The following is a 143,587-nucleotide window of genomic DNA, read 5'->3' as shown; positions in this document are numbered from 1 at the left end:
GAACTAGGCTACATTAATCATAGCTACGTCGTCATGACATTTCTTCTTTTAAAAAATAAGATATATTAATTTAACAGCTGCTAAAAGTATTCAATTACCTAAATAATAATAATATTTTACTGGGTTGTATTTTCTTTTTATGTTTTTGCATGCAAGTTTAATATTGTAATATTGCTTGGGATGAGTTTTAAAAACAGAGAAATATTTTGCATCTTATTATGGACCATATCTCCCAGTTGAGCCACATACTTAATTGAATCTGTTCTCTTACAGTGTGCAGGTAGTTGGTGGTATGCAGTTACATAATAGTTAATCTATGTATACAACAGTGCAGTAATATCAGACTCAGCGCTTTGCACAGAAAAAAAGGGCTTCCAGCTTATTAACCTGTAATTATGCAACAACAACGAGTCATTTCTTTCCTGCCTTCATGCTGCTGTTTTCTGTTGATGGGCTCGCTTTTCTTTCTTTTTTTCCCATTTTTACCCATCCCCCTCACTTTCTCTTCTATCCTCATCTCTATTTCACTCCCTCTCTTTCTTGCTGTCTCAGTGTAATGTGATCCAGGACCGATGCTGGCAGCCCCAACTGTGGCACTGCAATCTCTGCTCTGCTCTGGTTGCTAGGCAGCCTGTCTGAGACAGAGCTCAGTGATGCACCTCTCTCTCCAGTCTGCCTCCAAAACATAAATAAATATATATATATATAAATGAGAAAGGGGATAGTGGCAGGGTTGGCAATCGGGCCACCAGCCAAAATTCTGAAGGACCCACCAAATGTTTCCATTTTTCAGATCGGCCGCTTCACATCTGCAGTGCAGCACGGTAGTACACTGTGAGCCTTCGAGGCTTCAGGAGCAGCGTACAGATATGCAGAAACCGCGAGCTCTAACCCGCAGGACGAGCAGATATCCACTGTGATGCTGCCCACGTTCTCGTGTGCTTGTGATGGAAAATTGCTGCGTGCAGATTTTGTGTCATCACGCCTAAAATGAAACCTACCATGTGTGGCTAAAACAGTGGGCTGCTGGCAGGCTGCCCAGGTGTGGGATATCGGTAGGGGAGTGAGGTTACTAGGAAGAAGCCGCATGATCGGCTACTTCAGAGCCGCTATGAGTCACGGCTCCAGTTGCTCCATGTGGCTGTGGAGGACGTTAGCTTTGCTCAACGCACAATGGAAACATTTTGAGGCCTCCGTTTGTCCAATTTGCGCTTGTGGGCGTCACACATGTTATGTGATAAACTAGATTTGCATATAGATTGTCCGCTTTTAGCTAAAAATCCCTCTTTAGTAGAAATACTGTGCTCTGCTCTTTGTACAGGTAGACTGTCTTTTACATAATAATGTGTAAGAAGATCAGAAACCAGCGAAAGGTGGCAGTAAATTCTGTTTGTGATTTACCTGTTATCGAGCTCCTTTTACATAAGACCTGGCGAGACTAATACCCTCGCCTGTATCTGTGTGTGTCTGCAGAAGTACAGGTACCAGGATGAGGAGACGCCCCCCTTGGAGCACAGTCCAGCACATCTGGCTCAAGGGAAAAGTGCAGAGATGCTTCATATGAGTGACAAAAACCTCGCCGCCATGGAGGCGATCCATGGCTACACACCACACACGCATATCTCACCTGTCAAGGTAGGATACGCACGTTCCAAAACACACTCGCTTATGTGCATTGGTAATCAATACACAACACTATTACAACAGCACAAAGCACTCAGCTGTCAACACTTAGGAACGACGCCGTTAGCCCACGGTGCCAAAATAAGCACACCCTTGCTCGAGAGCATATTGCAGAGAGCTTCACACATCATCGTTCCACAGCCAATTATATATGTACTGCAGTGCTGAATATTCAATGCAACATCAGTGAGATAACTCTGACTTCACATTTACATGACTTCATGTGAGCCACTTTGCGATCTGAGTGCATCAGAGATTTATTTTTTTCCTGCAGTGCAGCTCAAAAACCCTAATTACACACGTGCTAATTATGCTAAATGTATGTTCTGTGGAAGCGGATAATTGTATTTATAATTCATAATATTTGATGAAGACGCTTGAAAATTGCTGTTATTATTAAAGAAGATTGTTTAACACCCCCCTAAGAAAAAAACAGTATATATCACTGATTATTAGATTTCTAATTCAAACACACACAAACACGCACACTATCTATCTATTATAGGTTTTCTTAAGATGTCGTGTTGTCTTTTTTGGAATCATGGTCAACTTAAGTATGGTAATGGGAATGTAATACATTTATGGGGAATAGATACGGCCCCTGGCACCTTAAATGGTCAGATCAATTTTGCACTTACATGAATTTGCACAGCTTCAAAATCAATGTGCAGGATGCATTTAAGAGTTTTAAGGTAGTAATGCGAACACTTGAGACATTAAAGAATGCATTCAGATATAGGTTTGGTTTAATAAATGATACCGTGTGACAGCAGCAAAAAAAAAATCCAACAAATTGAAATAAAATCTCTCATTCTGAGTTTGGTGGCAGCAGATAGCTTGACTGGCGGATGGAGTTGCAGGTACAGAATCAAATGTATAGAATAAGGAAATGCTTACGATTCTTTTTTGCAATACAGTATTTAATGTCTTTGAGAGCTTCATGACAAAGAAGGGGGCAATGACACCAACAGCACAGGAGATGCCGGTCACACAGTCAAACGATACAGCTGACATCAGTAGGAATATGAGCGCTTTGCTAGGAGTGCATTAGCAAATACCTAGTGTAGCTACAAATGTAAAGGTGTAGGCTATAATGGCCACTTAATAATGATCTGTCTCCTATGCCCACATGCGTTATTTAACAGCATCCCTTGCTATTAAAACTTAAGAGTGCCTGCATTTATTTAGTTTGATGGGGGTTCTTTGAGGAGGGAGGGGTTATCAGTTTCTCACCAGGGAATACAATGGAGAGGCTGAGTTATTGTTGTCTGCTGCTGTTTAAAATATAGCTGTATGTTCAGCATGAGCTCTGGTGGCCATGGAGATTTCTCCTTGAGGATGCTGTGAGGAGGGTGCTCTGTATGGGAACACTGCCAAATTAAAAACCACCGCAGTAGCTTTGGAGAGTTAGGTCAAGTCGTACAAGACACTAGAAAAAGTTCCTTACTCGGTACAATGCACAAAAACTTGTCCAGATAGAGATTTTAAATGGGTATAAGACTGTATACTGCAGGAATAACACAGGGTAATAACATCTAGGAGTAGTGAAGAAGGTGTGAAAACCCATGTTTGTTATTTTAGCTCTCATCATCTTGGTATTGTTCTTTTAACCGGACATGAACATATTTAGACTAGAGGGAAGAGCAGGGGAGTTAAGAGCTAAGCTTGGGTAGATATTTGCTTCCATAATTTGTTACAATAGGAAACTTGTGACTTTGGTACAGGCTTAACAACAACATATCAAAGCAGCACTACCTTAATTATGCCTAAATTTAAGCCTTTGTGTGATTTTAAGGAGTAAATTATATAAAAATCAATTGCCTGTACAACTATAATGAGGTAGAAAATAATGAGAGCAAACCGTTTTATGCCAAGATGTAATCATGTATATGTCGGCCTAAATTTGGGTATTTTAACATGAGAGTCTATTAGGGATCGGCTCTCTTTTGAAGCCAACCTCAAGTGGCCACAAGAGGAACTACAGTTCTAGATTTCATTTTGGCTTTTGAGGTTGCTCGTTGATGGGCACAAACAAGAAAGTGGTTGTAATATATAATATACATATATTTTGGTTGTGGTAACTTTGTCTATAAGTCTGTGACTCTTACTCTAAAGTTCGGGTGTCACAATGCGCAGCTTTGGAAAACCTAAAGAACTTAACTTTTAATTACATTTTACAGCTTTCAACACCATTACCATTTATACTAGACCGATTATTCTGATTATCATTATTATTATTATTATGATTATTATTATTATTGAATATATTAAATTCAGTCTGGACAATGAACTACCATAGCTTTTGTAATTTTAGACATTTATCACGTAGTTTCATTGGTCCGGACAGCTGAAGATCACAGTGGGCTGTATGTGTCCGACGATGTAACATGACTTTGACGTCCCTGCTTTTGAGGCTTTACCCGTGAGGTTGTTCAAGACTGACAACAAAAAGATGACATGTTTTTCTCTGTTAAACCATTTTTTGTAGATGTTTAAGGGGGTGATGTGTTGTGACAGTTAAAATATATATTTAAAAACAAGATGACGTGTAAACGTGTCGCATTATTAGCTTTTACAAAGGACAGACAAGCTCTCTTTTTTTTTGTTACTTTGAATCCCTGTGCTCCCAGTTGAGTTTGCTATCCAGCACATGCCAAGGGATCAGTAATTATTCATAGTTGATGGGTGCACCATTTATTATGGTAATGTGGCAGGAGAGTTACTCCATTCTCTAAAAACCCACCAGTATGAGGTTTATTAAGTCAAATAAAAAATGTAATGCGTGCCCTCCAGTGGTTCAGGTCCATTACATGACTCATTCAGTCAGTCCTTTGAGGCTTGTGGTATTTTTTTTCAGTATATATGAGTTATCATACAGGAAATATTATTTATGATCTAATAATGATAACGTCTGTGAGGTTTTTTTTAATATATGTTTCAAACTGGCAAATTGCCCGATTTACTTATTGTATCCCATTACACTGAAGAGTATTTTATATGAATATCAGTAGGTCCCTCTTTTATCGTGAGCATGGAGACTGGCCACTGTATTAGGTACACCATGCATGACTCCTTCTGCTTTCAGAACTGCCTTAATTCTTCACGTCATAGATTCAATATGGAAACATTCATCAGAGATTTTCGACCCATATTGACATCATACTGGCATCATGACATTGCAGCATATTTGTCAGCTGCGCATCCACAATGCAGTTTCCTGTTCCAACGCATCCTAAAGGTGCTTTACAGGATTGTGATCTGATGAAGGTGGAGGCCATTTGAGTAAAGTCACTTTCATGTCCCCCCACCCAGCAGTGTGAACCATTATTCAAGGCAGGATGGATCCCTGCTTTTCATTGCAATTCTCGATCCTGTCAAAGTGTCCACATGTACAGAGTTGCTGCCACATCATTGGCTAATATTTGCATATAAGCTATTAGGTATTAGATACTGGCATTAATGAGCAGCTGAAGAGGTCTCCACTAATAAAATGGCACTTAGTATATAACTTTTTCTGTGAACTGTTTCATTAGATGTGCACTTTCATTAGAAAACTAATTGTGTTGAGGCTGGCATGCAGAAACAGTGTGGAGAATCAGGAAATTGGCATCAGAAATATGAAATAATTTCTGCTTTTCTTCTGTTATTTGTATTTCTCCTCAAACAGTGACTGACTCTGCTACACTGTATCATCCTTACGAGTCTTGACTCTTTATTATTTTGACTGCTAAAGCATTTTATTGGTGGACTTCAGTTTGTGCAGCATACCATGACTTTGTACTCTTAATTGGCTTCATAAAATTTATAAAGCATGCTTCTAATGCACATGTAAGCCCTTATCTAATTATTTTCCAGAAATGTAAATGTATTAATTTTCAAGGGGAAATTTATAAAATTGCATAGAATTACATATTAATTCAAATTAATAACACTGAATTTTTAATTTACTTTGGTGTGTAGATAGGTGTTATAATTGTTTAAATAAAATTCCTGCTTGGTTTTTGTGTTTTGTCTGACACCATTAGACCACATGTATCTTAAATTAATAGTAGTTTGACATTATAGTACAAATGTAATCAGTTTTTAATTGCCTTTAATTGCCTATAACTTAATTTGTTAGCTAGCATAAGTTTAAAATATACTTACTTATTTAACATTATCTACCTTTTTGCCTGTAATGTGAGGAGAGTAGTTGTACATAATACTTCTAAACTGCCAAGCACAGAGACCTACAGGGCTGCTGAAGCTTTAATTTAGAGTGCTGTGATATTTTTTCTGTTACGTGTTTAGATTTTGATTCTTGTTGAAATGTAATGTCGTTTCCAGTGTGTGTGGGCAAGAGAAGTGTAAAGTCAACAGGCCACCACTATTGCAACTCCTGTAGTGATTAATGGCCAGTCACTGGTCCTCTTTAAGGTTGTTTTTCAAATGTTAATAAAAGCAGTATTGCTGTTTAAGTGCAGTGTGTAGTCTATGGCACACGGAGATGCAGGAAAAAGTGAAATCTGTCTTCAACATGTAATGTAACCACTGTTAAATTTCATTCGTTTTCTGTCTTTCTAAATAAAATATTTTCTTCTATAACATTTTTTAAATTAATTTTCAGAATTTATTGAATTGAATTTATTGAATTTATTCATAAAATCCTATTATAATACAAGAAATTGTTTGCCCATCCTACACAATCAGGAGTTGAGCAAAAAAAAAAACAAAAAAACATGGCACACGGGTATATTTTAAAGGCCCTGAAGATTCTTATCTATATCAGATATGTCATCACGTTACCTAGCAACTACCTAGCAACAAGCTAAAATGACCCATTTTTAGTATTTATGCACAAATGTATTTAATTTATGAAATCATTACAGCATCAATACATTTTCAATTCATAACAGCAACAGCAACATCTGCTTTAGTTCCTCAAAACTTAAATTCTCGGTACATTATTTTGTTGTCACGCTGCCTAGTAACCACCTAACAACAGACTAAAATCACAAACAATACTTGGGTTTGGGCATGGCCTCCTTTAATTTTTAAGATTTCTACAACATCAGTGTGTGTTTTTATCTCCCCAAAGAACCTAAATAATTTTTTTAAACCTAAATAAATATGTTGCAAAATATGATGCACTTTAAATGTTATATATGCAAAATAATATATAATTATATATATAAAAAAGAATATGTCAGAACGTTCAATAAACTTTTTTTTTTCATTCAATTCTCTGTCAATTATGTCATGGTTTAGGCTTTAAAAAGTATGACACAGTCACTATAACCAAGCTGGAACTGTACTGCTCACCACTTTTAAGTGAAAGTTGCATCATTTTTGAGGCAATGAGTTTTTAGAATTCTAAAACCAATTTAGCAAATATTAAAGTGGAGGCTGTGAAAGCATTTCCTTGATATCATCCCTCAATGTGATATTAAGTACAGTGGGTAATACTTGGTGTAAAATACAAGGGTTTTGCAATATAAACTAAAACCATAATGAGGTTTTGCATTGTGAGTGTCCCATGTCTCTAAAAGTCTCCTAAAATAGATTTTCTACAGTCTCCCCATTTTGCCCAAAGACATTTCTGGTGCTCAGTATGTTCACTGCATCAAAACTTGTGTGACACAGAGAGCAGTTTATAAACCACTAAATTGCATTAGCAGCAATAACACTGTTATTAAGACACCTACACTGCAGTGAAATTCTGTCTTGAGGATATTTTTCCTAACATTTGAAAGAGAGCATGTTGATGTTGTTTGCAGTGGTGCTTTTTTGAATCAGGATTGGCCCTATTTCTATTTTTGGAATACCGCTATTATTTATGAAGTTTTGTGTTTCTCTTCAGGGAGAGCTGAATGCATGATGAAGTACAAAGGTCTGCCTTAACTTAGTTCAAAGTGAATTGTTCACATCACGCTCTGGGAGCTTTGCGTGTGCATCCTTGAATAGCTATAAAAACAAATACAAGAACGTAACTCCGTCCTAGGCTGGCTGGATGCATGAACATGTGGCGATCCTTATGTTTGTCCCACTCAGAGTTAGACGAGTAAAAATCATATTGTGATCAGATTTCTGCGATATTATGAGTCACATGCAAATATTAATACAGGCCTGATAAAGATATTTAATAATTATTACATATGGCTTACAGGTAATTGATTTTTTGTTGTTAATTGTGATTTTGATGAAGATTTAAAGACAATAATGGTCAATTTCAGGATAACTATGATGATGATGATGCATGATGTTTATCTGCACTGTGTTGCTCCATTTGCTTGTACTGTGTCCTCACACAGTACCCCCGAGGGCTCTTGTGAACTGGTTTGTTACTTTTTGAACAACACTGGAAACCCTGGCCTTCATCAATTGGAGATAAAGTATCTGAATTTCAGGAGCGGGACTACGCCTCCAAACACGCTCCTCCCGGTTCTCATCTATATATGTTCCCCCAGTTATACAAGCTGTTCATTCTCGTTTACAGAGAGGATGTGGGTCCAGCGAGTGAATAACATTGCCCAAGTTTTACTTTCCCATCTTTAAAAACCTTCTCCACACTACCTAACCCCTCCTGCAGCCATCTCACATGCTTGAGACTGCGTGGCAGCAGAAACATTGACTCATTGCATTTTTTCATACTCTTCAGCTTTGATATGACTCCTGATTTGCCATTTAGCAAGCCAAAATATTTCCAGTGAAGCACTGAATAGAAAGCAGTGTCTATATTAAGAAAGACAGGTAGTGTCTGTTAATAACAGGAGGAATCGGCATGAATCAACTGAATGAAGTGCTGTGCTGGATCAGCAAATGCAGCTGTCCTAACATTCATACTTTAATTACATGCTTTGTTGTAATATAAAACTTTTCCAGTGGGAGGAAACGGGTCTCCTGACATGTGAAAATGCTGCAGTGTTGCTGTTTGTAAAATTCATGGGCACATGGTGGATTGTTTAAAACTTCAGCTGTGCAGAGTAATCAATTCTGCTTTAACAAGCACTGACAATCCCACTGTTTCTTAATGGTTGTATGTACCTGAGTGTTTTTTACTCTCTCATATATAAGCTATCAGTGAGTAGTAGAGACAGTCCGTCTGTGTCACTGTGTATTCTGCTTAGTTTGATTGTTTGATCGCTGTTCTGCATTAATCCATCTTCAGGGCTGGTGCTTGTATAAATGATCAGTATACAATTTTTAATCAATGTTTCTCGATGTGCTGTCTGTGTGGTACACTGTTTTTAAGATTTTGCATATAACAAGTATTTTACTTTCAACACTGTAGTACAGTATGTTACAGTGTGGGCCCTTTAACTGTCGCATTCAAGGCCTGCTTTCAGGATTTCTTAGAAATATGCAAAATCAATCGCCACAAGAGAAAAGACTGAGCGGTACCCGCTGTTCTTCCCTGTGCCGATGTACAAGGCCTGCACAATTACCCTCTCCTTCTGTTGTTTTGCAGCCTGTGTTGATGTCTACGGGACACACTCCAATGTACACCTCCGCTGTTTCCACACTGGTAAGAGCACAGCAATCCGTGCTGGTCCATCAACGTGAAAGTTACCAGTATCATCATCAGTCATCATAATCAGTGTGATTTTTATCTTTGTTCCATGTCTTTGGCTGGCTGTCTGATTGCAGAGAGACAGCTGCCCATTCATCGCCATTTTATCTGTACTGCCAGAGTATGAGGTCATCTGTTTCTGATCATATCAGCGGCTTCATGCTCACTGTCATTCAAATCTCCTTTGTCTAACAGATTTGTTCTGCTCGTACTCAGTGGCTATTTTTGGGACTAAAATCACAGAAATCACTAAAATAGTTTTTCAAATGTTGAAAATTCAATCACACCACAAGACTCAGATCTGTCGTTACGTGCATGTTTCAGTTCCTATGTTCTAATTAAACAACACATAATCTACCATAGCATTTTTGTGCATGTAGAAGTTCATATTTCCCAACAATCCTAAAACATGTAACACAATGAGAAAACTATCTTTGTGGTCAAGACACATATGTAAAGTCCTGATGTATGTCGCTGCTAAACCTTTAGTGCTACATTGCTAAACCTTTGTGGCATGGATATGGACAGACAGAGACAAGCAGAGATTTGCAAGGGGAGACTGAAACCTGTAGGTGTCAGTGTTAGACCGTGCACACTCAACTTTCATAACCTTGAAAAGCTGGCTGTCCTGCTTCCTCTATAAAGCATTTTTGTGAGGTTTGAGAGAGGTTGCATTTGCATCTTGCTCAATGTGTTGCTCGCAGTTGCAAGGCGAAACGTGCTTATAGTGGTCCAGAAATGTATCTATCACCACTGAGAAGTTTGTTCCTTCCTAACCTTTTATTAGGATACTCAATTTAATTACATTTTATTTATGTAGCACAAAAATCATAACAGCAGTCGCCTCGTGGTGCTTTAGACTGTAAGGTAACCAAGAGAAAAGCCCAACAATCGAAGAGCCCCTTTGACCCCTTTTAAGTAAGTGGTTTGGGAAAGGTGGGAAGGAAAAACTTCCTTCTAACAGGAAGAAACATATGGCCGAAACAGGGTCAGAGGCTGCCATCTGGCCAATTTGGGGTGAGGGGAGGAAGACAGAACAAAAGACACACAATATTATATTGTGTTTTTATTAGTCGAAAATCTGAACATTAGAAATGAGCTGCTACATAATTACTTTAAAAGCAAAAAGACAGGATCATTGAAATAAGTGGAGTTTGGCTTTCAGTCTCTCCGTGTCTCTCGAACAAGTAGTTACTCTTGTAAACTATACGTCATTCTTTGTCTTTGTGGGCCTGCCCTGACTTTGAACACAACGCAATTAATAACACATGCTTAGAATTAAACTGTTTAACATATGGGAGACCACGCAGCCTCCAGCATGAAGTCATCAGTAAGAAAAATGTGTTTGTATGCGTTCCTTCAAACATGCACAGAACGACTGCATTCTGTTGATGCATGCACTCAATTTTCCCCACCGGTCGGGTTAAGTGTGTCCTGTCTTCAAGATGCATTGCGGCAATGCCTTTGTGTGTGGACGTGTTTGCAGCCGATGTAATGCCCGTGTGGTTGTCATTGATGTGTAGGTGGTATCGTCAGTCTGTGTCTTTATTGCTCTAATGGTGTGGGGTTTGCCAGTACCACTCCAGGGCCCATTGATTTATGGGTAGGATTGTCTCTGGAAGCACTGCAATGGTTTGGCAAGTAATAGAAGGTCTTTGGGTTATGTACATGATTTAGCAAAGAGGTGCTTTAGCTTCAAATGACATCCATTTTTTTTAAACTTATCTGGTAATGTAATTAGAAATCTTTTTTTTCTTCACACTGCGCAGAACTTTTGATATCGATCTGAGCTCATGCTGATGAATCTTCCCGCCTTTTACTCGATGTGACTCTTCGAGCCTGCATAAACATAGAAACTGATGTGTTGACTGCTCTGCTTTTATTTATCTGCTGTTGGTTTACTTAAAGTTCACGGTCTAACAGCAAATGAAAGCTTTTTTGTGTCACATTGTATCCAGTCTGTAACACGTGGAGATTTCTTTAGAAAGTGAATTCACTCTTTGTTTTCTTATTACAAGTTTATATGAAAATAATGCTTTAAAGGGTTAGGGTCATCTGATTCGATATATTCTGAATGTACTGCCCTGAAAGCACTGTTTTTGTTCTCTTTCTCTTTATATAATTCTCCTTAAAGACAGAGATCTGTCTAAAAATGAAAAAACAAAACAAAAAAGGCTTTTTTAATAATGTATGAGGTACTTTTATTGTGACAGTTTTGAATTGTTGAGATAAAAACTCTACACAGTGCTTATCTTTGCCATTAATCCTTCACCTGACAAGCTGAAAGTGAGAAGCAGAAGGCTGTAAGTGCTTACTGAAGACTCCCACCAACCCATTTGTTATACTCCTTCAGTTCTAATGAAAAAGGATGCATATCACTTTTCTTGTCTCCAACCACAGACGCAGTACGCAGCCCAAATCAGACAAATCCTTCTTCAGACAAAGCAGTTAAACCCTCTGACACGTGTCTGACACTTTGCACAAAAAAAAGACAGTTTGTTTTTAACGCAAGGATCAGTTACACGTTTCTGTAGAGATTCCCCAAGAGCTCTCCATTATACCTTCCCCCTTTCTCTTCTCCATTCTTGTCTGGTCAGTATCTGGTTTCCATCTTCATTTTCCCATCCTCCCTATTTTTCTTTAATAAATGTTTAAATACGTCCCTGCAGCTTCAGTGTAATTACTGAGCAGCCGCAGCTCAGGTCCTTTGGGAAGCAGAGGGGAGAGAGAAAGAGGGGGAGAAAAAATGCTGAAAGAGGATGAGAGAGCTGTTCGTGCTGAATGGCGGAGTAAAGGATAGAGAGGGCCTTGCAGAAGGGCGAAAATATTAGATAGGTAAATGGAGGGATTTTATTTCACAGAATGAGAACGTTTGCTGACAGCTTGTCCTTCAGCATGTCCTTGCTTAAGTCTGTTCAGTGTGCGTGCATGCATTTGTGCATATATATTCCACGCCTGCCAATCCATCTGTCTTTCTGAAAGAGAGAGCTTGCACAAGCTTGGAAAAAGGATCATTTAAGCCTTTTTTTCTGTACATGGTGGTGTGCTTTCATAGTAACCTCACGTCCTGTTTAATTATTCAAGGTAAAAATGGCAAACAAACCCCTCCTCTTTTCTTCAACTCCATATTCGGTCAAGAGTATTGCTGTCAATAGTGATGACAGGTCCTTCAATAAGGTTCTTAGAGATGTCTTGAGAGAATATTATTATATTCAATGTTATTTTCAACACAATTATATTCATCATAACAAAACAAAAATGCATTTGCAGGCAGCTACGTTGTTGATAAGTTTATGTAAAATGATGTTTTATACTGATCGCCCAACTTGAAAATAATTTGTGTTTGCAGTAAAGCTGCAAAAAACAATATTCACAGTGAGCGGACGTCACACGAGGGCATCGGCATCTTAAACCAAGATAAACAAATGTTAAACCAGCCACTCTCTGTTGCTGTTTTTGCTGTTTTTGAATGAAGCAGCGCTAACATGGTGAAGCAGAAAGCCGAAGAGAGCAGAAGAGACACAAATATTGAGCTGAAATTAAATAAATTTAATGAAATTAAAAGGAGGATTTGTTCATTATGTGCAAACGCTGCCCTGCAATTACTCCAGCTTCTCCTCACGTCGCAAATAAAAATCTCCTTTGAAGGGCCCTAATTTACGGACATATACAGACTTTCAAAAACAGCTCAGGTCTGGCAAAAACGTCACATGGCAAGCTTCATTTTTTTCCAACCAAGCTGTCACTACTGTGTTCAGGCTTCATTCTTTTTACTAGAACTGGTACAGTACTCACAAACCTTTCAGTGTCGAGTGTTCCCTAAGAAAAAAGGGAGGCCAGTTTGCGCCACTTGTCCTTCTTAAGTTCAGTCAAAGTATAATTCCTCAGCCTTTCACATCACCAGCGTAGACATTATACAGTGAGACAGCTAAGTAATTGCCATCAAACTTTCCTGCCTGCTCCTCTTTCTCTCAGCAGCAGGGATGGGAGGGGTACAGTACAGTAGCAGCAGAAAATGTGAACTGCGTTCTCTCTGAGCACAGACCAGTAGCAGGGAGGCACGGCTATCGTAGTCCACTACCAGAGAGGATGGAGAATGAAGGGATCTATTTCTTTTTATTCTGGATAGATGGCTTCCCGAAGAGTGGATGATCGGGTATCAGATAACAACAAGACTTACTGGCAACAAGTGATCAGCCTCAGCCTTGGTGGATGAAATCTTCAGCACCGACTCAACAGGAGGAAAACATTACTGAGCTGTGCTCTTTCTGTGATTCTGGACATGAAATCGTTGCATGTCTTGAGCATGCCAGCAGGGTTCGATTAGATTTGAGTTAAATGTAAAGCTCAAGTGTAATATCTTAAGTTGAAACAGGTATCTTTTAATTGATCCACTGTGGAAGCTTACTGTTATGGCAGGGCCTAGACCTAATGGCTCGCTTGGCAACAATACCTTGGTGGTACTTTGTGGTGAATTTGAATGAAGATGCTTGCAGAGGGTACTCTAAAAAAACACCTTGACACTTTCAGTGTGTCTGTATATCGTTGTAAGACTTGAACAGGGTGTAATATTGAATATCAGTGACTGACATCTAAGGACAGAAGCACAATGTTTATGTCTGTGTGGTACGCCAAAAAGATGGGCTGCCGATTCCTCAACAATGTGCGGAAGGGCAAGAAACGTCGGCATCATAAAATGGTAGGCATGTTTTAAACATGTTTACTTCATGTTTGTTTGTTTGTATGACTTCACCTCAGCATAGTTGCACAGATTTTAATGAAAATGTCACCGGCACAGAATATTACATTAGTGTGTTTTGTTATTTAAATATTTTAAAGTATGTGCATTGTGTTATTGTGTGATTTAAAAGGCACCGGGATTTTTTTTTACTTTTCAAATTGCTGCCATTAAAGCTCATAACAGACATTTTAATCACAGTGAGCTCGAGTAATCAGATCTGCTAATACTAATCAAGTCCTGCTCAGGCCGTGTGTGAGTAGTGATGCAAATTTGCAAAGTCCTGCTTGAATTGTAAATGCATTAGTGTCCGTTTGCTGATGGATGGCGGTGCTGCCTATAGAGCCATGCCAGGGATGGCTGAATAGGTGGTGTTAAAATATAGGTGGGCAAGAGCAGCCAAACACTGTAAATCCTAACCGCCCTGATGTCGAAAGACTTGACAGAGCGGAGAGACAGAAAGAGAGCTCTGTCAAAATCCCTGCAGGGAAATTGCCTGCACTAGGCTTAGATTTCTGCTAGCTATACTCATTATTTCTCTCTCCAGATAAGGATGAATTTGACGTAATGTTCAGTAGCACCGCTGGATGCGGCTACCGTGCGTGATGAAGCCGTGCACAGGCGATGCTGCAATCAGACAGTGAGCAGTTGAAACACGTCAGAAGAGAGATTTGTGTCTTTTCTTTAGGAGGACTGACGTTTTGTGAAATTGCCCGAGTCGTCGGGCAATTCCACACATCCAGCATGTTTAAAAGGAGCAGGCTTCACTGAACTTTTTGGCTCCTCAGATATAAATAATGTTGTTAATGAAATAATTTGCTGTGCCAGGATTTTGTTATAGTGCGTGGTAGCTCTGGGACACAGAGTGAAACAAAGGCTTCATTAATGTCATTAGTTACCCCTGCACTTCTCCTGCTGCGCCATGGAACGCCTAATGAAACTGAACCATTACAAACAAAATGTAAATTATCTGCATTTCCTGCTGTGATCAGTCAAAATGCATGTTGTTAAAAGTCTGCTGAAAAGCTGCTGCACTGCTATAATGTATTTCTACAGTGAATCACATCCAGATGTTGTTTTCAGAGAAAATATGAATAAACGGATAACACTTCTTCCTCTGGCTCAGCTTGAACGTCTTAGAGAGTGTAAACAAATAACTTCCCTTTGCATCCCATAAAGATCACTGGCTAGGATTATGAAGCCATTTTATTGAAAGCGCATGTGTTTGGATTGGCCGCGTAGCTGTTTGTGTGTGTCAGAGCTGTCAGGTCTGTGAAGGTCAGCAGGCTGATTTTGTGCTGCTGTTTGCTTTTCTGTAAGCACTTTTGGATGCACAGTGTCTTCCCCATGCTAATCAGCGTGTGCTAAAGAACAGTAACAAAAAAAAATGAACAATGGCGTTTGCACAGGGAGTCGGTCAACAGTGTATTCGCATTTTAGAGTGACAGACTGAAGATGTGAGTGAATCCCAGAAAGAATGATGAAAGAACGAGAGTACAGTGTTGATGTCTGCTGTGGCGAGCTGGTGCTGTATGAATGAAACTGAAGTGAAATAAAAGAGCGTGGATAAACTGTGACACTTCAGGTGAGCTGGAAGAAAATTCTTGGCAGGTAAATCCAACCCACGTCCACGCCACAAATCGTGTCCACCCACTGATTTGCTGCTTTTTGTGCTATTTTCTACATCACTTTGATCCTGATGGATAACTTGTTGAAATGCTGTGGTTTAATCTGGCTCTGTGAGCTTTGCTGCTGTATGGTTTAGGACAGAATCGCCGACCATTAAGCGAGCCGGCATTATACTAAATGGGCTAATCATGCTGTGTGTCATTGTCATTACACCAGTTTACCGTGTCTTCATCATCCTCTGACTCTCCACAGAAATTGCCATATGTACGAAATACTGAGATGTTTGTTTTGAAACGATGGGCAGGAGGCATATCCGCAATATCTATGAGATGACCACTTAGTGCATCAGCTCTGTAATTCAACTAGCAGCTAGAGCAAAAATAAAACCATGGCCATGAGTATAAGGGCCTGCATGAATTATTTCTGTGTCCATCATGGACGGATGATAACAAATGGTTTAGGAGCAGTGCTCTCCATCCTTTAGCAGAGTGATAACCAAAGCATAGTGAGAGCAGTGTCATCACAGCTTACAGCTAAAATGGTCATCAGTCTTGGCTGCGACTGCAGGTTTCAAGGGTACACTGAGAGCTCAGCCGAGACTTGCCTCACATTTGAATTTCTGCCATTATTTCTTAATAATGTTTCCTTTCTCTCTGCCTCCAGGGAAACACTCCTCCAGTGGTCGTGAACACTGACACACTCGATGGCTCCCCATATGTAAGGATTATGTTTAATCTTCCCTTTATTGTATTATTACGTTAGGCTTAACCACATGGCTAACTTAACTGCCTTCATATTCATTGTACATTATCAGTTCAATTCCACTCCTTTCCCACCCTGCAGGTAGGGCTTTGCACACTGTTTTAATCTGCACGGTAACAGTTATGAATTTTTCCTCCATTTTAATTAAATTAGCTTTCTTTGTTTGATATACATTTGGGAGAATAGAAATATTCCTTAATTTGCTTCAGAGTTCTGAAATGGTGTCATATCTGTAAGGAAAAGCAGTGACCGTATCATCACGAGTTGTGTAGAGAATGAGGAAATGCCTGCAATCACAGAGCAGCAGCAGCATTTTTGCACCACTACCGCATGAAGAGAAGTTGTTTTCTAGGTCAGACACCAAAACACTGAAGACTGAAGTTACTTAAATCTCCTCGTCCTCTTGAACTGTAATTGCAAAGGTAAAGCTGACGTGGAGCCAAGTTGTTCATCCAGAAGGAAGAATGGTACTGAAAGAACAGTGCAGCAGTCAATAGTGCACATATGATGATCCGGTCCACGGGACTAATGCTAGAGATAAAATTTAGCTGACTGGTTGTGACAAAAATGGTCTACAGGGACACCACCCTTAAACTGATGTCTTCTTGACAGGTGAATGGGACAGAAGGCGAAATCGAGTATGAGGAAATCACACTGGAGAGAGTGAGTGTCATGATGTGATCTTTTAAACCTCATTACACATTTACAGTCCAGTTGCGCTGTGATTCTTATCGTATGGACAGCATCGGGATTAAAAGTTAGAGCGAGTCAAAGTCAAGCTTTTTATGGATGCATGAATGTAAAAGTGCTGTGAGTGATATATCTATAAATGCCACTCCCGTCATTCAAAGACATGGAAACACGAAACCTTCAGATGACAAAGAGAATTAAGTAGCAGCAAGGCGCTGCTAATCAAATGCACGTGATTAAGTGATTTTCAACAAGTAAAAGCACAGGTTTTGGCAGTTTGCTGGTCTGTTGATAACAGAGTGCGGTAATTTTCCCAAAGTCAGACTGTGCAAGGCTCAGAGAAATTCCCAAAAATCCAAGAGTTAAATGTTAGGTTGATGACGGTACAGTTATAAAAAGACTTAACAAGTATGGCATATTTGGAAAAGTTGCCAGGAGAAATCCTCTTCTCTGTAAAAAGAACATGGCAACACAGCTTTGTAAAGGTTTGCAAAGTTTTATGTAAACAAACCAAAGTGGAAAGTTTTGGCCCAAACCAAACACAGCATATCAGCGCCCAACACCTCATGCCAACTGTCAAGCACTGGCTTGTTTTAGAGCCATGAGACCCAGGCACCTTAATGGCATTGAGTCAAACATAAACTCCACTGTTTACTAAAGTAATCTAGAGTCAAACGTGAGCAAAAGCCCAAACGGATCAGGAAACAGAACAGTGACCCCAAGCACAGCAGCAAATCTACAACAGAATGGCTTGAAAAGAGAAAAAGAGGGTATTTTAATGTCCCAGTCAAAGTACAGACATCAGCCTTATTAAAATGCTGTTGCAAGAGCTCAATAGAGCTGTGTTTTTTGTTTTTTCACAGGACTGCATGCAGTCACAGGAAAACTTTCTCTTGCACATGAATAACTGTGTGCTTTGTTTGCATTGAATTGCAGGGTAACTCAGGCCTGGGCTTTAGCATAGCAGGGGGAACAGACAACCCTCACGTGGGCGATGACCCCAGCATCTTCATCACCAAAATCATACCTGGAGGAGCTGCTGCTCAGGATGGACGGCTGAGGTAAAAGCGCACACAGCGAGCTACAATAAACACAAATCCAGTCTGTACGCACATACATTCCAAAACCCAAGACAAGAGAAGTGGATGCTTAAGCAAAGCCTCCCGTCTTCTTTTTTAAGTGCAAAGTAATGTAACACAGTACTGTACATAACTCGTTGCTCGTTCAGTCTGCTCAGCTTCAGAGCTACATGTAAGAGCATCTGTCTGTTTAACTCAAGAAAGGCATGCCTTAGCCTAGCTAAGAGTTTGTATTTTCTTCCCCGACATGTTTAAAGGTCTTTTTGCATTTTGATGCCATGTTTAAAAGAAGTAAAGTAAGGCTTAAATATGTTGTATATGACAAATTAGGTCGCACTTTAAACTAACGATATGGAAAAGCAAGTTTAAAATGTGGTTTGTGTGTCAAGGTTAGTGCCATAAATCTCCACACTCTCACTTAATGGACAAAACATGTAGCGGCAAGCTGCAACATATTTTTTGGAAGAAAAGAACTGTTCGCGCCTAAATTTAAATGAAAAAAGATGGAATCCTAATCATGCTTGTTGCAAGAATATGTAATAATATGCATGTTTTGCCACTTTCATAAGAGGATGTAGTACAGAATTTGCCTTTCTGTGGGAAAAAAACAACACTTAGGATCCATTTCTGTGACTGTGCTTTAACACAGACGCATCGTCTTCTTTACACTTGACCTATAAACCTCCATCTGGAATGATGAGTTTGAAGAAGACCTAATGAAAATGCTCATATTTGCTTGAATGCAAGTATATTTTTTGTCCTTGGTCTTTGATTAAGCTACTATCTGCTTATTTTAACGTGGTTGTTAAAAGGTTCTTCCATCAAAGTAACTGATTTATTTATTTTTTGCAGTTAAATGACGGTTATTTGGAATATTTAGTCCCCTACACATACACGTTTAATAAAGGTTGTGCTCAAATCAACACAGTGCATCAATAAATATATACAGATGCTCTGTGGAGGCTGAAAAAAACATTGCATGATAAAAATGTTTTAAATCTTTCCTACATGCAGCCTTGCAGAAAATATGCAGCTCGGATGATGTAACATCATTTGCATGAAGATGTCAGCTGTGATTGGGTCCCTTTGGATTTGACTATAGCGATGTATTTCAGTGGTTAAAGCTCCGGCAGCCTGCAAGAATAATTTCAGTCCTATTTACGCATCATCATTTTCATGGCCATAAAATACATTTTGAATACATGAATGGAATCACGAAAACACGGCCCTGGAGGGGGAAAAAAATGTGTGTGTCTGAAAATAGCAATTTCATCGCTGAAGATCAGCTTCTCCTATACACACAGGCTGTCACTTTCGCTTTACCTATCAAGTCGTCATCATTTTTTATGAGCGGTTAACACAAAGAAGCTATACTGCAGCTTTCCCCCGGTGCTAAATCAATAGAGCAAGAGATTATACCCTCTTTAATCTTAGTCACTGAGAAGTGGAGAAAAAAAAAAGTCTGCTGTGAAACTGGATCCCCAGCGCGGCTGTAGCTGGAGATTGACTGTTCCTGACCTCGTCTGGTGGAGGATTACACCCAAACTCCTTCACCAAAACAAAAACTCATGCGGTATTTTTTCCTCTCGCGCCCACAGTCTCTCTCTGTCTCTCTCCATTTCTTAGTGTGAACGACTGCATCCTATTTGTGAATGATGTGGACGTGAGGGAGGTGACACATAGCCAAGCTGTGGAGGCTCTTAAGGAGGCAGGTGCTATCGTCCGCCTCTACGTTCTCCGCAGAAAACCAGCAGCGGAAAAAGTCACTGAAATCAAGCTCATCAAAGGGCCTAAAGGTGTGTGCAAGCGAGGACTGGTGCAAAGCATCAAGGCTTTTGCGTGGGCTTACGGATGCTAAGCTGTGCCCTCTGGATTTAGCAAATCTACTCTGTGTTAACCTGCACCTCCTTTGCGCACGCTCTGCTCCCCCTTTTCTCAGGATTAGGTTTCAGCATTGCTGGAGGGGTGGGGAACCAGCACATACCAGGAGATAACAGCATCTATGTCACTAAGATCATTGAAGGCGGAGCAGCTCATAAAGATGGGCGTCTGCAGATTGGAGACAAGATCTTAGCGGTCAGTCACTCACATATAATAGCTTCCAGCATGCAGGGACATGTGTTCTCATACATGGATTCGTGTTCACCCGTATGTACACTCACACATTGCGCACATATGAGGCACTGATGTATCAAGAGCCAAGATAAATTACAGCTCTCAGTTTTCATGGTTTGACATTACAGCCATTAATATGTTAACAGATGTGTAGGATGGAGTGAGCCTTAACTACAACAATGCCAGAGTGATTTCTAAGCAGCATTACTGCCACCTGCTGGGGAACACACAGCTCAACACCACCAGCTTCAAAATGGTGCTGTTCCCACTAAATGGTGTCTGAGCCGTTGCTTTAACTCAGAATGGGATGTGGCAGCATCCTTTTGTTCCCTGTGAATTTGTTAAAAAATACATTATGTGTTCTCTCTGTAACCTACAGTTAACACCACGCAGCCACAGTTTCTTTGATTTAACTCTCAATCAGCTGGAACTTGTCATTCCAACTATTTCTCTCCCTGCATTTCCCGTCCACTTTAAAGGTGTCTAAACCAATTTGAGTTTAGCGATTTATACTCTAATTTCTGCATCAGAGGTGTCAAACATGAGGTCAGTGAGCCAGAACCAGCCCTCCACAGGGTCCCATCTGGAACGCTTTGCTAAGTGTGACTGATGCGATTTTTCCACATTTGACAAAGCGTTTGGTTATACTAACAGTAGACTGACTGAATTTGGAGGATATTGTTTTTCTTACGATGTATATGCATTTAAATCAATTCTGTTGTATTTATATAGCGCCAAATCACAACAACAGTCTCCCTGAGGCACTTTACATTGGAAGTTAAAGGCCCAGAAATAGTAGAAGAAAGACCCCAACAATCAGACTACCCTGTGTTGCCCCAAGCACTTGACAACAGTGGGAAGGAAAAACCCCTTTTTAACAGGAAGAAACCTCTAGCGAAACCAGGCTTAGGGATGGGCAGCGATCCACCTAGACCAGCTGAGGGTGAGAGGACCTCAAAAGGTTCAGACTCCTGGATGCTTCATAAAATATGAACATTTTCCAAATGTATCTTGTACCTTATTACAGTAAAAAACAGGGAGAATTTTAGATGTGTATATTTCTTCTAAGTTATTAGGAAGTGGTTTTACTGGCCTGGCACACTTGATATCTCATGGGGCTGAATATAGCCCATGGATGGAAATGAATGTGACTCCCGCTTTTAGACAAAGAGAGATTCTCTCATGGAGCAACTTCACTTAGCGTATTATTCAAACTGGTCTGTGTTACAATAAATCTCTTAAAACTTATTGTTCTACCATTAAAAATTAATGTTATTAACATCTTTCCCTAACATGTATTAACTTTCCACGGACTAAACTATAATTTTGCTTTCATTACTGGAATCTAGCTGCTAAATGTCTAATCCATGAGTGCTGCTGGATCACACATAATGAAGTCACAGGGGTGACAGCCTTCTTATTTGCACTTTGTTACCTTACCTGTGTTTCCTTGTTTGTTGCGAACAATCAGGTGAACAACGTGTGTCTGGAGGATGTGATGCACGAGGATGCGGTGGGGGCTCTGAAGAACACAGCCGAGGTGGTGTACCTCAGGGTGGCCAAGCCCAACAACCTGTTCCTGACCAACTCGTACAACCCTCCTGACCTCACCAGCAGTAAGCCTCCATCCTTCTGCCCAAATTTCCTCACCCCGTATTAAAGAGAACTTTGAGCTATTAAAAACAAGACCTGCTCTTTTTGTGTTTGGAACAGCTGTCAAAAATAGAACAGAGGGAGAAAAAGTCTTATTAAGTGCTAGAGATGACTGTGGGATTTCTATGAATAGTAAAAGCTCAGTTCAGAACCAGTTTCTACCAGTTTTCTCTACAAAGTGAGAGCTACAAAAATACAAAACACAAATTTCACCAGAAAAAAGTTTCACAAAACACAACAGATGTGATTTTGGGAGACAGAAACTTAATGGAATAGCAAGCTAACAGTAAAAGTCTAATAGCAAACATGTATGTACAGTATTAAAACACGTTACTTTCCCCTTTTCTCTTGTACTACACTGATGAATCTTCTGTTTATTTTGAGCGTGTCTCAGCGTGTTTTGGTTTCTGTCACTTTTGTCTTGTTATTTTTCCCCCCAAAACACAGATTTGTTTTCCGCTACTTCCGTAGTATTTCCTTTTCTATTTTTCTGGTGTTTTCTTAAGTTGCAGTGCAACCTGTGACCTGAAACCAAGAAAAAAGTGCATGAAAATTGAAGTACAATAAAATCCATGTGCTTGGTATGTTACACCTCATTTGGTTTTGTGCTTATTTTTCCAGCATATTCCCATATGGATACTGAACTTAGCCACCCAAACTATCTCGGATCTGATTACCCACAAGCCCTCACTCCCACCTCACCGAGTCGATTTTCTCCTGTTCTACACGGCATGATGGGAGATGATGATATTCCCAGGTGAGCAATGATCCTTGAACTGCAGTTTTATCTTGTTTATTTATTATTATTATGGGGGCATTTTAGCCCTATAAAACTTATTTTGTCTCCTTCATCGATTTTTCAGAGAGCCTCGTCGAGTTTTGATCCACCGAGGCTCCACAGGTTTGGGATTTAACATCGTCGGAGGAGAGGACGGCGAGGGGATCTTTATCTCCTTCATCCTGGCAGGCGGTCCAGCTGATCTCAGCGGAGAGCTGCACAAAGGGGATCAGATCCTCAGTGTAATGACAGTTTTCTTCATGTTATCAAGTAGTCATGTAATCCTTAGCAGCACTGGGTCGTCAGGTGTTAACAGTCATGGTGTGTGTGTGACAGGTAAACGGCGTGGACCTGCGTATGGCCACACACGAACAGGCAGCTGCAGCACTGAAGAACGCTGGCCAGACAGTTACCATCATCGCACAGTACCGACCCGATGGTAAAACCACTGAGAGACCTTCTCACAAAGAACTTTATACGTTGCAAAACTTGTTTGAGCAATGAGTCTAAAAATTGGCCTTTAAAATAAGCTTCAAAATCTCTTTTTGAAGAAAATGACTAAATGCAATGGTAGGACTACTTTTTAAATAAGGTGGAAATGTAGGCGATGGGCAAAGAACAAAACAATGACTTAGTAATTTCTCATGTAGATTCTTTTTGAAACAAAGAGATCAAACATCTGCAGCTAAATCCATTTATCCACGCTTCAGCCACTGAAGGACTAGACATGGAAAAGAGAAAGATCTTTATTTTTATTGAAGCAAACATTTTAGGTGTCTGAGAGTAAAATATGGAATCTTATATGTTTGTGTTTCTCTGTTGCAGAGTACAGTCGTTTCGAGGCTAAGATCCATGACTTGAGGGAACAGCTGATGAACAGCAGCATGGGCTCTGGGACGACAACCCTAAGGAGTAATCCAAAGAGAGGCTTCTACCTCAGGTCTCACACTAAAAGCAGAAGAACTACCTTTGATATTAGCCTTATAGGATGAGATCAAAGTGGCTCGAGGATACGGTTTTTGGGTTAATGCATCGTTTGACTGCAGCATAGCAGAAATCCACAGCTTTTTATCATTAATAAGAGTGGTTATATTGCAGCATAGTATGGATGTTTCAAATACTTCAAATAATGCAGATTTAGTTCCATTTAATGTTGCTTAAAGTATTTTGAGTCAGAGAGCTAAAAATCTACCTGCACAAAGCCAAAAATATGTCAAGCATATTTAACTAAAGAAAATGTCATTATTTGAACTCAGCCGTCCTTCCACTTGAACGCCATTATGCTGCCAAATGTGTCTGCAAAGAAACATTTGCAAAGCCTCGTTCAGTTGAAGTGTTGAGTTTTGAAAGTCAGAATAGGATCTATAGCCGCAAGAGTAGAAGTAGAAGCGTTATCAAAGGCAATGTATAGTCAGGCTTCAAAGGCACACAATATGAAGTAAGAATAGAGAAATAAAATGACAAGGCGAGCACTAGACATACAAAAATCACAAAAACTACAAGCCTTAAGAGGAAAAAGAATAAAGAGGAAAAATGTAAAGTATCTGTCTGCAAATATGTCTCAGTCAACAGCATTAGAGTGTTTATTATTGTTTCCTGGGCCTTTATATGCATTTAGCTACCATTTGATGTATTCACCGCCAATATTAGATTTACAGGGAGTACCAGCAGGACACCATTGCATTACTGTGTTTACTGTGTATACAACAGGCTCACGTGTTTACTGAAGGTAATCATTTAGAGCAGTCAACACAACGTTACTGAAACGCTCTTTATTTTCTGCGCAGTTAAATAAAAATGTCACGATTAATCCATGGAAACTAAGCTCTACAGCCACACAGCAACCGACCCACATTGAATTTACTCTGAAATGTTCCATTTAAAGATTTACACCAACCAACTTATTAACTATGTTTATTAAAGACAAACTAAAGAGTACTTGTGGTGCAAATTATCTTCAAAATCACTGCAGGTTGCAGAAATACTTTAAGCCAAAAACCAACAAGCAAACATCCAAACACCACATCACGCTGCACAGAATACACACTGGTCTTTATAAGAAGTGTGGGTGAGAGGACTAGTCGCTGGTATTCAAGGTATGCTTTGCTTGACCGAAAAAAATCCTGGAAAGAGAAGCAGTTCATGGTTACATTTCACACAGTGTGTTATACGTCCACTGGCACATGGAAAGCAGACGCTGTCAGTCATGCTTTTAAAGCTCATAATTAGGCTAAATCCAATATTTCATACAAATTCTTCTTTTCTGAATAACTGAAGTCGTGCGGGGCACTCAGTGCTAGCCACAGGTGGCTAAAAACAATTATTTTTAAAAATGCCAGTATAGCAGCGTACCCCCAATGTTTTATTCCTATCCGCTTTGTCTTTATGAAAATGTCAAGCATGTTTCTGGTCCTCTCTCTCCATTTAGTCAGCACACTTGTTAAAATTCAAAAATTCTTTTTTTAGTACACATCTCTTACAATGTAACGTTTCCAACTGTACGGATGTTTCTGTTATCACGATGCACATTAAAATATACTAAAAGCGCAGTTTTTGGAATATCAGTGGCTTTTAAAAAAAAAAGATATTTAAAGGCTTTTTATGAAATGCCTAATTGAAATCCTCTTTTTCCTTCCAGGGCTCTTTTTGACTATGATAAAACTGCCGACTGTGGCTTTCTCAGTCAAGCACTTGGGTTCAAGTTTGGAGACGTGCTGCACGTGTTGGACTGCGGAGATGAAGAGTGGTGGCAGGCCCGTAAGGTCAGCCCGCAGAATGAGGCTGAAGAGGTTGGCTTCATCCCCAGCAAGCACAGGTCAGACACTTTATATGTAGCAAACTTACTGAAATGTAGAGTAAAGCACTGCAGCTCAGTGCTAATGACAGGTTGTCTCACCTTTGTCACACATTTTTCTTCCTTACAGGGTGGAAAGAAAAGAGTGGTCTCGTGTTAACACCAAAGAGAGGGTACGTTTGTTCATTATAGCTTTCTGAAGGAGGGGAGTTCATTCAAAGTGTGTCCTGATCGGTAAATATCTGCTCTTGTCTCTGTTACAGGACCTTGGTCGGGACAGCTTGAGCACACAAGGTAATTCGGTGGATGCTCTTTTGCATCCATTAAGAGATTAGTAATATGCATTAAAGGTGCAAGTAGCTGGAACTAAAACAAATGTGTGAACAAAGCAGTGTTATCATCACCTTTGCTCTACTCTTGGCATTGCTGATATCTCTAAATGCCTCTCCACTATTATTTGAGCAGATCATTGACTGCCAGATATGAATCTAAGACTTCTCCTTCAGTATTTCCCAGAAGGCTATAATCCAAAGCACACATTACGTCAAACAGTCACGCCTTTAACACCTTGCCAATAATGATATCTCATACATTTGCTGCCACCTTTGAAGATACATCATCTGCCCTGCATATAAGTACAAACACGCGCATGTCGATGCAAACGTGTCATTTGTAAGAAGGCAAAAAGAAACCGAACGCTTCTGTGTTCTCTCACCAGGGAGAGATAAAGCCTCACACAATTATGAGACAGTTACCCAAGTGGAAGGTAAGGTGAAGTCTGTACTTTCAGGCTTTTATACGAATGTTCATTGTTTTGATTTTCTCTTTTGTGAATGATCCCGCTCTCTCTTTATCCTTTCATTCTCTTTATGATAAGTACATTATGCAAGGCCCATCATCATTCTGGGTCCTGTGAAGGACAGGATAAATGATGACCTGTTGTCTGAGTTCCCCGATAAGTTTGGATCTTGTGTCCCACGTAAGTGATTACGCTGTCAGTCTCGGAGACAGATGTGTTCGCCAGTTTTCACTTGCTGCCACCGCTGCACAATGCGACAATATTAAAGCGATGTGTGCGCAGTGCATCAGACAGAGGTGATGCTGAGATTCAAAATGAGGTGCGCTTTCTGTTCTTCATTTGACAGACACCACGCGGCCCAAGAGGGAGTATGAGGTGGACGGGCGAGACTATCACTTTGTGTCCTCCAGGGAACAGATGGAGAAGGACATCCAGAGCCATCGGTTCATTGAGGCCGGACAGTACAACAGTCACCTGTACGGCACGAGTGTCCAGAGTGTCCGTGAGGTGGCTGAGCAGGTGTGCAGCAGCGTGTTGGATAATGGGTTTTGTAAAATGGGATCATTACCTCCAGATTCATTGAGATATTGAAAAATAATGCCATAAAAACCACGGCTTTTAGTACCCAGAGTATGAAGTCAGGCACAAGGACATTACTTAAAGGAACAGTTTACCCCCAAATATATTTACATATTTTACCTCTATACCTGCTTTTTATTCATCTAAATGGGTTTGGGTTTGAGTAGATATGTGCAGACTCGACCTTCTATCATGTATAATATACTAAATAGCACTTGGGCTGTGTGGTGAAACATCAGTAGTAACGCTTCTTTCAGAAACCACAAAATCACAGTTTTTAGGAGCTTGAAGCACCACAAGGCAAATATTTAAGATATCTAATGGCAGATATCTCTTCAAAACTGGTCAACTGACACAAAACACTGTAGATAAATAATACTAAAAGACATGGGGAAAAAAACTCTTACCCCTTTAAGTATGATGAATCCGTTTGCACTAAAAACACTTTGTGTTTTATAACAGCAATGCTCCGTTTAAGTAATAAGCTCGTTTAAGCTCAATTAACCTACAATATTCATTAGTAAAATAACATTCTATTTTTGTATTTACTTATCATTTCTGTTCTTGCTTGCATGCATGAGCAGCAGGGGAAACACTGCATCCTGGATGTCTCAGCCAACGCTGTGCGCAGACTACAAGCAGCTCAGCTTCACCCAATTGCCATCTTTGTGCGGCCCAAGTCGCTGGAGAATGTCCTGTATGAGCTCAAATCTTCTATATGCATTTAGAAAAAAAATTCTGACAATGATTATTCTTTACAGCTTGAAAGCAGGTGTGATTTTATATTTGTTTGATTTGATTAACAGAGAAATCAACACTCGCCTGACAGAGGAGCAGGCCAGGAAAGGAATGGACCGAGCCCTCAAACTAGAACAAGACTTCCTAGAGTGTTTTACTGGTAAGAGCATGCAGCAATCACATGTGCACGAGGTTTGGTTTTAGATTGCACTTAATTACATGGACATTTTAAATGTAAAGTCAACAAAAAAGTAAGCTTTTTTCAATGCACTGTCTATCACTGTATTCTTAGCAGAGGGATTCACATTTAGGTTTTGGCAGAACCAGATGGAAAAACAGGATTTTATGCGTCTGTGTTTGCACTCAAATGTAGGATTACTCATAATCTATTTGATATGGAAAAAAATCATCTCTTTTATCATTACAAGATTCTAGAAACAACAGGCTGACCGTGTTTTGCTGGCGCTCGTACGCACACTTTAGAAGGTGATCAAACTTCCTCTTGTAGCTCTCGTAGATTTTTTTTGTTTAATGCCAACAAATGCCAGCGACCGGGCTCCGCGCTCCCGTTTGTACTGGCACGACTGAACAATCTGAATAAGAAAAGGAATGCCTTTTGGGAGGACTCAGGGCATTTTAACATTTAAGCGATGCATTTAGGGCAAATCTCAGCAGTTGGCAGAATATGAATGCGAGGTTTAACAGCAAATTCAACACTGTCTACAGTTTCTAACAAATCATGAACAGTGGGGGGGTGTGACATTTCATCAACCACTCAATGTCATGGTCCTGGGTCATTTTGGCCCAGCGTTTTGTGTTTCCTTGAAGTTCATTTTTGTGCTTTGTGTTTATTCTGATTTTGTATTGGTTTAGGGTTGAACCTGTAGTTTGGTGTGTGTATTCAGCCCTACCTGTGTCTGTCCTTGGTGCTCTGTTCATGTCCCCGTGTTGTGTTGTAAATCAGTCTGTGTGTTCCTGCTTTACTTTGAAGGCTCATGTTCTGGATTTCCTATTCTATTTTGAAGGTCTGTGTCTGTTGTCATTGTGTTCAGCTTGTGTCCTCCGGTCCTCATGTGTATTAGGTTCAGCTGTTCTTCCCTCCTGTGTGTGATTACCTGATTACCTTGTGTGTGTATATTTAGTGGGTGTCGGTCTGTGTTCATTGTCGGCTGGTCTGCGTTCTATGGTGTTCCTGTCTCTGCGTCTCGCTGCCCCGCACCCCTTTTGTATGGTCTCAGGTTTGTCATTTAGTTCTCCCAGTTTAGGTTTCTTCAGTTGTTTTGTCATGCCTCACTGCCTGTTTCTGCCATTGTCACTTTGTAAATAAACATCACTCGTATCATCAGTCACTGCTGCATTTTGGGTCCTCCCTTTCCTCCACACCACACGGCTCACTCCGCCAGCCGTGACACTCAAAGCACATGGGAAACTGTGTAGAACTACTTAGCTGATGTAAATGTGCCTCTTCTTTGATGTCGTACACAGATTGTAAAACTATATTCATAATTGATTATATCTTAAATTGTCATTTCCCCTGTTTCTCTTTATCCCCACGCCACCACCCAACCAATGTTTCAATTTCATCTCCTGTCTTTGCTCTTTTCTCTTAATTTCCTGCTGCCTGTGTCATTTTTTTCTTTAACCCATACCTCGTTCTATTTGTTCTTTTCTTTTCTCTCCTTCTGTCGCACATGCTGTGTCCCGCTGCAGCTGTCGTGGAAGGGGACAGCTTTGAAGAGGTCTATCACAAAGTAAAGACAGTGATTGAGGAGCAATCAGGGCCTTACATCTGGATCCCCACTCGGGAGAGGCTGTGATGCTGCACCCGCTCGACCACCCCTCCCTCACAACCACCGATCGACCGCCACCCTTCACCCTCACAGCCAAGCCAGCCTCGCCTGCCTGCCTGTCTGTCCTCCAGCAAAGTCAGTGCTTAGGCAATCACTGAGAATGACACAGAGAGATAAACGCATACTAAGACAAAACACAGCGACACCGCGAGGCAAAGAACGATACCAAAAAATAAAAAATAAAAAGGAGAGAGACTCTGACACAGATGTAAATGCAGCGATGTATAAAGAGACTGAGAGAAAAGACTAAACCAGTATCCCACTATAATGAAGCCAACCCAGTTCACACTTTGCATTAAAATGCATCTCGGATACACGAGTGGACAGCTCTAGATGCAGCTGTGACTGCACCCTAAACTGGGTGCTGGTGGGGGTGGGGGGGATGCAAATATCCAAATCACAGATAATAACTTGTGTATATGTAATGTGTTTAACCTGTGTTTGGATACAGGTGCACTTTCCCACCAGATAGGGAGCAAATGAAGTGACTATTTCAGGCGGATTTCAGTTGCATTTTGATGCTGGGTGTGAACTGCAGCCCACGTCACCTGGAGCTCAACACAGCAGTCTAGATGTATGTGGACATGAGACATTAATTCTGAGCAGGGCTCGAAAGAAAATAAAGGATGACCTTGCAGAGATGGACCCTGAGGTGCTATCGCCTCACCTACAGAGCCATCTCGAGTCTCATGCCGACATTGAACACCTCAGTGCACCGATGTCTCAGATGGAGGTCCCCCCTCACTTTAAAAACAAACAACAAAAGACAGTGGCCACTCTTTTTATATCACCTCCTGGCTTTCTGTCCTCCTCGTCCTGCCACCTCTGCCTTGTTTCAGGACAGGAACGGGGAAGACCGAGAACAGGGGCCCAGATCCAGCTGAGTCCCACGTGACCAGGAGTCCTTTCTCAGCAAAGACCCGCTTTTTTTTTCTTTTCTTTTTTTTTTCTTTTTGTGATTCTCATCTTGGTTCTGGGTGTGAACTCAGAATAACACCTCAGAGGCCAAGACTGACGTTTGTTCGGGTCACCCCATGTTGAATATTGCAAGGCATTATTTAAAGGCAGTTCAAATAATTATATTGCTAAAAACCTCATACGCTGAATTTCTGCATGCATCCTCAAAGACAACGGAGAGAGAAGAGAAAAACAAAGGAAGAAAATCGTGATAATAATCTAAAGGAAGGAGAAAAAAGTGAAGGAGTTTGGTTTTTTTAGCATGTCTCAAGAAGAGAAGAGAGACATGATCATGTGATTATGGTCATGAGAGGCCAGTGCTGAGCATACTAGATGCTCTGGCGTGTAGTTTAGCCTCAACTCTCTTATGCACACAAACACACTCATGCACCCACACACACACACCCTCACTCCCTTACAGCGGCACACACACACACAACCGCACACACACACAGACACACAATCGTAGGGTCGTAAACTCAGCTGTAACCTAGCACACCTCTACAGGCGGATTGGCTGTTCTGACCTGCTAGTCAGCATCCAGGATGAATGTTATCTCTCTAGGCACAAACAGCAGAGCTCTTAGCTTCATCGCACCACAGCAAACTCATCGGTCATTCTTCCAAAAGATACCCCCCTTCCCCTGCCGCAGACGTACACACCGTCTCCAGTGGTCGCAGTTAAAAGCCATGGCGTATGTGTGTGTAAGTGTGTGTGTCTGCGTGTGCACGGTGGTGCTCGTTCATGTGCGGGGACTCCTCTGTGTGGGAGGAATATGTCCTTTTATCCGTTCTCTCTCTTCCAGTTTTCCCTGCTTCTTTCTCCTTCCCGTGTCCACACAAATTAAAGCTAAGTCATGTTTAACAAATAAATAGCCTATATATATAAATATATATATATGCATATATATCTTTTTTATGACAATTTCTAACGGGATTAAGTCTGTAAAAAAAATTAACATTTCCAAATAATATTCCATTGATTTTTTTTTTTTGGGGGGGGGGGTAATATTGCAGTTTGGTTTTTGAATTTACACACAATCCCATTTTTCATGTTGCAAAGCGCAGCAGAAAGCTACACACAACTAACTGAACCATTGAAGTCAACGTAAAGCAGACCTCACACTAGAACCGAGAACACACGACGTGTTCTCGTACGCGCTGAAGACAAACTGAAACACGTGTGCAATGCAGCTGCGTGCGTCTGTGTGACTGTGTGGGTATGTGTTTGCCGCTTGTGTGCGAGAGTGGCAAGAAAGCGCGTGTCGTGTATAAAATAGAAGCGATGCTATATGAGAACATCCATCCTTATGGTTGTAATGTGTGTGTGTGTGTGTGTGTGAGTGAGAGAGCGAGACACGCACGCGAAGATGTAGTGCAATACTGCTATGATGTTATGCAATGAAGATGGTTTTATGGGTCTAAGATTTAAACTGTATAAAGTTTGCACTGACGGCATTATATGCTACAGGTATCGGCGGGATAAAGATGGCGAGCGAAAGCAGGAGGACCCCATGTCAAGATTTTAAGAGCATGTGTTTTGTATTTACTTATGATTTGTTCTGAATTAAAAGAGTAAAGGTGGAAGTATCGATGGAAGTGACCATTCATATTTATATTTGTTTACTTTATGCTCACATGCTTCTGTTGGCTCGGTTTGGAATAGCTGAAGCTTGTGAATGACGACTATCAATTTCTGTTTGAAATACATATATATACATATATATATATATATATATATATATATATGATTTATTCAGAACTGTCACCAGTTGCATCACCTGTCTGTATATTTTTGTATTTTTTCACATTGAGAGAACTCTCGGGTCTTGGCCAGAAATGCTGTAAATATGTTGTTGGAGTGCCGTGTGGGTTTAGGTTTTAGCCGTTCACACTGCTGAATTGGTGCAAGTGCAGCATCCATCAGAGCCACAGCCCAGTTTCTAACTGCTCAAACACAGAAACGACACACGCAAGGAGATATCAGCACGTCCACACACATGCATTTAACATTTACACATAGAGAGAACTCACGGAAACTACGACACACCGCGACACATCCATGAATTGAACAATATGTTTTGGGTTTCTTTATTTGAGGGTTCAGTGTATTTCTTAATATCTCTCTCAGCCATCCTTATCATAGTGTGATATTCCTTATAAAGTATATGAATTTTTACAGAAAAGACTGATTACAAAGTTACAACAGAGTCAGCTGATGCAGAAAAATATATTTAACAATGACAGTATCAAGCAAAATAAAATGTTCCAGTTCAGTGAAGCGCTTGTTGTAAATTAGCTATAAAATAATAAAAATTAATTTAAAAAATGCTTTCTGAAAATGGACTCAGCAGCCTTCTTTTTTTCCTTTGTTTGCTTGTTCCTGTTAATAGTTGGACTCCCACCCCAGTTCCACAGGTGAAGAAAATAACAGTCCGGCCAGAGGAGGGCACTCATTCTCCATTTACAGCTGCTTACACAAGCTCCACTCAGATGTATTTGCACAGACTTGCTCTGGCTCTTATTTGCTGGTTGCTTCCCCACCCTGCCTTCACTCATCGGGGGAACCATTTTCTCTTTAGAAAAGCACACAATCACGAGGATCCCTTCTTTTGATCGCATGATATGCTGCAGTGCCTGACTGTGTGTAGGTAGACATTCAGATTGCGTGTAAGGCCGCTGTGATGCTATATCCCTGTGATTGCTTAACCTCTTTGGATTAGAAACTCGCAAATGCCACGTTTATTTATTACCTGAGCTCGTTCTCTTCATGAACTCTGAATTTATTTCTTATTATGCAGCCACAAATTAACTATCGCCGCCAGAAAGCTTTTAAGCTTACTGACTTGCCAATGGGCAGGTCATTACAAACTCCTGCTGTGCAACCAAGCAACCCACTGAACTTTTGTTTGTGCTTGTGTAAATCCCATTTTCCCTAAGATATCCCAGCTTTGAGCAGAATCAAAACATATCACCTTTGTAGAGCTTAATAAGAGTTACTGAAAGAAGTTAAGTGGTTTAAATTACATTTTATCTCAAACCACTTATTCGGTTCCTGAAATACAGAACATTGTTATTCTATCTGACCCGAGCCCAGTGCCTGATGCATTATAACTACAAGTGACAAACAGAATCAGGCAGAAGGATGAGAGAACATCCATCAAAGACCTTAAACAGGATTCGAGCTGACAAAACGGTGAAGTCTTACAGCCATCAGGTTACTAACATCCACATGATTCTGTTATCCTCCTATCAGTCATCATGTCTACTTCATGTACCAAGGCACGCAATGCATATACCCACAAGCTGGTGTAAGAATGCACAGTTGGACTCTCGAAGAAGCCAGATGCCTGACAGATGGATAGATGCGGGGAGAGAGAAGAGGGGGGGAAAAAACAACAAAATTAAGTTGCTTACTTCAAAGTTAGAATTTGAAATTTCCTCCTAATTAAGAAACCGACTCTGTGAATAAACTCTCTCTTTAATCATTAAAGTGATTCATGGTTTGCAACCCTGATTCGCAGATGTACAAACACTCCAGTGCATGTATCCCGTCTTACTGCCAGGATGGGAGGGGGGGGTTCCTTTTAAACAAAAAAGGGTGCTATGATTTACCAATCACTCGGACCCAAAAGCAGCACAAAGTCAAAGGGAAAACGTCTAAAAGATTTATTGACTGAGAGATGGTGGACTGAGTAGAGGCTGAGGAGTGAGTAGTCTTTAAATGGCGAGCTGGAGAGTAATGCATTGAGCAGCGAGGCAGTGATTGAGCAGGGAGGTGGGCGAAGAGAATGGTTTGGTGGTCATCTGTCTGCAGACAAGCAGATGACAGTGAGCAGACAGGCGATTTGGCACACACAGGAGGCTCAGCGGAGGTGACCGTGCGATCTGCCTTGGAGGAGTACCGAGGGGTTGGTGTGCCGCTGAAGCTGACTGAAAGAGGACGTGCAGGTGTGGCGGCCGCAGGGACCTCGGGCAGGGAAAGGAGTGGCCATGGCCAGGGAAACGCAAACACACAGAGATACACAGAAACACCCACAGAAACAGAAGGGAGAATGCAAGAGAGACAGAAACACAGGGACCAAACCAGATTTCTGGCAGAGCCACGACAGAGGGATGAGGAATGAACGCTTCCAAATGTAATAATTAAATCATGCCAGTTATTAGAATCAAATTTCTCTCCAAATATGAAGAATGTGAAATCTGGTGGAAGGAAATTAATCGTTAGACTGTTTGATCTTATAACTCTGTGCAATGGAGCCTATAGTCATTATGAGTTGCAAGTCTGTCGCGTTCCACCGGCAATTATTCACAGCGGGCTTCAAAATGGGCCGATGAATAGAATAGAATAGAATAGAATAGAATTCAACTTTATTGTCATTGCACATGCACAGGTACAGGGCAACGAAATGCAGTTTGCATCCATCCAGAAGTGCTTTAGTGATATAGATATATTACAATATATATTAGCAATAATATAGATATGTGAGTATATTACAGAAATGGGTCTATTATGGTATGTTATAATGTACACGGTATGAAGTATGTTGTGAATATTCTATAACTATAAGTATGTACAGGCTGTAGTGAGTACAAGCTATGTACAGGATATGAACAGGATATAAATATGAAAAACTATACAGAATATGAAATGAAATAAATAACTTTACAGAATCTGGGATATACAGCTATACAGAAATGGGAACTATGCAAGTTGTAAACAGTTGTAGGATTAAAGATTATCGAATGTACAGAATGATTATTTACACAGGGCTATACAGTAGTGCAGTTAAGATAAGTGAGGGTGTAGATAGTTTCTACAGAGGCTATATAAAGTGCTAGTGGTTGTGAGTGGTGGTTCAGTCCATGTTATTATTGTGTTTGAGGGTACAGTTGTCCATTGTGGGTGTGTGTATGTTCAGTCCATGAGTTAACGTGGGTCAGATGTCAGGAGGCAGAGTTCAGGAGTCTGACAGCTGTGGGGAAGAAGCTGTTCCGGTACCTGGTGGTCTTAGTCCGGAGGCTCCTGTGGCGCCTCCCAGAGGGCAGGAGGGTGAAGAGTCCATGTGATGGGTGACTGGGGTCTTTGATGATTTTCCCAGCCCTTTTCAGACACCGCTTCCTGTAGATGTCTTTTATGGCAGGAAGTGGTGCTCCGGCGATGCGCTGGGCAGTTTTCACGACCCTCTGCAACGCCTTCCGGTCCGAGGCAGAGCAGTTCCCGTACCAGACTGTTATACAGTTGGTCAGGATGCTCTCGATGGTGCAGCGATAGAAGTTCACCAGGATGTCTGAGGACAGGTGGTTCTTCCTCAGAGTCCTCAAGAAGAAGAGGCGCTGGTGAGCCTTCTTGACCAGCTTGGAGCAGTTGGTCGTCCAGGTGAGATCCTCGGAGATGTGGACTCCCAGGAACTTGAAGCTGCTCACACGCTCCACAGCCGTCCCCTTAATGTGGATGGGTGGATGTGGGTCAGCATTCCTCCTGTAGTCCACGATGAGCTCCTTGGTCTTCTCGGTGTTAAGCAGCAGGTTGTTTCTGTCGCACCACTCAGCCAGACGATCCACCTCCTCCCTGTAGGCGGCCTCATCGTTGTCACTGATGAGGCCAATCACCGTGGTGTCATCTGCAAACTTAATGATGGTGTTGGAACCATCAGCAGGTCTGCAGTCGTGGGTGAAGAGGGAGTAGAGGAAAGGGCTCATCACACAGCCTTGTGGTACACCGGTGTTCATTGTGATGGTAGATGAGCAGCGGTTATCCAGCCGGACATGTTGGGGGCGGTTGGTCAGGAAGTCCAGTAACCATTTGCAGATGAGGGAACTGATACCCAGGTCTGTCAGTTTCCTGATGAGTTGTGAGGGGTGGATTGTATTGAATGCTGAACTGAAGTCTATAAACAGCATTCTGGCGTAGGTGTTGTTGTTGTCCAGGTGTGAGAGGACAGAGTGCATTGCGATGGAGACTGCATCCTCTGTGCTCCTGTTCCGGCGGTATGCGAATTGGTGGGGGTCCAGGGTGGGGGGGAGACAGGATTTGAAGTGTGCTAGGACCAGTCGCTCTAAGCACTTAGTGATGATGGGGGTGAGTGCTACTGGGCGATGAGGGAGCAGTGCCTCTTTTTACCTGTTGCTGTACAGAGCTGCAGTGACATTGCTGGATTTGGATGAAAGAACAGCTGACGTGCGAGTGCTGGAAAGAAGATTCAACTGAGAATATTTTTTTTCCTAGGTATTCAAAGCAACCTCCAAACCTCTGAACTTCTGTACGGGGAAACCGGTGAAGCATTTCAGTACAACAAGCTATCGCACAACTCAAAGCCAAAAGCCTTCAGTGGACCTGAAGGCCCCCTCCTGTGGTCTTCCTGGAACCTTTACTTTTAGTCCTAACTTCAGCAGGGGTAGCCTTACGAAAACAGTGGGATATTTTCAGTAGACAGGCCCACTTTTTTTCTTCTTCTTTGTTTTTTTTTTACAGTTGCATGAGCTGTCAGAAAGGCATGCCTGTATTTGTCTGAACAGCTGTAACTCTTTGGTTAAGCTAATCCTCTTACATCTACATGATAATATAGCAGGCATCCAGGAGTCTTAAAAAAAATTCACCAGGAACAGTCAGCGATAGGCTTGCTTCACCGAGATGCTTCAGTCACACAGCCAAACATACGGCTCTAACAGACGACTGTCAGTATCATTTGTTACCTTAATTACAACACGACAGCGGCAGCCTGAAGTGGAGGATCAAACGCAGAGCCATTCCTCCTCGTTCATATTTCATACCAGCCCGCTGTGTTTGACTGATCCCTTCTTCTCCTCGTTATGCTCTCGCACCCCCGAGGCCCCACCTGGTGCCAGCTTAGCTGTTTGTGCAGGATGACTTTGAGTTCATTGCTCAATTGTTCGTGTCTCTATTGTTTATCACGTGCCGTATTAGTAAATCTGGATGATGTCAGTTTGGATGCTTCATTGCTCTTTATCCATGTATCAGACTGTCTGCATGAAAATGAGATGATTCATCCTCAGACTGATGATGGGCAGGGTGTGGTGCAGGATTTTTGCCATTACGATGACACTTTACACCGGTGTGAAAACAGCTGTCATCCCAAATCCCTAGACCAAGATAATAACTCCTCCTGCAGTTAAGTCTAATGGGTTCCTTTGCTTTTCTCTGAGTCTTAAGGGCTCATTTAAAACACACATACACACACACACACACACACACACACACACACACACACACACAGACACACACAGTGCAGTCAAGACAACCATCAAAAATATTTGTATGTGTTTTTTCCCCTTGTTTCTTTTTGTGATAATGATTTGAAATGGATTGTGATTTTACTTCTCTTGAAAAAAGAGAAAAAAACCAAACTGAATACCCATGCGCACCCAATTAAAGTGAGGAAGGGCGGTTTGTGAGAAATTTTACCTCGTGCTTATTTAGCCGAAAAACAGCGACGTGGAAAAGATTTTAATTTTGCACCGTGAGGTTTTGCCAACCCGAGAGAACGAAAGCGATTTCAGAGTACAGCCTTGTGGTGTCACTTTTACTAAGCTGCATCTGCAAAAACAGAGCTTAACCAGTGAAAGCTTATAATGTCACCTGAGCCAAATGCACACGTTTCATTTTGTAGTATTAGTGATGAGGTACGATGCCATTAGGATGATGGCCCACAGAAACATGCCAGCATTTGCATTTTTAAATTTCTGCTTAATACCCCCGTTTGCCTACTGAGGAATACACAAAATACCAAATGCACACGTGTACAGCTGGAAAATAATAGATAATGAAAGCATGCAGACATTTTAGGGCATTTGTGGATGGCTCCTGTTCTGTTGCTTCAGAAAAGGAAGAGAAGCAGAGCTGAAAATATCCGATTGTGCAGTGAGTCAAGATAGAAGCTCGTGCGTGGCTCTGCCAGTAGAGCTTGGCTTACAAAATGTTAATGTGCATTTTTACCACTTGTTCCTGATGTGTAAATAGCTCTTTAGCTCATTACATGCTCTGTGTCATTATGTCACTGTGAAAACAATTTAAGACCGTTAGAAGTTCACATCTACTGAATGTCAGGCTGACCGGACTTAGACAAACCTGAGGATGCTAAAGATCAGCTAAAGTTTGATCTGCTATTGACTGCAAGGTGATTTGACATCCTTGGACCATCAAATGATTAGTTAAGTGATCTTGAGCAAAATCCTGAATGCCAGACTTTTAACAAGCCAGGGTTTTGCTACTTTTTTTTCCTTCCCAATACTGACATCAGACTGAATCTCATAATTTTAGAGACGTTAAATGTAAAACCACAAAAATAAACTTAGTAAAGGAAAGAAAAAGCGGAGAAAGGGATACTTCAAATCAGCAAATTAAGTCGATTACCTAAGATCCACAGACGGGTCCAGATTCTGGGTCTGAAAGGTGAAGTGCATTTAGTCTGCATTCTTTCTAATGGCCACCAGGGAGTAATCGCTCTCATTTTGTTCTACAAACCTCTATGATCAAATTCTCCGACTTCTCCCTTAGTTTAATACCTCCATAAACATTTACCTGGTGACTTTCTTGTCTCAATTGCTAGTTTGAAGTTCCATCTAATACAGCAAGGTGTCTATTTTGTAAATGATGGTGCTATTTAGAGTAAAAACGTATGATTAAGCCGAGTACGCTTTAGGGTGTGGCTATACTTGTGAGTGACAAGTTGCTACTGGATAAGCAGTGTTTTTGGTTTCTCAGACTTGGCTTCAAAAACCAAGATGTGGGCAGTGTGGCTACATTCATGCTTTATATACAGTCTATGATATCACCAGTGTCAGTGAGGTCAGTGAGATACATCACATGAGCGATGTTTTAAAAACAAATATTTCAGTTTTCCACTTTTTTTTTTTGACACATTTTACACAAAAAAGATAGGAAGCGGTCACCTCAAGGCTAATGCTGAGGGAAAAGTCAAAACACCGCTGAGGTCGGTATGATTTTTTGCTTTGTGGCGGTGATTTTTGCAGCTTTACATCCAGTTTTCATTCTAGACCGAAAGGACTAACCAGCTGACAAACTAACAGCTTCGGTGAATTCTCTGTGACCGTGAAGTGTCATTGCTTTGCCAAAGACAGTAAAATGACCTGCTTTGAGTGCGTTTTTACATACAACATCAACACCGTTAGAAGTCTGGCAGGAACGTTTTTATGGCTCCATGACATTTATCCAAGTACATCTTCTGCTCGCGTCTATGTTTGAATCCTCAAAACAACTAGCTCTACTAGTCTCACAAAGCTCTGCATTTCACAGGTTTTGAACATTTCATGGCAATCACTAAAACAGGGATGACATTCAGGTGTCCTAACTAAGCGGCGTCGACAATAAACGGGGTGTGAAAAAAAACGCGGCTGACAAATAGCTTTGTTTTCTACCTTTAGTGGGTCATTCTGGTCTAAAGGCTCCTCTGGCTCACACTCTGGAGGTCTTAGAAGTTTTAGATTTATATTTTAAAGACAAATTGAACTTCACAAGGACATTTCTCATTTTATGTTTTCCTGTTGAAGCTCCCATTGCATCTTCCTGCTGCAAGAAGAAGAAGAATTTCATGCATTGAATACAGTAAATATGACAGCTTTGATGATATGGACACCCTCAAGCGGCATCTGAATGCATGCTGTCTGGACCCTCTGACCACTTACTGTATATAACAGACAAACAAACAGAAATAAAGTTTGACGCTTAGCCTATAAAATGTGCAAAAGGCTTTGTTACTGAGTCGGGATGAGTTGTTGACTTTTTGCTTGTACGATATTTGCACTCCAGTGAGATCCACAGAGATGCAGGCAATGCTTTTTCTAACATTTGACCTTTATATTTTCCGAACAACTTTCACAGCAAGTAAACAAATACTACTGTTGTGCACACGATATGTAGAATATAGACCCCTTCTCTTCATCATGTTCACATATAGCTCATTACAGACGTTTGCACATCTTCACAATCCATCCTCTGACATTTGTATACTCAGGTTTTTTGCAGCTGAGACTTGACCTCTGACTCAACTGTCCATTTTTCTTCTTCAGTCTTTCTCTCTGGGACACAGCAGATCCTTAACCTCGGATTTTGGGTGATATACCATGTGCTGTGTTGTCAGTGGGCTGGATCATTTGATGGTTGGAAGTGGATGTACAGTAACCCAGATGTTTTACTTAATTATTCTGCTTTACAGACATTACATCAACAACAACAAAAATGAAACAGCTGACCCCAGGAGAACGGGAATTGCTGGTCTCGCCCTGCCCAAATTAAGCATTGGTCTGGCCTTGTTAGCAAGCTTGAAATGCTAATGTCTGATTTACATTTTATCACTTAGATTTAAAATATGCATTTTCTCTTGTTTATGCCGCTGTCTTTGCCAGACTTCCCAGAAAAAACAGCCATGAATTAAATAAGAAAATAGGTTGTGCTCAAACACCAGTGCTGTGATTTAGCAATGTTATTAGCTCTCTTGATATCACACTGTGGTCAAAATGACTGAACTTACAGAAGAACGAGCGGATCCGTGGCACATTTCATTACTTAAGTACTGGCACATCTCGTGGAAAGATGCGCTTCAAAATGGACAGAGAGATGGTACAAATTCATGCACCAGATTTCTAATGCTATTTTTTTTTAAAGAGAACACATCTTCTAATAGCCAAAGGCCATATTGCAGAAAAGTTGCATCATGAATCAATCAGGTGAAGTAGTACTGAGCTGATCCATCATCATTTCGTATTCTTTAGCATTTCAGACCTTAGCTCGATTCCATCATACTTACATACATACAGGTTAATATCCCTCCCTGCTCCTTAAAGGCAATAAAGGCTCAAAAATTGTCCTCTCTGTTTTGTCCAAACACACTGATTTCTTATTCATGGGGATTAATTCAAGGAATATTGGCTGGAGTCTGATGGGCTGGATTATAAGTACCGCCAACTTCCTGCTGATTTTATCTACAGCACAGTTTACAAAAACTGCATGCCAGCGTTTGCAATAGGACGGAATTAATTGTAGTGTTGGAGTCAAGACGCTCGTGAAAGTAATCTAAGCGACACCGGAAATCGTGTTACATTATTGTCAAAATAAAAGCATTCCAGAAAAAAAAACAAGATACCAGCTGAGTGCGAAACTGAGATGCGCAAAGAAATGAAGTGCTTCCTATACCGCCATGTTTTAAGATATTTTTATTCAACAAATGTGTGAAATTACAAACATGTTATCAAACAGACACCAAATATATTAGTTTGCAAATAGGAATTTATTTGTCAAAACAATGAATGGTAAGTTGTGAATCATGTAAAGGTCATATATTCTCTATTTAGTTCTCTTTTTTCCCCAACTTGCTGGTTCATTCGTATAAAATGTTATCGGCCTATATAATTTTATTTTGAAGGTGCTTGCCGGAAATTCCATAACTTTCTTTTGACCTACGCTTTTGACGCTGCTGTTATGGTAACGAGAGTGGGCGGAGCTTGCCCGTGCCATTCGACTCTGGGTTTGATGCGGTGTTGAAGTCCTTGGTGACCAGCTTACACGAGCGCCCAACTTTTGATATCCAGCGCACATTCAGTTCGCTGACTTACTCAGAATACAAAGTAGACGTTTTCTTCCAGTTTCAGTCTAATTTTTCGAGTAAAACCAGGCCAGCTTAGACCTGTCGCGCAATATATCCCCACCACCTTTCGTTGGTTTTTTCCCCCCCCGCAGCCAAATAGTCTGGTTGCTGAAGGAATTAAAAAAGGAAATTAAATCAGACTTTTTTTCCTGGATATTTTTCCCGAACGTGGAGATGTGGAAGAAGGTATGAAGCGACTGCTATGTGAGGACTAAATGTGTATCTAACAGATATGCAGTGAGGTGCCCTGGTTGCAGTCTGCTCGGTCATCGAGCTGAGGGGGGAGAATCTTTCTCTTTTTTAGGGGGAGAAGTCGTGTGGTGCACAAAGAGCTTATTAAGCCGAGCATACAAGTTTTTTTCTTAACCATGCAGCCCGTGTGCTGACAGAGGGCTGAGCCTCACGAGGAGTTGCAGCACCGCGGTTTGTTTCTGCCTGTGTGTGTGTGTTTTTTTCTAGACTTTCACCACAACACAAAGTTGGACAAGTTTTGAGCCTGCTTATAAACGCTCACTGTCAACGGAGCCACGTACGGACAGGCGTTAGTCAAAGTGTGCTTTCTCTCTGCGGCACAGTGTTGAGGCTTTTACTGAAGTCCAATTTAAATGCGGACTGGTTTTCGGTCAGTGGGTGCACAGCCGAGCTGCCAGTCGAGTGGCTGCCAGCGCCACTTGGTTTTTAATTCAAGTCGATTCATTTTTCACCTTCTGGTAACGACACCATGGAGCTGATATACCAGAGCATTGTCCTGCTGGGGTGCATCTTCCTGGACTGGGCTCTTCTGTCGACTGCAGATGAAGGTGAGTGGTTTTTTTTCCTCTTAAATATTTATTTATTTTCATATTATTATTATTATTATTATTTTCTTGACGTGCTGCCCACACTTGTCTGGGTGAGTGAAATGTCCAATTAGCATCACATCCCGTCTCTTACCAGCGGGAAGTGTCGTAAAACCACAATGCATTTTAAAAAGCATGCTGTGCAAAACACCACACAAGTCATTTTTTATCCAAGTAATCGCAGAAAAATTACGGCCACAAGCTCACTGTTACTGATAAATAGCAGTAAGAATGTCACTGTAGACACTGTGTTTGCAAGAAATGGCTTTTTTCTCCTCCATCTGGCAGTGGATTATTTAGTTTGTTTTGACAGAACTGTGTCACCGTGGTGCCAATCAATATTGTTTTGGGGGTTTTTTTGTTTTGTTTTTTTACAAGCTCCTTGTGGCTTCAGAAAGGCCATTTCTAAGACCAGCTCACTATTGTTTTTTTCTTCTTTTTTCACTTTTAAGTCATCACAAGGTTCCCACTCTGCTTCCTGGGGGATTATTAACCAGCTTACCTTAAAATCAATACTAAAACATTCAGTGGATAGAGGCTAGTACAGGCGTGGTGTGGTTTTAGTGGGTTAATGTAGAGTGCTTTTAAACTTTTACATTAAGCCCTGGAGGGAAAAAGGAAATCAAAACAACAAAAAAAAAAACATCTCACATTTCATATCAAATGTGTAATCTGGATCATAATTTCTATTCAGTTCTGGCAGCAGGCTTGACATTAACAGGCAAATTGTCCTGGATCAGCTTTGTGAACCATGAAGGGGGAGAAACAAGGCAGCCTGAAATTATCTGTCATAATGTTTAGAGATGGACCGATCCGATATTACGTATCGGTATCGGTCCGATACTGACCTAAATTACTGGATCGGATATCGGAGAAAAATAAAAAATGTAATCCGATCCATTAAATATCACGAAAGCACCTCACAAAACTTGCAACACGCAGTAACTCACCTCAGAACGTCGGAGCAGTATGCATCACGTGATAGAGCGGCTGTGGCATGCGGTCTGGATAGCATTTGGAGCTTCGCTAGCAACCTGGCATTTCATCTCCGACAAAGTTATCCCCGAGAGAAGTAAAGCAAGTGTGTAAGTCCATCTCTGAATGTTTGTAAAGCATTCCCACGTTAAGCTTAACGAGCGACTGCCTCTCGCTCTCGGGCTGCTACTTCAATCGTGAAACTGCTAATAATCAGCTGATCGGCTTTTCTGTCGCGAGTCTGTCTCTTGTTTGTTTTTGGTCCACTTTGCACCAGAAAGAGGAAACCAGCGGCTGAACAACAGCAGCACGTTTAAGCTTGATAAGCTGTTGTTAGAATTTATTTAATAATATTACTTTCTACTCGAGGATCTTTTTCTACGTAGCTGACGCTGGTAACTGTGCAGGGGCGGATCTAGCAAAGTTTAGCCAGGGGGGCCGATAGGGCATTAACTGGGAAAAGGGGGCACAAAGACATACTTTTCTTTCTTATTCTCATTTAAAATGTCGAGCTTTTAATAAATAATTATCTGACACCCAAAGTTTTAATTTGATGTAAAATGAATAGAAGTCAATTACTGTATATAGTGACTATTAAGTCTAATATATATACCCTAGTAAGCTATAGTACATTTTCCTTTGGGAAGGTACCATCTGTGCAGTCTGCAATTTTGTTGAAGAAAGATGTTGAATCTATTTAATATTTCTTGAAAAATAATTGATTTCTGTGCATTTTTTTTCACACTGCATCAAATTAAGGTTGATTACGTTGATTAAGCATCATGAGGTGGAGCGTGAGGGGTGGTTCCCTATTTTTTATTTATTTATTTTTGTTGTTGCTGGGAGTTGGAACCCTATTAGTTAGGTTGCTTAATATTTACGCTAAGTACTCTTTAAAATACCAGAATAGGGAGGATGGTGTAGGTCTAAGTTTATTAGATTGATCAGTATTGCTGAACTATGAAATATTTTTTTTGTATACAGGTATAACAGAATAGCTTTAGTGTAGTTGTTGTTTTAAACTTGAGTATGAACTTGCAGACTTGCAAAATGCAGCAAGATATTTTAAAAAACAGTTTTGTTGATTAAAAAACACTATATCGGATTCATATCGGTATCGGCAGATATCCAAATTTATGATATCGGTATCGGTATCGGACATAAAAAAGTGGTATCGTGCCATCTCTAATAATGTTAAAGAAGATGATGGTTTCAAATGGTCTGGTTTTTACAAGGGAGTATAGCTCCACATCATCAGCATAACAACAGGGGCAGTGTCTGGATAATTTGCTTAATGCAAGGGTGGAAGAGTAACTCTGAGTGAGCCACGCTGACAAAAAGCAGAGGAGGCTGAGTGTTTATTTGTTCCTAGTCTTCTGACACGTCTCTGTCTTATTGTGACATTAATAGGGACGTTTCGGCTACGCGGAGGGTACTGCAAACTGATTTAAGTTTGTTAAGGCTGCTGCCGAAACATCTCTCTGCAAAAGCCATTTATAGAAAATGGTCTTTGGAAATAATAGGCCTGTGTTTACCGAGGATCAAAGGATCACAACTGGGTTTCTTTAAGAGCTGTTGAACTGCAGGGTCTTTAAAAAGTACCTTACTGCTGTGTAGGCTGCTCGCTCCTGTTCACCTGCGAGGACTACGTTTTATTCCACGTTGTGCTTTTTCGTTTTTGGCACTGCTTATAACTTTGCACACAGCACTGTAGTCATATTTGCTCACTGGCTCACAGCTAGTATGTTTATTTCCCTCTCCATCACTTGTTGGCATTAGTTAATCAAGGCGAAATGACATGCAGTCTATATATTAAGTTAAAGCAAAATGCTGGCGTTTCTCTTGTAGTTTCCCAACACGTGCTTCTTCAGGTAGTTTTACTAATTTTACCATTATTCACCCCCCCACCCCCCGCAAAAAAAACCAAACAAAACAATAAGGCTATTAAAAAAAAGCCCACTTTTTCCTGGGTATTTCCATTCCAATCGAAAACCGTTCTAAACAGGAACTCCATGTACATGCATGACTTCACATATACAGTGCTGTGAACACAAATCTGTCAGCTGCATCTGGTTTGAGGCCTCAACCCTCCCTTCTTACTGAGGCTTCCAGTTTGGCTTCATGCTGTACATACACATGGATGTGGCGTACATGACATGGCCCGCAGTTTTATTAAAGGGCTTTTAAGGATTGGATTTGCCACTTGTGCACGCACACCCGTCACATGTAGAAATTAAATTACTGCAGCTACCGAGAGCCTGAATTCTTGCGGGGAAAACTTTGTTGACTTTGTATTTTGAGAGCGTAGTATGGGATTTTCCCAGACACTTAATTTTGGTCAGTTTTCTGGGAGTTCGGAATTTGGCCGTTAGAGGAGCTGGAGATTCTCCTCCAGCTGGAGCAGCAGGTTTTTTGCAGCTGAGACTTGACCTCTGACTCAACTGTCCATTTTTCTTCTTCAGTCTTTCTCTCTGGGACACAGCAGATCCTTAACCTCAGGCTCTGTGTGGGAGGTGACGTCCCACATGTTTTTGGTGTCAGAGTTATTGAGCATCTCCTGAATAGCTTGTCAACTCGTCTCCGCTTGACCTTTTCTGCGTATTTGCAAAGATGCTGGTTCCAAACAGGTGCGGCGCAGACAGTGGCGGTGAAGAACTGGCGTGTAGACGGGAGCCGAGGCCTCGTAGCACCTTGTCGGCCGGCTCTAGAACATCTGTGTCTTGCCAAGTGTGAACAAGATGTCTGGTTTTTCGTGTCTTGGGTAATGGCCCACTCCTCAGCCGTCACACTCTGGATCACTCCCCCCCCCTTGTTCTCCACCTAGTAGGGAATTCTGTAATGAACTGATGGGAGGGCAGATGAAGCTCACAGCTGCCAAATCTCTCCTCCTTTTCCAACTAAAGGATAAATGACTCATTTACACACCACTTGGTTGTTCAGAGCATGGATCTCTCTTCCCTCTGTCTTTGTGAAGATTAAAACACAGACCTTTTGATCAGATAATTAGTTTGGCTGGAAATTAATACCACTCTTTCTTTCTTTTTGGTTGAAATCTGCAGCGAGGATGAACACATACAGGCACACCAGACAACATTTTTGTCTGCCTTCCACAGAAAACACATAATTTACAGAAAATTATAACCACGGGTTTAAAGTATTAACCGCTATTAATAATTCCCACTTATGTACTACAATTTTAAAACATATTTGACTTCATAAATGTAAGCCATAATGACGCCTTATCCTCCCACACGCACACTCAACCTAGAAAGTGCTCATTTTGTTTCTCTCCCAGCCCCTTTATATCTTTCATGTACAATTTCTCTTTCTCAGCAATGCCAAGATGCAGCCGGTGACAGGACCACTGCAGTCTTTTCCACCTGTTCGGGTCCAGAGCTTTAATGATATGCCAACACTTATCACTTATCAGTTATCTCTTCCATCTTGCAATATGCGATGTGGCTTGAAGCCATTTTTGAGTGCTAGTGCACCTCTGTCACCCCTGTGATCATCTAAGAGGCTAGACGTAAATTCTTGATATGAGTAAATGCACTTATTTGGCTTAAATCTGCTGCAACTTTCATAAAATTGGGGAAAATGGATTAATGTAGGTGTGTTTTGTTGTTGTTTTTTCTCTATCCATTATTACACCACTGCAATTCTCCAGCGGGGTGCCATTAAACTGTAATTAAGTAATTAAAGAATGACTTCAGCTAAAAACAAATGAAAACAGTGTGGAAAGCGTGATGGGGAAAGGAAATGGCGTTTATGTTGATTTCATGTATTAATTTGAGGAAGGTTGTGCTCATTGGTCCACACTGATCACTTTACTGGTTCTCTTCTATCCAGAACAACTTGTGCTTTTCTTTCTTATCAATACATCAACTTTCCATGTTAGCCAAGTGTTATTTTTTGTAATCATTGCTACGATTCACCTTCTTTTAATCAAAGTCAACTGCACGTAGGTTTAATTGGTAGTGGAGAAATGGCTCAGTTGATGACTAAATGTCTCTTGAACTTGACGTAAACAGTTTTGAAATCCATGTCCATCTCTCTTGAACAGGAATGGGAAGTACATGTGCAATATGGATTTTTTTTTATTTATTTTTTTTACTGCAGCTGTTACTTCCTTATAATTTACAAGTCATCTTTTCACATAATGCACAACAAGAGAGTGCAGCTGCCAGAGTAATATATTTGGCTGAGGCCTGGCTTGTTGGGTTGAAAAATACAGACAGCACTTTTTTAGCTTCTGGCGATGGAGCGAGGAGGGGGAAGTGTCATCCTGTCTCTTTAGCGGTTTCTTCCATATCACTTTCTCAAACCACGGCTACCCTAATGCTAAAGCAGGTGATGGTAACATCTTTTTGTGTGGCACCTGAAAAGATGCACCATCCACTCTCTATTCCAAACAATGAGTTTGCACAGCTACAGGTTGGTGCCTTGGAGGCAAAGCAGTTAGTAATGAAGCCACTTTTAAAATAGTCAACTGCGTCAAAACGTATTGTGATACTTTGTCTGCAGGTAGGCATCTTTATCGACAGAAGCGCCAAGATTTTTCACTAACGAAGTTAATGAAGCTCCTGTTCTATTTTGGTGCAGATGCTTAATTAATGTGATTAGCAGCACCTGTGTTTACCTACTATTTCCTGTCCACATGGCAAATTTTTGCTGAGTAGTAAAGGCACTGAATTTCTGGCATATTGTTAATTATTTCTGAAAAACTAATATAAAATTATTAAACCATCTGTTGAGACTATATCTATTTTTCCTTATAAAATAGGCTAACCCCATTAGCTGACAGTGGTGCAGCTCTAGCTGACAAGTGGTGCATCTCCAAAGTGTTTTGGGTGAAAGTCACATGGAATGGCGAAGGTGAGACTACCCTCTAAAACCCAACGCCCATCATCGGTTTATTCTTTTTCCTCCTAGCTCGTCCAAGGCACAACTGCTGTGATGAATAGCGTAATGCCGCTCAGTCTAATCGAAACCCCAGTGTCTCAAATGGAGAAAGGATGTTTTTTCTATTTTTTTTTATCCGAGAGGCCTTACTTGAGCCTCAATCCTTTCTTTCACAGACATGTATCCTTTTCTTTTGCTACTCCTTCCACATCCTCTGTCTCCTTGATGTTTGACTGGTGCTATGCTGTTTTCTCTTGCTGACTGTCTCCCCTGCCGTGGAAATGTGGATCGTTTCCCAGAAATCCTTTTAAATGGAACCGATTTTTATAAGAAAGGGATTTGCATTTAAAGCAACCTCCCCCCTCTCTGAAAGCCTGTAGCCCATCATCCTCAGTACCTCAATCCGATGATTAGCTTCCTCAAGAGTTAAACAGGCATCTGAGTGCCACAAGTACTCTCAGTCCGTGTCTCTCTCGTTCCCTTTCTCCCCTCCTCCTCTTCAGAGAGGGATACATATGGCAGCTGGGAGTTGCAGGTGGATGATAGTTTAGCTTGGTGAGAGGATACACCCCCAGCCCATACATCCATGTCAGGCATTCACTTTGGAGAGCCAGTCTGTCCTCCACCCACACGCTACTCTCTGAGAGTGGGACACAATGGGGACAGGCTGCAGCGGAGAGGGAATGAGGCCACAGCCTATCAGCCATAAGCACCAAGGAGAATGGCACTTTTAGAGGGATGGGGGTTCTCTTTGAAGTGAGTCAAGGAGAGATGGGCAGACCGGCATGAGCCAACGAAATGGAAAGAGCAAGTGCAGTGAGGGCAAGGAGGGTGCAAGTATGTGCACGTCTGCACAGCATATAATGAGCAAAGTTAGGTATACTGCCTATTTGCATTCTTTAATCACACACCTAGGGCCAGATATGAGAGATATATGCAATGGGCTAAATATGTGATTATAATAAAGGGATTAAGAAGGCCTTTAATTAGAAGACAACAACAGAGAAGGAGCTATTTATCTCGGGTCCATCTTTCTCATTTATCTTGCACACTAATCACAGTTCTCATTTGAGGCACACCGAGTATTGTGTTGGAAATAAATCCTTTGTGAAACGTTTCTTCATGCCATTGTTGCACGATACCTTATGATGTTTTTGTCGCTACATTCGAAAATAGAATGAAGTCTTAACGGGGAAGAAGCAACATGAGGCCAGCGAGACATCTGAGGCTGGATGTGCAAGAATTGATTAAAAAAGGCAACCTTGATTTAACAACAAAAAAAAATTCTCTGCTTGAAGCACGCTCCATCAGTAGACTTGATTCGATTCGTGTCTGGGATATTTTTCCTCACTGCGTCAGAGGTTGACCTACATCTTCCGTTTGGCCGTTTTGAGTTAAAATGCAACTCATTTGGTTCGACATCAACCTGGAGAGCACGTGCATATTTGATCCTACCTTCATGCATATGTACACATCTTGAGCGTGTCTCCCAGGTACTGCTTTCATATACCACTCTGAACCAAGTGGGCTCTGCTATATACGGCATAACATAGAAGCACTGCCGTGTAGCTGCCCTCCTACAGTTCTCACACAGCTTAAAGCTTTAAGAGAATGTCATGCTCCAAAATAGAGAGGGTCAAAAAGCATTAAACACCTTTCTTTTTTTTTGCAGCGTGGTATCTTAGTATCTAAATTTCTGTGGATTTTCCACACATGAAAAAGTTCTTTACCTTCTTGTCTTCCTTCATATCCACAAATAGCTGCTCAATCCCATCCAATCATTGCGCTGTTAAACTTTGTCCTTTTTTCTGTCATTGGACAAAAGCGTGGTTTAGCAATTCAAACAGTTTGCAAACTACTGAATCCACCTCCTAATGAAACCATAATGTAGCTGGCTGAGGAGGCAAAATAATGCTCTTTGTACTCGAGCAAATAGCTCCACATCCGAAGATGAGTTTATCTTTATTCCAGATATATCGGTCACCGCCACACAAGCAGCCAATTAAAGCCTCGTAGCGGCAATTCGTGGCTCAATGGAAGAGAATTAACTCTCAGTTGGGTCTGTTGTTGGTTGAATGTGGGAAAAGTGTGATGTGTCAGAATAAAAGGGAAAATTCTCGCCGAGAGTCTGTTCTCTTGTATCTTTACTTAGATGTGTCAATCCTTAGATGGTTTATTTAGCTGGAGTCTGCACTGTTAGCTTCAAGCTGTCCACCTCCCACAGCAGATTAGTCACTGGGAGCTGTGAGAGTGAGTGTGTGTGTGTGTGTGTGTGTGCATGCATTTTCTTCTGCAATTTCTTCCCCCCAAAAATGAATTGGAGATTCTGCTTTAGTCGAGGCTTTGATAAAAACTCAGTTGTAAGTACAGCAGACATTTTTGGGGCTCGTAGCAAGGTCGTTAGATGCATCACAGCAGTCGATGGCTCTATGTGGGTTTTTAATCTTTTCATCTAGAAAGATTTGAAATAATATAGGTCACCTGTTATATATTATTTTATAAAAGTAAAGATTTGCATGTCTTTTCTCTCCTTTATATATATTTTGCAGCTTCCAAAGCTGTAGTGCATCAATCTTTGTGAATGAAATAGTTTGGGTGTTTTTTTGGTTTGTTTTTTTTTTTTGTAGTCACGACTAAATGGCACAAAGCTCCAATCATGCTAATAATTAATCTATAGTTATCTAGCTTGCAAACTAGCTTGTCTAATTATTAAAAGACTAAGCCAGCACGGGGGTGGAAGAGTATCCTGCTGGTTAGGAAGATCATCCCAGATTTCGGCGCTGTGTGACTCCAAAGTATCCACTCTGCGGGGGTGCCAGCCTGTTACTGACCCAGACATCAGCCTTCCTGACAGGAGAACAAAAGTATGAATATCCTCTTAAGACACCGAGAAAGTGTTTGAAAACAAGAATGCAATTTGCACCTTCCCCTTTTGCTTTTGTCAGCTCTGGACTTTCAGTTTACGTTCTTCAAACTTTTAAGATGCTGACCTAAATTGAGGCTTGCGGGCATTTGAGAGCAGTGTTGACCACAGCGTAATGGTGTATGGTGGGTCAGTTATAGGGCAATGAAGTGTCTTTATAAACTGGTCACACCTGAATTTGGTCTATGAATATCTTCTGCTCTGGTTAAATAAGCAAATTAATTGCGTGCTGTAGGCCAAATGTTTATGCATGTTTGTAGAGGTATTTTCCTTCTTTGCTGTGATCAGTGTTGGAGTCGTTACTCAAAACGGCAATTATTACACATATTTCACTGAACACTTTTAAGAAAAGTAATGCAGTATGTTACCTAATTACCCCTGGGAAAAATTAATTTGTTATACTATTCGTTACATTACCTACTCGTTACGCTGTAAAATAGCTGAAACACACCGTCTCATAATCACCGTTTAACAATATAAACCTCAGGCTACAACCCCACACACCAACACAAATCCCTAATGAGGACACACATCTCTAAGTTCTTTCTCTTAGTAGAATACAAAGCTGACAACACAACCAAGGGTGGTTACAACCTGACTGCTCATCTGTTTGTTACCTGTTGAAATTCTGTATCTCAAAAGACAAAACTTCAGTGCTGATCCCAGCAGGCAGCATTCACTCAGCTTTCACTGTGGGTTCTTGACTATCTAATCCACACTCTAGATTGCATTGCTATTTTCCTCCTCTGACACTCGAACTGAAATCAGCTGATTGTAGTGCAAATGCAAGACCCGGGATCAATAGGCAGGCAGACTAACAACTCCAAAGAATTGGACTACTTGGAAACAGTTTTCTTCAAGAACCGGTTCTCGATTCCCATCTCTCATCCAGGGTGATTTTTTTTCTGATGTATAACAAACTGAAAATTTGTGACATTTGTCTTTTTGCAGTCAAACGTGCAATTGTGGCAGTTTCTTCTACCAACTCTATCACAGGATTCAAGACCATTTTATACCCAAAGTCAATGTTAGATTGATGTTGTGGATAGACGTGATTTTTGCACGATTTTTTTTAATCTGCTGCTTTGTGCCGCTGCTGCAGCAGCTGGGTTGGAGACACATGTATGATGGTGTCAGTCATAGTGATATGTCAGCAGAGAAGCTCAAAGATTTACAGATTACACCGAGGGAGATATTGCGACAGTTTGAAAAGATTCAACTTTGTGGAAAAAACTTTGAAAAACCACTGTAAACATCATATTTAAATGGATGATTTTTCATTTAGGCAGTTTCTGTATATCTCTGTACTCCAGCAAATATCAGCCTTTGTATCAAAGAAAAACTTTTTATCTAAGGCACAGCTGTGCAGGCTTCCATAACAGAAAATGGTATTGTAAAAGTCTCAAGCACTAAAATGCACCATCTAGTAAATGTCTGTTTTGTAAGATGCTTTGCTTTCAAAATCCTTGATAATGAGTGATAGTCTTTCAAGATCAGAAGCTTGAACTGAAAGATTAAAAGGTGTAGCACCCTCGCAAAAACATACCATGGAGTATTAGGGCCACCATTTGTGCAGTATTAGGGAACAAGTTTTGTTCATTTTGAAAAAGTTTCCAAGTGCAAATTTCAACAACAAAATACTATTTATAGAATAAAGAAAAAATTAAGTCAACTCCTTTAAGATGAATTTATGGCCCAGGTTAGCTAATGTGTTTGCTGTCCAGGGATAGCGGGTCTGTGTCCAGAGAGCCTTGTTGCTAGTTTGGGGCAGTGTACAAAGTATGTGGCCACTACTGCTTGTACTGTTGTTGGTCCTTCAACAAGCCAAAGAAATCAGCAAATATATAACATACTAGAAGCTGGAGCGAAACAAGTGGTAAAAAACAATGAAACATGTCCACTACAGTCCCCGTCTGTGCTTTCCATGCTTTATTTTTATATTTGAAGTTGTTGTTTTTTCTTTTTTCTTTTCATTGCTCTTCCATTCCCGGTGAACTCCGATGTCATTCGTTTCCCTATTCCGGATCACTTGTCAACCAGTCAGCATTTGACAAATGCATACTTCATCTGCTTTCAGCAATGCAAGGTTTTGGAGAACAGTACAGGAGCATGTAATGTGGCTCTAAAAGGAAGGCGTTACTTGTCCTATCATATTTGCATTTGGTGCCCGCTTACAAGTTAATTTGTTTCTTTAATTCAGTTAACTTTCAGTAACTATCCTGTGTAAATAATGTTACATTTTTTTTTAAAAATCAATACTTATAACCCTAATTTCAAGGAGCCTTCCTTCTCTTATCTCTGTGAGTAACAACAGGGAGCGTTCATAAAGAGAAACTAGATCAACATTTTGATGCATTTCTACATCAAAATGTAGGACCATGGCCACCTTTAATTGTCTTTTGAGATACAGAATTTAAGTTAAATTGCATAATATAGGCGATTTGAGGGAAAAGAGAATATGAGTATAAATAAGAGAAGACGAATGAAACGGGAGAATCAAGAAATCAGTCAGCTGACAGGATATACGTTGCAGGTATTTTTTCTGAATTGGATAGTTATTTGTCTCTTTTTTTAAGCAAAAGTGTCCAACCATGGAGGACTTTGCTTTTTTTTTCTTTTCCCTATGATACTTTAAAAGCAAACAGATTAATTTTAAAGAGTGCATTAATCCATTAATCACCACTAGTGGTGGGGTTTCGTAATTATGGTCTCCAGATTTCAGTAAAAATGATGCATGATCTGTTCTGCCTCGAAAGTCAACACAATCAGCCAGCACCAGTAATTTGTCTTCTTTGTATTTTGGGCCTCATCAAGTTATGTGTCTGTCTTTCTAATTTTATACGTTGTACAGTATCCGAAAGCAGAATGGCTTGTGGAATAGCAGAGGTTTTGAGAATTGCACTCTACCCTGCAAAATAAAAAAAAAAGTCTCATCAAGAAAATCTTTTTAAGTTTTCCTTTGTAATTCATTCTTTCTTTTATAGGATTCTGGATCAGGAGGCCACTAGGGAGCTGGTGCAGCCCGCAACAATGTTCTCAAAAAGCCTTTCAGTTTTTCTCAGACTTGGGTTATTTTTGAAGAGGACTTGAGAAACTGTTGCCCATAATTGGAAGTAGCAGGAGGTGAATTCTCACAGTGGCAGATCAATATGCCAAAGAATGTGAAATATGCAGCAAGGCAATTTAACCAATCATGCTTTATAGAAGTGAGTGCAGGGCCTTACGTGTTTAAAACCTGAAGTTTTTAAATGTGTCTGCTTGGAATTTAATTTGGAATGATTAACAATTTGGGCAGAAAGAAGGACGATCAATTCCTTTTGCCGCTTCTTGCCAATATTAGCCAGTTGCTCGTGTTTGCGGAAGTCCATTGGCAGGTATTTTATTATAGAAGTACTCATACAGTGGGGCAAAAAAGTATTTAGTCAGCCACCAATTGTGCAAGTTCCCCCACTTAAAATGATGACAGAGGTCAGTAATTTGCACCAGAGGTACACTTCAACTGTGAGAGACAGAATGTGAAAAAAAAATCCATGAATTCACATGGTAGGATTTGTAAAGAATTTATTCGTAAATTAGGGTGGAAAATAAGTATTTGGTCACCTCAAACAAGGAAAATCTCTGGCTCTCACAGACCTGTAACGTCTTCTGTAAGAAGCTTTTCTGTCCCCCACTCGTTACCTGTATGAATGGCACCTGTTTGAACTCATCATCTGTATAAAAGACACCTGTCCACAGCCTCAAACAGTCAGACTCCAAACTCCGCCATGGCCAAGACCAAAGAGCTTTCGAAGGACACCAGGAAAAGTATTGTAGACCTGCACCAGACTGGGAAGCGTGAATCTACAATAGGCAAGCAGCTTGGTGTGAAAAAAATCAACTGTGGGAGCAATCATCGGAAAATGGAAGACATACAAGACCACTGATAATCTCCCTCGATCTGGGGCTCCACGCAAGATCTCATCCCGTGGGGTCAAAATGATCATGAGAACGGTGAGCAAAGATCCCAGAACCACACGGGGGGACCTGGTGAATGACCTGCAGAGAGCTGGGACCAAAGTAACAAAGGTCACCATCAGTAACACACTACAACGGCAGGGAATCAAATCCCGCAGTGCCAGACGTGTTCCGCTGCTGAAGCCAGTGCATGTCCAGGCCCGTCTGAAGTTTGCCAGAGAGCACATGGATGATACAGCAGAGGATTGGGAGAATGTCATGTGGTCAGATGAAACCAAAGTAGAACTTTTTGATATAAACTCAACTCGTCGTGTTTGGAGGAAGAAGAATACTGAGTTGCATCCCAAGAACACCATACCTACTGTGAAGCATGGGGGTGGAAACATCATGCTACGGGGCTGTTTTTCTGCCAAGGGGACAGGACGACTGATCCGTGTTAAGGACAGAATGAATGGGGCCATGTTAGGGCTGGGCGATATATCGAGTTTTTAAAAAATATCGATATATTTTCATACGAGATATAAGATGTGACAATATCGTTTATATCGATATAGTCTATGTTACGTTATAATTATACTTGTGGAGCCGCAGGTTTGCCTCTCTTTCGTCCACTTTTGTCTCTACGCAACGTTACTCGGCCTCGCCTCTCCTGCACTGAACACAACTCCCCCATAGCTTCACCTGCAGGCAATGACAAGATGAAAGCGGAAAATCTCCGTTAGCGAGTTACCGTGCGTGGGGCTGGATGGCGTCAACGTGTTAGCGAGCTAACCGCGCTAACGACATGCAGCCCAGAGGGGCTGCACGGCCTAAAATCCTTTCCTTTTCTCAAAAATCGACAGTGCGCCTTATGTATGAATTCTGGTTGTGCTTACTGACCGCGAACCGATTTTATGTGGTACACAGCGCTCAGCAATCTGTCAAAAAATGTTTTAATATGACTTTGCTAAGCTACGGAGCTGCACCGCTTGATGGATTGTCGGAGGATTACGGCTACAGAGGAGGAGCCTCGCGGAGTGATACGTACTGTGTGTGTATAAGGATGGCACCTGTTCAGAGACGTGGTGCAGCTGTGAAATCTGTCTCTTTGTTATTATGCTCAGCGTCTATTAGTTTACATTTTGACTGCACAATTGTGAGCTTTTTGTTATGCACAAAAACAACATTGTTTTCTTTTATTTATGGACCATGATTATTTAATATATGCTGATAATTTATTTTTGAGTAATATCTACGCTGTATGTAAATAAAAGTGCCCGTGTGACATCTGGGACACAGTGTGACTAAGAACTCTCTTTTTGTTCTTAACTTATGGCTTAAAAAAAAAAAAATCGAGATATATATCTTATATCGCCATCCAGCTAAAAAATATCGAGATATGAATTTTGGGTCATATCGCCCAGCCCTAGGCCATGTATCGTGAGATTTTGAGCCAAAACCTCCTTCCATCAGTGAGAACTTTGAAGATGAAACGAGGCTGGGTCTTCCAACATGACAATGATCCAAAACACACCGCCCGGGCAACAAAGGAGTGGCTCCGTAAGAAGCATTTGAAAGTCCTGGAGTGGCCTAGCCAGTCTCCAGACCTCAACCCCATAGAAAATCTGTGGCGGGAGTTGAAAGTCCGTGTTGCTCGGCGACAGCCCCAAAACATCACTGCTCTCGAGAAGATCTGCATGGAGGAATGGGCCAAAATACCAGCTACTGTGTGTGCAAACCTGGTAAAGACCTATAGTAAACGTTTGACCTCTGTTATTGCCAACAAAGGTTATGTTACAAAGTATTGAGTTGTATTTTTGTTATTGACCAAATACTTATTTTCCACCCTGATTTACGAATAAATTCTTTACAAATCCTACCATGTGGATTCATGGATTTTTTTTTTTCACATTCTGTCTCTCACAGTTGAAGTGTACCTCTGGTGCAAATTACTGACCTCTGTCATCATTTTAGGTGGGGGAACTTGCACAATCGGTGGCTGACTAAATACTTTTTTGCCCCACTGTAGATGTCAGATCTCCTTAAGTGATTTTTTTCTTCTAGTTTACCTGCTTTGGGAATATACCTCACAGCTATGTGTATTTTTGTGTGTTTGAGATAAAAAAAGGACTGTTTGAGTCTGAGTTGCACAAGTGCTGTTCAGCAGTTGACATCACAGGTCAAGACTCATTATTCGTAGGTGGCAATATAAAAAAGCCACGGAGGCAAGCTGATGTCTCATATCCTCTTAACCTTAACCTCTCATTTTATGCCGTGGCTAAAACTTTTTCATACAATTGAGATTAGAGGTAAATATCCGCTGCGCGCTGACATGACTTGAATAAGTTAACAGTTTTTCTTTTCACTTAAACGCAGTTAATTAAGAGTGAATTGCAGTGCATTACAGGTGCACCCTTTGAATTCTTTTACCTTCTTATAAATCAATATTTGTTTTGTGTTTCAGAACCAACACTTTCTGGTGCGACATACAATAAAAGCTACTTTCCCTTATTCACAAAGGGTCACCACAGAGGGTAGCTCTGCATGTTTGAGTCTGTGTATTTTTATGCCAGATGCCCTTCCTGGCGCAATCTCAAAGGGATTCGTGTCTCCTCCTGGGATCAAACCAGATATCTCTCGCTCGATAGGCGAATGTGTAAACCCTTTACGCTATAAACGTTTTACTTTAAAAGGTGAATTATCCAGGGATTAGGGCATACCTTCAGCAATGCAAGCAGTTTTAGTGTTGTAGTGAATTTATTAATAGCTAAGGAAGAGAGGGCGATCTTTCATACCGGTTCTCCAGCGTGAACTCGAAGATTCGCTGGGGAAATACACCTTCACTTGGAAATGATTAACATAATGATTCTGTCGAGCAAATCTCAGGTGACCGTGTAAGCCGGAGCCAAAACATTCAGAGGGCAGGTATTGTAGACCTGGTCTTAAATCCACAGAGCTTTGGGGTCAGTGGGTTTAATTCGGAGCACCGTTGATCTCTCTCCCAGCTTCTTTTGGTTTCTGTCCAGATTGAAGCTTCCTCCTTAACTAGGTCACATCCTGTCCTGGGACAGAAACCAACCACAACACTTATTGATATGCGTCCCTGCGGGCAAAAAAGAGAAAAGGTGTCGAGCATTAACACCTTCCCCAGCTCTTTCATCTTACTGCTCCTGTGAGGCTTACTTATAGTACCTGGGCTCATCCACATGTGCCTCGAGGGGAGGGGGTCTTTGTTATACAGTAGGTGGGGAGTGAAACTGTATCCTGCCCGGCTGCTGTTCACGTGAATGATGTATGCATTGGCGGCACCAGACCAGGAGACAGGAAAAGGACAGGAACTACAGGAAGCTGGTGTCTAATCCCAGTAGACACAACTTTGTCAAAGACACACAAACACGCTTTATACACATACATTCATTTCATCACTCGCTAAGCATTCATTTTCACGTGCACTCGCTGTACAACAATAAACTGTTGAAATGTGACGGAAAATCCCCTCTTCCTTCTTTTCCGTGTCTTCATTTGCACTGTGAGATAAGCTTGGTGTACCAAAAATGATCATTCTTGCATACTGTCAGTAAAGCCTGGAACACAGTCACTTCTACCTCCTTAGCTTAGCTAATCATACAGACATGACAGCGCTATCAATATTCTCATCTAAAGCTGGCTTATTGGTTGGTAAGCTTCAGAATCTCTCTCTTTAACACCTTGCAGCCCATTACCCACGATCCTTCATTCCTCCCACTCAGCGCCGTGTTTGGCCAGCTGAGTAGAGGTGACAGAGGAGCTGGGCATTGTACTCCTCAGTCTCTGCATTTGTAACTTCACAATATGCGACACTTCTCATGTGACCAACCCAATGCAACAATCTCTGTGTCCCCAGAGAGCCTGTCTGAAAATGTGCACCATTATCGCATCTTTAAACAGTATTGCATCTCTGTCAGCCATTCTCTGTGGCGACTTTTTACTCTAAGCTGCTGCTGTGGACAATTGTAACCCATCACTCCAGCCTTAATTCCTGGCAGGAAAGCAAAACGCTGAATGTTTAAATGTGAAGCGTGTAGCTTTCAGATGGCTCCGGGGCAACAATCATGTCTGATTTCAGGATATTGGCTTTGTAAAATTACATGTGCCAGCAGTGTCCCCTGATAAACAGAAGATTCTCAGTTATAGCCAGAGGACAGAAAAACTCCTATCAGGAATCTTTGCTGCCACCGAGAAACAGAACGACCCTTCATATCAAACAAAGAAGACAGCAGATTATATTCCAAAACTATCAAATAAGTAGTATCCAAGTGCTTTCCTTTATTTAGCTGTTTATTAATTATTATATTTGTGTATTGATTAGAATACTTGGGAGGGAAGGAGACCTGAAAAATGGTATCATATGTTCAGTTGATGTGATATAAAAAGGATAATGTGTTCAAATAAATTGTCAAGATGACATCAAGATGTTAGCGTGTTAGCTGGACAGGCTAAATATTCAGAGCAAGTTGCTGTGGAATGGAAAATACATTGAGCCCATCCACTTTTTATACATTCGTCATCTGTGAATCCCAAATTTTCCCCTTCTCACATTCCTCTTTTTCATTATCCCTGCTCTTCTCCTTTGTTTCAATTTCGCCAGGTAGGGTAATTGGCTCTCTGTTTCTTTAATTAAAATGAGGTCTAATTGTAGCTGAAGCAGGGCAAATGTTATTAGGCCTATAATTTCCCTATCATACTCCAGAGCCACAGAGAGAGTGGAAAATAGGCAGCAAACGGGCATGCAGGGAAGGAATGAACATACAAGTTAAGGATAGAGAATGAAGCAGTTGGGGTGGGGGGTCATTTATAATGGCTCCAGATCTTGAATATGAAGGCAGTTTGAAACCTGAACACGGCTCGATATAGAACATGGGGGTGAGGTGTTTTCTGTACATGCCCCAATTTAAAAAAATGAAGGGTCAGGTTTTACATTTCAAAAGAAAAGCATGTACAACACTCCCTGTTGTTGTCTTGCTTTGACATAGAACAGTTAAACCCATTTTCTTTTGTTTCCACAATATTTTTTTTAAACTTTTTGCCTTAACAATATTTAACATGTTGATACTGTGTTTTTTCTGTAATTGTTAGTCGAAGGCTAAGGCCTAATCATCTCGCCACCACCCGTATCAGTTTAGACTTCTCCGGTGTCTAGTATTGCGTACAGTTGTCCTGTAATTACTGTACAGTTGTTTGTTTTGGATGTTAAAATTCATCCAGATGACGAATTTTCATTGTTCCTACATTTTTCGAGCACTGGGGGCAATTTTCCGGCGGTGGGTGGTCGCCGCTGCTGAAAGAATGCAGGGGAAAAGCCAGCTTCCTCTAACAGGGCTTAAGACTGTATCTACTTCAGCGAAAGGCAAGGCCATGCAAGCACATAATAGGAGCGCTCACCATCTCATAGAAACACTCACGCTCACGCATCCTGTCTCATAAACCTTAATGATAGAGCAGTGATAAACAGTGATTACCATGCCTGGGGGGGTGGGGGTGGGGATCTCATCTCTACTCCTTCAGAAAAAAAAGAAAAGAAAAATAATTATAAACACAGAGGCAGGTGTGTATATGAAATGTGGAGATGTGGAAATATGTATAGCCTTTGTGGTAAGGGTGTTTTTTAGATTATGCTGGAGTGAACTCAGGGTAGACTAAATGTGGGGAAATCACCACTCTGAACTTTGTCATCCAATTATCCTCCTCATCCACCTCTTCCCTCTTTTTTTTTTTTTCCCCCTCTCTGCTCTCTCCAGGCTTTCCTTTCTTTTCCTTTGTCACCTTAGATTGTTGTTAGAAAGCTGGTGGGCTTCTGTGGTTTTGAAGTGGAAATGGCTGAGAAGCACGGTTGTGTTTCTTCAGCTTTCAAAGAGTGTAAAATTGTGAGATTATAAAAAAGCGAAATGGGGTATGAGAAAGGAGGACTTAATGACAAAAGCGGACCCGTTATGCTCATTTACAGCTCGCTCTTTTCACTTTTGGGCTCTACTAGAATAGCTTTGACTTATTGACAGCCTCCTTTAATCCAACTTTTTTTCTGATTGGTTGCACCTTGCAAACAGAAGGTTTGAAGACCAGGTGGGTGGAGCCGAACCCAAACTCAGAGCTGTGTGTTTTGACCATATTAAGGATGTCCCCTCTCCATGACATTATACCGAGCCAAGATAAGGGGGAAAAAAGCTCAGGATTTACCTGAGCTTTAAGTTCAAAGGGATTATTTGCACATATGTTGAACTTACTATTTAAAACATTATAGTTCCATACTAAAGCCACGTCCCTTTTTCTTCTCAATATGATGCATGACCTGTTGCATATGCAGTGCTGATGACAAGTGATGCCATGTCCTTGCTTTTATATGCAGGTGGAAGGCAGTAAAAAAGATTTGACTAATTTGCGTGTACAGCAGGGAGAGTGCTGCGGCGAGAGTGGGATCGAGAAGAGTGAAAATTCTGTGTTTGAGTGTGTGTGTTGGCCACAGAGAAAATGTATTAAATTAGCTGGAGAGAGAATGTGAGCGGTGGTGGGCGTGATTGAGTGATCAGTGAAATCATTATGGGAAAAAACAAAGAAACAAAGAGTGACCTGTTATGGATGAAACAGTTTATTTTTATTTCATAATAGTATTGTTATTGTGTTACTCATTTATTGTAAGTTGTGTTTGGTGTTGCGGATATGCGTGTTTAGAATAGGTTTATTTAAAGATAAATTATATAAGATTATTAGTTTAAAAATTGAGCACTGAGATTTAAGAACTTAATTACAGTATAGATAATGTATATAATTTGCTTGCTTTATGCATCCTCTCACAGAGTGACTGTGTCGTGTCTTCAGCTCAAACTTCACTGGGTGTTTTAGCCCTTAACCATGAGTAAACAGAGGTTGTGGCTAAATCACTGCCCACCAGCTCCAGGCTTCTAACCCCCCTCCTCCCTTTTATACCCGAGCCAACAAGAGGCTCTTTCTGCTGCTTCCCCAGTCCTGTGCACAGCTGTTTTCCTGCTTGTTCCCTGAAACTCCAACTGTAGTGTGCGACTGTGCTGGGAAACCTCTACACTCCACTTTTACAGGAAACAGCCATACTTAACACCTTTTCTCTCCACACTCCTGGATGAGGTTATGGTATTTTAGATTTGTCCTTTTTGTGAGACTCATCACAGCCGTTTTCCCATGGCCGCAGTGGTATTTGACTTCTGGTGCCGTCTCCGCCGGTGTTGTTTGTGCAATTCTTCTCATTAGTCGTATTTCAGTCCTGCCCATTACCATTGTGTCTCACCTGTCAAGCTTCTTGTCCTCTCCCACTTTCAGGAGACTCTGGGGGTATTATTCTGTTTTGTAATTGGTAACATGTTGCGGTGCCCTCTTGCACATAGTGTACATCAGGTTTCTAGCCTTAATCACCCATGCCAGACTTTTCAGCTGTCTTTCACTCGTCTTTCCAGCATCACCAATCAAAATCATTCTTGTTTGCCATCCAGTCTCTTCCTGGATGTCACTGGTTACCAGAGTTTACTTGCTGAATGGGATGCCACAACTGCAGATACTCTATAGGGTAACAGTGACTTTCCACCTGGATCTGCTGTGTAGAGCAGCTTTGACGTATTGATAGCTCCCCTTTTAACTTTCTTCTGATTGGCTTCACCTGGCAAACAGAAGGTTTAAAAAGCAAGTGGGTGGTGCTTCTGTAACTAATCTCTACTCTGTGTGTCTCTCTGTGTCACTACAGAGTCAGAGAAAGAAGTAGGACTTCTCAGAGATAATTTTTTTTCTTTTATAAAGATAACAATGCCGATCTGATTAACAGTCACTGCACTTATGCTTTCTCACACCCTGCTTATAACGCCCCTCCCCTGCCCAATGGCATCAGGCAAGGCAGACGAGTGGAGACTGTGTAGCTTCTCTGGCAGATCACCATATAGGTTAGTTGTATGATGATTCCTATTCTCTAGCACCAAACAGGTTGAACTTAAACACTGGTTGTTTAAAATTAAAGAAAAGATTTAGCACAACCTAGCATTTGGACACCAAGTGTTACTGAATAGCTGCAACCCCTTTATACAGTAAGGTATTCTAAATATTGCTCTCTTAATAATATAATCGCAATCACCGCCCAATTAAAGTGTTAAGGTCATCTATTCAACTGCTCGTTAATGCAAATATGTAATCATCCAGTCTAATGACTGCATATTTATGCATTTAGGTATGTAGACGTGGTCCAGAGAACCTGCTGAAGTTCAAACTGAGTATTTAAATTGGGAAAGAAGATGATTTAACTCACTTTGAATGTGGCCATGGTTTTTTGCTGCAAGATTCGCTGGTCTGCGTATTTTAGAAACTGCTGTTCTACTGGGATTTTCCTGCACATCTCTAGGGTTTACAGTGAACGGTCAGAAAAAGAAGAAAATATCCAGTGAGCAGCATTTCCCGTGGGTGAAAATGTTAGAGGTCAGAGGAGAATGGCCACGCTGCTTCCAGCTGATAGAAAGGCGACAGTAACTCAAATAATCACTCGGTACAACCAAGGAATACAGAAGAGCATCTCTGAAGGCATTGAACATGGAATCAGATGGGTACCATTCCTGTTAGCTAAGAGCAGAAAAGTGAGAATACATTTCACACAAACTCACCAGAGTTGAACAATGAAGACTGGAAAAACAATGCCCAATCTAATGAGTGTCCATTTCTGCTGCAATGATCAGACGCTAGGGTGTGGGGGATATTTTCTTAGCATACTTGGGGCACCTTAGTATCAGTTGGGTATTGTTCAAATCCCACAGCCAACCTGAGTGTTTATGACCACAGTGTACCATCTTCTGATGACTGCTTCGAGCAGGATAATGACAAAGCGATCATCAAGGGCGATCGTGGCTCGAAGAGTTGGCAGTTCGTCTTGTAACCGGAAGGTTGCCGGTTCGAGCCCCGGCTCGGACAGTATCGGCCGTTGTGTCCTTGGGCAAGACACTTCACCTGCCGCCTACTGGTGATGGCCAGAGGGGCCGATGGCGCGATATGGCAGCCTCGTTTCTGTCAGTCTGCCCCAGGGCAGCTGTGGCTACAACTGTAGCTTGCCTCCACCAGTGTGTGAATTATATAAATGCAATCTATTATTATTATTATTATTATTATTATTATTATTATTAAAGCTTAAATCGTCTCAACACAGTCACCAGATCTCAATCCAGTAGAGCACCTGTGGGATCTGGTGGGACAGGAGATTTACATCGTGGATGTGCAGTCACCAAATCTCCAGCAACTGTGTGATTCTGTCATGAATCTGTGCCGCAGAAATTAATGGCAGTTGTCTGGATTTATAGGACATGAAGACTTGGTGAGCTAGAGTTGTAGCGCTTGACACAACAGGAGCCAGATTCAGCTTTACCTCAGAATCTTTTTGCACCTTCGTGTGTATTTCACTGGGATGTGGGCTGGTAAGTGGTAAATGCGATTGCCTCTCACTTCACACAGGATCACAGAGATTAGTAACTGTAGGCGTTGGAGTTATTTTTGTAAAATACTACAAGTGCTGGTGTTTTGCAAAATATATTCAAAGAGCACGAGGAGTCCATGACAGCCTTGATGTCCTCGTAATGTTCGGTGTTAAAGGTTTCCCCAAACACCCTCTTATCCTGTACACAATCTTTCACAGGCAACACAATATCTACAACATCCACAGAAAATGAAAGTAACTGAGAGAGCGATATTAGGATTACACTGTGAGGATGAATTTTCATAATTTTGGCAGCAATATTTATCACACTGACACTGCTAGTCATCAGTCTGGGGATGGTGGTGTGAGAAATGGTATTAGATGTAAGTATTTTTCTTTACTTAGGGCTTGAGCTAATGAGTGTTTTTATTATTGATTAGCCTCCTTCTTTTTTTTAAATAAATGCCTAGCACTGTTTTGTTTTCTTTTTTCTTTTCAGAGCCTAGTCAAATCTTCACATAGTTCTCACATTTTTGCTTAAATTTATCTGATGATAAGATTGCTGGCAATTCATCATAATTAACCACTGTGTTTTACAAGCTGACGGTTGTAGAGGAAAGAGAGAAATCATTTCTACTCTTGATGTTTTGTAGTGTGTTTTGTGTAGTTTAAAAGAAAATTCCTTTAATAAGCCTTTATTAAACTTCAATGGCTGAAGTCATTATTGAAGCAATAAAAGAAGCCCCATTGAAGAACTACGGGCTTTAGATAAATGCAGATGGAATCACAGAGTTTGTGTTTAATGCCGGATGCGTGATTGTATGACACACGTACGCAGCAGATGTTTTGAGAAACAAAGCAACATGTTGAAGCGAGTAGGCGGTGGAAACGCATCTTAAACAACTGAGAAAAGCAACACGTTGTCCTCATTGAGAATTCAGAGTAATTGTTTAGTTTCTGAATGAGCTGTTCAGCGGAGTTTGTCAGCTCGAGGTAAACGAACAGGCAGCAATGCGAGGCAAGATATTGATATGTTATTAAAATTAAAATTCTATTTGAAAGTATGGATTTCCGAGGAATTCGAGCACTGCTTTATTATTTATGTGAAGGATATTGATCTAATGGGAAAACGTTTGAGTGCAAAAATCGAAACGTAGGGGAAAAAATAAAGCACAAAAAGTGGAGATCTGGGGCAGATGAAGCGTTGTATTTGTCTGTGTGTGCAGAGGGTGTACTGCGGCGTTATGGCATGCTGACTTAACTGCCGAGCCTTATATCGGAAGCCTAATTCAACAAAGCACCTTACTAACCCCAATGATAAACCTCCTGCTGAAACCCCCATTTCCTCCAGCATCCATTTTCATGGAAGCGCTCCTTGGTTTGTAGCCACATTAAATCTGTTTATTCGTAAAACCAAACTGCGCAACCCTTTTGGGATGAGCTTCTGTGGGGAACAGGTAGGGCACTAAAAGCCACTCTGTGACAGAAACCGCATCCCATCAGTGTAAATATGACTCGGAGCCTGCTAATGCAGCTAAAGGGGGGAGGGGGAAAAAAAAAGATGTCCTCACATCAAAAGAAGTCCCTGCACCCAAACTAAACTGTGCTTCCAGTTGCACGCAGTTCAGGTCTCGGATTTTATTGGGTTACTGAATCATAGCAGAAGTCCTCAGATTGTTTGTGAGCTGGCAGCCTAACCCTCAAAAGATTACAAAAAATCAATTCTATTGTAATCACAGATTGTGACTGGAAGGGCTTAAATCTTGGTGTGCCTGTGCACACGCCTGTGCATGCGCGCGTGTGCGTATCTGTGTAAGTCTGTTCGATTCTGCTGTTCTACTTGTCCCTGCTCTCCCTGGACAGACTCCTTTTTTTTGAGCAGGTTCAGTTCGACCGCAGGCGTGGCGTGTCGCTGGGAACTGGGGGGAGATGGGGGGAATAAAAACAAACATGAGAGGAAAGACAATTTTAGAGTAGTGGGAATGTTTCTGTGGATGTAATTGACTGGTGAAACCTCATCTTCTATACTAATCCCAGCATAAGCCATAGCTGATACTTTGCAGAGCGCTTGGGACTCAAAATATGTTCTCTCTGTGATTTTTAGATTCGATTGTGTGTTTTCTGAATGTAAATGAGCCTTATACGTGTCGTTTTTACATTTCCTGCTGTGAGTGGTGATATATTTTTTTTATCTCTTCTGCAGAGGTCCTGATGAACACTAAGACAGAGACTTCAGATCTCAAATGGACCGTCTTCTCCCATGCCAAGCCACAGGTATGTAACCTCAGCTTCACTGTGTTATCTGTATTCCTGCCACAGAGCCTAGTGGTGACTGGGGATTTTTGGCCTCCAGCTGTTCCTTTGTTACTTTGGCTATAAAAGATTTCCTTATATGGCAGGTAACTGACAGAGTAAAAGAAACACCAGAGTGAATGTGGGATTTAAAGTGTATTGAAAGCAGATGCTTTGATAGATCTCATCAACCTTGGAGTCGAAGTCACAGGCTGCTCGCAATTTTTGGTCCTGCAGCCAGAAAAAGACATATTTGTAATTTGATCAGCTGAGTAGTGGTTGCTAAGGTATTTCTGCCAGCAGCGTCTGTGACCAGAACTGCTCAACTTGCCGATTGCCTTGGAAGGAAAATGGTCCCAGTGATGGCGGTAGGAGGATTTCTGGTGCTGGACTGAAATACTCAACAAATGTGTCTGTGCTTTTGATTAAGATGCAAGGCTGAAGCAGGCAGACTGTCTCTAAATAGCCTGCACAGCATTTATCATTTGAAGCAGTTTATCAAAAGCTCTGTGTTGTCAGAAGAGTGGCCGGGCTTGTGTTTTTAAGCATTACCTTGGCACAAAAGAGTATAAAACCGTGATTTAGTCAATGATGACAAGCAGCGGTGGGGAGATGCCACGAGCTGTCTGCTTCAAAAGTGCAGACATAAAAGGGATACTGTATTATTCTTTATTTTTAGGATTAAAGGATTATGATACCCTTGTAGGAGATATTTGTGGCAACTTACAACCCAGTCAGATAAAAATTTCTGGCTTCTCAATTTCAAAAATACTTGAATGTCACTGTTGCATTAATAATTCATGAGGAAGCCAAATAAAGCTAATATTCATATTAAACCTTTTGGTGTAATGATGCGAGTGTGACAATTGTTTTAATGAAACTGGGATGTGCTTCCGACTAAATCTGTCACAGTTAGACCCTGTTGCATATTAACACACATCTATGGGCCTCCATCACACAGACGCGCACATTTGAAGGTAGTGCCATTGCGCTCTTTGTGCAGAGATCATGGCTCCCAGTTTTTGAACTTTTTGATTAGTTGTGCATCCATTTAAAACTTGACTGTCCTGAAACGACTCACAATCTTATTCATGAATCACTTGCTCTTTCTCACATATTAAGTGTACGCAAAGCTTTATTTTTATACTACATTTCATTCCAAGCAGGAGCACAATGCACTGCACAAAGCACAAGCTCCTTCAGAGTGTGTATCACCAAACTATAAAGATGCTGTAAAACGAAAATGTACGTAAGAACGATGAAAACCAAAAGTCAGTACAAGGAGTAAGGTGAAAAAAGTGAAGTAATAATTATGATCGTTTGTTGTCCAGTTAGAGTAATAAAATCCTTCAAGGGTGAAGTCCACAAACAGTCAGAAATAAAGTAAAATGTTAAAGCCAAACAGCATGGATAAGCAGGACAGGTTTTAGTTTAGGTTTAACATTGATGATTTATTAGGTTTTTACAGTCTGCATTAGCCAGCATCAGATGCATTCAGTGGCCAATTCATTAGTTACCAGGTTGGACCCCTTACACCTTCGTGACTGACTTGAACGCGTGGCATAGATGCAGAGTGGCACAGATTTGTTGAACAGCAGTTTCTAAAATACTCAGACCAGCCCATCTGGCAGCAACAACCTTACCACATTCAAAGTCACTTACATCACCTTCTGCTCACTTTGAACTTCAGCAGGTTCTCTGGACCACGTCTACATACCTAAATGCATAAAGATGCCATCATTACACTGGATGATTACATATTTGCATTAACGAGCAGTTGAATAGAGGTGTGGGAAAAATCCAATCCATCTGACAAGAACAGCCATGCAACATTCAAAGTCACTCGAATCACTTTTCTTCCTCATTCTGATGCTTGTTTTGAACTCCAGCAGGTTGTCTTGACTATGTCTAGATGCTTAAATACAGACATTTAATTGGCTGACTAGATACCTCATGAAGACATGTGCCTAATGAAATTGCCAGTGTTTGTATATGTATAGTATTCGTCTAAGTTGGATTGGCCATGTGTGCTACCTACTGACTGCGACTCCACCAGAGGTTTACCTGGATCATTCTCATAGGTGCAGTTAGACATGAACACACACTTTATGCTAAATAGCTGGCAAATCAAAGAACATTTATTGTCCAATCTGACTGCGTTAGACATTTGCTCTCTACGTGTCTAGTAAAGTTCAGTTCATGCGTGAAAATGGCTCTAAACAACAAGGCAAAATCAATGATTGTAAAAGATTTGTTGAAATGTCATCAGTGCCGGATGTATGTCGTAAATGTCATCCACTGTGATGTCGAGACTTCAGTACTATTAAATACAGAAGGTGTGACTTGCTGCCAAAGAAATGTAATTATTTTTTTCAGGAGGTAATCTATATCTTGTAAAAAGTATTAGATTACTTTTTTAAAAGTAACACTATATGCTTTTTTTTTAAAGTCCCATTTATGTAACTGCACTTTGTCTGTGTACTTGTAGCTCATTCTCTCATTTGCCTTCAAGTCACACTTCTCTTTGAATGGTTTTTGTCAAATCCAGATGAGTCCTCACAGATTCGGTGCATCTTCATCACAGAAAACATTTTGTTCACAGACACATGTGCTGCCAAAGTCCACGGTATTTATTTTTTTTTGGGATTAGAAGGGAAATTCTTCTTTCCAGCGTCTCAAACCTGGCTCTCGGTGCTCTGCTGCACTGTAATTCATTCACACCACAATTCTGCCTCACTCAACACATCATTTTTAAAGATTTACATATTTACATAACCGAATTTCTGAGCCTCAAGTTCAGCAAATCTGCTAAATTCTGCCCCGAGTATGTTAATTTCTTGCTTGTTTCCCGCTCTTGGGAACATAGTGATGGTGAACATTTTGCTGTTGACTCAGAAGTCAAACATTAAAGCATTTTTCTGTTGCATTTGGCTGCCCAACAAATGTAGATTTCTGTGCAGTTTTTTTTTACTTCACTCATATTTGCGATATCCCCTCTTTATTCTTGTGTTTTAGGCTATAAATGTGTTTGAAAGGTGAAAGCTTTGTCTGTCTCGATGCTGTTTGCAGAAGTGTGCTTTGTTTGACAAGTGAGACTTGTATTCCCACTGGCTGTGCTGGAGCTCAGTGGGAGGAATGATTTAACAACCCAGATTCAAATTCGGGCTGGATTAAAATCCACAGTGGGCCAGATCTGTCCCACGGGCCTCTGACAGGTGCAGAAGGCCAACAAAAGATTGTAACATTATTATGATGAATAGGATTTTTAATGTGACCAATTATATAAATATATAAATACCCCAGTGAAAGTCTTTATAGGTGAAGTAAATCTACTCTGTGCTCACAAGTTATCTGGGTCAATCTGACAGCCCTTTGTTCTCTCTGCTCTCAGTGGGAGGAAGTAAGCGGTTTAGATGAGGAGAACAACAGCGTAAGGATCAATCAGATTTGCCAAACGGACAGTTCGTCCAGCCACTGGCTGCGCAGTGGCTACATCCAGCGACGGGGAGCGTCTCAGGTGTACGTGGAACTGCGATTCACCATGATGGAGTGCTCTTCCAGGAGCACACACCACCGTAGCTGTAAGGAGACCTTCAACCTCTACTACTATGAGGCAGACTCCAACGAAGCCACTGCTACGAACCCACCCTGGATGGAGAACCCCTACATCAAGGTACCCATTACATTACATTATAAAAAAATAATGCAGGTTTCTTTTCTGTTGGCTAGTCTGATAAATATTATAGGAGCTAATTCGTTGTTTAATTGTTTGAGAAAATCAATTGAATTGAATTCTCGTGGTATTGCCACTCGGCTTCTAAGACTGTTGTATTATTATGTCTTGCTCAGCAGGAACATTTTTATATTTGACAGCGTAATAAACTGCAGGGCTTATCTTGATTATCGATCAGTCTGCCTATTATTTCCACAATTAATCGATTGATTCCACTGTGGTGGCTCTAATTTGCTTTGCTTTACCCAAAAGTATAAACAAGTGATGTATATCAAGAAAAATAGGGTAAAAACTGCCTGAAATGGTCGTGTCTGAAATTGTACTCTTAAAAAAAAAAAAGAAGAAGCAAATCATTGGGAAAAAAAAGTTCTGTCGCAATGAGGGAACTCGAAGCTCCAAATCTGAAGGTTGCCAAGCAGTGAGGACCTGAGAAAAATAAGTTATTGAATAGCTGTGTGTATTGCTACCAGTGAAAGTCTGTTGCATTGAATTTGATGACTCACAAATACCCTCATAAACTGGATAAAAAAAGCTGTGCATGATGTCCAAGTCATTGTTGGGAAAAAAACTTAAATGATGAAACCATTAACAATAAGTATTCTTGCCTTTCACTTTTGCAGAATTATTTATAATCTCACCATGTTCTTGTTTTCGCTGACAAACAACTGTTTTTGAAGCCTCATAAGGCGCATGTGTGTACAGCATGCAGTACTGTGAAAAAGTACCAACTCTCACTTCTTCTTTATATAGGATATATGAAGCATATAGGGTAAATGGTGTGGCGATTGACTGAAATGTCTGCAAACAAACATGGTATATAAACAGAGTTTGTCTGAATAGCTTGAAACTCAATATTTGGTGTGACCATCTTCATTCTTCAACACAGCCTGAACTCTCTTAGACAAGCTTGCCTGCAAGTTCTCTAAATGTCTGCAAGAATAGTTTTCCAGGCCTCTCGAAGGACATTCAAAACTCTTCTTCAGATGTTGGCTGCCTTTTTTTCCCCATTTTCTGTAAAAATGATCCAAAACTTGCTTCATTAGTGTTGAGATCGGTGCTCTGGTGAGACCAATCCATGACTGATAGTGTTCCACTGTGTGTGTGTGTGTTTTTCATTCAAGTATGATTTTACTGCATTGCCAGTGTTTTTGGAATCACTGTCGTGCTGAAAAATGAAGCCGATGCCAAGCAGATTATAGCTGCATTGTGCATCATAATCTGATGGTACTTTTCTGTGTTCATGATTCCATCAATTTTGACAAGATCTCCACTGGCAAACTATGACAGATCCTCCATCGTGTTTGACAGATGGCTGTCGACACTCAGTGCTGTAGCTCTATCCTGAACTTCTCTGCACATATTGATAAAGGTTTAAACCAAAAATGTCAAAATCTCGATCCATCACTCTGTAAGTCCAGTTATTGTGTAATTTAGCATACCGCAACATTTTCTTGCCACTTCCGTTTCTTAAGAATGGCCTTTCTGATGAGGCTTCACTTGGCCAGATGCATCTGCCAGGTCCTGTGTCAGGTCTTTGCTGGACTTTTTGCTATTTCTTAAGGACATGAATATCATATAGTGCCCATCTGTTTGGTTTTTAGGTCTGCGACTTATTCTTGTGTCCTCCACATGCCATTTTTTCTCATTTGTCTTTTAGGACACACTGCACTCCAAGTTATGCCAAGTTTTTTGGTTTACAGCTCTTTGTGAATCACCTTGTTGGTGCAAAAATAATACTTTATGCCTGTTAAACTGTTATTTTTTTATTCCTTTGTTAGTGTGAAGTAGCTTTAAAACACTTATCTGAAAATGTCTAGGTATTAGGACTGGACTAAAATGAGTAAAAAAGCAGACATGTCCAAAGAAAAACTTTAAAAGACCTTCTTCAGACCACTTTAAAAAGTTACAAGAAAGTCTGGCTCCTTGGAAGCAGGCTCAAGTCTTTTGCACAGTACTGTACACGTTTGTGACGGATTTCTTTCCCCCTCAGTGTGCAGCTTTTCATACAGATTCAAAACAAGTTTGCAGATACCAAGATTTCCTTTAAATGTCAGTTTCACAACATCGTCAATGTTCGGGGACTTTTTTAATGTTCCAATCATGTTCTCGCCTGTTGGGAGCAAGCACTGCTTTAAAACCCACCTTGTCAGTGCATTCAATCTGTTTCACAGCCTGAATCTTTTCGTAATGTTTATCTTCTGGGTTTCATTTTCCAAACACATAGCTTAGGAATGCAGCGCAGTCAATCTAATTGTCAAACCTTAGTTGTTGGCCGTGTCCTTGAACACAACACCAAACAGTGGCGTCAAAATAGTCCCTGCTTCTCAACTTCATTACCACCTAATAATGTAACTTTGACAGAAAAATAAAAGTGATGAAATGTTCGCCGTGATGAATTGCCTTCCTCTCCAGCAAGTTTCTCGTCCCTGCAAGTTGAGGTTCAAAGCACACTGTAATAAATGGGAAACAATGGCTGCCAGAAAGGCAGTGAATCAATGTAAAAATCACAGTGGTATGCTTTGTAAAATTTTCAGTAATATGAAGCATATGTAATTTCTAATTAATGGGCTAAACATGCAAAACTATCAGTTTGATCTTTTTCATGGCTGAACAGGAATGCAGGCGTGCAGGAATCTGGATATTACATAAGGTCTTTTCTCTTTCTCCCTGTCTTAGGTGGACACAGTGGCTGCAGACTTTCTACTAAGGAAGGACGGGGAGAAGAAATTGAACGTGAAGACCTTGAGACTCGGCCCTCTTAATAAGAGAGGCTTTTACTTGGCCTTTCAGGCTCAGGGTGCCTGCATGGCTCTGCTGTCTGTCAGGGTCTTCTTCAAGAAGTGTCCTCCCCTGGTCAGTGCTCTTTCCTCTTTCCCTGAGACTATACCGCGTACTCTTGTGCAAGAGGCACAGGGTGTGTGTGTGGAGCACGCAGCTCAGCAAGGTCCCCGTCCTCGGCCGCCTAAGCTCTTCTGCGGGGAGGATGGCCAGTGGGTGGGCCAGCCAACAACCTCATGTGCATGCGTACCAGGATTTGAACCAGCTGAGGGGTACACGAGATGCACAGGTAACGAAGGAGGCAAGGTTAAGCCAAATAAAACTGACATGCGTGCATGTATGCATATAGACTACACCCATATAGGCAACAGGGCAGGCAGACTAAACAAGAACACAATGGTAAGGCGAGGGTGGCGGGGAGTTCACTGAGGGTTGAAGTGTTTGAGAGGAAATGAGAGACCGAGGAAGTTAATGAGGCAGGGGAATGGCTGTGACACAGAGGGGACAGAAAGAGAGGTCAGGTGGAGCAGCACTTATCTCTGAAAGGAAGAGCAGGGTCAAAGGCTTACTGCTGCGACAACTCCTGGCTCAGCCGAGATAGGAGCGCAGGAGGACTGCAGAGGTGAGGGGCGAGAGGGAGGGGAGGTGGTGCTCGGGGTAAAGATCATAACACTTTGAGAACATCAAAGCAAAGCAGACAAAAAAAGAAGGAAGAAGCAGGATGATTCTCTCAGGAGCCGTGCAGCAGCTCTGCCTAATGAGTCCAATTAACAAGCCTCGCGCATGGACTACCCCCTCACACGCGCACAGACTCGCCGCATCGCAGCGACACAGATAAATGGCGAGCACTAAAAACACAGAAACAAAAGGAGAAATGCCACATTTTCCCAGGGAAACGCCTGGTTTCATCTGTCTGTGTTTGAAGGTAGGCTGTAGTTTGATCTCCGTGGGCGGTATAATGATTTTTCATAACAAAAAAATAATTTCCGACATTTTGCTCCTGGTGAGGTGGCATTTTCCAGCGTTCTGTCACAGAAGAGAGTTGCAAGGCAAAACATTCACAAGGCCATAAAGGGAAATTGCCTCGCAGAAAAGACCGGACAGTTAATTTGCTTGGGAGGCTGGTCATTTCGGAAAAATGAAATCGACGCCAGGGTTTAAAATTAAAATTCATTTTGCTGTAATTTGCCAGAGACTATACATATATTTTCTGGGGCAAACACGAGCATTTAAATATAAAAGTTATGAATGCTGTCAAGTTGATTTAGTGTTTCATCTAAGTATGGTTAGAATATTTAAACCAGGTCTCTGAAATGAACTATAAGACCATAAATACTGCTCTGGGGGAGGGGTATATTTCCCCTCATGTGGCAGTATTGCTTTATTATTGTTAGACAAGTACATCATTATAAAGGTTAAAAACTAAATAGGTTAGAACTAGCCCCTAATCTACTCCAAACAAGATTCATTTCTATTTCAAAAGCTTTGTTTCGTTCAGGAAAAAATGCCAGAACCAGAATACTGACTTATCTTAATGTGAACTGCTGCAAGTGCTAAACAATCTTACAGCTGAATTCACTGAAAGGTTGCACAGTAATCGATAGCGACGGCTCCTGTAAATCACAGTGTTATTTGTGTCATCTTGTGGGAGCTCGAAAGCACCGAGGTTACAGCCGCCTCTTCACATGTGGCAAATTCCTTGCGGTAAATGTCAGTCAGGAACGATCAGCGAGAGCGTTGACCCTGTGAAATGTGTCAGTTTTTCGCTGCAGCGATGCTCCCGCTCGGTGTGAAAGTTTCTTGTTGTATTTCTCTCGCTCAGCAGCTGCGTATCAGCCGCCCAGACTGAACGCAGAAAGTAAACACGTTTGCTGCCATTGTGTGCGGTATTAGCAGGGTGACGGCTTATTACACATTCACATGTTAGAACAAGCGTTGGATCGGGCTTTGCTGGTGAGCAGAAGCTGAGGTGTGCACGGTTTCAGACCATGTAGTGACTGCAGCTAATGACTGTTGTCATTCTTAATTTCTACGTGTATTTATTTTCTTTGATCGATTGATTGTTTAGTCTGAAACGTCAGACGTGGTGATGTTTACTGCGATATGAAGCGAAGAAATACAGGAGTGGTGTTGTAGATTTGGTCAAAATTGTGCTTAATTGTTTTTCCATCGCTCGACTAATTGATTGTTCAGCCAATCCTTTCAGCATGAGTTCAGACTCCATTCACGGTGTCCTTACATCTTACCGCGGTGCTGGTTTGGGCCTTACAAAAGGAGACCTGGAACAATGTTTGAATCAATAAGCAATGACAGTTTTTTCATAAGGACCGCCACATGTCTGGTCTCATTATCCAGATATGGCCAGGTAAATTCAATGATAAGCAGCATGTCAGTCACAGGCAGTTTTTTTTTTCCTCCACTAAATTGACTATTAGTGTCATTCTCATTACTGTGATTGTCTCAGTTTATAGCCCTCATTACATGCTTCTGTCTGTCAATCTGCAACCATCTGGCACCTAAGCACTCCGAAATAAAGGATTTATTTGCAAATTGAGTTTGACCCAGGCCTATACAGGACACAGTGAAGGCGTTATGCAATGTACTGTTGTATTTAATGCTAATGTGCCTTTATTTGTTCTCACATCTTGTCCTCTTCAGCGTGTCCTGTGGGCCAGTTTAAGTCAGGCATAGAGGGACAGTGCAGAGGCTGCCCAGGATTCAGCCAAGCCACCAACAGGGGGGCGTCAATGTGTGAATGTCGCCCTGGGTACCTACGTGCCGAATCAGACACTCCTGACACACCGTGCACTAGTAAGTAAAACAGTGCTTAATCCACATGCAAATATGGAGGTGCTAAGCAATACTCTTTACTGTCTCCTCCTCTCTTTTTTTGTCTTCCTCTGACACCTCTGATGCTACTTCTTTTTTTCCCTCCGGTGTCATTTAGCCAGGGTCCGCTGAGCTGCTTTGTGGCTTTTGTCTCACGGCTGGGCATTGAGATGCATGTCCTTTGTGACAGGTTGTTGGTGAGGGTGGGAGGGTAGGGCTTTCTGTCCAAAGTGAAGTAGGCATTGATGGTCTCAAGTGACACATCCATGCGGATTGAGGAATTTCAATTCAGGCTCATTTTGGGTGTGTGTGAATGGGAAGGGGGGTCTTTAATTAGGTGCGCTCTTTCGGAAGGGCCACAAAGCTGATGTGAAACAATGTGACACTGTGACTGTGGCTGTTACCCCTGCAGGTGTGATATAAATACCAACTGGAATTCACACCCACCAATTTTATTTTTTACTGATAACTTTAATTACAAAGACTTATCTGAGCAGTTCGGCACGTAACGTTATTTTCAATTTGTATGCAAAGTTTTAAACCAGCCGAGCCACCTGAAATTCACGCCAGACCTTTTCCCTCCTGAAAATAGGTATACGTTTTTACATTTTTGCGACAGGCGTGGTGGTTTTTAATTAAGCGCATTGTGATTGCCAGGACTTAAAAATGCGTCACCTCCAAAAATCCCCTGTTGCCAAATGCTGAATTCAGAATTCATGCTCGCCCAGATTGAGCGTGATGTTACTCCACTCGGGTTTCCAATGAGAACACCATTAGCACTTAAGTTAGCTGCAGGCTCAGTGACAAAGCTCTCTCTCCTTGGCAGGAACAGAAACTCATTCACAGTGCCTGAGTGGTCTTGCTGTTTAGTTATGCTTGGCTTGAGGCAATAGCTATCTTCTTACAATTTTCAGGCGGTGATCATTATCATCCAGTTTTAGACAAACGTAATTGCACCAGTTAAATCCAGCAGCACATATGCTCCCGCTGTGACGCAAAGCCACTGCAAGAGCATTGTTCTGCTTCGTGAGTACATGTGCGGGCTGAGTAAAATGGCTTCAGCTTATATCAGAAATCATAAAGAAACAATATGTGTGGGTCATGGAAAAGTAAAACAGTGGCAAAATGGCACAGCGGAGATCAACACAGAACTTTCATATATTGTAATTTCACCGAGGCAACTTTCCACAGGGGAAAAAACATGAAGTACGATTCAATATTTTTTCCCATATAACTTGATAATATGTGAAGAACAGCTACTGGTGCTCCCTGAAGGTACTTTATCATAGCAAAAACAAAAAAATCATAACAGGTGATGCTGCTATATTGATATTGTTTAAATGGTCTTAAGAGGTTTAGAAAATGCTCCCTTTGGGATCAGGAAAAGGCCAGATTGAACGGAATAGTTTGACATTTTTGCGATATTTGAGTTTGATCGGATTAATGTGTAATTCTGTCATGTATACATGATGCTCCAGTTCTGAAAGAGAGTCATGTTCGGTGGGTTATGAAATCCCGAACATGCAACATGCAGGTCTGACCAACCATGAATCCTGCTTTTATGGTTAAGTCAAGCTAAGTGGATGCTGCCTGCAGCAAGAGATTTACTCATAATCAAATTTAACAACATCATTTGTTGTATTTTGTTTTAGTGTATATTACCTATAAGTAAAAACATTATAGGTAAGCACATACATGAAAGTTTCATCAATTTTCTCATTCAGCTCTTTTTTTTTTTAAGCAGATTGGTTCGCATACAGGAACTTGGATGACTGCCAGTTTGCAGTATTTTTTAAATGTGGAAAAAGCGTGCTATTTTAACTATTTCTCTCACTGTAGGAACTCCCTCGGCCCCTCGCGGCATAATCCGTAAGGTCAACTTCACCACAGTCACTCTGGATTGGAATGAGCCGCTGGACAGCGGCGGCAGAAACGACCTGAGCTACGCCGTCAGGTGCTCTCTGTGCAGGTCACCAAAGGAAGCGTGCCTCCCCTGCGGAGATGGCGTCAGTTACCGGCCTGCGAAGGACGGCCTGCTGGGTCACAGGGTAGAGGTGTGGGGCCTGCTGCCACACACAACGTATACGTTCACTATTCAGGCACTTAACGGGGTGTCTCAGCTCAGCGAGAAGGAGCCTGCCAGCGAAAGTGTCAATATCACTACAAGCCATGACGGTAAGAGCTGCAGGAGGATGGGTGGAAAGGTATAAATAGTCCGAATTTCACTGTATTTATAATTCAGCTGCCATCTGTGCAGTGCCGCCACTGGTGTCTGTGATTCGGAAGAGCGACTCCACAGAGAGCAGTCTGACTCTACACTGGTCGGCCCCGACTCAGCCACACTACACCATCCTGCAGTATGAGCTGCGCTACTGTGAGAAGGTAAGAGCTCCCTGACGACATCCCCGAACTTTCCCTTCAGATAGATGATCTATTTTTTTTTTAACAGGCTCATGAGAAGAAAGCACTCTCAGTGCAGATGTAGTTAAAGGGTCACGGCACGCGGCTTAGACCATGTGGATCTGTGAAGAAGCTCTCTAAATTGTGCAGTATACACTTTAACAATTAAGATATTAGTAACATATTTGTAATGTTTTTTTTTATTATTATCTGATGTAATTGAAGTTAGTGTTCAGTTCAGGACAGTTTGACTAATTAACTAGCTTGACATCATCATCTGTTCTTCTTTCACTATTGCCTTGGACTCATTCTTTTTTTGCTTTTAGAAGGAGCAGCGTAGCGAAGATCAGTGCCACTCCATACAGAGTAACAGAAACCAGGCTGTACTGACAGACCTCCGCCGGGCTAGTCAGTATGAAGTGCAGGTCCGGGCGCGTACCCAGGCCGGCTACGGCAGTTTTAGTCCACCAACCATTTTCCGCACGCTGCCCGATGGTAAGAAGAGGTCTTGTTTTCTCTTGAAGAGGAGCCACACACACATTACTCTTTTTTCTTATTTAAAAAAGTAATTTCCAGTGGGGGTGTGACAGTCATTTATCCCTGCATAATCAATCTCTGCACAGTTTCTTTTATGAATTTATCATCTGCATCTTTGTTGACTCTCTTTAATAACCTAAATTCCTGCCCCCCACCCCCACCTTTCTTTACTACCTATGTAAACCTCCTGTCATGGCTTCTGTCGTTGTGTTGCTCTAACTCTCTCACTTTCTGTCTGCTATTTTCTCGTCTCTCTCTTTTGTTTGCCGTCTCTCCCAGGACGTGACTCTGGCTCCGAGTTCTTGGTACCTGGCATCTTTATCGCTGTCGGGATGCTGCTGCTTGTCACTTTCGTCTTTGTGGCCGCCTACTGCATACGGTGAGAACGGGAGGAAGGGAAATAGGCACAGGAAAACAAGATAGATTTGCAAGTGAAAGAAGCTCGCGGAATAACAGGAAATGGAGCGAAAAGGATAGAAATCAAAAACCAATAACAAACGTGACCCCAATTTTACAGTTTTGCACTGCTTTGTTCTTTTGTTTATACAAATCATATCTTATCAACGGTGGTTTTGCACTCTGTTACCCACACCTTTTCTTTTTTTTTCTTCCCCCTCTGTGAAGCAGTTCAGACACAAAGCAAGGCTCATGATTTCTTTTGCTTACACAGCTAAAAGCTATCCTGCTCATTAGAACATTTTCCTTAGGCTTCATTGTTTGAGTAAATAATGTCGGATGGCATCACGGGGAAAAAGAGAGGGAGAAGGTGCGTGCATTTGTGTGTGAGAAGGATGACGATAGAGGTAGAGGGCAGGGAAAGACAGGATGCAGGCGTCCCAACCCTGTTTCCACAGGACAGAACAATAGCTGTGACCTTGTGACACACACACACACACACACACACACACACACACACACACACACACACACACACACACACACACACACACACACACACACACAAACCAGTGAGTGAGGCCCAGATCTGCCACTAACTGAGGGTGGTGCATTATTGCTATTTTAGGCTTCTGAGGTGGAAGAGAGAAATGGAGGAAGGCAGCGATCCAGTAGCTACAGGGTTGTTACTCCAGCAGAATTATAATGGAGCCGCTTGCGTCAAAGAGCAGAACCATATGGGTTGTCTCAGGTATTCAGCACCACCACAAGTCACTGTGTATTGCGTGTTTACAGCACGGACAAAACTGTCCACAACAAGGCGGTGTTGGCTTCTCAAACCATAACAGTTATGATGTATTTTTAAGAGTGCATGTGGCTGAAGTGACCTCTGACCCGTGATAGCTCTGTTATGTGCTGTGCTGTTCTTATTGCATCTGAACAGTTGGTTGATGTGCATTACATTGGGTTGATAAAGCATTAGGAACACTTGTCCAAAAAAAAGTGAAATAAAACATCAATTCCTCAGATAAGTGCGCTGCAATCCTAATCTTGTTTCATTTATACTGATCTCTTTGTACCTGCAGCCGGCACAGCCGAATAAAGGATCCGGAGCTGAGTGACAAAAACAGCCAGTACCTCATTGGCCAAGGTAACACATCAAGGACATGCACGCTGAACCACAGCTCTGATTTACAATTCATTCACGTCGGGGAAATCATTTTTAATGTGACCGGTCTCTCTGTCGCTCATGGTTCTGTAACATTCCTGCTCCCACGCTTCTGTTTGTCTCCCCTCTCAAAGGGGTCAAGGTTTATATCGACCCTTTCACCTACGAAGACCCTAATGAGGCAGTGAGAGAATTTGCCAAGGAAATCGATGTTTCCTTTGTCAAGATTGAGGAGGTCATTGGTGCTGGTAAGCCCATCAGTATGCTTTTCCTGTGATTAATAAATCTGTAAACTTTGCCCTGGTCCACTCTTTCTGAGGACTTGCAGACTGCACAGGTTGCGTTTTGTTGTGATGTGTTGTTTTTATTTTTAGCATATTGTTCTCTCTCAAAATAACCTTATTAAAAAATACCTAATTACTAAATTAAATAGATTCAGTGACATTTAAAACCATTGCCCTGTTTCTTCTTTATCACTCAAAATTCAATTTGGCTGCAGAAAAAACACAATTAACTGATAAATATGTTCCCGATATTGGTGGCCCTCATTCAAACCAAAGGGCACTGCTAACTGCGAGCAAGCGTTGCGTTTGTTAAATGTAACAGTTGTCTTCATAATGAGGTAAACTCATGCTGGGGAGGAAAAAACGGCCATAATAGTGTGTTTACGTGTCTGTGTGCTGCAGGCGAGTTTGGGGAGGTGTGTCGAGGACGGCTGAAGATACCAGGAAAAAAGGAAAACTACGTTGCAATTAAAACTCTAAAGGGTGGCTACACCGACAAACAGAGACGGGACTTCCTGTCTGAGGCGTCCATCATGGGACAGTTCCAGCACCCCAACATTATCCATCTGGAGGGAATCATTACAGCCAGCTGTCCAGTCATGATCCTGACAGAGTATATGGAGAACGGCGCTCTGGACTCTTTTCTACGGGTCAGTATGAGTCGGACAAACCAACGCCAAAGCACGCTTCTCTCAAAACACTGAAACACACCGTAGTGCCGCTCATTCTCAGACTGAACTGGTTCTGTCCTCTCCGTAGCTGAACGACAGCCAGTTCACACCCATCCAGCTGGTTGGTATGCTGCGTGGCATTGCTTCTGGCATGAAGTACCTGGCAGAGATGAGCTACGTCCACCGAGACCTGGCTGCCCGCAACATCCTGATCAACAGCAACCTGGTGTGCAAGGTGTCTGACTTTGGCTTGTCACGCTTCCTTCAGGAGAACTCCTCTGACCCGACCTACACCAGCTCTCTGGTGAGACAACAGCCATCCTCAGTTAATGCTTAAGGAGAAAAGCCTGTCATTCATTTCATACAAAGTAGTCTAGTAGGATGGAAACCATAGAAATGATCCCAATGTGTTAATTTTAATCTCTAGCACAGACATCAGGACACTGATTATCAACAATAGTGGTTATCAGTGTGATTTCTGCACTACAATTAGTTGTCAGTTAGATTTTTAAGATTTAAATAAATGCATAAATGAATAGCAGAGTTTTATTTATCCACATGCTTTTCATCTCTTGAAATATTATGTTGATCGTAAAACATTTTTAACTTTAACTTAGGATTTTACCTACCTTCAGTTTCCTCCCCAGCTCCCTGCTGGACCATGTTTACGTGAAGTTTCTGCATCACTCACTGTTTACCTTTCTGTGTAGGGAGGTAAGATCCCAATCCGCTGGACAGCACCGGAGGCAATAGCCTTCAGAAAGTTTACCTCAGCCTCAGATGTGTGGAGCTACGGCATCGTCATGTGGGAGGTCATGTCTTTTGGAGAAAGACCGTACTGGGACATGAGCAACCAGGATGTAAGTTGAAGCAAGAAAAGCCTTGCTGGGCTGTTTTTTAGATTTTTGGAAGGACTTTTCAGGTTTTGTTAGCCGAGTTTTTCCAGTCATTTCAAAACACTTGGAACTAGGTGATCAGTGAAGTGTTTAAATCTTGACTGTGACCATTAGACTCATGTTTAATGGTTGCTTCCGTCAGGTGATCAATGCCATAGAGCAGGACTACCGCCTGCCCCCGCCACCTGACTGCCCCACCCACCTGCACCAACTGATGTTGGACTGCTGGCAGAAGGACCGGTCGGCGCGCCCTCGCTTTGCGGAGCTCGTTAGCGCTTTGGACAAACTCATCCGCAATCCTGCGTCGCTGAAAATAGTGGCTCAAGAAGGAGCAGGGTGAGAGTGCTGATGTGTTTTTACAGTTGGATCAGTGAGGTTTTGGACCACCACGGTGGATTTTAAACCTAAACAAACAAAATGCGATTAAAGTGAAGCTTTTAATTCAAGATGTTTAACAAAAGTATTGCATTAATTGTTCAGGAATTTCCTGTTTTTATGTAGTCCGCGAAAAATGTCACACAGCAAAAATCAAGAATGTCTTCACAATGTCTTATTCTTAGTGTCCATTTAAAGCCCTGACAGTGACAGGGCAGGCATTAGCCTCCTGCTGCCCAATCTTGTGCACCACCTCGGTGTCCTGCTGTGACCTGTCAGTCACTTGCTGTTCCCATTTCCCTGTCTCAACATTCTGCCTGTCGGCTAGTTATATACAGCTGAGGACACTCCACCTCTGACAAATCCCATTGTTTGTCCCTGTCAGTCACTCAGTTCGACTTGTCACCTGGAATGTTGCTGCAGGACATGTATAAGCTTCTCACTGAGGTTTTGGTGACGGTGAATGTAAGTTATTCCTTTGTTTCTGGATCCTGTCCCCTAGGCCGTCCTACCCCCTGCTGGACCAGCGCGCACCTTTAGCTCTCCCGCCGTGTGCTTCGGTGGGGGATTGGCTTAGGGCCATCAAGATGGAGCGTTACGAAGACAGTTTCCTTCAGGCTGGCTTCAACTCAGTGGACCAGCTGGCCCCAATCACCACACAGTTAGTTCATATTCCCATTTTTTTTTCCTGCTCACTTATTTTATCCAAGTAAAAATTTGTTTAGGAAAATTTGTCTCTAATTAGTTTTTTTTTTTTTTTTTTTTTAATTCTGTAGGGATCTGCTGCACATGGGTGTGACTTTGGCTGGGCATCAGAGGAAAATCCTTTCCAGCATCCAGACAATGACCTTTCAAAACAAGAGCACTGCAACTGTGACCTTCTAGCTGACCTGCCTCTTATTCTGGACATGACACCAGCACACAGGTGCTGCCAAGTACTGAGAGCACTCTGGATCCTCTTTCTGTGAGCCACTTTGAACACGGACTCGTAAAAGGGATTGGCGACTTTATTCGTGACCAGAAAAAATAGGGAGAAAAAACTATGGTGTGAACTGTTGTGCAGAGATTGGCAGGTCTCTGCCACACAGAGGGACCAGGTGATGAAGCTGTGCGGACTGACTGCTTCTTTATTTTTTTGTTCTTTTGTTTGTTTTTTGCAGTTTGTGCTTTTACATCCACCCAAGATTTGGACTCAGTACATGTGGTGAGCAAAGAGGAACAGCGGACCAGAGTTTACACAGTTCTGTATTGTCATGTCATTACAAAAAAACAAAACAAAAAAACCCAAACTGGTTTGTTGTCCCAAAATGTCACTTTGATCTTTCACCAAAGGAGACAAAAAAGACGAGAAGAAATGCCAAGATTTTTAGTTTTCGTATTGTTGTAATTATGAATGGGAGCCGCTCTCGATGCCGACTACGTTACTTCAGAGACACCTTTCACATCAAAACGTGAACATTTTAATGTGAGATTTTACATTTTGTTGTTCTTTCTCCCCCATTTGATTTCAGTATTACCTCCTCTTTACTCAGGTGTGATGTGTAATGCAGACTTTGGAGAGCGCTGTACTTGCTCTAATCAGACTCCTGATCTTCCTCAAGTCTGGCTCTCACTTTGCCAGCTCAGCAACATGTGAGAAGAAAGGCACAGAGACATATCAGCACTTTTGTCATTTCAGAGTGAATCGTAATCTTCAGTAACTCCACGTGTTTCTCGTGGAGTGTGGTTGGTTATTTCTAACGCTGGTCTTTCTGCTGGCAGCTCAGTTTTATTATAGTCGAGCTGAACAAAGACCAAGTGGACTGAGAGACCACGAAAACTGTAGAATTGGTTTTCTTTATAGATAATAGCCAAGGACGCAGTCTGGCCTCAAACTTGTTTTTTCTTGATTATAACGGATACATTTTTAATTATCTTATTCTGTATTCTCCATTTTCCAGTGCCATTCATTTGTCTTTGTGAACTAAAATGCCATTTTTATAAAGCAGAAGCCTTTCACGAGTGATTCAGTTCTGTCTCATTTGAATGCACCTTAAAGGGTAACTGAGTAAAATGTGTCTGCCTTTGCTCTGAAGCGATGCAAAAAGAGGTTCCTAACAAAAAGCACGAAACACAATACATGACCTTAAATTAACACTCTAGCTTGTAGCCACTTTGGTTGGTTTCACCGGCAGTTTCGCTCTGCAAAACTAGTGATTCTCAGAGCTGTTGTCTTATTAGCAGGGCAGCACCTCTCACTTTGCCGGATGTAATGTCAGTAAAACATTTCTGCACTTGCACTAAAACGATTCCCTAAAATTTTGGAAGAGGAAACAAAGCACGGCTACCAACTGAGCCAGTCTGCTCAACGCAGTGTTTTTGCGTTTCTCAGAAAACTGCCTCTCATACAAATATACAGTTAGCAGCTCGCTGTATCTGTTGCTTTCACTCATGACCTGCTCACAATACTTACTGTTTGCAAACGCAGAAGAGTTGAACTTCCAGCAGAAAGTGCCTGTGCTCCAGGAGCGTATCTTTGCATACTTTGTCCATATGAAGGCAAACAAATCTCTTGGCACATACAAGTTTGCACTTTTCAATCTTATCCAGGACCTGCCAGGATTTGCTGACTGATTGTTGTGCACTACCTACAGCTGGAGGCAAGGACATATGATGGAACAAAGCCTGGACTCTATGGATACATGGGTGCCTCCCCTGTAAGATATCCTCTGCCACCACAATGTAGCAACATTAACAAGTAGTCCAAAGGCTTTGCTCAGTTTGTCTTCAGTGGGTGTAAAATAAATGTCACATCACTCATATACCATCAAATACTCCGTTCACTAAATATTTGTAGAATATCTGTTTACAAGCAGTTTAAGTTACTTCCATGCTACTTTAGCTAACACACTGATGTCGCTAACATAGTATCTACAGCACTGAAAACTCTATGGGTAAAGATTCCTTATCAGGCTAAACCCGGAAACGTTGGCTGATATCATTTGGAGTGTAATGCAGAATGATTTCATGCAGTCTGGTCTGTCCATTACGCGGCTTGTAACCATAAACGTCTGCGTTTTGCTTCAAAGGCGTGTCTTTACTGACAATATTCTGGCATTAAAAAGCATGAAAAGACCATTTTTACTTATTTAGATGATATTGTGGTGTCTGCTGAAAATTCTGGGTTAAAATGTTTTTTTCCTTTTCTCCAGTGCTACAAAATAAAATTGAACATGGGAAAGGATGCTAATAGGCAGTGGTCAGCTCACCGGATTGAGTGGGTAACCCATATGCTGAAAGGCTGATGGGGAGGTCAGGGTTTAGGCCTGCACTGAGGCCATTTACTTAATGTCTTCCCCCTGGTCTTTTTAAAAATCTGTCTCTTCACTGTCTTGGTAAAATAAAGGGTTAAAAAAAAGACCCAGAATGTGGAAACTGGATGCACAGCTAGCAGTAAGATCTGCAAATTGCTTTCTACTTTTCCCCCACAGCTCCGCAGAAACAGCTTGAAGTCATCAGTATCTTGTGAAATAAACATTTAACTGACTGGAGTTCAAAATGTTGAAATATTGCTCAAAGATGTTGCAAATGTTGAAGGATGAGACCAGAATTTTTGACATTTATGTGTATTTTACCCTAGATAGCAGTGCTTCAGGATACACCTGGGCTACTAAAACATACAGAAATGGCTCAGGTGCACTGAATCGCTTCTTCTAAACTTTTTAGGGTTGAGAGAGTTTTTAAAGTCCCAGAGTGCATAACAGTCATTTGAAATATGCAACGCAAACCTGAAATGTGATGCTGGTTATGACCTTACACTTACCCAGTGACAAACAGCAGACCAACACGTTCCTTTGTAGGCTTCATACTGAAGATCTCAATAATGGCAACTCTGAATAAGGGATAATGTTTATCCACCGTGTATATAGGTAAATATGAATATTTACCATCATTTCTCAGCTGTTTAACATGTCAGAAGGGCTTTGTAGATAGCCACGCTCATTTTTCACTGCAAGCGAAGCATGGAAACGGTTTAAATAAAAGGATGTCGTAGGAGGTCCATATCTGACCTGAAGTGATAACCCACATGGTTTACCTGTCTCCGGTCGTAAGGCAGGCTGTCCCAGTGACCCTGTTCGCTCCCGTCCCAGATTCAAAGAAAAAATGAGCACGCAACAAAGCAGCTACACTTTTGTCAAAAGGCGCACTGATGCTTCTGGATGTCTTTGAGCTTTTTTATTCCAGTGCTACTCAATGTGAACTAAATAAATGTTTCTTGGTTGTCTCGTTTTAATCTTTGGTTAAATAATGTGTTGCCTAAGATCATGTAAGTAAAATGTCTAATAGGATTTTTCTTTGTCTCCTTTGTGTCAGCCCTCCTCATCTATCCAGTTGGCCCGTTTTTAATAATGAGATGGAAACAAGAGAACGCAAGGACTCAAATGAGTCCCCAGCTTTGCTTTCTCGCAGCTTTTCCTCTTGCTTTCTGTTCCTCCAGAGAGCCTTTACCCCTGAGGGCTCAAAGCTTGTCCTCTTCTATGTTTCCTTTCCTGGTCCTCAGCCCTTTTAATCATGAAGAGATGTTCTTTTCTTCTCCTGTGCCTTGGGCTGAGAACAGCTTATGGCACAGCATAAGCTTAAACTCTCACACACACTTTTCTCCCCCTTCTTCTTCTTCTCCCATCTCCAAAGCTACAATAAACAAGCTAAGCTGCCAGGGCTTCCAAAAGCATTTAGGCTCATTGATTAATGTGCTTTGATTATCTCTGTGTTACTGACTCATTCCTCTTGTTCTATTGTTCTGGTGTGGACCACAAAGTATAGACCTGCGCAAGTACAGATTTTTTATTTTTTATTTTTTAAAGAAAAAGATGAGTAACTGTTGACTGTTGTTATGGTTTATTTTCAGCCCCACGGTGCATTTTGGTTTGCATGAATCCCAGTGTTGGGAGTGATTCAGTGCTTGAAAGAGAGAGATAAGCATTCATGTGGTTTCTACTTCTGTCAGTGCTTTGAGTGACCCCTGACCCTGCTGCATAGTACAAATCCAGCCTCAGCTTTGTCTGTGTATCTGAATGGCCATTCATTAGGGCTGCTGTCGGGCACTGAGTAGACCAGGCCGAGCAAGTTTTTAGCATTTGGTGGATTGTGTCATTCCCCTCGCATTCCTGCGTGCATTTGAGTGTGGAGAACGTGTGTGTGCGTGCATGGTCGCAGTGGGTGGGGGGCTACCCAGAGGGACAGGTACATGTGGATTTAAAGGAAAGGGGGAAGGGAGGTGATTTGAAATGGTTTCACCCTGTCTGGAGGAGTAAAACTCTCAGAAAATCTGAGAGTACACACATTAAATGTGTATTGGGAACGGTTTAGTCCAGCTAAGTGCACTCCCACAACACTGCAGGACTCAGAAAACTGATTTTTTTTAAAATCTACATCAAATTTAAAACAGTTGAGTCTGAAATGTTCTGGGTTTGAGCTTCTGAAAAAAACACGTTATACCCATATTTGAATGATTATCCTATCTCACAGAAATCTCGGATAAATAAGTTTGCTTTGAGCAAACCCCCCCCCAAGTATCCCTCATGAAAGCCCCAGAGCTGCTTTATCATTCCACCCTTCAGTTTTTGGAAACCGCTGTCTAATTTCATTTTCCATTAGTCTTCGTTTTCGATCTGCAGCATTGGTTTGATTTTTCCACAACAGCACTTATCTGAAGATGGAAGTTTAGGCTGGAGATTGTCACTCCTATGCCGCTCTCCCTCCGCTTCAGCTGCCAGATTTCCTCCCCGAGATGACTCCCAGACAGTTTGCTCAAAATGGCCCAATATTTCTGAGCAAATCCACCGAGCAGCCAGCTAAGATTATTTTTCACCTGTGTACGCATTGTGATTTCGGAGGCACATTGCTCGGCAGAGCGCTTCCACTCTGTTTCGTATTAAATCTGATCACTGGAAAAGTTGTCACTCCTCGCTGCTCTACAGCATTTCTGTTGACTTTGCAGGAGATTGTGCCAGGCCATTGCCGTAAATAAGAATTTGTTCTTTGCTGACCCACCTGATCAAATAAAAGTTGTTGGAATTTAATTATACTTTCATGCTGCAGTACAGTTTTATGTGGAATTAGTCTAGTATTTTTAATCATGTAGTTAATCCACTTAATCAATGTAAACTTTTAGACCACAATCCCCTGCTGTCTCCTCAGTACTGATGTAGAGGAGTATTCAAATATTGTTATATTAGCTACTGTCAGGCTGTTGCTTTCACAGTTAAATCGTTTGGGTTTATTTAAATGTATTTAAATGTACTGAATAACTAAGATGAACTAATAACTGAGATTATTTCCCACAATCATCTCTAGGGTTTACAGAGAATGGCTCTAAAAGACAAAAATATCCAGTGAGCAACAGTTCTCTGGGCAAAAATACCTTGTTGATACCAAAGGTCTGAGGAAAATGACCAGACCGCTTCAAGCTGAAAGGAAGGCAGCAATAACTCAAAGAACGACTCGTTACAGCCGAGGTATGCAGAAGAACATTTGGAATGTGCAACACACTGAACCCCGAAGCAGACGAGGTACCACGGCAGGAAACCACACTGTTAGTTATAAACAGACAACTAAGGGACAAGATTTAAAAAATGTATGTGTTTTAATTTCTGCTGCCATATTCAGATGATGGGATCCATGCTGCCTTGTATCAGCAGTTCAGACTGGTGGTCTAATGGTGTGGAGGGGTAGTTTCTTGGCACACCTTGGGTCCCTCAGTGCCACAGCCTAACTGCGTGTTGTTAGTGGCCATGTCCACCCCTTCATGACCACAGGGTACCCATCCTCTGATGACTGCTTCCAGCAGGATAATGCTCCACATCACAAAACTGAAATCATCTCAAAGAGGTTTCTTGACCGTGACAGTGAGTTCGGTGTACTCGAATGGCCCAAACAACAGTAGGGGTGGGTGATGTACCCACAAAATTTTATCAAGATATTTCAAAAAACATTTGTAATAATGATGTTTGTGACAATATAGAAAAAATACTGAAGGAACTTTTTATGGATGCTTGCACCTTTCAGGCAGCAGCATTTGTACGTGTAAGTAAATAAAGGGCGTTTTTCCATCCATGTTTTCCAATGAGCCACTGTCTCTGATGACAGACTGAAGTGTGAATCCATTGAAATAAGGCGCAGCCAGCACAGCATACGATGGTACAAGTCACGCTTAAGTAAAAAGGTAGCCTAGGCAGCGTTTTCCCTGGAAATTTAACACTTTAGTTTAACAATAACTAGACAAACTTAAGCTTGTAACTCGTCAGGAGCTGCACCATACTGTCACAGATAATAACGCAGAAATATATTTTCTACCTGAAATGTGTTATCTTGGGTTGAGGTTTTTTTTAACCAGCTGCATACAGCCCTGCTTTTCCACCATGTAACTCCATCAGTAATTTCCATCCACCGTTTGCTCTTCCTGTCATATGGAGCGCAGCTTGTGATGCTTGGTCGAGCCATTTGATTACTTTTGGGTCACACATCACCAGCTGCTAGTATCTCATCCTTTGCAACCTGGTTGTACTCGACAGTGTTTTTGCCTCAAGCGGTGAAACGACTTTGTTGCTTCGACCTTTAGCGAGAACAGGGTTCTGACTGTGCTTTGTTGGAGGTTGTTGAAGTCGCTCCCTCTTTAGGTACTAAAATGCCATCAGAGACTGACACCTGTGTTTTACTGCCAAGCATTAATGTAAACCCATGGTGTTGCTATAGCAATGATATCACGATATAGTACTTTTATGCCACAGAGGAATTTATACCGGTATTATTATGGACCATGTGATATGGCAACAACAGTCTGGGATAGTAAGCTGTTGGGAAGTGGTGTAGTAAATATTTGTGCATGAGGAATATTTCCAGCACCTTTATGAAAAATTAAGACAGTTCTGAACTCAAGAGGGAGTACAACCTGGTACTAGCAAGGTGTACCCAGTAACATGGTTGGTGAGTATATCTTAGCTAAACCTACAGATGGATCGTTTACTTATAAAGAACGAATATTCAAGCGGTTAAATAGGGTTAGGATGCAGTTCAAACAACCCTTTATTTGTTTTAAGATTTTAAAATGGCTAGGTGTTTCTTTATATCCAGCTGTTTTATATTTTAATATTTGCTACTAGCTATACATTTAGCTAACCGATGCATCTTTGTAAGTAAGGGTTGTTTCTTTTCTTTTTTTTTTTTGAGAGTTTAACACTTTGATTTTCATTTTTTAAATAATTTCTAGCTATATTGGATATATCAACATCTATCTATCCATTACTGTATATTAGGGCTGCCACAAACGATTATTTTGATAGTCGACTAGTCACCGATTATTTTTGCGATTAGTCGACTAATCAGATCATCATCCATTGGACGTACAGCTTATTGCACCAGCAGCATCTGGTCTTATATAACTATCATTAGCTTACAGCTTGAAGTGTTTGTGCTAACTAAAAATAAAGACAAGATGGTAGTTTATTAATTTTTAATGAAATTTGCAGATTGTTTCGGTGAAGTTTAATAAACTCCTTGCTTTCTAAAATATAACAGGACACCGGAGTATATTCTCCAGCGTCTCACACTTCTGATAATCAGCTGTCTGCTTGACAGTTTTAGCTGTGCAAAAACTATAACTTTAATCTCAGCCAAACCGATTTACTCAGGAACAAATAAAATACTAAAGAAAGCCAAACAATAACATTTTTAAGTTATCTAAGTGACTTATATATATGTTTAACCTGACTAGCGAAAGACGGCGGTGGGTTTGAAAACGATTTGCCGGGAGTCCGGTGTTGGCTCTAGTTAGCCTTGCCCCCGCCTAGCTAACGAGCTAGTGGGTAACAGACGTCTCCGAAAACGTCAGAGCGCTTTTGAAAATATGTGGTGTCTTGATAAACTGAGCAGATATTTGAGGTTTACACAGCTACATTCTCGCCTGAAAATATGTTAAACGTTTATTTTGTGACCCAGAAAGAATAATAAGAGTAAAGTTAAAACTAACTAGCTGCCGCCATTGTTGACAACTGCGCTATGAATTCTGGGACACAGCTTCTTCTTCTTCGGGGTTTAACGGCAGCTGGCATCCTTGTACATGCAGTGCTGCCATCTTCTGTTTCAGTCCGTTATTACACTCTTAAATCCTACTACTCATTCCTGCGTCCTTTGTGATCTTACAAAGCTTCAAACGATGCGTCGACTATTAAATTAGTCGTCGACGATTTTAATAGTCGACATAATCGTGACTAGTCGACTAATCGTGGCAGCCCTACTGTATATTTACCTAACACTGGATAAACATTTATGTTACCTAGACTATTAGGTAACAGTTAGCTGTAGGTTTAGCTAGCTTTTTCTACCTTTTGTTGTTCTAGGTTTTTTTTTCAGGTACTTTTATAAGCTGTTTTTATTCCTTTTTGCACAACTTTTAATTATCTAAGTTCTTTATAACATTTCTGCTCAAAGCTATGAAAGCTTGTGTCAACCACTGGGAACCCCCCCCCAAAAAAAGACTTTATAGTATAAATAGTTATATATAGTTTAGTGATACTGATATATAGCTATGTACTTCTCAACCACACTTCACAGAAGAGACCACATTTGATGGAGGTGTTAGTGTGATGAAGAATGCGAATATGGGTTTCATCACCTTCAGGGTGAGTGAATGGCTCCTCCAAAGGTGTTTGCTGGTTCTTGCTCTGTCAGCTTTCAGCAGCCATCCATCTCCCCCATGGCACCCTTTTGTTTTCCACTCAGCTAAGATGTGCCTCTTGCCTTCTGTGAGGAAATGAAAGTCGTGTGACCTTCCCACTTCTTATCGTCTTCATGTGAATCACTCTATATTCTAAAACTCAAGCCACATGCGTCAAGGACCACTATGTTAAGCGGAGGGAAATAAAACTCGTGGGGCTTCATGTGGCAAAAAGGATTCTGCGTATGTGTCTGAAGTGAGGGAAAGTTCAAAAAAAGGCCATGATAGGAGATGGCAAACATCTCATGTGAAAGCTGTTTCTGATCAGTGAGATTGATTACCCTTTGTGAACTCAGATTGATGGCTTTACTCTTCAGTCTTGCGCTTAACCTCTCCTATAGGTCTCACCTTTAAGTCCTAACTCATCATAACTCCTCCACACTTCTGAACCCACTGGTATGAATCTTTACCCTGAGCTGAAATGTGTATGCACCCACAGTCACCTTGTCACTAACAAAGAACACACAGACTTCATAGCGACCACCGGGAATTTTTGAGGTTTGAGTCAATCAGACAAAGTTTGTAGAACTTTGAGGATTTAGAGAAACTACCAAACAACAGCAATTTAAAACATGCACAAGGTTATTTTTTACCACGCCTCAAAAGGGCTTCTAGTTTTGTCTGTTTTCTATCTTTTTCATAATTACAGTAAGGTTTGGCCTTTATATTTGTATTGTGGCCATAGATGTTTACCCTAACTGAATGTTTATCCTTCTTCTTCTACATTTAAATCACAGTTTGCCGAGCAATTGCCTGAATGAGCTGTTTTCATAAATGTCTACAAAGCAAATGAGCAGTAAACACAGAATATTCCAGTAAACAATGACACACATCTGCACTGAGAGCACATTTTTGTTTTCAAAAGCAAAGGTAAAGCCTTCTTCAGTCTTTTTATTTTTTTATTTTTTGGAGGAGTTGCATGAATGCGTATCCCCTCACAGCAGGTCTAAGGATTAAAGCACCCCCTCCTGATCCCCTGTGGCCCTCCTCCCTGAACCTACACCCACTCCTTTAGCCTGCTTTGGAACGACAGCCTGTCAGAACTATTGATTATACTGCAAAAACATGACCACTCACGTTTAGTACTGACCCCATGAGCACATTTGTGGGGGGACGGGGTGTGCTCAAATTGTGACAATATGGAGGGTAGTAAAGTGTATGTATGCGTGTGTTTGTGTGTGTGTGCCCACTTAGAAATCTGAGCATGGAGCATATGGTTATGATTTAACCAGCATCTGGATGCAATACAACAAGGTTTACAATACAAAGCATAAACTGTGTGCGTTTGAGGGAAAGGGTGTAGTATTGAAAGTAATCAGATTACAGAAATGAGGAAACTAACCTTGGGCTTATACCATCACCCATCAACCAAAATCGTACCCAGAATGGAAGAAATAACCGTGAACACACACTCGCTCTCTCAGATCTGTATTACTGTGTTTTGAGCGCCCTCTAGTGTGCAAAAACTTGGTTTATTCGATTTTTATTCTAATGCTGAGAGGAAAATAATTCATGCTTTAAATTCTCGTTTATTTACGAATCACGCGTTCAACCCTGATCATTCGGTAAACATGAAAGCATGAAATGCGTCCTGACTCTGCTTATCAGATAAGGGTTGAAGCTGCTGTCTGTGCAGGTTTGGGCTGAGCCTCGCAGACAGTGTCTCAGCATATTCTGACCCAATATCACTCCTACTCTTTACAATCGGAAAATCTGATTGTAAACACGGCGTGCAGTCTGCGCCACTGTCTCGGCTGGCAACGTCACGCAGAGGCGGAGAGAGGACTGGTCATTAGCAGTGATCTGAAGTCATGATAAATACATTCTGATTCCGAATCTGTTCTGTGGTCGTCCATCCGGACAGATTTGTTATTCTCGAGTTTTAAAGGTTGGGCGTTCAACAGCTTATCACAAAGAAAGAGGAGCAGCTCTCCTGCAAGGTAACTTTGAGGCAGGCTCATCATTACTCACCCGCGCTGCTTTGTCGCCGCCTGGTGGCCATGGCGGACTCTGACACCCTAAAGGAAAAGCAGAGTCATGTTTCAGTGGGTCGAGCTTAGGCCTGAGAGGATGCAGAGGAGGCGCCTGCTCTCTCAAAACGAAGTCCTCCTCTCACATCGGTGTATTGTGCAACTATCGCCTCTGTAAACATAGTTTCTGATAGGATTTGAACTATTTTTCGAGTAGGTCGAATGTGTACTTGTCTTTAAACAATAATGGTCCTTTGCTCTCTCTTCCCCCCCACCTAGGCTACACTACATTATGCACTGCGTTAAAGCAAACAAAAGAAAACAAAGACCACAGAAAAAACAACAGCAGTAAGAGCCACACCTACATAAATAACACACATGACCACACCTCAATGCCTGGCAGTACAACAAAAAGAAAACCACACAAGACAAAAAAGCTATACCAATGAGTCCTGCGGCAATAAACTTTTAGTTTAAGAAGTAGAAAAAGAAAAAAATGCATTTAGAGAATCGTGTGCTTTTTAAGCACTGAGAACAATTATTTGAGATACAGGGTTCAGTAAAGACAGAGCGTTAGTGCCTCTGAATCAGCATGCGCTTACGTTTAAGAGACGCAGCCCTCTTGGAGTTGTAGTAATTATGATAGAAGTGATGGATGAAGTCATGCACTGTTGTTATAGCGCAGGGAGGTGGTCAGGGTGGAGGAACGGGTCAGCAAAACGCTGGACACAAATACACGAGAGAGCCGTGTTCATTGTTTCCATCTGGCAGCGGAGACGATGAGCCTTTAATTGTAACCACCATGTTTCCCTAGCTTTAAACATGCTCTTCTTTTTAGGCAAAATATGATCTTTCCTCTTGTTGTCTGGATTTAACCCAGCCTTGAGCCTACGATGCGATTCGTAAGAGTCTTAAAGGATTTAGTAAACTTTGTCCTGCTGATGTAAGCTTGTCTTTCATTTTTAAGGGGAAGATTTTTGTATGGGCCCCTAAGTGGGAATTCCTGATGTGTCTGCCTGATATTTACAGATTGCTTTGACAAACTGTATAAAAGTAGTAGCAGGTGAACAGCACTGAAGTCGGGCGTGATTTAAGATGAAAGGCCTTTCTGGTACACCGTAGGGAAAATGCCTCCATCTGAGGCAGCCCTACTACTCACACAAACAAGCAAGCTCGCCTCCTTCTCATCACTGTACAGCATGTACAAGGTGGCAACAAATAGCTTGACTCCATCGCGCTCTACATTCCTGGGTTACTATATTGTTAGACTGACGAAATCTATCTTTGCGCGGTTACGCAACAGATAACTAAAAACAATCTTCGCTGTTCTAACCCAGATATGTGATAGTTATACAATGCAGACAGCAGGTTCTCTCTCTCCTTGAAATCAAAAGGTAAATTTCTATCATCTGGCCCTCGTGACATCACGCATAATTATAAATCCACTACTTTGAGGAAATACAGAGTGCTATGAATTACACTGACCTCTGCCAGCTGCCTGTGTGACTGTGGTCAATTGAATGAGTGATTGTAGCAGCTTAATCCCGGATGATCTCTGGCTCTGAAAGCCACTACAGCAAACGCAGGGAGGACTGCACTTTAGGAACAGTGCCTGACCGCCACGGCAGCTGGAAGATGAAGGGGCAGAGATGGTTAAGCAGATGCATGAATGAGCTGGAAGTTAATCATTGAGCTAGACGTCTGAGATACTGATGCACTTTTTTGTGGCTTTAATAATCCACATTTAACCCACTGCTGAATACGGCAAAAGAGCAGATCCAAGCAAACATTTTCACCAACTTGGAAACATGAATCACAGCTGATCTGATTGTTTTCCTATCAAATTTAAAATAAAAGGAAAAGATATAGATATCAAATCTAAATAACGGCCTGCAGATATTTCACAGCGTGAGGGAGTTGCTTAATTATTTTCACATTTGATGCGAATTTCATTTTTGTTTCCGATATTGGCTTTTAAGCTGGGACTTAACAGCCATGCACGGAGGAGATTAGAAGGTGGATTTCTTTGCGCAAACTGTCGAAAAGCTGATGGAGAGAACTAATCCTCTCTATCTGCATCATCATTCTTTAAAACTGCACGCTTTCTGTCTGTCTGTATTTCTCTTTTCAGCAGTTCAATTTCATTTTAGTGCACAAAAGATGACCTGCCCTTTTTTATGTTTAATTTTTTATGAACAGGGCACCAGTAGCCGCTGATTTTTCTTTCCCCTCCAGTGAAAAAGGGTTTCACACATTGTGCTCTGCTTTATGGTTTGTGTGAAAAACTGTCGCAGGAGGTTTGGCTCGCGCATTAACCCAGACCCCGACAATATCACGCTCAGCAGTGGCCTGAAGCCGGTGCTAGGCTTTGAGAGGATGCCACCCTCGCTTTGTTTGAGGGACCGAGGGCTCGATGGCAGCAAGGGTGCTGGTTATGATGACAGCGCCGCTGCAGATCAACTGATCAATTATAGCCACGCAGGTATGAAAAACAAAAAAAAAGTCATTAATTTATATCTGAAGAAAAAGGTCAGCGAGCTGAACTCTCACAGCCGCCGCTGATTATAGTCACAGAAGAACAGACACTTCATCCGGGTGCGCTCTTAATCTGAGCAAATGTAAGCTGGTGGTGCTTCGACACAAATCCCCCCACTGTCCTTCCTTTGAGAGATAAAGAGAGAAAGATACTGATTGCTTTTCCTATCCATTTTTACTCAAAGACGCACCTCACATCAGCAGGAGTCATTGTTTGTGACTGGGTGTTGCTGCTGACATGTCGAACTGGCTTTGTTTTATTTTGGAATTAGGCTCCACAAAGGAGAAATCAAGACTTTTTTAAAAATATTTCGCAGGTGCTTTAAGTTCTCCTTTCCAGCAGTTTGATGTCTGACACATCCTCGGGCCGGATGCTTCAAATCTACATGAAACTCCATCAAAATAGCACTGCCTTGTTATTTTGTTTCAAACTTAGAAGCAGCTTTTGTTTAAAGTAGATGTAGCAGGCAAAAAAAAAAAAGAAAGAAAAAGTAAGCAAAGCAGAATCGAAGAGCCATTTCATCAGTCGGGGTGCTGGAATCTAGGCAACAATGTTTGCCAGCCGTGGTGGCAGCGGAGGAGGTAAGGGGGGGAAATACTCCGTGGAGGACCTCTATGGCATCAGTAAGAAGCCCAAGGCGTCGACCTCCTCAGGGAGTATTGTGGCCAAGGCTGGGACCCGGAGCAGCAAGAGCTCGGAACAGAAGACTGAGTCAGAGGCCTTGGCCTCTCAGATCCTGGAGGCAGCCCACAGACTGGTGGAGCGACGCCGGCTGGAGCTGTACCTGAGAGAATGTGGCCTCTCCCTGGCTGAGTGCGAGGCTGAGCGCTCTGCAATGCCGTACAGGTATGAGGAGAAGACTTTACAGCATGAAACCATGAGGCAGTTAGAGTTTGTAGTTATGACTTAGTACATTTAATTAGGCCACTAAAAAAATAAATAAATAAAAGCAATTATTAATAATAAAGAACTGGAATGTACAGCCTACACAAGGCTGCAGATTTAACTCAGGTCTGGGTTTCGGCTGCTTTTTTAGCGAGTGCAGGACTCACACTGAATGTCTGGATTTTACAGAGATAATAAGAGACCATCCCGAGCACTCAGCCATCCGTGGATGATCCATTTTAATAACATGGTTAATATTTTTCTAACATATTACTAATGCGTTGATGTAATTGAGTGTTTGGAGAGGACTGCAATTGAAAGGCAGTGAGTGGAGACATCATTCACGAGAGATGGGGGGAAAAAAATATTATTATTTTTTGTTTTTTTGTTGTTTTTTTCTCACTGGTGACCTAAAAAGAAACATCAGGCGTTTGATGAGATTTCAATGCAGAGGACTGATGAGTGTACGTGGCCGGACTGCAGAAGCATCCGGTTATTCAGGAACGCTAATGTGAGTTGTACGTGAGCCATTGTCTAATTCCAGCCTTTCCAAAAAACAGCCTGACGGGGTCAGGCATCAGTGGTGCAGAAGTTTGGGGTTAATGATGCATGATTTGACAGCGGGGGAAGGGCGGTTGGTTGTTGTACCGCGTGCATCTCTCTGTTTAAAGTGTGGAGGCGAATGAACGGTGGTGTTGGCTACTCTTCAATCAGTTTACCAAAAACCTAGGGAAAAATAGATTTTTGTAAATTGAATGAGACCTGAAAAAAGGAGGGGTGGGGTGCTTGCAGAGAAGAGGAAGATACAGGCCAGGCTGCTGCATATTTCATTATTACTGCTTAAACACCATCATACTAAAATACTGAGTACAGATTCCATTACATTTGTCATTTTATTTGCTATAACACATCCAAAACATGCAAACACAGTCATCTAGTCTCCAGCACAGTTGCCTCTAGGTGGCAGCGTCATCATGGTGTGAAGACAAGTCTGTGACCAATGACTCAAAAGCAGAAAGAGGGACAATAGTGCAGGCCAAGGGGTATCATTTGCAATTTCACATCATTTTTATGCTCAGATCTAGGACTTACTTTATAGCACATTTGTACTGGCAGCGTACATTTTGATAGCTGAAACAAACTAACGGCGTACCAGAGTATGATTCAGTTGATTCGACCACCTCTGGCAGAACCGCTTCCATCACTTGAACTGCCCCACAGAGCCTGCAGTGGAAGTTGTTTCCACAGCCTCTGTGCGCCTTCATTTGCATGAGATCTGGACTCCCTCCTGACAGAAAATGATTACCTGTAATCAAAACAGAAGCCAGCATCTACCTTGACGTTCTTTCTCGTTTTCCCGGTTTAGCTGCAAACATTTGAGCTGCAGAAATGTGAGCTATTTAGATTCTGAAAAACAGACAACGAGGGCCGAATGAAACGAAGCTAATAGGTCAGACAGATTCGAACATGTGTGAATCTTCATGGATTATATCAAAGGAATTCTGTCCTCTTTTCGAGGAGCTGAATTACTTTTGAATAAAAACCGCGAGGAGAAACAAGATGCCTTCAAAGTCACAGGGTCAACGCCATCAGCTTTCTCAGAACGTCATGCGAATTTCATGTTGAGGCACACCTGCAAACACTTCTTAGCGTTCTTTAGTGCTATTTTAGTTCAAGCGTGTCAAAACCAACATGAACACCACCATGGGAGACGAGTTTTCTTGCTTCATCCTGCTTTAAAAAGACATTTACACATTTATTTATTTCTCTATTTACCAGGTTATGTCGAATTGTTCTGTTTTTAAGTGAAAATGGAGCCAAAAGGGTGACAGGCAAGTCCAGGTCATTTCATTCTGTAGCATTAAAGGAATATGCTTGCAAGCACTTATCAAAGTGCGGTTTGGCAGATTTTAGGGGATTATAGCTCAGAAAGTCACACTTTGTGATGAGTTTTTACACTGAGTCTGAGTTGCATGAATAACCTACCTTTTCAAGGACGTTCAAATTATAGAAGCTCTTGTATAATCCAGCTTGAGAAGAAAAAAAGCCATCTACTGTATCCCCTTATTTTCTGATAATTTGATTCTATAACCTTATCATTACTAGGAAAATAAGGATGCACCACACATGTGCTCATTTTTGGTCTTTCTCCACCCAAATACTTCAACATGAGGCTCACAAGTGCTGGTTGTGTCCCGAGGTTTTAGCGCTGTAAGCTTCTGAAGTGGAGAACAGACTGAGTCAGTGTCATTACTGTGTAATACGGCGATGCCAGTGGCCATTATTTGGAGTGAAGGGGAAGGTTAAGCCTACAGGGAGCTGAAGATAAAGAAGTCGACATGATTATGCAAAAGTTTGGCTATACAAAAATAATGTGCTTCCTGGAAAATAAGTGCCTTAACAGTGAAGTGGAAGTAATTAAATCTTCTCCTCTTTTGAAGCGCCACCACGGGCAGCATTCGTATTTTCTCTCTGCCTGTACAGCTGGAAACTTCCCCGTCCAAACTTGTGCTGAATGGTTCTTTAGAAAGAGCTGATTGCCAACTCAAAGTCACATTCTGCTGGCAGTGGATGCCCTGCAATCTGCTCTGGGACTGCAGATCTGCTTCAAAACACTAGATGTGAAACCAAATTGACAATGGTGACAAATGTGGGGTATTTTGCACATCGTCCTGCTGTGTGAAGCAGACTTAGCGGGGCGAGCACTAACCACAGAGTAAAGCCTTTTGGATTGACAGTCCTCTCTAAGGATATGGCATCACACTTTAGATGGTAAACAAAGCCTGGAAGGGGCTATTATCATTGCTTGGCCACCAAAATGACACATCCATTTCATTTCATTGTGATGGGCTGCAGGATGATCTGATATGCCCTGCCGTGCTATGCCCGTGATGTGATGTATTGTGATTTAGAAACCATCTATCCTCTGTTTGCTCAGAGGTAGTAATGAGTGTAATTCTGGTGATTGGGTCATTGATGGCAAATCAAGCTATCATTGGGGAGGGCAATGTTTTGCATAGGAAGAATAGGAATAATGGGAGTGGTGGGACGACAGAATTCTGGACCTTATGGAGGGAAAAAAGATGGTTTGGGGAGGGGGTTGAGTAAGTATAGCCTAATGTGTGCCTTTGTGATGAAATGTGTGCGCATCGGTGTGATGAAAAAATGTGGATCACACCCGAAAGAAAGGGAGGGAGAGGGAGTATCTATCCAAACCCCCACACTGCTTGTGTGTCGTGAACGTTTTGAAGCCTGTGGGAAAAAAAGGAGGGGGGGGGGGGGGGGGGGGGGGCGGTCTCCAAATGATGCTGGAGAGCCGAGAGGCGGCACCGAGCGTTTGAAATGTCTGCTGCAGCTGATTTTGGGGCCAGTATGCCGGCATTTTCCCCCCAAATCCGCGCACCCTGAGATCCTGGCGAACAACGGGAGACGTGCACAGTTACCGCTGCTGCCGGTATGTGAACAACTTCTCACACTGAAGCTAAAGATGAACCGGCTCCGTGCTTGCTGATTTTGTTGGGTTTTTTTCCCCCCTTCTTCTTCTTTCTCCATCGCTGTTGCATCAATTGGATGCTGCGTGAAGCCGCTTGGTGATGATGCATTGGTGGGGTTTGAGTGTCTTTACCCCCGATCTGACTTTTCTCCTCGGCGATGTAAATTCGAGCTATTGAGCCCGATCTTTTTTTTTTTTTTTTTTTTTTTTCCCTTTTGCTCACCCACCTTGCGACAGTAAAATAAAAGGTGGGGGAGAAATGTGAGTGATTTCGACGCGAGGTGTGAGGATGCCTGTAGCTGTGGTTGTGTCATTGCTGCGGCACGTTCCGGAGCTCCTCAGCTCAAGACAGTCTCAACAAACCTCAGCTGAAGAGAAAACAGCAAGCTGGCAAGTGCTTTATCACCCTACATAAGCCATACAGAGCCCGTGCATGTTATGTCGGACGAAGCCACTCTCCAGGGAGGGCATCTATTGCACTGAGATTTTATTGGGGTGGGAGGGTGGGGGGGCTTCCCAAGAACTGCCACATCCCCAAATTCGTCTGAGGACTGCTGCGAGCACACAAGCTCCCTGATGATTTTTGGAGGGCAGCCCTGATGCATCGTGTGAGTGTGAAAGCTCCGAGAGCCTTTTTGCCAGGTTTGCATCACCAGACAGGAGACTGAGCAGACGGTAACTCTGTGTGTGTCATGTTTAGAGGCTGGACTCTTGCCTGCTCCCTCCAACTCTGAGCCAAAATCTTTGACCTGCCCTGTCTGAGCCCTTTTGTATGAGCATCACGGCGCTGCCACAACAGCACGACGGGAAACGGTGTCGAGCAGCACCAACAGTTTGTAGACATTGCTGTTTGTGTGACTCCTTGTTTAAAAGACAAAAAACAAACCCAACCCTATACTCAGACTCTCAGAATAAGAGACACAGACATCAGCTGCCAGGATGCAGGTGTCTTTTGCATGCACTGAGCACAACCTCAAAAGTCGCAGCGAGGACCGGCTTTGTGGCCTTCGCACCGCTCCACCTCCTGGAGGGAGCAGTGGCGGAGTAGGGGGAGGTGGTGGCGGTGGAGGAGGAGGAAGTGGAGGTGGTGGTGGTGGTGGAGGAGGAAGCGGAGGTGGAAGCAGTGGACAAGGGAGCAATGGCAACTACATGTCTCAAGGTTCTGTCAAGACCAGGGAGGGTTCTGGGTCTCGTCAGACTCCTCAGGGTCACGCCCACATGAAGGAGGCTATTGGGCGCCACACCAATATGAAGTACAGGTGAGTATGAGCCTGACTGGGGGAGACGAGGAGCCGGAGCTTTATTGGTTGGAGAGATGGCTTTTATTTCGCTCTGATCACTGTGGCCTTTTGACCTCCACCAGAGGTGAAAGTCCTCCACCAGAAACAAGGTGTTGGGCCTCTTCTTCACAATGAGGCTCTACCTGCCTTGCCGGGCCTTCATTATTCCTAGTTCTGCCAGTCTCTTTGCTGAGATGTGAGGTGAATTCGAGGTTAGCTTGTCACCAAACATATCACCAGTGAGCAGACTGTGCAGACTGCCTACATATCCATTAGCCAGATGAGAAACACCTCAGTGAGAGCAATGACTTCTCTGACATTACAAAAATATGACATTTATTCCTAAAAGCGCTTATGGATATAAATAAAAAAATGCTTACATAAGTCATACTATATAGCCCTAATGCTATCACAATATTTCAGACAGTATGCATATGGGAGCATTAGCCACAGACTTTGCGTTAGCCTCTTTCTCATTTCAGCAGATTAATAATACAAAAAAAGCTTTCCTCCAATAACAGCTTCTCCTGAAACCACACTAGGACGCCCGGCTTTTCTTAGAGGTTTTAAACACATGTACTTTCATAAAATAGCCTTGCAGGAGACCATCGTATGCACAGAAAATCTCTGCTGCACACACACCAGGTCTGAGTCATAAAGTAGGAAGGAAATCCAACCAGATAAACAACAAGACAAGAATGCAATGTATGTTTTTCCTCTTTTAGTTTGTTGGCAAACTTGTGGTTTACCTTTGATGGATTAGAGCTTGAAGCTAAACAAGGACAGCTGTTCATGCACAGCTCGTGCATGAAGGAGGCTCGTATTTATACATAAACATACATTTTTTAAAAAAGGGGGGGGGGGAAAGCACAAAGCATGCACTTTAACATTAGGCTGCAGACTTCCACAGGCTCACACTGTGTTTCCATCTTTGGGCTGTAAAATTCGAGAACTAGGAGGAGAGTTTTAACGACCTGGTTTCTTGGTAATCAGGTTGATTGAATTGCTGCCATTCTCTTCAGTCAATTTAGTTTCCACTTAATAAGATGCTTAAAAAGGGAATAAGGCACAGGACAAAACTAGGATATTTCCACTCCTATTTTTTCCCTTTAGAATCACACACATACAGGACTTTATGATTGGGCTGGATTTTTCCAGTTGTTCTGTCGTCTCTAGAAAAGTGTCACTAATAGGGAGTGCAGCAGCACAATAAGTCTATACAGCATATGGCCACTTCCAGTTGCCATTGGCAACACCCCAGGCATTGCCTTTAGTTTTTGTCTTATTTTCTAATCAGCCAGCACTGCTGTCGCTTATCAGTCCTTTCCTTAACTGAGTATGCTCAAAGCTCCACCACCTGCACCACAACAGTCTGGTTGTGGCGGCGTCGTGGTGGCCGCACATTCCTCATTTCACACCGTTATTACAATTACACAGAGGTCAGGAAGGAAGCAGGCTTCTGCCTTCACTTTAAACCACCCGTGAACTATATAGATATATAGAAAAGTGGGCCATGGCCACTGTGGTGTCATCCACTGGTTTGTGGAGTCCCGGATTTGACCATGTTTGGATGAATGGCTGGAATACAAAGGTGTGTCCAGAGACTGTGTAACTGCATCGCGCAGAAACAGATATCTGCTAATTATTGCTAAGTAACATAGAAATAGAATAAAAGAATATTACTCTGCAAAAAACACCTGAGCACAGATCTCTTGTTGGTGTCATTAACCACACAGTGAGTCCTGTGACTTGTCAGATGATTGCATTAAAAATGTTCCAGGGGGGCACAAACACACAGAAGAGGTCACGATGGGTGACGAAACATTTCCCAGCTTCTGCTCAATGGTGATAACGTTGAGTATAAATGAACTTATATTATATTATATATTTAGATGGTGAAAATGAGTTAAGGAGACCAATGTGCCAGGCTGTAAACATGCCCTATAATGCTGTTTAAACGCAGTGGGAGATTGAGTCACTCTTGTAGGCAGCCTCAAGTGGCCATTTGAGGAACTGCATTTTTTGGCACTCCAGCGCTGGTTTCTATTTCCAGTTCTGGATGCTGCTGCTTGCGTTGACCACATCTTTGTGGCCCTTCTGTCTCATTAACCCAAGTATTGATCACTCACAGGCAGGTCACAGATGCTCAGAGTCTTTCTTTGCGACTCTCTCTATCTTCTTTCTTTGATCTTGTTTAAGCTCACTGTTTTCTTTTCAAATGCTGCCCTTTTTTACTCCCTCACAGTGCACTGCAGCATTCTGGTTTGTGTGTGTGTTTGTGTCTGTGTGCGTGTGCAATATGCTGGGTGTTCAGTGTGGCCACAGGGTATGCATTCGAGCTGATGGAGAGGTGACTGTAGCGGTCAGTTCTGTCACTCAGCAAAACGTCTATTTTTAAAGTAACTAAACCTTCTGTTTTCAACACCAAACTGTCCAGATGGCCCATTTTAAGGTTCCATTTGGCACAATACACTCAAGTTTGAGAAAACTGAATTAAAAGATATGACAAGATAATGCACATTTCACAGACAACGCCAAAAATGATTCGACTTTCCTCTGGAATCGCATTTTTGTCATGTTTGCACCTAAATATTTCAAAAGAGAATTTATCTAAAAGCATCATTCACAAAGTTGTCTGTGCAAATTAAAATTCACATGAGTTAGAATAAAATATGGTATATCTGAGCATCATGAATTTCTTAAAACATTTTTTTGGTATGAGTTTAAAAAAAAGAAAAGGGAATTTGATTTACATTAATACTGGAGAAGACCATAGATCTATCCACCGCTGTTCCTCACAGATGGCCGCGGGGCACGCTGTGTCTGTGGCGGATGCCTATAAATCTTAATGCATGCTTGAGAGATGGAGAATGTGAATAGGGAAGCCCTACTCAGATAAAACATTCAGCACTGACATGCAGTAAACTGTGAAACAAAGTATTATTGTTAAAGAGCCAAGATGTGAGAAAATCAAAATAAGTTCAGGACAGCTGGAAAGACATGAAGGAGTTTAGGAGCGATTACCCAAGAATGCCGTTCTACTGTATCTAAAAGAACTCAAGTTAAACTTAAAGACATGTGATTGTGAAGAGTGAGAACAAACTATTGATGACACTTGCACGTGATGTTTCACATCACAGCCAGCAGCTTAGACCAAAGACTGGAGACGAGGAGCTGTTGCTGGTTCCATGAAGAGTCTGTGACCTGATGGGAATTGCTGTGGTGTTTTTGCACTTTGGCTTTTGCAAGGATTAATCAAGTAATAGAGACCTTGTTAATCAATGAGCTTTAAGTTCTGTCACCTTAGGTGCACCAGTTGACCTCTATCATCTGCTTTGGTGCAAAGCAACCGCTCTCTGTTAGTGATGTGGCTGTACTCGTGCTACAGATCAAAATCTTAAGCTCTACAAAAGTTCCCTGATTTCAGATTATTTTGCCAAACTAATGTATTTCCAAGCTGTTTCTACATTTTTAAACATTTAGGACATGCTGCTCCAGTTAAAGCAGACGACAAACAAAAGCCTCAGCTGTACCATAAAGAGAAAAACAAGAAAAAGAAGATGTAGCGTTCATAATAATACCTGATACTGGGTAAGGTCGCATGTTAAACTGGAGAACAAAGCCTTCCTGTATTTTCATGAGGATTTGAAGTGTTCTGACATTCAGCCATGCAGAGAGGTGTCGTTGTCTGGAGGAGCGGAAGGTGGAAATCTCAGTAGCGTAGTCGCAGCAGCTGAAGCTTTGGCGTCGAGCGGCCCTGTCGACTTTTAACACGCATCTCATGCTCATTTAGTGCTGCGAGACGGTGACCTACCCTGAGTGTTATTACTCTCGCCGCGTGCCTCTTCTTAGCATTCAGATTCTTATCTCGCCCGCGTTTATGCGCTCTGACGGCACAGCGGCGTCACCGGCTCGCTTTGTTAATTTCACTCCACGCGCCGTTCACACGCGTGCCACCGAAGGCAAAGCGAAGTGTAACAAATCCCCAGCAGCGACTAAAATATTCATCGTAACCGGCAGGTGAAGCGATAATGTAGTGATTTTGACCTCACGCTGTTGTCATGATTAACCACGGGAAATAAATGGCCTGTGTGGCAGGGAGGAGAACACGACTGCGGGCTGCAAAAACCTTGACCTTCAGCTCTCCCCTCTGTCGCTCTGGGACATTTATTTATTTATTTATTTATTTATTTATTTATTTATTTATTTATTTTCAGGAGGGGTTCCAGTTGACTGGGCAGATTAGTGACTCACTTTGAGGTCTGGGAAGTTTTAGGCAAAGTAACGCCGGGTGTTCACTTGCTTGATTTCAACCAAAACATAATCCAAACCATGATCTGTTTACTGTCTGCTAAACTATGGCTGCTTATTTTCATCTGCCACCCACTACTACAGCACGCTGTACGGTGCTTAATGTTATAATTACTGCATATATCGTGCATCTGAACAATATCTAGGCTGTTATTATGTGTGCAGCTGCTTGTTGGGACTTGATTAAGTGTATGCAGCGGGCAACTTAATCCTCTCAAAATGCAAAGTGACCTGCGTGTCAGTGTTGTTTGATGAAGCTCAGAGTTGTCGATAATTGACTGCATTTGGCGGCTTACTCTTAACTGAGAGGCATCGTAATCGCGGCCAGAAAATCCACATCACGTCCTCGGAGTAAGGCTGTCTCATCAAAGTCAAAGACTGGTATTGTCTTCTGGCAGAGCCATCATGGCCGCATGTTGTTATTATGTAAGAGCAGAGGGCAGCCTAATGAACAAGTGTCCGCATGCTCTGGAAAAGACTCAAAAGGCATTTAATTAGATGATATCAATTCCTCTTTCTTCTTTTAAAATCTTACTTTTATTTGAAACTCTTTTCAGTGTTTTAATATATTCATTTATTTAAATAAATCTTGGTAGCATTCATTTGCCTGCCGTGTAATACACTGCAAAATTCATTAAGGCAAAGTAGTTGAGCTGTTTTAAATCACAGGGAAACAGGAACACCAAAGAAAACCGGAGGACGGCGCGATACTCAAAAACATGCTCGCGATTGCGTTCAATCACTTTGAATTCACTGCGCTGTCACTCACGGGGGCATGAGATCCGGAAAGCGCCACATCCCTCAAATACTCGTCTTTATCCGTCTGCCAGCGGACATGAAACAGAGGCAGAGTGCAGCGACCTTCTCAGCGAGCGAATTTCATTAACATTTGATTACATGTTGGGGCGAGTGAACATTTTTTTGGGGTTTTTTTTTTGTCGCAGGTCACGTGTGTTCCCAAACTTGGAATAAACAGTAATGACAGCGCATTGTGTCAAATTCAGCTTGTGTGAGCTCTTTCCTGCACCACTTCATTACATGCATTTTTAGTTAACGGGAGAGTCAGGACCACTAATAAAGTGTCAGCAGCTGATACGCAGAATTGGAGGAGAGCAGCTGAGATTGTGCGTGTGTGTGTCTTTGTGCCCCTTTTTCTCCATTCGCTCCCTGCACAGCATGTGTATTTTATAATTAGGACAGACCTGATTTCCTAACTGTTTTAATATAGCTGAATTAAAAAAAAATCACATTTACATGAAGGGTCCATTGTTTAGGCTAATGCTTTTAAAAATAGCTACATCAATAATTAGTACACTCTTAGATGCTGGGGTTTTGATTAGTGCCAGGCCATGTGGCTAATTTGGTTTCATTTGTCATATAAACCCAAAAATGTAGCTCTGTTGGCATGTCTCTGGATTATTGAGAATGACAAGCAAAGTAAAAGTTTGTGGTGGCGTTTTTTTTAGTGCCATAACTTCTGCCCACTCCATTGATTGTATTTAGGCAGGCACAGGTGAGAAAAATCTGTTCTCTGTAATTTGGGTGAAGTGACCCTTTAAAGCCACAAAACAGTGTGTGCAGCATTACTGAAAGAGAACAGACAGTCCACCATCTTCCCACACTCTGTGCTCAGAAAATGTGTGTCTAAGCATACACATAAAACTGACGTGAGTGTTATTAATATCTAGGTCTTCCCTCTGGAGAAGAGCCTGCTCAGCATGTGTGTGGCATTTTATGACAACTGCAGAGGGAAGGGGGAGAAAAAAAGTCCACCATTAGCACCTAACCATCTGTATATAGTGTCTTCCTCCTGTCTCAGGTGAAAACTAACTGTGAATGTCAGCACAGGTTAAAATGCTGACTAAACCGTGACGGAGCACCTGTGTGTCTCCTCTGTCTCTCTCTCTCCAGCGTTAATAATGTATGGACGAGGCAGCCAAGTTGCTACAATCATCTCGTTTGGAGATCATGATTTATGGCAATGGAAAAATAGAGAAGAAAACACTGGAAGACCTACTTATAAAGGCTATAGAGAAGCATCTGTGTGCCCTGCTCAAGAGTGCATTCATGCATGTCTGCATGTGGAACTGTGCCTGCGTTCCAATGCAATTCCCATCAAGCGTGAATATTCACGTGAAAGCATCGAACCCCTCCCCACAATGACACATGCACAGCATAGATGTTTTCCGTTTATTGCACAGCGTCCCTCACATCCGCCTCAGATGAAATATAGGCCGAGCGTCTGGGTGTACTGCGTGCGGGAGATAGTGGGAAAAGACTGTCAATAGGGAGATAGTGCGAGGAAAGACAGAGCATGTGTTTCTCCAGACTCACTGATAGTAATTTAGCAGACTGCAGCATTGCAGAGAGCGGCGGAGTTGAGCGCAAGGGAGGGGGCGGCCAGTTGTCACACATGGAAACAGTGACATCCTCTATTGCTCAGAAGCACACGCGCACACACAGACATAAAAATGAGATTTTTATGTGGCTCGGCAATTGTGGAATTCGCCCAGCTAATGCACACCGGTTTCAAATTTGCTCCCTGTCATGATGCGTTCACAAGCAGCGTTCACCAAACACGAGGCTGTCAGCTTCATGCACTCATCTTTAACAAGCATATCGGATAGAAGAGCATTTAACAGAAGAAGGAGAAGAAAATATTTGCGTAACAGCCGTATGCCACTGGATGCTTGACACACTCCACCGAATGCTGACTCATGTTTTGGTGGTATGTGTTTTTTCCTCACACGTAAGCCTTCTGTTTGCCGTCCTGGTCCAATGTGAAAAGGAAAGTATGGACAGAAGGTGTGTGACTAAGCCGGGGAACAGATTTTTATTGTCCTTAATTCACAGCTCAAAGCCATCATGCATAATTCTAATGAGTTTTTCTCAAGTTCCCTAAAAATAATAATAAAAAAGAAGGTAATAAACAAAAATAAAGTTGGGTATAAACCATATCGTTTATTTGCTCCCGGTGTGCAGATACAGAAGCTACCTCAAAAGCAATTTTGAATCAGTTTCAAGCTTTGCTTTAGAAGCTGATTAAAACTGTAGGGAATATTTTTTCCGGATGCTGTTATTGGCCCCACCTTGTCAAATGTTGCTTGACAAAAAAATAAATAAAATCCCCTTTATTCTCATCCAAATAAAGTTGAGACAAAAAAGGACTGATTTGATGGATACTACAAAAAAAGAAGAGCCAACAAAAACGAACAAAACAAATGGTAAAATATTCAGGTAGCTCATTTGAAATAACCCAGTCTCTGAAATATGTTTTTCCCATGTGCCTCATTTAAATTTACTCCCAGTGTTCAAAGTGGCTGTCAGCGTGAGAGAACAGACAGAGCTGTCATTGGTTGACGAACCACGAAGAAAAGCCAGCTTACCATACAAGGAATCAGCTACATCCAAACCCCGCAGACACATTTCCCTTTAAATAGCTTTCCTGACCTTCCACCTGTGTGCTTTTTTAACAGTTTAACGTAATGACACAAACAATATGTATTTCACACCCACATGGAGTGCTCACATAAAGACTGATGCCCCCACTACACACACACACATAAAGATCGTGAAACAAATGCTTACATATGCAGGAATCTAAAAATAGCATAAGGTTGGGAATAGAAAATAGACCAGGAAAATAAAAGCGGGACTTGTTCGACTGAGTCTAAATGCTCTGACAGTCTGTCTTTGTGCATTTGGCTGTTTCGCGGTGGACGCAGGCAGACAAGCCGAGAGGGGAGAGGCGCTGGAGATGAAAAGACGGCGAGCAGCGAGGTGCACTGCAGTTCTGCCGGCTCTCCAGCTGGCTCCCCGGCTAATTAGAATGGGGGAGAGCACACAGGAGAGCAAAGCATGAAGCCCACATCATTTTCAGCTGTACATGCTCCTGTGGTCAGAAATGCAGCTCTCTGCTTCTCCCCCGCCTGCCCTTCAAAATTCAGCTGTCTGAATAATCAGATGTGGCATGTCAGTTAATGGACTCCTCTTTAGCTCACAGAGCATTTTTGAGCCATTTATGGTGCAGACCAAAGAAGCTTTTGCCAGGACTCTCTAACTGCGCTGAGCTCCGTCCCCTCCAGGTGTTTCACTGGCCCACTGTAATACACTGAACTGCTAACATACGAGGGATGAAAGGTCAATTGTTCAGAAATAATTAGACAGAGGAAGTCATTTTACCAGAGGCGAGAAAGACTTTCACTCAGCAGCTGCAGTGGAGGAGTGAAGTGTCGGAGACTACGATAGAAATAAATTACATCTGTGTCCGGTTTTTAATTTTGTGTCGTACTTATGTTTTACATGTGACACCAGGTTTGTGTTACATGCTGCTACAGAATAATCAGGATCTCATCAACAACATCGCCATATTAAGGCGACGTTTAGCTTTCAAATCCTGATGTGTCCAGTAAAGCAGTGAGCCAGCTCCCTCATAGACGTGAATAAATAGTTTATAACGCTGTAATGTAGTTGTGAGTGGATGTGATTATTAATAAACCGAAACTACTTCAGATGGCTCGGAGGCTTGGGTAGAAACAAATAAGACAAAATGTGTGTTAAATACAGTGTAACATTGCAGCTGCCATCTTTTTTAAACTCCACTTAGGTATCTCTTAGTCTCATCACTGCTTAACCACAGTGTCTCCCTACTGAGGATTGCTCATCACTCACATGCGTACATCTGACTGTGTTTGAAGATTGTATGTCCAGATATATTCCAACTGCCCACACATTTTGTGTGTGTGCGCGCTTTACAGGCATTTCTCATCTAACCTCCTGATTTTTCCCCTTTCTATAGGAACCTGGGAAAATCGGGCCTACGTGTTTCCTGTCTCGGGTTAGGTAAGTTGGGATGAAGGCAGGGAAATATTCAGCTCAGCTTCAAACTCTTAAATAAAATCCGTCTGTCTGTCTCTCCCTCTCTCTCCTTGTTCAGGCACCTGGGTGACATTTGGATCGCAGATCTCTGATGAAGTGAGCATTCTCTCTCTGTGTTTGTATGAGAAATCGATTCCCGCACACCTTCACTCGTTTGGTTTTTGTGTAACACCGTTCGGCGCACTGTAAACAAATCTCAGTGTTCACGATCGCAGGAATATGTGTGACAGGCCTTAAGACTGCTGTAGCTTGGCGAGATATTGTCTGTATTATCCTCCCTGAGTAGTGCCCTTCATGAACGACCTCTGGGTAATTGGAATTTATCCGCCGTCTGCTTCTCTCAGTCTCAGTTTTTGTGTTCTCTCAGATGGCGGAGAACCTGATGACCGTAGCTTATGAGAACGGAGTGAACCTGTTTGACACAGCGGAGGTGTACGCCTCTGGAAGGTCAGACTTCACTTTCCTCTCCTGAGCCTCAATTAAACTTTTTTTTTTAAATCGTCTGATTTCTCTCACAGCAAATACAAAAATTTAAACCTGTTTTTATGTGACGTCGTCTTTTATTGTCTGCCGTTTTCCATTCTTCTTCTCTACATTAATCTGGTTTTCTTTGGTCTGCGTGTCTTTATCATTTATTTATCTCGTTAAACGTTACATACAAATAAAGTTTATTAGCCTCAGCCCGTCACAACCAATGATGTGTTTCTCCACAGGGCGGAAATTACTCTAGGGAACATCATCAAGAAGAAAGGTTGGAGGTGAGATTACTCATTCTTCCTAACTGACTCACAGGCATGCAAACCTTTTTAACTCGACCAGATCACAGATTTACTTTAAATAATCCCTAATAATCCCTTCCTGAGATGAAATGCATTACTACATGTTTTTATTACTTTTGATAGCGGCACACCATTAAATTCTCTCAAGGGAAAGCCATACTTGGGGAAAAAATGTAGAGCTTTATCCTCAGAGAGACTAAAAAGGATAAAAATGTTAAATTCCCTGATCAGAGATGGTGGCTGACTCACCCAGCTGCCTAAGAGACACATATTGGTAATAAAATGTTTTAATTTTAACACCAGAAAGAGAGAAAGACTGTCCGTACTATTAGATTTAGGATGAGCTGATTCCCTTAACTTAAATGTTATGCTGCAATCAAAATACTCACGACTCCTGTCCTTGCCAGACGTTCAAGTTTTGTCATTACGACAAAAATCTACTGGGGAGGCCAGTAAGTATAAGACTAAAACACTAGACTCTTCACATTTCTTCAACCCAGCCTCTTCATCATTTTAACTGAGGATCAATGATTTGTATTTTCACAACTTCACAGGGCAGAGACAGAGAGAGGACTCTCCAGAAAGCACATTATTGAAGGTACAGTCTACTCATGTATTTGCAAAGTGTAAACCAAATAAGGGGTTATTCTGGTCCAGTTGAAAGCAATTTAAATAAATTTCAGTTCAGTTATATTTATAGAAAATTCAACAGATCACACATCAGTTGCCTTGGGGCATTTTATTTTGAAAGTTAAATACCCTACAATAATACGGAGAAGACGAACAGAGCAAGTGCTTTGGCGACAGTGGGAAGGAAAAACTACCATTTAACAGGAAGAAACTTTCAGCAGAAACAGACTCAGGGAGGGACAGCCATCTGCCACAACTGGTTGGCGGTGAGAGGAGAAGACATTGGATAAATATTTTTCTGCAGCTTGACTTTAAACTGACAATTTAAAATAGAAAATGGGTCATTTGGAGCTGGACCACAACATCACCATAGATACTGTGGGGATCTCTCACTCAATGACTCAAATTAGCTGAGGTGAAACTTAGCGCACAGCTGGCAGAACTTTGATATAAAATGAAGTGGTGATTTACATATATAAAAAAAGGCAGAAGTGCCACAAACTGCAGTTTGTGGCACTTCTGCGTTAGCTTTAGGCTTATTATACATTAAAGACTATAAATGAAAGCCTTGCTTTATTAGGTTGCACTGCATCTTTATTTTGTATGGCATGTTTTCCTGTGTGTTACTTCAACCACTAATGATGTGGTTGCTATCATTCATTCGGAGCCCCCTTTACCTTTTAGTGTGAGCATTGTTTGACTCACTCAGTCAGCTCCGTGTTACACGTCACAGTAAGCACAACTTCATTTTTAACTGTGATGTCAGTGGACACTATTGGGATATGAGGTGCATTCACTTTGAAGCTATAGTACAGATGTTGATGGGTAGGATGTTTCAGAGGCCTGTCATCAGATTTGTTGGGTCAAAGAAAATACAGAGGTCAGGTGAAGGTACATGTCTTGATTGCTGTTTTCCAGCCATTTCATCGGTTCCAAAAATAATCCTAAAAAAGCTAAAGGATATGGTGGTGGTCTTTGTTCCTTTTGTAAGCAGCACGGCCGCAGGATGACCATTTACCTTGGACTTGAATGACTTTTTTATGTCATTGTCATGAAGCTTTTGATTTGGGGCCGTTGCATAATGAGTGAACTACGTGCAGCTCTTAAGGCTTGCACCGCGTGCAGGGTCAACGCTCAGATTTCGACTCTATGCACTATTTTCCACTTTGCTCAGGAAAAAAAAGTCCAACTGCTGACTTACCCAAGGTTAGACGCTTGCCCAGAACATTTGAGAAGCAGAAAATCGAACATAAAACAGAATCACTCATTTTACCCTCCACCAGCACACTGTACTGAGGATAATCATTAATATCTTGGGAGGAGCTGAATGCTGTTTTGATGCCATGTAAACTTAAAATGTAAAAAATAAATCACTTTAGTGATCTGGCCTAAGATTAGGCACCAGCATGAAGTTTGTATTTATAGATCTACTGGATGAAACTCCATGAAATTCCAAACACACACTCATGTCTCAATCAGGAAAAAATGTAATAATTTTGGTCCTTCCCTTACGCTTCATTGAGCATGATTACCAGATCAATATAATGCAGCCTGATACTTTGGTTTATTGCCAAATAACTGCAAAGCTATTGACACTGTAATTAGACTCTCTGTTGTGTAGCAGTGGCTCAAAACATCACTGTGCCTTAAAGTTATGACCCTTAGTCCAATAATTGACTCGTGTTTCTCACAGGTTTACGAGGATCCCTATCAAGACTCCAGCTAGATTATGTGGACATCGTTTTTGCCAACAGAAATGATGTCAACAGTCCGATGGAAGGTCAGTTTGAACCGCTTACTACTGTTGTAGCACAAATATGGAGGGTTTTTGTATGGTAGTATGTTTTATTTGTGGAAATAAGCTTTAATCAGATGCGTTAGAGTTGTCAAATGAATGTAATTTAAGTGAGATGTCGTGTGCTGTGATTTGCAGAGATTGTACGGGCCATGACGTTTGTAATAAACCAGGGTATGGCTATGTACTGGGGAACCTCGCGCTGGAGCGCAATGGAAATCATGGTGCTGAGCTCTCACTCTTAAAGTCTTACTCTTCACAAATTCACGAGTGTCAGCTTTTTTCCAGATAACGCTGATCACTTACCATTGCATTGTGTTTCCATTTCTGCGGCACCAGGAGGCATACTCAGTGGCACGCCAGTTCAACCTGATACCACCTGTGTGCGAGCAGGCAGAGTATCACTATTTCCAGAGGGACAAAGTGGAAGTGCAGCTTCCTGAACTCTACCACAAGATCGGTCAGGCATCCAAAAACCCCACAGCAACATTTATCTCTTCTTTTTAATTAAGTTTCATTAGTTTCATTCACACTTTCCTCGCTCTGTCAGGTGTTGGAGCGATGACCTGGTCTCCGCTCGCTTGTGGTTTAATCACAGGCAAGTACAGTGATGGTGTACCGGAGTGCTCCAGAGCAGCAATGAAGGTCAGTTTGATCTTCCACTTCTTCTGGCTCCACATCAGCCTCACTATAGTTCTTGATTTTATCGGCATACAGTGTGAATCAGTGCTTTTCTCCATGTTGGTCCTGATGAAGGGGTACCAGTGGCTGAAGGAGCGAGTGAACAGTGAGGAGGGTCGGAGGCAGCTGGCTAAAATCAAGGAGCTCCATCTACTGGCAGACAGACTGGGCTGCACTGCTGCACAGTTAGCCATCGGTATGATCCGAGCAAACGGCCTTAATTTTTTAGTGCAGACATACAGAGATGCAGCTTTGCTTGTTTTCGCATCATGTGACTGCAGATTAAGACTGAATTGATTCGTATTTGCATGATTTTCACTCCTTAAATGACTGATTCATTATGTTTAATCTTACTGTACACACGCAGGTAGGAAGTGCTGTAACGGTTCTGGGAGAAGTGTTGAAAATCTATGTCTCCTGCATGAAAATAACATTACATAATCTGTGATCTTGTTAATTAAGTGCTTTGTATATGTATGGTCTGCATTGAGGCTTTCAAATGGAATCCAACCACTGGTTAAATCTGTTAACATTTTTTTTAAAAGAAGTCTAAAAAATCAGCTACTTTACTTCGGTTACAAACTGATATTCCTCCAGCAATAAAGTTTTCCTGGTTTGCTCTTTTTACAGCCTGGTGTCTGCGCAGTGAGGGAGTCAGCTCAGTACTTCTGGGTGTTTCTAATACAGACCAGCTTCTTGAGAATCTGGGTGCCCTCCGGGTAAATATGTGCTGTATTCAAATATGCTTTTATGTTTTGTGCGCAATAAAAAGAACCACCCAAAAAAACAGCAGATGACACTTTAAGCTGATGCCACCCTCCCCTTCTTTCAGATTTTATCTCAAATGACCCCTCAAACCGTTACTGAGATGGACGCCCTGCTGGGAAACAAGCCACACTCGAAGAAAGAGTCACGCGCTTGATGATTCAAATCTCAGCGACGGACGATGTTCCGAGAAGATGAAGAAGACTTTGATATTGGGGAAACATCGCTTTTTGCTCTGCTGTATACTCAACAACTTGCATGTCCTCGGCAACATTTATGCTTCCAGTATGTGCGCATATCCATTCTGCGCAGTACATTATATCATGTAGAAGAAGAAAAAAGGAAAAAAGAAAAAGAGAACTCTCTCAATTGTGGAAGAAAAAAAACATAATCGATCATATATTGCTCACTGTTGATTGTTCAGAGACTAATTATTTCAACATAGAGGAAGGCTAAAGCTGGTCAATCAAATGTCAATCCTAAAATGAGGAAAGAAAGAAAAAAAAAAGGCCACCTCTGCCCTAACATGCAACTTTACTGCGTGAACGGTGCTTTCATTAGACGTGTGAGTCTCCTCCCCTCACAGCTGCCTGTTATTCTGTGTGATGTTTAGTACCCAGCAGCCAGAGAGCTAAAGGTTAGTCCTTATGTGTCTAACCGAACATTTCCCGTAGTGTGCATGTGACTGCTCTGCCACACTCACCGCTTTATAGGGTTGGGAACAATGAATTACTTGTGAAGTAATAAAAAAAAAAAACCCACAGCAAATAAGCCACTCTGGTATTACTTTTTTTTTTTTTTAAATCACATGATTTAAAAGGAAAAATTGGCAAATGAATTTCAAACATGAAGGTTACAGAGTTAGAACTGAGTCTGGCAGAAATGTTGAAATAATAATAATAACTTATGTGTGCTGTTACGTTGTCAAATTGGCAATCAGAAATCAAAAGCCAGTGACATTTTGCAAAGTGACTTTTCCCAACCCTGCTGCTTTCTCAGCGGTCCGTTTGCCTCCTCTGTGCGCATGTCCCTTTAAGACAGAATAGCCCTAACAGGGTGTAAATGTGGCATGGCTTCTTTCTTTTTTTTACGGCTTATGTAGATTTGCAGTGCCCTTGTAAGCCATTTATTTATTTATTTTTTAAACTCTAAGCGGTCAGATAGTTTTATCCGACATAACCGTCCTGCTGGGCACGCTCGCCTTAAAGGCTCTCAGCAGTCTGCAGACACGGCTTGTGTGTCCATGTTGCATATAATCTTTGCATCGTCCTAAACTATGTCAAAAGATGCTGACATCACTTTCTAGCGGTGCCGAGTTGCTGATCTCGAGTCGCAGGTCTGAGACGGCTGGACTGAGCGGAAAGGTTGCTGGGTGTCTGACACAAAGATTGGGACATATTGTGGTGAACGTTACGTTTTCAAAAAGATGGGAAATAAAAACAATAAGTCTGAGTTTATCAAATGTGATACGAGTCTTACCACAGACCACTTAGGGTAAGATTTCGATTAATGTTAACTTTTCTTTTTGTTTGTGGAAGCCTGAAAACACAGCTTCTCTGCTCATTTCTCTCTCTGCATCGCTCCAAATTCGTTCCCATTCTCAAACACACGCACGACAGATTTTATACTGTGCACTTTGTCTTTTTCCCTTTAGTTTTGTAATGACTTCAACACTTTGTAATGTGAAAGGGGGGTGTCTTTTGTTTTGTTTTTCTCCTTTTTTGTGTGATTTGCCATGAAAACTAATCTCCGAGGTGGAGTTTTTGATACACCGGAGTTGTTTCAGCAGACACGAGGTTGCAATATATTGTAAATAGGCTCATGTGTTTTGACGGTGACGTAACAAGAGAGAGTTCAAGTCTGTGGTTCATGAAGGTTTTCTTAAAGGAGCCGCTGAAACGTGGCTCTCCGTGAGTCTGTCATGATGTACAGTTCGACTGAGCGTAGCTTCCTGTGTACATAGGTCCTTCAATCAAACCCTGAAAATGTAACTTTGCCTGCCTAACTTATATTTTACTGTCTTGCAACAAAGAGAAACCAAAACACAAACAAAAAATAATAATAATAAGAGAAGAGACAACTGATTCTGAATGTATCATGTCTGTTGCTCAAACCTACTTAAGGGACAAAGCACATACCCTGTTCCATGAAGTCCAGTGGTTTTTGAACCTGCAAACGTGCAAACATTTACATTGGGATTAGCCAACTCAAGCTTCTTGCACCCCCTTCTTTCAGCTGTTAATACAAAGTCAGATGAGATTTTTGTACTTCCAAAACCCGAAGTAGTCTAATCACAGGTGTGACGCTAAACCCCCAACTGCTAGCTACTCTTCCACGTTCATTTTTGGACCACCTTTTATTTGTGTACATGTGCGATGCAATTTTACGAGTTGCATATGAGGCGGCATATGGGCCGCGAGCACTAGGATTAGTCACAACCTTCATTCTCGCATATCATGTGCTCCCTTGATGGGTTTTAGCTTCCTTATGTACACTTTGATGATCAACACAATGTTGATGGACATACTTAGATGACTAAGACACTTAAACCTGTAATTGCTTCAGATTTTTGTTTTATTTTGTTCGACATTTTTATGCAGATAGAAAATAAAGCAGCTTTCAGCTACAGATTTTTATTTTATTTGTGGTTAAGCAGTGACTGGCAGAGGAATGTTCTTAACTAAAGTCAACAGAAGCCAGCAGATAACACTGAGTGCATAATGCATACCTGCAAAGCTCGTTTGTTCCTTCCATTTGAGGTTAGCCTGCACCTTTGTGTTGCTGCTGATATAACAGAGCCTCTTTGTGTTGCACCAAAACAGCACGAGTTGACCGAGCGTGGCGACGGGTGCTGACCGTGGAAATAGTGATTTTTTGTGTGTGAAAAGGCTCAGGGAGATGTGTTGTTTCAGAGAAATTCGAAATCTCCTCACTAAAGCGTAAAAAACTTTGATTATTCATGTGGATCTTCAGACTGTTCTTTCTGAGAGGGGGAAAAACGTCCCTCTGTGAAATCTGGCATTAAGACTGTTTGTGCTTATGTGGATTTACACTAATCGGCTCCTTCTTTTCCGCGCGCTTCTTGCGAAGAAACGCAATGAGTTGATCAAACTTTTCCTTTTCTTGTATGTTGACGATGGTGACGTTTGTGACAGGCAGCTTTGTTGCGTGCAATAACAGACTATATTTGTAACAAAAGTCCACATCTGATTAATCACTTTGCAAGCGCTGGCTTACAGTATGAGCCACACAAATATTCAGCTGCACATCCAAAGGAGTCAAATTTGCACCTTGTAGTGTTATTGTACAATTACATTTGGGGGTTTGGTTAGCACTAAATCGCAGGTGGATTTAAAACACTAAAAAGCTCACAAATTCAAGAAAGGTGCGAGTTAAGAAGCCTTGCATTTATTTCCCTGCTTACATCCTGTTAAATGTGTGCCAGCTCTTCACCCCTGACTCTTTCAGATGGATGGTACGAGAACAATAACTCAGCCGTGTGTCCGGCGCTCTGTGCCGTGCCCGCTGGGACGCCACACATGTTTACAGCGAGCAGAAAACATCTGTGACGCCAGCACCGGTAGGCCTTCTCTTACTGGATTCCCAGGTGCCCTCAGAGCGACAGATGAAACACATGTGCTGAAAAATATTGACGTCCTCACCGCCAACACAGAAGAAGGAAACAGGTCTTGCCACGTGATTCATCCTCTGTGCGGTGAAACAAGTTGGGGATAAGGTTATAAAGAAAGAAGAAAAAACAGAGAGAAAGATGTTCAGAAGCACATTGGAGATCTACAAGCCCCCACATCTAATAAAGCACATTTCATACCTTACCCAGATGCTGTTGTTTTGGTCCTACAGTGAGCCGATTATATTAGAGGTCAGACCCGGTGATGAAATCCCAGGTAACCTGTAGCTTCTGCTGTGTTGACTAAAATCCTAATACAAATGTAATAATGCAGTGGAGCAAAGCAACCCATGTCAGCACGAGCTGAGCACTCGTGCACCGACTACATTTACTGCATTTGTGTCAATAAAGAGCCTGAAATCCTTCAGCCTCCATCAGAGTGCTGAGAATGAGCCCAGCTCAGTGTTTCTCGTAAGGCTCGCCTCTGCAGCCAAATCCTCATGAAGGTTATTGCTGTGTTACAGACCACTGGGTGATATCTCTTTGTTACAATAAGGATGGCTTCCTGCTACTTAGCACAGCATGAAAATGTGCAACAATCTGCTGCTTAAAATATTCAGAAAGAAGAACTATACGCTGTTTGAAGTAGAAACATTTGATAATACTACAGTGCCCTGCAGTATCTAAGACATAAAATCATTTTTGTTCTTATTAATTTAGGGACCGTTTTTAAATATTTGTTTTACACAGACACCATATGGAAGTCAGAAACAAGAAGACAAGCTAAAATAATGTTGATTTGGATCTTTGCTGATAATTCGAACACTTTGTAGTTATTGCAGTGGGCTCGCCAAGACAAGGACAGGACAGCGTTTCACATGCACTTATTCCAATAGAATAACCTCCTTCGCACATTTCAAAAAGAGTCCATGCAGATCGTTTGCTTCAAGGACACATACAACCCTCATCCTCCTAATGTATGCTGTCTCCACTGTGCCAAGCCAGTTAAATCTCGACTCCTTTAATCTGACCCCACCTGCTACCATACAATAAATGGATGAAGTGGACTAAGCTACTGTGGACTTCCTTTTTATTGCTGTATTTTCACGTGTTTGGCTTTCAGGTTATGCAAGTGCATATATATATATATATATATATATATATATATATATATATATATATATATATATATATATATATATATATATATATATATATATATATATATATATATCAGAAACTCCCATATTAGTAGAAATGTATTACTTAGGAAAGTTGGGAGAGTGGAGGGGGAAATAAAGAGCTCCCGCTTGTCCTTAATTCCTCCCCCTCTGTTTGCACATCTGCTGAATCACATTAAACTCCCCACAGGCCGCTTCACAACAGAAGTCCTCGACATCATTTCAGCGAGCTGGAGCCCTTCAGCCTCTGTTTGCTGCCATGGGAATGCATCTGAAGTGTTTTTTATAACTGCTTAAAAAAAAAAAAACAAACACGCACACAACCATCTCTTTTACTTTTCCTGCTCTGAGTCAGCTTTTACAAGCTCTTCAATTACTTTACATTGTCACAAGGAAAAAAAGAGAAAAAAAAGGAAGCCAGGTGATCACAGGTTACCTTTATTTTACTAAAATACACGTTTCATGCAGGGTTTTTTTGTCACTTTCCACAACAGAAACACACCTAAACTAATGCCACCTCGGGGCTTCTTATTTTAAATGTTTTTTTCTTGTCTGCCGCACAACAACAGGCAAAGAGGGACATTAAAGTCACACGGTACAATATTCCGCATGTGCAAATTCCTAGTGGCTTCATAAATAGCGAGTCCTCATCTGATGTCACATGCCGTCATTAGCGAACCAATAGCGAGCCAGATGTATCTGGTCATAGCGACGCAGTTTACGCTGGGAAAAGAAAGTCATGCTCAATGCGCCGGAAATCAACAATAACGGAGTGCTGTATTGCTTTTGAAAATTAATGTCATAAAAAAATATGTGTGCGGTAAAAAGTAGCCTTAATCTATCACGTTTTAAAAACAAACAACCAAGAAAAACTTAGATGAAGTTGGTCAGCTGGATGCATCTTTTCCCTCCAGTTTTATTGCCACCTTTATGGCACCGACTGTGACCCTGCAGGGGGGGGGGGGGGAAAGCACTGACAGGCCACGTTCCAAACAGTGGAGAAGGCATACGTGAATCAGAGCACATGACGTGTAAAAAAGGAGAGACTGAGCATGGAGGAAACTCTTTCCAAGGCCTGCTATGATCTTCGTATGAAAATAAAAAGAGGTAGGCAAATTGTCTCTGCTGCTCAGAAAACACTGGCAGTTTAATAAGATGCAAACGGGGATGAAGTGCTTATCAAACATGCTACACGCAAAGCCAGTTTTTTTTCCCTAAGTGACAGTCCAGCACAGCATGCCTGAAACAAACCACCTAGCCTATTCAGAATAGTGTTCTTCCTTATGCAGCTTGTTGCATATTAATAATATTTAATCTTATAATAACTTTTTTTTCTTATGTAAACAAGGAGACAGCAAAACACACGACTCATGCATGCATTATCATCTCCAGAATGTGGAACAATAGTAAACACAGACGGATGTTACTGCACAGCATATTTAGTGGCTTTTTGTTTTGTTTTTCTCTCTATTTTTTTTTCCTTTTTTTGTTTTTAGGCTGTGGGGGAATGTCAGAGAGCTTCGTTTGCTAACACAGAAATAAAAGCGACCACAGTTAGACCGCTCAACGCTTTTCTTTCCTGCCGCCTGTCTGCATGACATCATTAAGGGAGAACGACACGAAGGCAATCTGCTCGAGTTCACTCTCTTTCCCGCACTCCATCAGGCACGAAAACTGATCCTTGTCCCCGTTGTAAGCCAGGTCCGAGTAGCCGCTGGGCCCCCTGTGGATGATCCTGGGTCTGTCCCATCCGGATGAGTGCAGGGGGGATCGGTTCAAATACACACCCATGTCCCTTCTTCTGGACTTGCTCGTCGGGTGCATGAAGAGGAGCCAGGTTTGCGTGTCTGGTGACAGGAGCGACGTGCCGCAGGCTTTGCTTTCCGCGTCGTCGTTTGGGACAAATTCCGGCGCGGGAAAGCCGATGATGCTTCCCTGACATCCGTAGCGCGTTTCCACCAGCTCCGGGGCCATGTGGGGCTTGTCGAAGTAGACGCCGCTGTTTTCACTGAGAGCCTCACACCTGTGGCCCCCGGCATTACGAGCATTGCAGTAGAGGTGGCTCCTGCCCTCGTGGTCTATGATCTCGGCCATTTCACATTCGCACGACTTCTTCCGCAGCATCTTACCTATGTGCCACGTCTGTCCAAAGTCCTCGCTATATACTGACAGTGCACGTGGGTAGACTGTGCAAGGGATGGGGAAGGAGCAGCATCTGTAAGGAATGTAGTAGGCGTACGCAGGGATGATCAGTCGGCCGTTCTCAAGCTGAACACCGTGGCCGGGGCCCACGGCGAATGTGGCCCACTTGTGAATGGCCTCGCCGATCACGCTGTCAGTTAAGTCTGTCACTTGGCTCCAAGTCTGGCCGTCGTCTCGGCTGCTGACGTAGCAAAGACGAGTCTTGTTCTTACCTGTCAGGATCTGCTTCGCTTCCGTGGTTGTGCCCCACACACAGATGAAAAACAAATAGAGCGTTTTGGTGTTTTTTTCATACACCGGGCAAGGATTCATAGTGCGGTGGTTTGGCAGGCACACCGAAGACAGCTCCTGACTGGACGACCACTGGAAAAAAAAACAAAATCCCAGAAACATGACAAAGGCAACATTTGAAAAGAGGACAACAAATCATGTTAACTTCAACTATGAAAATCAAAGTGATCATGTGGCAATGGTAACCTGCATGGATCCATCCTCTTTCAGGGTGCCTCTCCTCATAACGAAAATTTTGGCGTCATTGTCACAGGGTGAGGATCTCTTCTCTGCAAAGGCGAGGAAGGTGTGACAGTGCCTCAGATAGACGAGAGCAGGGATTCTGTATGTTATCCCACTTGGCTCCCTTTCAAACAAAGTTGTTTTAGGAGGTTCTTCTCCGCTGTCTCCCTTCGACGACGTGTTTCCCATGGTGGATCAGAGCTCCTGTGAGCAATAAAATGTCCTAAAATGCATGACAGAGCCTCAGCTTCTTTTATAGTCTTGTTATAACAACCTTCAAAGCACAGACTCGGTGAAGAGTTCACACTCCAGCAGCTCCCTATAAACACAGACCGCTGCATTGCCACAAACAGCTCGCACCGTGCATGCACAGCAAAGCCCTTACCTTCACTGATCGCTCTTCACAGGTCCCACTCGTGATCTTTGTCTGAACATCATACCGTCTATAATCGCACGCGAAACCAGAGACCTCTGATGTTCACGACACTGATGCTGTTGGTTCATCAGAAACGAAGCCGTACCTGAGACCGAGAGAGACTTTTACGCTCCCTTCCGCGTTCGCTTCTCAGCTAAACTAAACGTCGACTTTATGCAAATGAATATATCCACCTTCGTATTTGATTGTGTTTTTCTTACTAGCACTACCGCAATAATGACTACATATCAGTTATGGCTGTCACTACCTACGCCGCTCTAAAACGGCCTTCCCCCGCAGGGACGCCCTACACAGAAGCTAGCTAACTAGCCGGTTTAAACAAACACAGGTCAGGCTTAAAATCTTCCGAGAGTAATTATTTGCCAAACAATACACAAAATAAAGCATTTCCTGGTTGTAAACGTGCTTTTTTAATGTCTTTGAATGCCTCAGGTTGGCCCGGCGGAGTATTATCTTGCCATTTTAGTTAATCTTTGAACACCTAAACTCACCGGTCTCTTCCGCCTTTAGCTTAGAAAAGAAATGTTACTGCCCCCTGCTGGACGGGAGAAGCGGTACTCGTCTTACGTGCTGTTGCTAAGATACAGAGAGCTACACTGAAGCTCGGGATCAAACACATTGTAGCAGTTTTTTGACATAGTGTGGTGATAAATGGATTTGGCTGCAGTCAGGATGACTTCAGAGTCCTACACCGCTGACGCAGGGCGGAGCTATCCTGTAAATTGTTTCCCTGCCGGGACTTCACACCACAGAAGACGAGACGGTATGTTGAAATAAAGCAAGGTTGTAACTAGCTTATATTAATGAAATAAATATAGTGAAAACGAACAGCACCAAAACCAAGTTAGCTGGTTACTCTAATGTTGTAAATGCTGTAATGTGAGCTACTGCTATGTACAGTACAAAGTAAATATTATTTATCAAAAGGGGCCCAGAAGTTCAAGCAGTACCAAAGGGCACTTTTATGAATGGAATTTGGGCCATACCCTAAATAATATTTGTGCTTGGTCTACTGAGCTGTCTACACTGTATTAAACTGTATGTGTCTGTCTGTATACAGGTGTATGAATGGAGGGTTTAGTTGAGAGAAATCATAGTTGGCAAAAATCATAGTTTAATTTTGAACATACATGCCCACATATCCGTAATCAGACCAGCCCATCTGGAATCAACAATTATGCCACTTAAATCACCTTTCTGATCCTCAGTTTAAACTTCAGCAGGTCATCTTGACATGTCTAAGCCAAAATATACTGGGTTGTTGCCATGTCACTGGTTCATAAGATATTTGCATTAGTGAGCAGATGCACTGCTCAGTGAGAAAAGAACTGACAGATCCAGAATGAAGAGACTAACCAATAATGAAGAGTGTTTACCTGTGTGAAAACACCTGCTGGCGTGGTTTTAGTCATCCATCTTTGCTTTTATAGGTGCTGGGCACTGGCTTGCAGCTTACAGGGAGGCAGAGGAGCAAAAATACAGGCATCAACGTAGGAGAACAAAAGCAGCTTATAAAAAATGTGAGAGCGAGCTGGCTGATACTTCTCATGGAGTCACATTAGACAGAGCTTTCCTGGTATGAACCTTGAATTCAACACACAAACGCTTATCTGACAAAAGTTAGAAAAACAGTGATTTTTTATTTATTTTCTTTTTCAGCTCCAGTTGCATCATGTTGACAGACCCTCTGAGCTCTGTTCTCTGGACATCAGCGAGCAGAAACTAAGCTCTGTAAGAGCCACCTTTTCCTACTTTTACTTACCTTTATCAGCCTGTTGGTTAAAATCATTTGTGATTAGTTCCTTTATACTGGGGGTCACAGGTCAAACCAGAAGAACTCGAGGTGTTTGATAACGTGGCTTACATCAACGCATCTATTAACTCCCTCTCTCTAGGTGAATATGCATGTATACATTATCCTGCAGATTTCATTCTAGCATCGCTGTGTGTGCCTCTTTCATGAAGTCATATCAGAGGCTGTCCATTGTTTTTGCTGCAGGATCTTTCAGTAGTTTTGTGTCTCTAAGAGAACTCAACCTGTCATTAAATGAGGTTAGCGACTTGATGTTTGATGCTGCTGCCTTCCCTCTTCTCGAGGTAAGATGACTCGGCGGTGCTTTTTAACTGTGAATGTGCAAAAGAGATGCTGACATTCAGAGGAAGAGTTAAATGTGTGCCATTTTTCTTCTTCTTCTTCTCTCCTTCTTTTGAATGTGGTTAAGTTCACCCGAACAGTGCATTTTAATCCTCGCAGGTTCTGGATTTGTCCTACAACTGCTTATCACCTGATGCTATTGATTCTCTCGGTCGGCTCCCACGTCTTAAGGTCCTTCATCTAACTGCAAATCAGCTTCAGCGTCTCCCTCCTAATCTGGGCTCCTCACACCAAGACCCCACTCAGCTGTAAGTGCCTGAAATAGCAATCTATTTTTTACCACGTTTCATCCACGATCAAGAGACGTTAGCCGTCCATCAGTTCAGATGATGAATTTGCTCGTTTTTCCTGCCCACTTTGATGTACGTTTATACTGAAAAGCTTCAAATGAATAAACTTCAGAAGTATGTGCACATTGGTACTGGGCAAAAACAGAATTTGCGAGTGTAGTCTTGGTCTTCTATCCCCACCTCACACACACACAGACACACATACACACACAGTTCTGCCCTGCTTTGTGTTAAATGACTGACAACAAAACAAACTTTAGGTATAAAAAGCTGCCTGATTTACAAATTTACAAATCCAATAGTGGTAGTCATTAAACTGGCTGAATCCAGCTCCCATAAATAATTAGTAAAATATTCCAAGATGAAATAATTTATGGCTATCTTTTAAAATCTGTGTTAACTCAGCATGTTTTAAGTGTTATGATTATCATGATCCATGAAGTTATCCAGTACCTTGGTTATGATTTCATGACACATTTCATTCCTGAAACATTCACAAATGTAGTTTTCAAACCCACCAAAAGGGGGAGCACAAATGCTCCAAATTCACACTTCTGATCCGGTAAACCTGCACTCACAGGCCACTTTGTTAGGTACACCTTGCTAGTACCAGTTTGGACAGTGTTTTGACTACAGAACTGCCTTAAAGCTCCATGGTACAGATGGAGATGGAGACAGGGCATATCCTGTTGGAGACAGCCACCACAAGATGGGTACTGTGGTCATAAAGGGATGAAAATGCTCTGCAGCAATACTCAAGTAGGCTGTGACATTTAGACTAAGGTAGTGTGCCAAGAAAATGTCCCATTACACCACCTGCAGTTGCCTGAACCACTGATACAAGGCAGGTTGGATCAATGCTTTCATGTTTTTTCCAGTCTTCTATTGTCCAGTTTTGGTGAACTTGTTTAACTTACAGCCCTTTTTTCCTGCTCTTAGCTCACAGGAGCTTGGTTGTAAAGAGTGGATATTTGAGTTGCCCTTGCCTTCTTATCAGCTCGAAGCAGTCTGGATATTCTCCTTTGACCTCCACCATCAACAGCACTTTCTCCCAGAGACCTGCCAGTCAAGGGATGTTTTCTCTCTTTGAGGTCAACCTCTGTAAACATTCTGATGCTCGTATTGAACTTCAGCAGGTTGTCTTGACCATGACCACATGGCTAGAGGCAGCAAGCTGCTGCCCTGTGATTGGCTGATTTGTGTAAATGAGGGGTTGAATGGTTTACCAAAGTCACTGATGAAAATAGATACATAAAATCTTATTTCACTTTAATTGTATCATCACACACATTTAGCATTTCTTCGTTTACGTGTAGGCCGGCTAAAGATGAAGACACATGCTTTCAAGCTCTAGAAGTCCTGATGCTTGATGATAATGAACTGACCTCTGGAGTCTTCAGCAGCCTTAAAAACCTAACGAGGTCTGTAAGTTTTCCTGTAAAGACTTTTTGCATACAAAATATTCATTATAAATGCACTTTTAAAAAGTCTGCATGCATATTGCCAGCCTTTGTGCGTCACAGTGCAAGTGAGAAATTGCACTTTTAAATAAAAGTGTTTCTTAACATGGACTCCTTTATCACAAGGCACAGCAAATTAGTGGAAACGCTCATTAAGCATTTTTAATTGTTGATTACAGGCTAAAGCATTTAAGCCTACAGGGGAACTGCATTTCTGAAATACCGTTCATGCAACTGGTGGGTTTTTCCAAACCTGTGCAGACTGCCACTGAAGAAGAGGAGGAAGAGGGTAAATACTCGGCATCAGCTTTGTGTAATTCACATGTGTGTCCAAAATTTCCTTTAAAAATATCTCTCCCGATCCAGCACTCGCTCACTCGGAGCCTTCCGATCAGTATTTGACAAGAATCTCAGAGGTAATTCGTCCATGATCTTTTAGATGTGTCATCACTGTAGCTCGGTGTTATTCTCCCATTAAACTTGTGTGTCTCGTGGTCACTCTAGATCTTTCGCAAACACAACTGGGAGCAGAACCGCAAAGAATCCAGTTTACCTCTTCCAGCGCTGCAGTACCTCAACCTAGCTGACAACAAGGTGTGCTGCTGCTTTTTATAAATAAATCCACTATTTTTGGGAAATGAGGTAGCGTGACACACCGGTGGTTTCTCATCAGGTTGCTAAGGAGGAAGCACTGATGGCTGCCACTCTTTTCCCAAAGCTTCGTGAAATTGATATTCAGTTCAACCCCATAACCACGCGGAGGAGAGGTAATATTCCTCCTGTAAAGAATCATTTTAAAATAGGTGTTCGGGGCTTCAGAAACAACCTCATCATGTCTTTGTTTAAATACAGGAGATCCTCCCTTGCTGGCCTACATGCAGGAGAGACTTGGAATAACAATAAAGCAGAAGAAAACACCGGAGGTTGTGAAGCGCCCGCTGAAAGTGTCCACTGAACCAAAATGGAAGGTTGGACTTTTTTGTGTTTGATCACGATCCGTTGAATTTTGCTGTATCAATGTCCAGGCTGGAGTCTTAGGTTTAGTGATTTTGCAGAAAGGACGTGTGATTGACTCCAAGGTGGTCATATTTTTGGTAGCGTTTGCCTCTAAACTTGATCGTTTTTTATGAATTCTGATAAAACTCTGTAAGGGCGTAGAGTGGGGTCATGCTAACAATCCATTAAAAGTGGATTTGCATGCACTAAGGTCTTCAAGGCCAACTTAATGATTGATTGCTCAGAAATGGATAAAAATAAGTCTGGTGTGTGTTATCAAGCTTTTTGCTTTTGTATTAATCACTGTAAAGTTCCATTTCAGTGAATGAATCATTATGTTTTCAATGTTTTCATATTGGAGGTGGATGAAAAAATACCAAAGGTGTCAAAGAAGCTAATACTGCTGAATCCACAAAGCCAGGCTGGCAAAAATGAAGGCAAAAACAGCAGAAACCACACCTTCCATGAAAAAAGAAAACCCTTCTTTCTTACTCAGGTATGTTCTTCAGTAGTTTTCCTCATTGGGATATAAAAATCCATCATTTTACCAAGTTTTTTAAATGTTAGTTAATGCCGCAGCATTTTAACGTAGTCAGTGTTATTTCATGCTCAGGCAGCAGATGGACCTGAGTTTGAATTTGGTCTTCTTCCTGAAGACAAAGAAACTGCAGACAGCAAGGAGAGAAAGCAGTTTGATTTCTTGATGGATGTCGAACCGAACCCTCGTGTGCTCAAGCTCAATGGTGAGGAAGGAGGAATGTATTTTCATCTGCAGCCATTTCGTTTTTTTGTCAATTGTTTCAAAGCCAGTAAAGTTTGGCTATACAGCGGGACCGTGGAGAATACTGATGCTTTCTTTCTCTCTTCCTTTCTTTGTGCAGGAATTCAAACAGCTGTTCGGATGCTGGAGCACACACTGAAGAATCTCCATGTTTACAGGGACTCGAAACCAAAGCTCGACAGCATCCAGACGCCGTACAGGGAGCGAGAGAAAAGGGTTTGATGTTTAGCCACGCAAACTTCATTTGCAGGCTCGTAAATTGCAATAAACCGAGCGACTTTAACTACGTTTTTATTAATTACTGCACACAGATTAAGGAGCTGCCACCTCTGAAACCTGTGAAGCAGCTGACTGAAAGGGTAGAGGACATGATCAAAGAAATCAGAGAGAGTAAAACAGTAAAAGTGGTCCCTTTAGGTATGCACATTTCCTACTTATACGCAGTGAATGTCAACATATTTCCCCTGTAAAGCCCTCTTTCTTTAAATAACACTCTGTTTTCTGTCCAGCCACTACCCTACAAAGCAGAGGTGTCAGTAAGCAAGAATATAAGGAAGCTCTCTCGCTGATGAGGGACATGAAAAGAACATATAAGATGGTCCACGCGAAAACAATGGAGCAAGAAGCCGCCATCAAGTCTGACAGAGACTCTGACCAAATCTGAGTTGAATCTCCATCTGTTTAACAGTCACATCCAAATAATTAGCCGAGCAGATTTTCTTTGGCTTGAAATGTTTTCTTTGTATTACTGTGAGTAGAAATAAGTAAATCGAGCAATGTTTTCCTCGACTATCAGCTCTAGAGTTGAAGTGCAGAGTTCACAAAGCTGTAGCAGATGCAAGTGTGTCTAATTGTAACTAAAAAAGTGTGCCACTGTCTGCTCCCCGTAAGCCTGACAGTTCTGAGCAGCTGTGCCGCCACGGCTGTGACCAGAATCCATCCAGGATGAATGCATTGTATTCATTAGGAGTTTGTCAGTAGAGCTCATTGCAAAAACAGAAAGTAGAGAGAGCTTTTTCTCTCTTTTTGTTTTGTTTTGGGTGAGGAGAGGTGTTTTAGACTGTTTGTGCACATTTATATGCAAACACCCTGTTCTGTTGAAGGAACACTGGGGTAGATTAACAGTGCAACAAAGTCCACATCAAGCCCTGCTGTATTTGAAAATGTTGTACACCCTCTAATGGTTCCCAATCAGCTATTCTCCATGGGTATTGTGCATCACCCTCTCACTCACCTTTTATATGGTAAATGGCCTGTATTTATATAGCGCTTTACTAGTCCCTAAGGACCCCAAAGCGCTTTACATATCCAGTCATCCACCCATTCACACACACATTCACACATATATGAGATTTTCAAAAATGATTATGTGGCTGATTATTATCTTTTCGTAACTTTGAACAGACTTCTGCAGTGCAGAATGATTTAGGTTTCGATGCCAATGTGCGGTATTACTACAAGTTGAGAGTGGTAGTTGTTTGTTTTCGTTGCTCATTCCCTTTTTGATTTCATGGTCTTGTCCATCATATGATTTTGATTATTTGTCTCGAGTGCAGCGTGCAGATGTGGAATGCATGTTCAGCCCCTGTGGAATAAATCACTTGGCACTCTGAAGATACTGGGTGCAGGGATTCTGGGTTTTTACATTCATGTCGGGACATTTTTCTGCTCCTGTATGGATTGAATCATAAAACATTTATGCATTTCTTACGCTAAACAAAAAAGCGTGCTCTGGCAGGGGGTTCGGTTTAAGACGGGACCCAGATTCAACATGCGAGGAGGTTGTAAGGAAAAAGGTGATAAACTTTTATGGAACGAGCCGAGGAACAGCTGAGGTGTTGATCTCGGGAGGGGAATACACAGAAGAGACGAAGAACAGGCAGAATGGGCCTAATGCAGCACAAACAATGGATCAGAGTCACCTGATCCAGCCATAGAAGGAAATTTTGAAGCCTAATGTTAGAACAGAGAGAGTCTGCCTTCCAAACCCAAACCTGGAGCCTGGTTCTGCCTCTCATTATGCTCCCGGAAACAGTGGGAACCACAAGTAAGATGTACTCTGAGGGTTAACATGCTGCTCCAGGATCTTTAGGATAAAAGCAGCTTGGTTATAATTTAATTCTGCATTTCACTGTCTTTTTCAGTTTGATCAAAAATGTAAACACAACAGAAGATAGTATGTCTGTGAAGGTTCTCAGTCATCCAGGTCATCGTAGTCAAAGGAGCTTGCAAAGAAAAGCGTCTGGACTTCTTTAAGTTACTTGAAGACGTTTCACCTCTCATCCGAGAAGCTTCTTCAGATCTAAGGTCAAATGGTGGAGAGTCCCAGATATAAACCTAGTGGGAGTTTCCCCCCACAGAGGGACAAAAGGACCCCCTGATGGTCCTCTAATCGCCTGAGCCAAGGTGTGAAATTGGGTGTGGGTCCCAATCAGCCAGAGTTTCGGGTGAGTTCATTGTGAAACCTGGCCCCACCTTATCATGCGAATTCCTGAGATCAGATGGCCCAGGATGTGAGTGGGCGTTAAGGCGTCTGGGAAGGGATCTCAAAACTGGATTATAGATGGCAGAGAGTTGGTGTCGTAAACCACCGCCTCTGTTCAAAGATGGTCGCTCACAGTGGACATAGATGGCTTCTTTCACTCCTCTTTCAAACCATCTGTCCTCTCTGTCCAAAATGTGAACATTGGCATCCTTGAAAGAGTGTCCTTTATCCTTAAGATGCAGATGGACTGCTGAGTCTTGTCCCGTGGAGGTGGCTCTTCTGTGTTGTGCCATGCGCTTGTGAAGTGGCTGCTTGGTCTCTCCAATGTAGAGGTCTGGGCATTCCTCGCTGCACTGTACAGCATACACCACATTGTTAAGTCTGTGTTTTGGCGTTTTGTCTTTCGGGTGAACCAGTTTTTGTCTGAGCGTGTTGCTGGGTCTGAAATGCACCGGGATGTCATGCTTGGAGAAAACCCTCCTGAGTTTTTCTGATACACCGGCTACATAGGGGATGACAATGTTGTTGCGTCTGTCCTTCTTATCCTCCCTCGCTGGTGGAAGCTTCTCGGATGAGAGGTGAAACGTCTTCAAGTAACTTAAAGAAGTCCAGACGCTTTTCTTTGCAAGCTCCTTTGACAACAGAAGATAGTGCTTAGTTATTGAAACCGGGGTGTCTGCATGATTGGGCGTGCGCTGCTTTAACATGGTGTTGTGGTTGTGTTGTATAACTACTGTGAATTTCTGAAACCTTGCCCCCGGGAAACATGCCTAATAATAAAAACAGTGAAAAAAATTACCATAGCAATGGAGTGCATGCAGAAGGAACTCTTTTAGTTTTGTGTGTGGAAGAGTCAGCATTGGGTTCCAGTGATATGTTTTAATGAAATCAATCACTGAGCTCTAGCATGAGAATCGCTGTCATTGTGGTGTCACACAAATCTTAGCGATAAACAACTTTCAGCATTGTAATTAGTTTAAAGCAGTGTTCTATTATTTTTTCACTAAAAAGTTAGTCTTGATGGATGAACAGTTTGACACAGTGAAAACAATCGGTACAGTGCTGCTCAGTGCTATCAGGCAAACACCTGGTCTCCAGTCTGATGGCCTTGTTCAGGTCTTTTCATCCTTAACTATATTTTTGCTGGTAATGAGGAGCCTGTGCCAAATGGCAGAGACACCCTTCTACAGAAATACTCTTTTCCAGTCCAGTGGAGCTCAGCTCCACACAGCCGAGCTTGTCTGAGCTGCAGCGATATTCCACAGTATTGGACACAACAGCTGCTGAAAATCCTCGATGCTAAATAGATTATAAATGATCAGATTGTTTTCATTATTGACTCTCAAATTGCACTTTTACTCCCTATCCAGGCTTGGGTGTGACTTCATTAAAGTGCCCTGAGACTTGTTGTTGCTTTCACTAACATTATGGATTTTGTTCTGCAGCCAGGAAGTCCTAGCATGAACTTATTTTGTTTGACCAGATTGCTGTTACAAAGTAATTTAGAAATGATAATGATTAGTACTTGCAGTCCAGTGCTGTCATGTTGTAATTCTTTAATGCTGGAAGAAAAATAGACATGTACTCTTGTGCAAGAGGTTTGTTACACATGTTAGTTTTCCACATTTTTGGGAATAATCAGTCCCTCTGATGGCTGTCTATTCCAAGTACACTCTAGGCGTTTACTGACCTCATCACAAACTTGGAGATCTCTCCAAGAACTCTTCACGAGATTGTGAAAAAATAACTCAGATGCACTTAGTTGGTAAACCTTCCACTTTTTTCACCAGCTCTTTTGGGACATACACCTTCCTTTTCTTTGTTTGTGTTTGTGCCAACATGTGCAAATTTTAGATTATGTAATTAATAAAGCAGATGAATCTGATCATTTCTTTTCCCGCATTACCGTTGTGCAGGCGATGAATCCTGGCTTCATGCTGTTACCTCAGGCTCCTTCTGCAATTCTAAAAGAATCTGTTATCAGGAAAAAGTCAGAAGGATAACTACCAAAGCAACTACAAATTCCCCTTTGAGTCTGATCAGTCGATGAGTAATTAATCACAGCCAGTTGTGCTTGAATCTGCCAACACAGTTTCAGTGTGAGCAGTTGCTTTATATAGACATAAACAGTACCCCAAAATACCCCAAGAATGCAGTACAAAGGGATGTTTTATACTAACAGATGTTTTTATATTTATCAGCTATGTCAATAAATAATGACAGATGCAGGACACAAAGCTGTAAAGGCCCTGTGGTACGAATGGCTTCAAAACCTCTGGATCCTACACTTCCCAAAATGCAATTTACCCAGTTTGCACTTAAACCCCACATTCCCAGCATAAATAACCTCGATGACATCAATGTGATATCATGAGCATTATTTTTTGTTGTCATATATAATTGATTTACTTGTAGACGCCTCATGGGGGTGCTTAAAAGAGGACCTCTTATGCTTCTCTTTATTTTCTACCACATATGCAGCCACATGAAAAACAAAGTACTCTCACATCTGGTGAAAAGCAAACACAGCAAGTCAGCACAAACACCTCATACTAACTGTCAAACACAGTGGCGGAGGACTGAAAATTTGGGCTTGTTTTGCAGCCACAGGACCTGGGCATCTTGCAGTCATTGAGTCAACCGCGAGCTCTTCTGTATACCAGAGCATTCGAGGGTCAAACGTGAGGCGATCTGTTATCTGTCAACAACTAAAACTTGACTCAGACTGCAACAGGACAAAAATCTCAAGCACAGCAGCAACTCTACAAAGGAAACGAAAGAAAAGAACCAAGATGTTGCAATAGTCGAATCAAAGCTCAGACCTCAACCTGACTAAAATGCTGTGGCAGGACCTTAAGAAAGCTGTGCATAAATAAACACCCACAAAGAAAAGTGGTACAAATGACTCTAAAACGATGTGAGGAACTGATAAAATTGCATGGAAAACAATTCCTTTTAGTTATTGCTAAAGGCTACAGGCTACTGAATAACTGGCTGTAGGCCTACTTTGTTTTTCCCACAGAGCGCCTTCTTTTTCACTTAGTTTGTGACAAATAAATATTGATTCATATTGATGTTCATCTGAGATTTTCTTTAATTAATTTTAGAACCTATAACATGTAGAGTTTTGGGAATGTCTACACCTTCTGTTTTTTGCACAACAGTAAATAGACGCCAGAGCAGTCTAGATGCTTGGACTTTTAGTTCTGCATGATAGTATACCTATATATTAGGGGTGCAACGATACACAAAATTCACGGTTCGGTTCGATATTTTTTCGATACAGAAAAAAATGTTCATGCCTTTTTAATTTGTCATTTATTAAATTTTCACGGCACATTCCGCACCACATCTCTGTGCGTTCATCATTTGTTTGAAGCCAGCTCACTTCCTGCAACTACTTTTCCGAAAATACGTGCTTCTTTTGTGGTTCGGACTCCTGACATTTCTTTGGAGGTGGAGGAACATCACAGTAATTGCTTAAAGGAGCTTCTTCGACATCTTTAAGAGTTCTAAACAAATGTCGGTCCTCCTCCAGAAAATCTTATGTACGCAAATGTAACGGAGGCGGAAGGCTGATTCTACTTCCACAGTGGTTTTGTGCGAAGGAAGGAAACCTTCCTCCAGACGGATTGAGCAGTGGAGCCGCCAAGGGAAAACCCGGCGGCGTCTCGCCACCCTATCAATGTTTCTGTTCCGGTTTCCCGAATGGGCAGAGCTCTCAACTCTGCCACCGCTTTCCTGTGGCAAACCAAGCAGCACCAGCCCGTCTGGGCTTGTGGCCGCCGCCACCGCCTGATACCGTTCACTCTCCCAGTCCTCACTCCACCATCAGTGTCTTCTCTCTCGTCTCCCATCACTCTTATTGGCCTCCGGGACCTCACAGGTGTGTTGGGTTCATAATCAAGGAGGGGCGGAGACTTTCCAGGACAAGTCACCGATGAATACCATAAAACATGCAATAAAACCCATAAGAATACAACACTATACAATATTAAAGAAAGTAAAACACAACCAAACATGCACAATAAAAATATCTTAGGTAACTTGTCCCTCTCCACCCCGTGACATCCCCCCACACTAAAATATTAGCAGTCCCTGCTAAGGCCCAACTTGCGGTCCTGCAACCTTCTTGGAGTCTGGTTTCTTTCTTTTTTGTTCGGCCCCCAAGGAAAAATACAAAGTGCGCCATTCTGTCCAGTTCCACAACAAGCGAACCATTTCGCATTCCATAGCATAGCTACCCGGAAACCATTAGGTCCTAAGCTGCACCTCGCTGCCACTGTGGGGATACTTCCAGGCCTAACCTGGGCTTCATGCTTCATCCCAAGCACTGCTGCCTAGCAGCAACCCATAACCCCACTTCCCGCAACCCTGCAGCTGACCTCCCATGGCAACCTCGGTCGAAAGTTCCTCATTTACTCTTCTTGTGGGCAACACTCATACCTGCGCACATTATCCATACCCATCTGCTCAGGGGTCCTTGGCTTTGGCTCCAACAATCCATCCTTCTTCTTTTGTCTAACCCTTTAAACTTCAAAAATACCGGGGCACCAGAATACACATACATCATCAAAGTTGCTATTCCCTCAGCTACCCCAACTGCTCTTGACCGGATTCTGTCGACGACGCCAATTATGTAACGGAGGCGGAAGGCTGATTCTACTTCCACAGTGGTTTTGTGCGAAGGAAGGAAACCTTCCTCCAGACGGATTGAGCAGTGGAGCCGCCAAGGGAAAACCCGGCGGCGTCTCGCCACCCTATCAATGTTTCTGTTCCGGTTTCCCGAATGGGCAGAGCTCTCAACTCTGCCACCGCTTTCCTGTGGCAAACCAAGCGGCACCAGCCCGTCTGGGCTTGTGGCCGCCGCCACCGCCTGATACCGTTCACTCTCCCAGTCCTCACTCCACCATCAGTGTCTTCTCTCTCGTCTCCCATCACTCTTATTGGCCTCCGGGACCTCACAGGTGTGTTGGGTTCATAATCAAGGAGGGGCGGAGACTTTCCAGGACAAGTCACCGATGAATACCATAAAACATGCAATAAAACCCATAAGAATACAACACTATACAATATTAAAGAAAGTAAAACACAACCAAACATGCACAATAAAAATATCTTAGGTAACTTGTCCCTCTCCACCCCGTGACACAAACACGCATTGCAACTTCTTATCTTGTGCGCGTTTTTTATTTTGACAGCGAATGCGCACCTGCGGACCACTTATGTGCACCCCTGGTTATTTAGCTCGTCATATTGCAGCCACAGAAATTATTTTGTCCATGAAACCATAAAGCTGCACTTTCTTTTTGCCTTATAGTCTGATTTGTCATAACTTTTCCGTTTTGTGGTAAGCTTTTCTTTGGCTGTCACTTCTTCACCCTGACCTGTCTTATTTGGCTCAGCAGAACTAAAATATATATCCTGCTGCTTTTACACACACACACACACACACACACACACACACACACACACACACACACACACACACACACACACACACACACACATAACGGTCAGCGATTCTCTGCGCGATCAACCTCTCACATGTTTAAGCTTGCTGCGGGAGATTTCACTTGTCATGTTTGCATAGTAAGCTAACGATTAATAAGACGATGTCAGAGGAATTGGTGCGCAAATTATCATCACTCACAGATCAGTGCTGTCGCTCTCTATACACAGTTCGCACGATTGCAAAGTGAAAGCAAAAAACAAGCACAAATTCAAACGCGATTTCAATATGTCACATATTGACAGTGGCTCACCGATGCCAATGACATAATTACCCAGCTACATTTCCGAAAGAATGCAAAAGCATTGACATATATTTTTCCTTCCTACGATAAGCCGATGGGCAGGGCGGAGATAGATTTTGGTAGCCCGACTGGAAAAATCGCTAGCCCCGGGACGTTGGGCAGGCGATTTTGCGAGCCCTGTATCTGATTGAGGAATCACTCATCTTTGGAAAAGAGAGTTTATTACAGAGAAATAGCTCTTTCCAAAATAAAAGCTATACTATACGCTTCTTCTGGGCTATATTCTCAGCAGCATATTAAACATATCAGGTCCCCATAAGGAGAATCATGTGCTAACGGCTGTCTAAACAACTCGGGTAAAGTTTGTAGCATGCGTGCTTGTTGTTTTTGTCTGCTTCCACTTGTCTTTGCACTAGGATGATGTCGGAGTAAATGTGCAGTCATATTCGTTGCGTTCCCACTAGTGCTGTCAGCGTAAATCTCGTTGAAATGACATTAACGCCACAACACGGCAAATCTCCGTTAACGAGCTACCGCGGATCGCCCGTGCGTGGGGCTGGACGGCCAACACGTTAACAAGCTAACTGCGCTAACACACTAGTTCCCACCCATGTAATTAAGCATTGCGTGGCACATCCAACATACTGTTTTACTTTAGTCCATGACGCGCTTACCTTCAGGGTCATACGTCACATGAAAACCAAAATAATTCCAAACGCCAGATCTGAATGAAGGTGGGGGAGGCTCAATTTGCCATGTTGCAAGGAGAGCTTAACTTCTGTCTCGCTAGCTTGCCCTGCGCTCTTCCTTCTGACGATGCTGTCTGTGTTGAGCGCTCAGTGGATCTGCGCTCGACAGTGCAGCCTAGGCGGAGTAGTCGAACGCAGATTCACTGAGCGCTCAACACAGACAGCATCGTCAGAAGGAAAGTTGATAAAATAAATTACAAATTTTGTATTGTTCGATACATATGCGTACCGAACCGAAAGCACTGTATCAAACGGTTCAATATCGATACGAATATCGTTGCACCCCTAATATATATATATATATATATATATATATATATATATATATATATATATATATATATATATATATAGATGAAGGTATACCTTCATCTCTATGTTAAAGTCCCTCCTACATGCTGTTTAAGCTCTCTTTAAAAGTGGAAGCCAGGCATGAAGCTAGCTTAAAAGGGAGGGTGGTCTCAAAAGCCAGTTTCACACAGTGGTTTGAGTGAGATGCTGCCCTAAGGCCCAGAACAAACTAAAAACCATTATTCAGCACTGTGACTCATGCAACACTCCTATAGCAGGGTCCAACTTTATAAATAAGGAGCTGGAAAACATATGTCTATGTTCAAGACTGGAGACATAGTCCACATAGCTTATTGTAATACACACAAAGCTAGTTTTACTTTAGATTGCAGACCAAAGCCAATAGAGAACCCTGTTTCTCTCTGTTTTCATTGGATTTTTCCTCACATTAACATTAACCGCAGAATAAACACATAAAAGCGACTTCTTCTGTAACCTCTTTGATGTTACGATGAAAAACTGATGAGTTGAGTTAATAACTGAAAACACATTTCATCCGCGCTCTTGGTGATATAACAGAGTCTGGCAGGGGAGTCGGATACTCTGTCCAAACGCAAAAAGAAAAATAACAAAAGACATGGCGAAGAAAGGCGCTGATGTCTTAGGCACGGCACATCTGTTTACATATTTATACGTCTCTTTTCTGTACGTCTCAACGCGGCACAGCTTCACATCTGGAGCAGTCGTCACAGCAATCAAGCCTGAGAAATGTTTGGGTAAGGTTTGTTTGACTCTCAAACTGAGGGCCAACAGTTAAGCTTTGAGGATAACCCTGTGGAGACTCAAACACCAGATTTGGCTCGGAAAGAATAGGCCTGAATACCTCATCAACACTCCTCATTACTCAAGTGCCAAATGAGCTCACTGCGGACTGAACCTATTCATTATTTCCTTTGATGGACAATTGAACTGTAACACACTTATCATGTAATCCTGGAAAGGCTTCAGATATTCTGGCTGACATTTGAAAAGAGGCCATTGTTAATTATAGATCATAACTGTAAAGTTGACACTTATTTCGAGGTGGGGGGTGGTGGGGTATTCCGCCCCGCTGCGATCTGTCTTTAATAGTTTATTGCCATTGCAGGCATGCATTAATATTTCTGACCTTTAACCCTCGTCGTTCAGGGGTAAAGGAACGAAGATTTAAGCGTTCGTGACATGTAGCCTCGTACTGTCCGTATTTTTTTTGGCCCGACTCCAAGCATCGGCTAAAATGATCAGAGCCAACTTAATTAACAGGAGGGTTAAGGGTGTAAAAAACAGAGCCCTTGATAGATTTCGGAAGTATTTTGAAGAAGCATAAACTCAGGGACTCTGCTGAGCACCTTAATCAGCTATGAAAGCAAACACATCTATCAGACTTAATTAACTCAACACAATTTGGCTCCCTTTGAATCAAAAGACTGCCTGATTGATTTGCAATGCTTCAGTTCCTCAAAAACACCATACGCATCTGTGAGGATTTAGTTCCTGCAGCCATTTACAAGATGCTATATTTGATTTTTTGTAAATGTAATCACCTCTACTAAGCTGCTCTTTTTGTCAACACTGCAAGCTTAAAAAGCTCACATATAGTTACTCTGCACAAACATGCAGCCTTTTCTGCAACGTGCACCAACTGTTCTCACAAAGGAACTCACATTTTTAAGCAACAGCGAATCAGATTTGTTAATAATCACAATTTTGGCCAAGAAGTGACTCCAATCCTGGGCCGAGTCATGACCCCGAATCTCACATTTTCTTCCCTTCTCACTGAATCGGGGCTGCATGGGCAGCAGGGTGGAGTACACATACACAGGGAGCTGACCGACTGCATGATTTATACCTACTGACTGCCCCCAGCTGTTACAATTGCAAGAGCCAAGACTAAGCATGCATAGCTGAATTAACCCACGAGACGAATTCAAACATCCACAAAAAGTGGACTGATAGGATTTCCATTAAAAATAAAAACATATCACAACATCTGATACTGACTAGGCTGCAGCGCGTCTTTTAGAGGTAAAAAGTAACTTGCAACTCAACTGACTTGCTCAAAGGAAGGGAGGGCACATGGAAACGTTCGTTTAAGTTTAATGCTGCTAATTTGAGTTGGCAGCATTAAAGTAGAACACCCCTTTCTCACACTTTTCATTGGAACAGCCTGATTGGGCAACTTAGAGACAGACTGTTGTTAGCTGTCAGGTCTAACAGCTAACACAAAAATATGACAGGTTTTTTTGTGAGAGTAATGAAGGCACACAAGGGAAGTGCGTCGCTTTCAAAATATTGTTTCATGCCTTTAGTGAGAGATGGACAGAGCTGTCTGGCGCAAAGTGTGAAAGCAACACAATTGAGTCATTGTCTGAGGGGAGGGGACAGAGAGAGCATGTCGGGGGTTCACAGAGAAGGGAAGCAATATTATTCTGAAGCGCCCACGCAGTCTACCAAATCAGCAATTGCACTCTGACTGAAGCATGGGAACCGGCAGTAATAATTTGACACCTGTTGATCAAGCTGCCCTGTAGAAAGACTGCACACAGTGCTGCTGAGCAAAATAAACCTTTGCTGCTCCCACAGATCTGCTTTGTAGCTCATTATTTCCACGAGCAGGTTACACTGTATACGGTGTTCTCACTAAAAGGTGGTTTTGTTGTTGCATTGATGTCCTTTACCCCATTTTTATAAAAACAGATACTTGCAGTCATTCATCAGATTATAACAACAGACATAAATTCTAATTATTTGACTATCTGTTCTTCATTAAACCAAGAACTGAAGCGTGGATCCAGAAATAAATAGCAACTGTGTTGTTGGTGTGCCTGCACCATTTTTGCATTTTAAAATGATTTAAAAAAGTATTTCCAGCAACAAAAGTGATTCCTTCCATAGGCTGCCATGTTAAAATGGCCAACTAAAGACCATTTGAAAAAACCCAGTGTGGTAAACAGCACACCAGCATGGCACTGTGGTGGTTAGCACTGTTGCCTCAAAGCAGGAAGGCCCTGTCTCAAAATCCACCTTTTTTCTTTCTTTTTTTTCTTTGTTCTTTGTTCTTTTTCTTTTTTCCTTCTGGAAAAAAGACAATTAATCAATGTTAAACACCTGATTAATCCTCCATTGATGGTCTATAACACAGGCTGGGTTTTTTTTTCATTCATATAGTGAGGCTTGAAGTTAGGGGTGATCACTTTGCCTGACAGGTGTGCTAGCACAACATCATCCTCTGTAGGTGAAGTCACTGAAATCTCCCAGCCTGTCCAAAAAGATTTTTCTTTTCATCCTCGGTCAATAAAATTCTAATTTTTTTGTTTTTCTGTTTTTTAGCACTAATGAGCAAGTGTGTGTGTCTGTGCATTGCACCCATACAATTTAAGACTGCAGTTTGACTGAGAGCGTCAACCCATAACTACTCCGCGCCATCCATCCATCCATCCATCCATCCATTCTCTTCCTCTTATCCAGTTCAGGGT

The 143,587-nt window shown here is 41.9% G+C and overlaps 5 protein-coding genes across 12 annotated transcripts in view; 4 read left to right on the top strand and 1 right to left on the bottom strand.

Moving 5' to 3' along the window:
- dlg4a (discs, large homolog 4a (Drosophila)) overlaps positions 1-32,723 on the top strand; it is a 63,481-nt gene extending 30,758 nt beyond the window's left edge. For 3 of the 4 annotated variants that reach the window (XM_086308563.1, XM_086308562.1, XM_086308560.1), the window contains exons 2-22: positions 1,474-1,635; positions 9,131-9,187; positions 16,263-16,316; positions 16,974-17,024; positions 17,988-18,112; positions 19,757-19,926; positions 20,070-20,206; positions 21,717-21,861; positions 22,520-22,655; positions 22,762-22,918; positions 23,013-23,115; positions 23,502-23,616; positions 25,315-25,491; positions 25,601-25,643; positions 25,734-25,764; positions 26,189-26,236; positions 26,348-26,449; positions 26,616-26,788; positions 27,433-27,545; positions 27,655-27,746; positions 29,297-32,723. In XM_086308563.1, coding sequence (XP_086164689.1) covers positions 1,474-1,635; positions 9,131-9,187; positions 16,263-16,316; positions 16,974-17,024; positions 17,988-18,112; positions 19,757-19,926; positions 20,070-20,206; positions 21,717-21,861; positions 22,520-22,655; positions 22,762-22,918; positions 23,013-23,115; positions 23,502-23,616; positions 25,315-25,491; positions 25,601-25,643; positions 25,734-25,764; positions 26,189-26,236; positions 26,348-26,449; positions 26,616-26,788; positions 27,433-27,545; positions 27,655-27,746; positions 29,297-29,403 — 2,298 coding nt within the window. In that variant the 3' untranslated portion in view covers positions 29,404-32,723. The remainder of the gene's footprint in view (positions 1-1,473; positions 1,636-9,130; positions 9,188-16,262; positions 16,317-16,973; positions 17,025-17,987; positions 18,113-19,756; positions 19,927-20,069; positions 20,207-21,716; positions 21,862-22,519; positions 22,656-22,761; positions 22,919-23,012; positions 23,116-23,501; positions 23,617-25,314; positions 25,492-25,600; positions 25,644-25,733; positions 25,765-26,188; positions 26,237-26,347; positions 26,450-26,615; positions 26,789-27,432; positions 27,546-27,654; positions 27,747-29,296) is intronic. The other variant, XM_086308561.1, reaches the window with a different exon arrangement.
- Positions 32,724-41,939: 9,216 nt separating this feature from the next.
- On the top strand, positions 41,940-84,613 carry ephb4a (eph receptor B4a). 2 transcript variants are annotated; one of them, XM_086308558.1, is made up of 18 exons: positions 41,940-42,816; positions 67,237-67,307; positions 70,717-70,998; positions 73,735-74,125; positions 76,495-76,647; positions 78,505-78,840; positions 78,923-79,047; positions 79,392-79,560; positions 79,882-79,981; positions 80,627-80,749; positions 81,084-81,148; positions 81,301-81,414; positions 81,853-82,100; positions 82,210-82,425; positions 82,832-82,981; positions 83,160-83,353; positions 83,895-84,053; positions 84,169-84,613. In XM_086308558.1, exons 1-18 carry the CDS (start codon positions 42,738-42,740, stop codon positions 84,275-84,277), a joined length of 3,084 nt encoding a protein of 1,027 aa, XP_086164684.1. In that variant the 5' UTR covers positions 41,940-42,737; the 3' UTR covers positions 84,278-84,613. The 2 variants fall into 2 exon arrangements, with proteins under 2 accessions (XP_086164684.1, XP_086164685.1); XM_086308559.1 differs by lacking the exon at positions 80,627-80,749.
- A 13,085-nt stretch (positions 84,614-97,698) lies between these two features.
- Positions 97,699-119,777, top strand: LOC147320501 (voltage-gated potassium channel subunit beta-2). 2 transcript variants are annotated; one of them, XM_086308557.1, is made up of 14 exons: positions 97,699-98,498; positions 112,420-112,463; positions 112,558-112,595; positions 112,867-112,946; positions 113,213-113,257; positions 113,686-113,730; positions 113,833-113,876; positions 115,602-115,688; positions 115,842-115,927; positions 116,043-116,163; positions 116,254-116,348; positions 116,460-116,580; positions 117,015-117,103; positions 117,217-119,777. In XM_086308557.1, the coding sequence occupies exons 1-14, from the start codon at positions 98,203-98,205 to the stop codon at positions 117,304-117,306; spliced, it is 1,281 nt and encodes a 426-aa protein (XP_086164683.1). In that variant the 5' UTR covers positions 97,699-98,202; the 3' UTR covers positions 117,307-119,777. The 2 variants fall into 2 exon arrangements, with proteins under 2 accessions (XP_086164683.1, XP_086164682.1); XM_086308556.1 differs by lacking the exon at positions 97,699-98,498 and adding an exon at positions 102,550-103,289.
- A 2,314-nt stretch (positions 119,778-122,091) lies between these two features.
- Positions 122,092-125,648, bottom strand: LOC147320500 (sialidase-3-like). 3 transcript variants are annotated; one of them, XM_086308553.1, is made up of 4 exons: positions 125,601-125,648; positions 125,059-125,194; positions 124,638-124,877; positions 122,093-124,523 (listed from the first exon to the last, which is right to left on the bottom strand). In XM_086308553.1, the coding sequence occupies exons 3-4, from the start codon at positions 124,860-124,862 to the stop codon at positions 123,522-123,524; spliced, it is 1,227 nt and encodes a 408-aa protein (XP_086164679.1). In that variant the 5' UTR covers positions 124,863-124,877; positions 125,059-125,194; positions 125,601-125,648; the 3' UTR covers positions 122,093-123,521. The 3 variants fall into 3 exon arrangements, with proteins under 3 accessions (XP_086164680.1, XP_086164679.1, XP_086164678.1); XM_086308554.1 differs by lacking the exon at positions 125,601-125,648 and having other exon boundaries at positions 122,092-124,523; positions 124,638-124,896; positions 125,059-125,591; XM_086308552.1 differs by lacking the exon at positions 125,601-125,648 and having other exon boundaries at positions 125,059-125,590.
- A 2-nt stretch (positions 125,649-125,650) lies between these two features.
- Positions 125,651-132,998, top strand: xrra1 (X-ray radiation resistance associated 1). The gene is made up of 17 exons (XM_086308551.1): positions 125,651-125,872; positions 126,540-126,685; positions 126,769-126,840; positions 126,932-127,004; positions 127,109-127,206; positions 127,364-127,512; positions 128,871-128,975; positions 129,194-129,303; positions 129,381-129,430; positions 129,519-129,608; positions 129,688-129,781; positions 129,867-129,982; positions 130,372-130,506; positions 130,624-130,753; positions 130,892-131,007; positions 131,103-131,208; positions 131,301-132,998. The coding sequence occupies exons 1-17, from the start codon at positions 125,761-125,763 to the stop codon at positions 131,453-131,455; spliced, it is 1,857 nt and encodes a 618-aa protein (XP_086164677.1). The 5' UTR covers positions 125,651-125,760; the 3' UTR covers positions 131,456-132,998.
- Positions 132,999-143,587: the final 10,589 nt, after the last annotated feature.

This window comes from Aulonocara sp. 'chitande type north' Nkhata Bay, linkage group LG10, assembly GCF_057382095.1.
Source record: "Aulonocara sp. 'chitande type north' Nkhata Bay isolate Kocher_YH1m ecotype deep benthic linkage group LG10, A_spYH_male_GT1.1, whole genome shotgun sequence".
NCBI lineage: Eukaryota > Metazoa > Chordata > Actinopteri > Cichliformes > Cichlidae > Aulonocara > Aulonocara sp. 'chitande type north' Nkhata Bay.
This window is presented reverse-complemented; position numbering and strand designations above follow the sequence as displayed.

Bases quoted from the DNA above. Each gene is read 5' to 3' on its own strand.
- ephb4a (XM_086308558.1), top strand. From the start codon at position 42,738: ATGGAGCTGATATACCAGAGCATTGTCCTGCTGGGGTGCATCTTCCTG. The intron at 74,126-76,494 runs GTAACGAAGGAG...TGTCCTCTTCAG, and splicing joins GGGGTACACGAGATGCACAG to CGTGTCCTGTGGGCCAGTTT. The intron at 76,648-78,504 runs GTAAGTAAAACA...CTCTCACTGTAG, and splicing joins TCCTGACACACCGTGCACTA to GAACTCCCTCGGCCCCTCGC.
- LOC147320501 (XM_086308556.1), top strand. From the start codon at position 102,970: ATGCAGGTGTCTTTTGCATGCACTGAGCACAACCTCAAAAGTCGCAGC. The intron at 103,290-112,419 runs GTGAGTATGAGC...CCCTTTCTATAG, and splicing joins CACACCAATATGAAGTACAG to GAACCTGGGAAAATCGGGCC. The intron at 113,258-113,685 runs GTGAGATTACTC...TGTCCTTGCCAG, and splicing joins ATCAAGAAGAAAGGTTGGAG to ACGTTCAAGTTTTGTCATTA.
- xrra1 (XM_086308551.1), top strand. From the start codon at position 125,761: ATGGATTTGGCTGCAGTCAGGATGACTTCAGAGTCCTACACCGCTGAC. The intron at 129,431-129,518 runs GTAATTCGTCCA...TGGTCACTCTAG, and splicing joins ATTTGACAAGAATCTCAGAG to ATCTTTCGCAAACACAACTG. The intron at 129,983-130,371 runs GTTGGACTTTTT...TTCATATTGGAG, and splicing joins CCACTGAACCAAAATGGAAG to GTGGATGAAAAAATACCAAA.
- LOC147320500 (XM_086308553.1), bottom strand. From the start codon at position 124,862: ATGGGAAACACGTCGTCGAAGGGAGACAGCGGAGAAGAACCTCCTAAA. The intron at 124,524-124,637 runs GTTACCATTGCC...TTTTTTTTCCAG, and splicing joins AAGAGGATGGATCCATGCAG to TGGTCGTCCAGTCAGGAGCT.